At 43.5% G+C, this 121896-nt stretch overlaps 2 protein-coding genes across 2 annotated transcripts; one reads left to right on the top strand and one right to left on the bottom strand.

Annotated features, from left to right (window-relative positions):
* The first annotated feature begins 402 nt into the window (after positions 1–402).
* Positions 403–65641, top strand: LOC121291291 (nuclear factor 7, brain-like). The gene is made up of 12 exons (XM_041212362.1): positions 403–882; positions 6953–7048; positions 12510–12740; positions 14217–14239; positions 22524–22639; positions 23953–24488; positions 47838–48266; positions 50465–50560; positions 56600–56830; positions 60764–60786; positions 61889–62004; positions 64033–65641. Exons 1-12 carry the CDS (start codon positions 463–465, stop codon positions 64557–64559), a joined length of 2844 nt encoding a protein of 947 aa, XP_041068296.1. The 5' UTR covers positions 403–462; the 3' UTR covers positions 64560–65641.
* Positions 27780–32697, bottom strand: LOC121291827 (zinc-binding protein A33-like). The gene is made up of 5 exons (XM_041213424.1): positions 32079–32697; positions 30517–30714; positions 29766–29788; positions 29547–29662; positions 27780–28557 (listed from the first exon to the last, which is right to left on the bottom strand). Exons 1-5 carry the CDS (start codon positions 32427–32429, stop codon positions 27995–27997), a joined length of 1251 nt encoding a protein of 416 aa, XP_041069358.1. The 5' UTR covers positions 32430–32697; the 3' UTR covers positions 27780–27994.
* Positions 65642–121896: the final 56255 nt, after the last annotated feature.

The raw sequence follows: 121896 nt of genomic DNA, 5'->3' as shown, positions 1-121896 counted from the left end.
AAGGGGTCTTATGGACTCGGAACATCGGCTACGTCTCTCCCTCGACTGATGCTGCCTGAGTTTTTCCAGAATTTTCTGCTTTTTTTTTCAGACCTCCAGCATCCGTAGTATTCACAGAATGTTATCGGCACGGAAGGAGGCCATTCAGCCCATCGTGTCTGCATGATGCTCTCCAAATGAGCTTTATGACTTAGTGCCATTGCCCTGCCTGTACCCCTGCACGTTGTTTCTATTCATATAATCATCTAATGCCCTTTTGAATGCCTCGACTGAACCTGCCTCCACCAGTTCTTGCCAACTTGCATTTATATAGCGCCTTTGGCCATGCAAAAAAAAACGTTCCAAGAGAAACAGATGCACAAACATTGTGCCTTAAATAAACTATTCAGCTGGCTCCTCCTACCGGAAAGCCTAGCAAAAGTAAAAGTAAGAAAAAAAGTGAGCTTAGAAGCTGGCGGTGAAATGGCGTCGGAAAAACAATTCGAAAAGATAAAGAATGAAGCGACCTGTTCAATTTGTTTGGATTTTTACGAAGATCCGGTGATCCTCGACTGTGGACACAACTTCTGCCGAGCCTGCATTTTACAGTGTTGGGATCGGGAACCGGGACAAGGGAAGGTCACTTGCCCCGAGTGTCGGACTGAGTTCCTCCAGAGGAACGTCAGGCCCAACCGCTGTGTGTCCAACATTGTGGAGAGCGTCAGGAAATTGAGCCAGGAGCAGCGAGAGGCGGAGGCGGCTTTCCACTGCCGTGAACACGACGAGAAGCTGAAGCTGTTCTGCAGCAGCGACCAGAGAGCGATCTGTGTGGTGTGTGCCATGTCCCGAGATCACAGGGACCATGCAATCAGCCCTATAAAAGAAGCTGCTGAACTCTGCAAGGTACTACTGCTTGTTGCACACATTGCTGTTGGGCTGCTTTCGCTTCTGCACCCCTCTGGTCCCTCGAAATTGGCTGCTTATGATACACAGCGCTCTATGTTACCTCCCAATTTCTGATGCTGCCAGTCACAGGTCCTCTAGAGCCCAGCTTCTGCCTCTTTCTTGGTCGCATTAGCATCCCCCCTTCTGGCCTTGCACCATCATCCCTTCTGTCTTTTAATTACCCCTACCACACAGACTCTGTTTCAGCTTCTGTTAACTTTGCTCCTTTTCTCTCTCCACATTTGCTGCTGCGTATTTCCAGCGTTCTCTGCAGTGTTTTTCTTTTGATGTCCATGGATTGACTTCACAGAACAGAAATGCGGACAGGATGCATAATGGGCGACCACTTCATTATCGCCCATTTTTAACCTCACTGTTATGTCAAGGCAGATGACGTGTGCCAGGCTGACCACATCCACATGGGAAACTTGGTCGCTCTATCACAATGGTTTTGCAATTTGTATTTATTACAAGAAGATTTGTTCACTTTTAAAAGTTATGAGTCCACCAAGACCATTAGAGATTTCTTAAAAACTAAATCTAAATATTTATTAACAAAAGAAAAGATTTCAAGCACATACATAAGACTACAATTACTTAATACCATAAAAATAATCCTAAAATTCCTAATTAGCCTGACTCCCAGTTGCACTCCCCCTTTAAGGCAACACTCTAAAATAGATTTTAGATTTAAAAACGAAACCAGAAAGTTAACATAGTACCCACTTAACAGTGGAATTCCAAATGGTTTTCTCCAACTTCAGTTACCTTACATAGCCGGCTTATGCACAAATGGCTGGAGGCTTCTTGAAGGCTGTGTTACACACTCTTGTTAGATCTTACATGGCCCTCTCCTCACATAGCCTTTCATTTTCCTCTTTCTCTATTTAATATGTAAAATCTGTTGTTACATATGTCTTTGGAACAGTACCTTTCCCATAATATAAAAACTTTCATAAACTCAGACATTTACAGCACAGAAGGATGCCATCTGGCCCATCGTGTCCACGCTGGTCAACAAAGATCTGACTATGCTAATCCTATTTTCTAGCACGTGGCCCATTGCCCTGGAGGCCATGGCAATGAAAATGAATATTTAAATACTTCTTAAATGTTACAAGAGTTTCTGACTCAACCATCCCCTTAGGAAGCGAGCTCCAGACTCCCAACACCCTCTGGGTGAAAAAAAAGTCCCCATAACTCCTCTCTTAGCCTTCTACCTCTTACCTTAAATCTATGACCCCTGGTTATTGACCCCTCTAATAATGGAAAAAGTGCCTTACTATCTACCCTGTCAATGTCCCTCATAATCTTGTACATCTCCATCAGGTCCCCTCTCAGCTTTCGCTGCTCCAAGGAAAACAACCCCAGCCTATCCAATCTTTTCCTCATAGCTCAGACCCTCCAGCACAGGCAGCATCCTGGTAAATCTTCTCTCCATCCTCTCCAGTGCATCACATCCTTCCTATAATGTGGTGACCAGAACTGCACACAGTACTCCAGTCGTGGCCTAATCGTGTTTTATACAGTTCCAGCATGACCTCCCTGCTCTTGTATTCTATGCCTCGGCTAATAAAAGCAAGTTTCCCATATGCCTCCTTATCTACCTACCTTTAGGGGTCTGTGGATATACACACCAAGGTCCCTCTGATCTTCCGTACTTTCCAGGGTCCTACCATTCATAGTATAATCCCTTGCCTTGTTAGCCCTTCCCAAGTGCATTACATCACACTTTTCCAGGTTGAATTCCATTTGCCTCTGCACTGCCCACCTGACCAGTCCATTGATAGGTTCCTGCAGTTTACAGCTATCCTCCTCACTATTTACCACCCTACCAATTTGTGTGTCATCCACAAACTTCTTGATCATACCCCCTACATTTAAGTCCAAATCATTTATGTACACCACAAACAGCAAGCGTCCCAGCACCGAGCCCTGTGGAACCCCAATGGAAACAGACTTCCAGTCACAGACACATCCCTCTACCATCACCTTCTGCTTCCTGCCTCTCAGCCAATTTTGGATCTAACGTGCCACTTTGCCTTGGATCCCATGGGCTCTTACTTTCTTGATCAGTCTGCCATGAGGGACCTTGTCAAAAGCCTTGCTAAAGTCCATGCAGACCACACCAAATGCATTGCCCTCATCAACACTCTTGGTTACCTCAAAAAATTCAACCAGATTTGTCAAACTTGACTTCCCTTAACAAACCCATGCTGACTATCCCTGATTAATCCGTAACAAAAACAAAAATAAAAATACCTGGAAAAACTCAGCAGGTTTGACAGCATCTGCAGAGAGGAATACAGTTAACGTTTCGAGTCCGTATGACTCTTCAACAGAACTAAGAAAAAATAGAAGAGAGTTGAAATATAAGCTGGTTTAAGGGGGGGGTGGGACAGGTAGAACTGGATAGAGGACTAGTGATAGGTGGAGATTGCCAAAAGATGTCATAGACAAAAGGACAAAGAGGTGTTGACTAATTAATCCGTGTTGCTACAAGTGCAGATGTATTCTGTCCCTCAGAATTCTTTTCAGTAACTTACCCACCACTGAGATTAGACTGATTGGCCCATATTTTCTGGTCTATCCCTTCCTCACTTTTTTAATAATGAGACAGCGTTAGCAGTCCTCCAGTCCTCTGGCACCTCACCTGTGGCCAGAGAGGATTTGAAAATTACTGTGAGGGCCCCTGATATCTCTTCCCTTTCCTCCCTCAACAGCCTGGGACACATCTCATACGGGCCCGGGGATTTATCCACTTTTAAGACCACTAAACCTGTTAGTACCTCCTCTCTCTCTATGTTAATTTCCTCTAATATTTCACAGTTCTCCACCCTGATGTCTATACCTGCGTCGTCCTTTTCCATTGTGAAAACCAGTGCAAAGTATTCATTGAGGACTGTACCCATGTCTTGCCAGTCCACACATAGATTACCTCTATGGCCCCTAGTTGGCCCTATTCATTCCCTAGTTATTCTCTTGCTCTTTGGGTTTTCCTTTAATTTTCCCACCAATGCTTTCTCATGCACTTTCTTAGCTTTCCTAATTTCCTTTTTAAGTTCCCCCCTGCACATTTTATACTCCTCAAGGGATTCCGCCATTAGCTTCTCTTTTTTCTTAATCCTAACCTTTATGTCCCTTGACATCCAGGGCTCTGGACTTGGTCCCCACCTTTGTCTTTATGGGAACATATTTACCCTGTACTCTCGCTAATTCCTCTTTGGATGCCTCCCATTGCTCTGATACAGTTTTATCTGCAAGTAGCTGCTCCCAGTCCACTTGGGCCAAATCATATCTCATCTAAGTAAAATTGGCCTTTCCCCAGTTTAGAAGTTTTATTCCCAGCCCAACCTTATCTTTTCCATAACTATCCTAAATCTAACTGAGTTATGGTCACTATCTGCAAAATGCCTTTCACCAGCCCGGACTCATTTCCGAATATTAGGTCCGGAACTGCCCCTTCCATTGTTGGGCTTTCTACATACTGGCTAGTAAAGTTCTCCTGGATTCAAATTAAGAATTTTGTTCCCTCCCTACCTTGCACATTGAAACTATCCTAGTTCATATTTGGGTAGTCAAAATCCCCTAGTATTACTGCCTTATTATTCTTACACTTCTCTGAAACTTGGTTACATATTTGATCCTCTATCTCTCCCTGGCTGTTTGGGGGCCTATAGTACACACCCAACAGCGTGTTTGCCCCTTTTGTGTTTTTTACTGCTACCCGTATGGCCTTATTTGATGATATTTCCAAGATATCATCCCTCCTCACTGCTATAATTGATTGCTTGATCAATATTGCAAACTCCCTTCCTCTTCTATCCCCCTCTGTATCTCGTCTGAATATCCTATAGCCAAGAATGTTGAGCTGCCAATCCTGCCTTTCTTTTAACCAAATCTCAATCATAGCTATGATATCACACTCCAACGTGCCTATCTGTGCCCTCAGCTCATCCGTCGTATTCCTCAGGCTCCTTGCATTAAAATATATTCCATTTAGTCTGGCTAGACTCACTTCTTTCTTATCTAGCCTATGTTTCCTCTGCCTTCCAGACTCACTCACTAGCATTTTAATTTATAATTCTATCTCAGCTTCTCTCCCCTCTGAACTACTTTCCAGAATTCCAACCCTCTTGCCAATATAGTTTAAATCCTCCCCAACAGCATTAGCAAACCTCCCCGCGAGTCCTGTTCCTGTTCAGATGTAAACCGGCCAATTTGTATAGGTCCCACCTTCCCTAGAAATATGGCCTCAATGCCCCAGGAATCTAAAGCCCTCCCTCCTGCACCATCTCTCCGACCACACATTCATCTGTTCTATCCTTCTGTTCCTATTCTCACTACTGAGTGGCACCGGGAGTAATCCAGAGATTACTACCTTTGAAGTCCTGCTTTTTAATTTCTTACCTACCTCCCTGAAGCCTGCTTGCAGGACCTGATTTCTCTTTCTTTCAATGTCATTGGTCCCAACATGGACCATGGCCTCTGGCTGTTCACCCTCCCCCTTCAGAATGCCCTGCAGCTGTTCCATGACTTCCTTGACCCTGGCACCCGGGAGGCAACATACCATCCTGGAGTTGTGTCTATGGCCTCAGAAGCACCTGTCTATTCCCCTCACTAACGAATCCCCTACCATTATTGCCCTTCCACACTTCTTCGTCCCCACCCCCCCAGCCCTCCCCGAGCAGCTGGACCACCCACAGTGCCATGGCCTTGGTTCTGGTCGGCCTCCACAGAGGAACTGTCACTCTCAGCATTTTCCAAGGTCGAGAAACGGTTTGCGAGCAAGGTGCACTCGGGGGATTCCCTCACTACCTGTCTGGTCCCCTTCTTCTGTCTGACGGTTACCCATTTCTTCTCTGCTTGCGCTTCCTTAAGCTGCTGGGTAACCACATCCTGAAGCGTGTTATCCACAAACCTCTCCGCCTCATGAATGCACCGTAGCGCCCCCAGTGGCCGCTCAAGCTCCAAAACCTGGAGCTCGAGCTGCTCCAGTCGGAGGCACCTCCTGCACACATGGTCATCCAGACCGCCAGGAGCGTCTAGGATTTCCCACATAGTGAAGGATGTGCAAATCACGGGACTGAGGTCCCCAGACATATCTTAACTAAACAAAATATGGACCCTTGCTTTTATTTTAGCCTTACTGCTACTTGAGTATAGACTAGATGCTGGATCCTCTAGATAGACCAAATCTGCTAGGTGCTGTTGATTGCCTGTCCCAGGGTCCTCCTCTCGCACCCTCCTCTAGGTGTTGCTGACTGCCTGTCCCGGTGTCCTCCTGCCACACTCTCCTCTAGGTGCTGTTGATTGCCTGTCCCAGGTTCTTCCTCTCGCACTCTCCTCTAGGTGCTGCTGACTGCCTGTCCATGTTGCCAATATTGTTAGTAACCTTTGGGAAAAGGAAACACACTCCTTAGACTTGCTTATCTGGCTAGCTGTAAACAGATTAACGTCCATTTGAAATCCAAACAAATCCCTTCACTTATCTAAAAATGCAACTTCTCTTCACACCTTACATGCTAAGCCAGCATCCATGTTTACCCATTAGCATTTCGAGTACATTTCTACATCTAGCTTCTTTTGATAATTTCAAGCTTGCAGACCACCTGACTCCAGATGTAATTAAATCACAGGCAGAGCCCACACCCATAAACCTACTTTACAAAAAAAACCAGAAAAATATGATGAAAATTATTATACTTTCATAACACTCCATCGCTAAAATGATCTCCAGCAAATGCAGAGTAGGGCTGCCAGACCTATTTGTTATCTGTGGCTGAAAACAGGGAAATTTGAAAAAAAAAACATAGCTAAGTGTCAACACTATTCTTGGTACATGTTACTTAACAGGAAAGTGTGGTTTGTAATTCTGTAGTGTCCTCCTGTTCTCCCGCCATACTGTGATTTTTGTTTCCATTGAAGGCGGTGTAAAAATGCCAGTTGTCATTGTTGCTTTTGTTGTCCTTAATATCCTGAAACAAGTTCATGATGCTGGGTGATGGCTCTTAGTAATTTATTTCAGGAGAAGCTGCAAAATGTGCTGGATTTCCTTCAGAAACAAATTCAAGAAATTTCTGAATGCCAAAATGAAGAAGAAGGACATTTAATCAAATTGAAGGTGAGACGCCCATTCACCAACTGCCACCCCCCCACCACCCCCCCCACCCCCACCACCCCCACCGCCCACCGCCGCTGTCTTCCAAGGTCCTATTATCATAGAATCACAGACTCATATCCAGACAGATGGAAGCCCTTGGTCCCATTCTGCCTGCCCTGGCTCGTCGAATGAATATTATTAAATATTGAACTATATAGAAGATACAGCACACGAACGGGCTAGTTGGCCGAACAGGTCTGTGCTGAGCGTTTGCCTACACTATTTCATCCAACCCTTTCAGAATAACTACCTATTTCTTTCTCCCTCATGCACTTAACTGGCCTCCCCTTAAAGGTATCTGTGCTATTAACCTTAATCCCTCCACACGGTAGCAAGTTCTACAGTCCAACCACTCTTTGATTCAAGAAGTTTCACCTGAATTCTTTATTCTTTATTTATAGTGAGAACCCGCCTGGTTCACTAATGCCCTTTAGGGAAGGAAATCTGCCACCCTTACCCGGTCTGGCCTACATGTGACTCCAGACCCACAGCAATGCGGTTGACTCTTAACTGCTCTCTGAAATGGCCCTAGCCACTCAGTTCAAGGGCAGTTAGGAATGGGCAACAAATGCTGGCCTTGCCAGTGACACCCACATCCCGTGAAAGGATGAAGAGAAAAAAATCCTCCTTGTTAGATTCGTCAGTGCCTGCCCTGATTAGTTTCACTCCTTTGATCTTTTTCCGTAGCCTGGCATTTATTTTTAAATTTTCAAATACTTATCCAGTTCCCAATATCAACCTGAGGAGCAGATGAAGCGGATTGATGTGTGCTAGCACTGACCATGAATGCAAAACTGCTGGGGGGGTTGGGGGGGTGGGGGGGTGGTGGTGGGTTGGGTGCGGGGAGAGGAATGTTCCTGTCAGAGATGTGTTTTTAAGCCTGTTCTGGATTTAAATGGATTTTCCAAATCTTTGGAATTCTGAATGCTTCCATGCCACTGGGGAAGGGAAAAAAAGAAAAATATCTGCATTGGTCATTATAATCGGACATAACTTCCACATCAGTGTTGCTTCCCTTTCACACTTGATCCAACTGGACGCAAGAAAGCAACATTCATTAATGGATCTGGGCCATGCATTGGACTCTCAACTACGTCTTTCTCAACACATCCTGTGCGTGACACAAAGTAATGCTTGTCTCTTCATGCTTCACTGAGGGCAGAATTTTCCCGTTGGTGTGCGGGGGCAGGTTCCGCACCTCCGCGTATAAAATGACGCGCAGCGATGTCGGGCAAGCGGCCCGAGGCCACCGTGCTCCATCGCGATATTTCGCTGGGCGGGCGCGCAATGGTGTCTGACGTGCACCCGCCATTAATTAAAGGGCCACTTAAGGCCCTTGACTCACCAATCGCCGCTGATTTTTCGGCACCTGTGCCATCTTCGGGTTGGCGCACGGCTGCACTGGGCAAGCGGGAAATGTATAAACCTCATCCACGGGCGGGATAAGAGGGCTCACTGGGATCGCGAGTGTGCACGGTCAAGTATTTATTTTTGAAAGTTATTGAAACTTGTCTGTGTGATCTGCAGTACTTCAAAACACACACGAGTTGCTTTTTCTGGACTTTTAACCTTCAGGTCAGCACTCTGCAGTGAGGAATCTTTTCTGGGTCTGCAGGTTTCAGGCAGCCTTCCCTTAGCCTGGGAATGGGAGCTGAACTCTCCACTGTAGGCAGCTCCCCTGAGGAGGAAGGGAGGGCTAGAAGGGGGAGGAGGCCAGGAATGCACATTCAGCCTCCAGGGGAGCCACCTTTGGGAGGACAGGCGCAGGCACAAGGGGCGCAGGGCCAAGAGGTTGTCCAAGGCAGAAGGGGCCACAGAAGATGCCACTATCCTGCTGCCAGGGTATACAGGTAGTGAAGCAGCTACTTCAGCATGTCTAAGGTGCAGTGCCGAAGGAAGCTTCGACTGTCAAGGGAGACAGTCAACTATATCTGTCAGATGATTGGGCCTGAGATCTTCGCGAACTGTGTGGGTGGAGACCCCATGCCAGTGGCTCTGAAGGTTACAGCTGCCCTCAACTTTTATGCCTCTGGCTCCTTCCGGGGCTCGGTGGGTGATCTGTGCGGTGTCTCCCAATCAGCTGTCCACACTTGTGTCAAGTAGGTCATGGACGCTCTGCTCAGGCGTGCATTGACCTTCATCCACTTCCGCTGGACCAGGCAAGCCAGGCTGAGTGAACCAGAGGCTTTGAGGCTATTGCTGTCTTCCCCCGCATCCAGGGTGCTATAGACTGCACATATGTGGCCACCAAGGCACCAGCAGGTGAGCCCGCTGCTTTCATCAACAGGAAGGGCTTCCACTCCATGAATGTGCAGATAGTGTGTGATCACATGATGCAGATTCTACAAGTCTGTGCAAGGTACCCAGGCAGCTCCCATGACGCCTACATCCTCAGACACTCCCAGGTGCCGGGGCTCTTCAGTGCTCTGGCCCGGCTGCTGGGTGACAAGGACTATTCCCTGCAAAGGTGGCTCATGACGTCTCTCTGTCATCCAAGAACAGAAGCTGAGCAGCGCTACAATAGGAACCACGGCACCACAAGGGCTATAGTGGAAAGAGCCATCGGTCTTCTCAAGATGCGCTCCAATGATGCTGAAGGGAAGAATGAGGACTGTGGATCAGTTAACATGGAGACAATGACAAAGTACTTACCTGTCCTCCGGATCATTATGCGCTCATCTTTCCATAACCAATCGTCAAGTCATGTCGCAAAATTAAATCAATTAACATTCAGCAGTGATATGGCTGTTGGGAGAACAATGCTGACCTCACTGTTGGGCATAAATACCTGGCCATGGCACCCCAGCCTCACTGACACCAGTGGACCTGAGCGCATGGCGCCTCTCCAGATCCAGGGCCTCCTGCTAGAAGCAGCTAAGAATGGCGATCTGCGCCTGGCCGCCACCAGTCCTTGCATGCTCTGCCGCGTTATGAGAATTCTTCTTCTGAAGATTAGAGACGAGCATTGATTAGTGCAAATTGCACATGGATTCTCTTCGCGCACAGTCACCCCAACCAGAGTGGGACATATCAGGGCTCCAGTGCCTCCTCATCCCGCTGCTGCCGAACACTCACACAAAGATGCTAAACCTGCTCCCCAACCCCCACCCTCCCCCCTTGGACACATGCTGCCTACATTACATTAGGCACCACACGGTATATCCTTCCATAGCAAGGAGGCACAAGTTCACGGAGCGCAGAGTGCAGCATATGGTTTGTTGCCACGCCACTTTGAAGCTCACCTCCCAGCATGTCATCACCCTGATTTGGACATGTCCTGGAGTTCAAACACAGCGCCTAGGTGCAGCTCCTCCAGGTTGCCCCCAAACCAGTCTTGTGGGACTCAGTGTAATACGTACTGCAGGGGCAAACGTCTCTTCATCACCCTCTCAGGCTGACCTCAGCACGGGCAATATCCCCACCCAGCAAAGGACAAAAGCCATCAAAGATTCAATGCAGTCACTACACTCAGACTTGGGGGTTGTGGGGGGGGGTGGGGAGAAGCAGCAGGGGGGAAAGCCGACCTGCTGGGTTAAATGCCCAAAGCCAACATAGTACTCATCCTGCCAGAGCGCAACAAGTCATTGAAGCACTTGCGACACTGGATCCAGGTATGCTGCACCATGTCGCTGGAGATCACCACCTCCTCCCAGGCACATTTGGTCATGTGGAGGGGGCCTCCTCTTCCTACCTTGGGGAACCAATACCTCCAGCAGTGCTGCCACCTCTTGAGGGGGGCAGCAAGGCAGTCATCCGAAAAATGAGGGGCACACTGGCTACCCTACCCTCCAGCTTGGCCTGCCCCGCTGCCCTACCCTCCAGCCTGGCCCACTTCACTCGTCTATCCTCTGGACTGGCCTGCTCACCAGAAGCCCTCTGGTAAGCATTTCCACTTGCCATTGTGAGCAGCCTTGCAAAGGTTGCCAGCGCTTCATATAAACAGGCCGCTAGATCGCCATTGGACCCGCCGGACAGTGCACTCCTGCTGCCACCCACTCCCGCTATCCTTGGGAGTCGCGCATTATGCTGGGCAGGCCTTAATTGGCCCTCCCACGTAAAATAGCGGCGCGGACCTGATCTGACCCCCGCCAACCAGAAAATTCAGCCCGTGCATTTTGCCAATTAACTTAGGTAAACAATTTGAAACCTTCCACATATCACAATATCCTTACTGGACAACCATACGTCACACTTTCTTGTGGGAGATGGCGGCAGAGTCTTAATGTCACTGGACTGGTAATCTAGAGGCCCAGGCTAATGATCTGGATTCATGGGTTGAATTTCTATTCAACTCATTAAATCTGGGATTGAAAGCTAGCCTCAGGAATGATGTTTCGTGAAACTCTCATTGGCTTTGTAAAAAACCAATCTGGTTCACAAATGTGGACCATTTACGCGAAGAAGGAAATCTGCTGGTTTTACCTGGTCTGGACTACATGTGACTCCAGTCCGATACCAATGTGGTTGGCTCTTAACTGTGCTATGTAATGGCCTAGCAAGCCTTTCAGTTCAAGGGTAATTAGGGTGGGCAACAAATGCTGGCCTTGCCAGTGACTCCCACATCCCATGATCTCAAAGGATATAAAAAAACAAGTGCCACTGGATAACTATGAGAATTTGCGACAATGGTGCTGTTCCATCTTTTGGACCCAGGACTGCTGAGGTAAACGTTCTGCATGTGGCTGTCACTCTGGTTGAGGTCAGCCAACTAAACGAAAGCCAGGAATGGGAACTTTGAGGTTGGCTCAACTTTCCAAGCCGAGACTTTGGGTTTGCAAACTCCAAGGCAGGAACGACAGCCATGGAGCTCAGCCTGAAGGCTGAAGCTAACAGCTTCGAGGCCCCTTTAAATTCCAAGCATTTTTTTCTATTGGTGGGCCTGGCCTGAAGGACAGGTCTCTGAGGTCAGGAAGCTGCTGCAAAAAAAAAAACCCTGCGAAAGGGTAGGCGTTTTTTCTCTTCCAAAAAAATCCTGCAGTTTGTACGATTCCCACCACGGTGAACTTCTCCACCCCACCCCCCCACCCAACACTCATCCTCCACTCAGGAGCTAAACCACATCTCCCCCCCGCCACTCAGCAGCTGAAGCTACCCTGACCACCCCACCATCCAGGGCCATGTGAAGTCCGAGGCGTTAAAATAAGCTCACACCAGGAAAACACCTGGAAAGCCCTGCCCTAGGCTCTCAGAGAAGCCTTTAATTGCACTGTTGTACCTTTGTAATTATATCATCATCTCCAATCATCATGTCCCTCTCTGACACTCAGGGGCAGGTGAGAGGTTATTTGCAGCAAAATTTTATTTTTCAAACGTCTAGATTTTCCCGGTGATAAAACATATTTTAAGTTGTGCTGTGTAGCTGATCGGATACACTATTAGGTTGGTGCTGCGAAGCTTACTAATGCCCTGTTCACTTCACCAGAGCCAAGGAGATAAACTGCGACAGAGGATTGCGTCTGAATTTGATAAATTACACAAGTTTCTACACGACGAGGAACAAGCTCTGAAAAAGAAATTGGAGGAAAAGGAAAGGGCGCTGATTCAGCAAATAGAAGAAAACCTGGAGGACATTTCAGAACAAAGAGACTCCATTAACCAAACTATCGTAGATATACAGAAGAAACTAAAACTACAGGAGATGGAGTTACTGCAGGTACAACAGTTTCTGCATCACAAGTAGATCACTGATAAGATTTATAATGGGCTGATTCCAATTGATAGTTCTAATCAAAAGAGTGAATTCAGCTGTCCTATAGAAATTTTGGGATGAGATGGGGACCAGTTGGGGAAATTATTGTGGAGTCCCGTAAACATTCCTGCAAGAAGGTATTCTAGAGGCATTTCGAATTTCCTGGATATTTGCACCATTGTGTTGGTGCATCTCCAGCGTCATGCTTGTGCTACACAATGCAAAACCCAGAAACTGCGATGGGAATGATGGATGCATTTATATACACCCATGCCATGATGCCCTGGGATTTATGCAGAACTCTGTAAATGCCATCTGAAATATTGAAAACATCGGTTATCTTAGGTCTACAACCCCTCCCCACCCTCATGGCACCACCCCACTCCCCCCAGTTCCCCCCCTTCCCCCTCTATTCCCAGCCCAGTTGGGTTAATTGTGACCTGAAATTTCCTGGACCTATCACTGCATCCACAAATTGGAAAAAAAATATTGAGTTTGATGAAATGCATTTAAATGTCTGAGTTCCAACTAATTAAATGTAGTTAAGCAACATCTCTGAGGGTGGAGCTCTGTCCTAGGTAGTAGTCTGAAATTGGAAGGACGATTCCAGACAGCCTACAGTTGAACTGAATATAGGGCGGTCTAGATGATTCTGTGTGGTTTGTCCTCCTACACTGGATGAATTTTGACTCCCAGCTCTTTCTTGCTATTTTTAATTCAGTGCTGAAACCCAATAAAATACTTCAGGTATAAATGTAAAAGAAAGTTTCTAAGAGAAAGTTACAACGTCCTTTAGAAAACACTGGTTTGGTCCAATTTTTGACACCACACTTTAGGAAAGATGTGAAGAAAAGGCACAGGAAGGTACAAAAAAGACTTTTTGGAATAGTTCCAGGGATAAGTGGCTGCAGTTAAGCGATTAGACTGGAGAAGCTGGGGCTGATCTCCTTAGCTAAGGGAACATTGAGAGGCGATTTGGTAGAGTTGTTCAAAATCATGAGGGGCCTTGATGAAGTAGATAGAGAGAAACTGCTCCCATTGGCAATAGGGTTGAAAAACATAGGTTGAGGGTAACTGGCAGAAGAACAAAGGGCAACATGAGGATCTGGAATACACTGCCAAGGACAGTGATGGAGGCAGGTTCAATTATGGCTTTCTTAATGAAACTATGTAAGGACTTGAAGGTAAAAAAATTGCAAGGCCATGGGGAAACAGCAGTTAGTGGGACTAGTTAGATTGCTCTTGCCAAGAGCCAATATAGAATCAGTGGGTCAAATGGCCTTCTTCTTTGCTGTAACCATTCTATGGTTCCATGATTATGACTTCTGGTGATTGTGCCAAACAGATGATACTATATCAGCCACCATTTTGTTCAAAAATATGATCACTGCTGAAAATTTGCCTCTAACTCCTTGTGATATTTACTATTTTCTTTTCTAGGATGACAAGTCGATTAGTGACAGGTATGTGACATTTTTCTTTCTTCAAAGTAAATCCCTGGTGCATATTATCCTGTGAAGAATCATAGGATCATTTGCACAGAAGGAGGCTATTTGGCCTATTATTCCTGTCTTGGCTCTTTGAAAGAGCTATCCACTTAGTCTCACTCCCCTACTCTTTGCCCATGACCTTCAACTAACAGAAAGGAGGAGGTTGCGGGAAATGGAGAGTTATAACTCCAAAAATAAAAGTTGAGGCAACAGAAAAGTATATCGATGTGGGTAAAGACATGCTGAGAGGGACAGGAAAGGACAGAGAGTTTAACGGTAATAGTGCATCAGAGAATAAGATCCATGCAAGTAATAGTAGTAGAATATAGAATTGAAGTCACTTTATCTGATGGCTGCAGAGATAGGGGATGTGCCGCCTACAATTTTCCAAAATCTCCTAGTATCCCCAATAAAATAAACCCCCAGGACTTGAAGGCCCACATCCCAGGGTTGAAAAGAGATGGCTGCAGAGATAGGGGATGTGCCGCCTACAATTTTCCAAAATCTCCTAGTATCCCCAATAAAATAAATGAACTAGTGGCACAAATAAAGTCACAAATAAAGATAAATCATTTAGATCTAATCACCATTACAGAGAAGTGATTACAGGTTATGCAACATTCCAAACAGACAGGTAGAAGGGAAAAGGAAGAGGGGTTGGCTTGAGGGGTTGGCAGGAGTTGGAGGCAAAGGATGACATAAGGATATCAGTGAGAAAGGAAGTGGGGGAATTTGATCTTCATATAGACTTGACCAATCAAATTGGCAAATGTCATCTGGAACATGTGTTTATATAATGCTTTCGTGATAGCTTCCTGGAACAATATGTTGTGGAACATATTAGGGATAAAGCTATATTAGGTCTAATGTTGTGCAATGTTAAGTAAAAGATCCGCTGGGAAATAGTGACCATAATACAATTGAATTCCAATTCAAGTTTGAAAACGACATACTCCAGTCACAAACAACAATCTTAAACTTCAACAAAGGCAATTACTTAGGTATAAGGGGAGTGCTGGCTAAGGTTGATTGGGCAAATGGACAGAAAGTTATGGCAGTAAATGAACAGTGGAAAACATTGAAAAAAAACAATTCAACATGTTCAACAAAATCATGTTTCATTGAAAAAAATGAAAACTGGCCAGAAAGATCCATCTGTGGCTTACTAAGGAGTTTAAGGATAGTGTTAGATTAAAAGAAGAGGCTTTTAATGTTGCAAAAAATAATAAGTCTGAGGATTGAGAGTGTTTTAGAAACCAGCAAAGGACCATCAAAAAGTTGATAAAAAGGAAAAGAAATAATAATATGAGAGTAAACGAGCCAGGAATATAAAAACAGATTGTAAGTGCTTTTACAAGCATATTAAAAGGTAGTGAGTAGCTAAAAAAAAAGGTCCCTTAGAAACAGAGTCAGGAGAAATTTTCCTGAGGAATGAGGATGTGTTTTGAACAAATGTTTTATGTCTTTCTTCACACTTGAAGACACACGTTAGGCACAGAAATAGAAGATAACCTAGGGCAAATAAGAGTGAGGGAATTAAGGTAATTAATATCAGCAGAAGAAAAAGTACTGGAGAAACTCAAGGGACTAAAATCTGACAAACCCCCAGGACTTGAAGGCCCACATCCCAGGGTTGAAAAGAGATGGCTGCAGAGATAGGGGATGTGCCGCCTACAATTTTCCAAAATCTCCTAGATTCTGGAGTGGTCTCAGCAGACTAGAAGTTAGCAAATGTAACACCACTATTCACAAAATGAGAGAGCGAGAAAATGGGGAACTAGAGGCTAATTAGCCTGACATCAGTCTTAAGGGTGCTGCAATCTATTATGAAGGAAGTCTAAACAATGCACTTAGAAAAGCATAGTATTACAAAATGGAAATCCTATTTGACAAACGTATTAGAATGTTTTGCAGATGTGTCTTGTAAGATGGATAAAGGGGAACCCGTAGATACTTGGATTCGTAGAAGGCATTCGATAAGCTGCCACACAACAGAAGATAAGGGCTCATGGAGCTGAGGATGATATATTTACATGGATATAAGATTGGTTAATGGGCAAGAAGCAAAGAGTCTGGATAAATGGGATATTTTCAAATTGGCAGGCTGAGACTAGTCGACTGCCACAGGATCAGTGCTGGGGCCTCAGCTACTTACAATATATATTAAAGACTCAGGTGAAGAAACAGATTAATGTGCCTAAGTTTGCTGATGATAAAAAGCTAGATGAGAATGTAAGCTGTGAGGAGAACACAGAGGCAGCAGCGATATAAATAGGTTAAGTGAGCGGGCAACAAGGTGGCAATGGGGTATAATGTGGGAATTCTAAAGTTATACACTTTGGTTCATAAGAATGGAAAAGCAGAATATTTTTTAAAATCACAGAATCACAGAATTTTAATGGCACAGGAAGAGGCCATTTGGCCCATCATGTTTGCACCGGCTCTCCAAATGAGCATTATGACCCCGTGCCATTGCCCTGCCCTTTCCCCGTACACCTGCACATTGTTTCTATTCAAATAATCATCCAATGCCCTCTTGAATGCCTTGATTGAACCTGCCTCCACCACACTTCCAGGCAGTGCATTCCAGACCCAAACCACTCGGTGTGTGAAAAAGTTTTTTCTCGTGTCACATTTAGTTCATTTGCAAATCACTTCAAACCTGTGCCCTCTTGTTCTTGTTCCTTTTATGAGTGGGAACAGCTTCTCCCTATCTACTCTGTCCAGCCCCCTCATGATTTTGAACATCTCTATCAAATCTCCCCTCAGCCTTCTTTTCTCCAAGGCGAACAGTCCCAATCTCTCCATAGCTGAAGTTTCTCATCCCTGGTACCATTCTTGTAAACCTCTTCTGCACTCTCTCCAATATGTTCACATCCTTCCTATAATGTGGCGCCCAGAACTGTACACAATACTCCAGCTGAGGTCAACCAGCATCTTATATAAATTCAGCATAACCTGTTCTTGTACTTTATGCCCCTATTAATAAAGAACAGCACACCATATGCTCTCTCCACCTGTCCTGCCACCTTCAATGATCTATGAACATATACACCCATATTCTGCTTCTGCACCCCCTTCAAAATTTCACCCTTTATTTTATATTGTCTGTCCATGTTCTTCCTACCAAAATGCATCTCCTCACACTTCTCCACATTGAACTTCATCTGCTGCCTATCTGCCCACTCCACCAAACTTGTCTATATCCGCTTGAAGCTCCATACCCTCCTCCTGTCAGTTCACAACACTCACGAGCTTCATATCATCCGCAAACTTTGAAATTAACCCCGCACACCAAGATCTAGATCATTAATATATAAATCAGGAAAAGCAAGGGTCCCAATACCAACCCCTGGGGAACTCTACTACAAACCTTCCCCCAGCCTGAAAAATATCCGTTTACAATTACTCTCTGCTTCCTATCTGTCAACCAATTTTGTATTCACGTTGCTGCTGTCCCTTTTATTCCATGAGCAATAACTTTTCTCACAAGTTCATTGTGTGGCACTGTGTCAGCTGCCTTTTGGAAGTCCATGTACACCACATCAACAGCATTACCCTCATCGGCCTTTTGTGTTACCCCTTCAAAAAACTCAAGCAAGTTAGTTAAACATGATTTCCCATTTAGAAATCCATGCTGGACCTTCCTTATCAACCCATATTTTTCCATGTGACTACTAATTCTATCTCAAACAATTGTTTCTAGAATCTTGCCTACCACTGAAGTTTAACTGACTGGTCTGTAATTGCTGGCTTATTCTTAAACCTTTTTTGAACAAGGGCATAATGTTTGCAATTCTCCAGTCCTCTACCACCCCCGAGTCTAGGGAAGACTGAAAGATTAATGGCCAGTGCCCCTGCAATTTCTACTCTCACTTCCTTCAATATCCTTGGATGCATCTCATCCAGTCCCGGTGCCTTGTCAACTTTAAGTACCGACAGTCTATTCAACATTTCTTCTTTATAAATTTTGAACACTTCTCTTGACAGAGTTTCCTCGTTTGTCACCATGGTCTGGGTAGCTTCTACCTACTTGGTAAAGACGGATGCAAAGTTTTTTTTTGGAAAAAATATACTTTATTCATAAAATATCAGAAAGAACACTACAAAACATTTCTAAATGGCCATCACAAATAGTGCAATCAGATTCAACTTTTACACATGGATCATGAAGTTCTTCAATACAATCAATGAACATTACAGTCATTTCAATATGGTCATTACAGACAGTGCAATGGGATTGGAGTTATCTACGTACATCATGTTGCACTCTGAGGTGCTTCAATACAATTATGATACATTTAGTGTTCACTACATACAATATTTGTGAATCGTACAGCCTGAGAGGTCTGAGTACCTCAGCCATGGCCCCTTCATCCGTATGTAAATTCCCTTTTAGGTCCCTAATCGGCCCTAATCCTCCTTTTACCACCCTTTTACTATTTATATGTCTATAGCACACTTTGGGATTCCCCTTTGTGTTGGCTGCCAGTCTTTTCTCATAATCCCTCTTTGCTTCTGTAATATGCTTTTTCACCTCCCCACTGAACATTCTCTCTCGTCCGTGATGATAACAACAATGTCAATTGGGTTATTTTTAAATACGACAGACACCTAATTGTTCCTGACTCACAAGGCACAGAATGCAAGGAATTTAAACTTCAATGCACAAATTACTGTATTGCCAAATATTCCTCTTGGTTCTCAATCGTATTTTCTACCTGACACCTGTCATAAGCTTAATTTCAATATCCTTTTTCATCCGGAGAGCTCTGGATTTGTTTGCCCTTCCTTTCCCTTTTGATGGCATTTACCTTGACTGTGCCCAAACCAATTCTTTTTTGAAGCTAAAAGCAAAATATTGCTGATGCTGGAAATCTGAAACAAGAACAAAAATTGCTGGAAAAACTCAGCAGCATCTGTGGAGAGAAAGAATTAACGTTTCGAGTCCAGATAATTCTTTTTCAGAACTAAAGAGAAGTAGAAATGAGGTGAAATATATACTGCATAAGGGGGTTGGACAGATGAAGCTGGATAGAAGGCCAGTGATAGGTGGAGGCAAAGGAGAGATTGCAAAAGATGCCATAAACAAAAGGTCGAAGGGATGTTGATGGTGGTAATACCCGCCAACCCTTGCTTTTAGTTCCTTTGCCTCCGTCGCATCTGCTCCAATGATGCCACTTTCCTAAGCAGTATTTCTGACATGTCTTCCTTCATCCTTAACCAAGGTTTCCCACCCACCGTGGTTGACAGGGCCCTCAACCATGTCCGACCCATCTCCTGCGCCTCTCCCCTCACAAATTCCTCTCCCTCCCAGAACTATGATAGGGTCCCCTTTGTCCTCACTTTTCACCCCGCCAGCCTCCGTCTTCAAAGGATCATCCTCCGCCATTTCTAGCATGATGCCACCACCAAACACATCTTCCCTTCACCCCCCGTCGGCATTCCGTAGCTACCGTTCCCTCCGGGACACTCCTCCATCACCTCAACCCTCTCCCACGGCACCTTCCCATGCAACCGCAGAAGGTGCAACACCTGCCCCTTTACTTCTGACCTCCTCACCGTCCAAGGGCCCAAACACTCCTTTCAAGTGAAGCATCACTTCACTTGCACTTCCCTCAATTTAGTTTACTGCATTCGTTATTCCCAATGCGGTTTCCTCTACATTGGAGAGACCAAACACAGACTGGGTGAACGCTTTGCAGAACACCTTCGGTCTCTCCGCAAGCATTACCAAAACCCTGTCGCTTGCCATTTCAACACTCCACCCTGCTCTCATGCCCACATGTCTGTCCTTGGCCTGTTGCAATGTTCCAGTGAAGTTCAACGCAAACTGGAGGAACAGCACCTCATCTTCCGATTAGGCAATTTACAGCCTTTCAGACTTAACATCGGGTTTAACAATTTCAGATCATGAACTGTCTCCTCCATCCCCAACCCTTTTTGATTCCCTTTTTTCAAATATTTATTTTTAAATTTTTATGTATACATTTTTCTCCCGCCTATTTCTATTATTATTTTTAAAATTTATTTCCAATCATCGTTTTATCCCCACCTTTTAGCCTATTTTGATCCCCCTCCTCCCACCCCACCCCCACTAGGGCTATCTGTCACTGGCTCATCCTGCTTTCTACTTTTAATATCACCATGAGCACCTCCTTTACCCAGTAGCACCACCATCAACATCCCTTCAAGCTTTTGTTTATTTCATCTTTTGCATTCTCTCCTTTGCCTCCGCCTATCACTGGCCCTCTATCCAGCTTCATCTATCCCACTCCCCCCCCATACAGTATATATTTCACCACATTTCTACTCTTTTTTGAAGCTAGCCCATTGTTCAAAATGGATTTAAAATAGATAGTCTGCTCATTCCAATAGGCACGCCCAGCAGTAACAGATCTACCAGCTGCTAAGCTGAGACTCAGTACTCGGCTGTAGCTTTTAAACCCACCCCAACAAGCTTCTCCTTAAAAAACTGGAACCACACGTGGTGTGAATCTGACTCTAAAGGCACATTATAGCGTTCGCACCGTATTATAGCAGTAAATTGAGTCATTAGTGATCTTAAATGGCATTTACATAACACGGGTGGGGTTCCAACTTTTAAGTCCACCTGCCCACCTGCATATTACACAAAACTGGCATGGTGACCTCGGGATCGCTGCCCTCTATCAACATGCCCAATAATATGTCTCTGGATGTGGAAATGCTTGCGATTTGGGAGTGTATTATCCTGCCCACTGTGTGCAATTTTGGACTCCATATTTAAGGAAAGATATAGTTGCGTTTCCAGCAGTACAGCATATTTCACTAGATTGGTCCCTGGGATGAGAGGGTTTCCTATGATGAGAGGCTGAGTAAATTGGGTCTGTACACCCCGGAGTTTAGAAGAATGAGAGGCGATCTCATTAAAATATTCGAGATATGAAGGGGCTCGACAGGTTAGACTCTGAGAGGTTGTTTCCTCTGGCTGCTGAGCCTAGGCCAAGGGGCCACAGTTCCAGCATAAGGAGCCGATCACTTAGCACTGATGTGGGGAGAAATTTCTATCGTCAAAGGGTTGTGAATATTTGGAACTTTCTACCTTGGAAAGTTGTGGATGTGCATAATTGAGTATGTTTAAGGATGAGATGGACAGATTTTTGGTGTCTCAGGGAATCAAGGTAAATGGGGAGTGGGCAGGAAAGTGGAGCTGAGGCCCAAGATCACTCATGACGTTCTCTCCTCAACCTCCCTTCTTGATGTTCTCATCCCTTTCAATTGCTCTCACTCTTGTGATGACTCTGCAGGTCTAACAGCATCGGTGGAGGGATAAAAAAAACAGAATTAACGTTTCGAGTCCTTATGACCTGCTCTGAAGAAGAGTCATAAGGACTCTAAACGTTAATTCTGCTTTTCTCTCCACGGATATTATTAGACCTGCTGAGTTTTTCCAGCATTTTCTGTTTTTGTTTTGATATAAATTTAAGTCTTTCTTTACTTTTACCTTTTTTTATTTCTCATGTTCTCTCTCTTATGTTTAAAATAATTTTATTATGGCTGTAGACTCCCAATACTCTCTTCAATTTAGTAACTTTTTAAGCTCTTCATTTTGTATCATAATTGCAGTAAAATAAAACCCGTATATTTTACCTTTCCCCAATTTGTTGCTCAAATATGCCCCACTGACAGAGAAACGTTGAAATATTTCCCTTATTGACCAGTTCCTTTTGTATCTTATTTTATTTTCTCCGTTTTAATATATAGGATAGCCACTAATAAATCCACAAAGGAATTCAAGAAGAACTTCTTTACTTAGCGAATGTTTAGAATGTGGAACTCATTACTGGAAGGAGTGATTGTGACAAATAGCATAGACACATTTAACATGAAGGTAGATTAGTACATGTGAGAGAAAGGAGTAGATGGTTATGTTGATAGATTTAGATGAAGGCGGTGGGTGGGGGGAAATGGGGAAGGGGCTAGCATGATCCCTGCACACTAGTACAAGCCTGTTGTGTCTAATAACCTGTTCCTGTGCTGCGAATTGCTTGTAATAGCACCTGTTCCCATTCAAGCCATCCTTAAATTATTTTTCAATGCTGAATTTACAAATCCATTCTCCTTGACAATAGAGTATTACATGCACACCGATGACCATCATTTGAATAAATGCAGTGGAATCACTGTAAATCAATACTATAACAACATAGCATTTTACTTATGATAAACCATTGAAGAGGAGCTTTAATATGCTTTAAATTCATAATTTTTTCAGGTCCAGTGTCAAATTTAAAAAACCCAAACCATGCTGTTCTGATCTCAGACTTGTGGAGTTCACGGTGCCTCTGGAGTACACAACTTGGAAACAAATGTTGAAGCTCGTCAAGCCAGGTAAAGTTGGTGTAGAAATTAATTTTCAGCGTTAGCACAAGACATCCCTTCTCAGCCCTGCCTGATATTCACTTTCAGTGCAGTCAATAAAGCTCAGTATTGGACGTGGCATGGAACAGGCGGCTGATGCGATGTAGCCTGTTTTGCGATACCACCCGAGGTGCACATTGATGCATTGTGCTTTAACTGAGCAAATGGTGAATTTGGTGAAATAGAATAGAAAGATATTGGTAAACTGATCCTATCAACATAAGAACTTGAGTTAGAAACAAAGCAGTGTTCAAAAGATTGGCAAATTATAATTGCATGGGACAATTGTCCATGAAGAAGTAAAACAAAAACAATATTTTCCATAATATATGTGATCATGTCAAGTGAATATGGTGCAGTTTGCTTTTCCTTCACATGCTCTGCACAGCACTTAGTCTAATAAGGTCCAAATGTTCTCTCCAGTATTGTGCTCAGAGTCAGCCTCGTTCATGACCTGTGGATACAATCATTTATGGGAGTGAAACTGGACAGGGGTGGGAACTAAAAGCAGGGAGAATCGCATGGACGTCAGTGGAACTAAATATCGGACCTGCCCTATCTGTCTGTATTGCCTCCTGGTTCATGCCCAATTTCTCCACTCATCTATTTGCATCAAGGTCCAAAGCTAAAATTGTTTCCCACATTTGGGGTGGAGTTTTACCCCCCCGATGGGGGCTGGGCCGTAAAATGCGGTGAGCTATTCAGAAGTCCATTGACTCTGGTGGGACTGTAAAATCCCGCTGGCAGAAATTCCACCCTTGGTTTTGCAGCCCAGGCGGCAATTAGAAAGCCTATCCCTAATATAACCCTTGCGCATGAAATATCTGCAGCTGATGGCCCTCACCCTGTTTGGCTCTATTTATATTCAACATTGTTAAAAGACAGAGAAGAAAATGCTTATATGATTAAAATAAAACCAAAATTCTGCGGATGCTGGAAATCTGGAACAAAAACAAAAATAGCTGGAAGAACTCAGCAGGTTTGACAAAATCTGCACAGAGGAAAACAGTTAACATTTTGAGTCCATATGACTCCTCAACAGAACTAAGGAAATATAGAAATGAGGTGAAATATAAGCTGGTTGAGTGGGGTGGGACAGGTGAAGTTGGATAGAGGGCCAGTGATAGGTGGAGGCAAAGAAGAGATTGCTAAAGATGTCATAGACAAAAGGACAAAGGGGTGTTGACGGTGGTGATATTATCTAAGGAATGTGCTAATGGTGATGGTGCTTATTTGATTGTTTGCCTCATGAGGAGGGACCTGTCAGCATTTATCTGTTTCAGTTCCAGCTCCAGCTCCTGCTTCCCTGATCCTAGATGCAAAAACAGCAAATCCCTGGCTCTTCCTATCTGACGACTGCAGGACAGTTACAGTTGCTGACAGGAAGCGCCTGGTCGCAGACAACCCGGAAAGGTTCAGCAACTGGCGCTGCATCTTAGGGTCTGAGGGATTCACATCGGGGATACACTACTGGGATGTGTATGTGGGTGACATGACAGGTTGGGGAGTTGGCGTTGCAAGTGAGTCTGTGCCGCGGAAGGAACTTTATGCATTGAACCCTAAGGCTGGAGTCTGGGCTGTGGAGCTGTGGAGTGGGATATACAAAGCTCACACCTTACCTTCAGTTTCTCTTAACCTGAAAGTGAGACCCCAGACACTCCTAGTTTGCTTGGATTATGAAGGAGGCCAAGTATCAATATGTAACGCTGATGACATGTCTGATCTGTGCACTTTCACTGACACATTCACTGAGAAAATATATCCTTTCTTCAGCATTTACTGTACAGGGGAGTCCCTAAAACTGCTTCCCTCACGGGGATAAGAAACACATCAGACTCCCCTGTGTGGGTAATGGGGAGTAACTGAAACTGCTTAAATATGAAATATATTTTATTATTAACAGACTTCAGCAGTATTTCATCAGACTTGGAATAAACAAATAATGTATTTTGCTATGGTTTTGAGTAAAATGTGAAGTGTTAACCATGTTCACAGTAACAGGTATATTTAAAGAGACTGAAATGTGTTTTGTAATGCTTTAATGTTCTGTTCGGTACTGGTAGAAAGAAAGATGTTATAATTTGAACTTTGGCAAACTTCTTCATTTTCTCAGACCAGGGTCGAGGATGACTTGCTTCCACTCCAGTTCAATGTGTCCTGAGATGGCTGCTAAGTCCAATGTGCAACCTGCAGACTCTGCCACACACAGGGCAGGTGGAGGGTTGGGGAGATAAGTTATTGGCAGGTTCGTGTGCTTGGTTCGAAGCATCAACCTCACCTGTGCGTGTTCCCAAAAATGCCTCTCAATATGTTTAGTGCCTTCCCCAATGAACCTTTGCCATTTTGGTCAGTCACAAGCCAGGGACTCCCTTGAGTCGGCAGGGATGCTTGACTTCTCCTGGGATGCTTTGAGGACATCCCTCAAAACATTTGCGTTGTCCTCCTGTGAGTCACTAACACACTCGAGTCCCGAGTACAGCAGTTGCTTCAGAAGTCTGGATGGCACATAATGGGTGGTACCAGATCAGCTTAGCCCTGCCTGATTTTCCTCTCCATTTAAGTCAATTGCTGAGATGGACAATCTGAACTCAGCTCATAGAGCCACAGCTCTGGGCAATAATATTAGCTCCAAGCCTAGGCTCTTGGGAAAGACTAAAATCTTCCAGCGAATGTTTTAATAGTACAATGGATAAATATAGCCATATTGTTGTGACACTTGGCTTTTTGATCTACAAAGGAGTCAAGGGTTATCGGGGGGAGGGGGTGAGGCTACAGGCAGGAAGGTGGAGTTCAGAATCACAGGATGGTTACAGCACAGAAGGAGGTCATTTGGCCCATTGTGCCTGTGCTGGCTCTCTGAAGAAACAATTCATCTAGTACCACTCTCCCACTTTCTCCCCATCAGCCACGATCTTATTGAATGGTGAAGCAGGCTCAACGGGCCGAATGGCCCATGGCTGCTCCTATTTATTGTGATCCTATTGGCCAGATTCAGAAATCAGCTTCTATGAGTATTTTCACTACAAATGTAGACATAGCAATTTATCTTACAATAGTTGACTGAAAAGTGTGACAAAAGCTTGACAATAGGAAGTCAATTGTCATAGATTGGCTTTCTCTATGAATTTGTGTATTGTTAAAGACGTGAACATCCAGTTTGATAGTAACTTGTGGATTTAATGGGTTGTCCCAACTATGAAGGAATAAATATTTTGGTGAAATTGGAGACCAGAGACACAAAACTAGGGGTGTTGAATCAATTGCCCATTCTACTCTCTGCCCGATACTCTACTCCATTGACTATGGTGAATATTAAACAGGGTATATAATGGGCAGCAGATGTAAAACCTTCCCCTCCATATTATTTACTGCTGGAGGATTGTTTCCTGTCTGGTTTCTTTATCATCGAATGTTTATTTCAGAAGGCAGCCATTCAGCCTGTTATGTCTGTGCCAGCTCACTGCAAGAGAGATTCACCAAGTGCCACTCACCTGCCTTTCCCCCAATCACCCTGCAAATTTTTCCTCTTCAGATAATAACCCAATTCTCTTTTGAAAGCCATGATTGAGTCTGCCGCTGCCACACTCCTACGCAGTGCATTCCCGATCTTAAAAACTGTATAAAAAAAGATTTTTCTCATGTCGTTTCTCCTTCTTCTGCGAGTCACCTTAAATTGGTGTCCTCTGGTTCCCAACCCTTCCACCAGTGGGAAAAGCTGCTCCCCATCAACTCTGCCCAGATCGTGCATGCGGTTGAGCACCTCAGTTAAATCTCCTGTCAACCTCCTCTTCCCTAAGGAAAGCAGATCCATCTTCTCCATCTAACCATCACCCCTTGACGTTCAATGACATTATCATCACTGAATCCCCCACTATTAACATCCGCGGGGTTACCATTGACCAGAAACTGAACCAGACTAACCATATAAATACTGTGGCTACAAGAGCAGGTCAGAGGCTTGGAATCCTGTGGTGAGTAACTCGCCTCCTGACTCCCCAAAGCCTGTCCACCATCTACAAGGCACAAGTCAGGAGTATGATGGAATACTCCCCACTTGCCTGGATGAGTGCAGCTCCAACAACATTCAAGAAGCTCGACGGCATCCAGGACAAAGCAACCCACTTGATTGGCACCCCAGACACCAACATTCATTCCCTCTACCACCGAAAAACAGTAGCATCAGTGTGTACCATCTACAAGATGCACTGCAGGATCTCACCAAGGCTGCTTAGGCAGTGCCTTCAAAACCCACAACTGCTACCATCTAGATGGACAAGGGCAGCAGATAGAAGGGAACACCACCACCTGGAACCTCCCCTCCAAGCCACTCACCATCCTGACTTGGAAATATATCGCCGTTCCGTCACTGTCACTGGGTCAAAATCCTGGAACTCCCTCCCTAACAGCACTGTGGGTGTACCTACACCACATGGACTGCAGCGGTTCAAGAAGGCAGCTCACCACCACCTCCTCAAGGGCAATTAGGGATGGGCAATAAATGCTGGCCCAGCCACCGAAGCCCACATCCCGTAAATGAATTTTTGAAAAAAATCAACTGCAGCCCCTCAGCCCTGAAACCATTCTCATTAATCCAGTTGGCACCCTCTCTAATGCCTTCACATTCTTCCTTAAAGTGCAGTGGACAGACCTGGATGCATTACCCCAGTTGAAGCCGGACCAGTATTTTGTACAGGTTTATCATAACTTCTGTGCTTTTGTACTCTATGCCCCTACTTATGAAGCCCCAGATCCCGGATGCTTTATTAACTGTACTCTCAAACTACCCTGCAACCTTCAATGATTTGTGCACACATACACCCAGGTCCCCTCTGTTCCTGAACTCCCTTTAGAATAGTGCCCCTTTCCCTCTCCCCATTCTTCCTACCTAAATGAATCACTCCGTATCGCTTCACCCAGATGTTTTATTGTATCTAGAGTGTGTGCCTTTTGGGGGTCCTGACAGTCTGCAAAGCAAACTGGTTGAAAGGGTTTGAACCCCACAGTCTGCATCAAAATTGGCTGCAAACCTTAGAAATCAAAGTAATTTAATGGTACTTCTCCCCTCCCCGCTTTACGTCTTCTACTCAATAACAGAGTTCCACAGTCAGCGCAAGAACAGCAATAGTTTATTCCAGTTCAAAGTCAATTACTCTTTTAATGATTCCAAAAACATCCACAAGATAACTCTGGGTGGTAGCAAAGGAATATTTGTTGTGTTTTTTTAAATTCACAACATGACTTTAAAATAAGGACATTAAATCCAAATTTTTTTCAGTGATTCTCCAGCATGACTGTCCCTGCAATAAAACTCAAGACAAGTCAGATTTACGATGACACCTGAAGGAGCTTCAGTTGATTATTTGAGGCAGTTCCGGGTGAAAAGAAAGCCAACAGTTTTCCTTTCATTGCCCCGCTGTGTGTGTACAAGTGAGACATGTTCTCCGCATTGTAAAATGACACCTGCCCCCCCTCACAGTCCAAATAAATGCCAACCTTTTTTGGATTCACTTGAAGTGTGAGGTGATTAACCTGTTGTGAAGCTCTTTCCCCCTGCGCAAAGAATCCCAGCAACCATTGCAACCAATTGGTCGTTTGAGGACTGATGACCCAGTAGCCATTCCATATGGTCAGATCTTTGAGCTCTTTTCTGTGTACCGATTCTTTCACTACACCAAGCGTCCACTTGGCTCCCTGATCCACCTCGACCTCCCAGTAGTGTCTCCCTGATGTAAATCCTTGCGACCCCAGCACACAGATACGACGTTGAAACCGTTTTGGATTGTCTGGGAGATGCTGCTGCATATACCCAACTCTTACCCTGGTCATGCCTTCAGACAAGATGAGACTGGGGTGAGCGGAGTTTGGACACAGAGTCCAACGGATCAATGCTGTAAGGAAACCAGAATATTAGTAGAGATGAAGTAACATAGGAAAGACTGTCATATGTCGAAATAAAAATAACATACTGCGGATGCTGGAAATCTGAAATTAAAACAGAAATAGAAAGTGCAGCAGGGCTGGCAGTATCCAAGGAGATAGAAATAGGGTTAATGATTTCAATACGACTCTTCGTTGGAATACATTGCACTCAATGTAGCACATTGAGTTTGGAATATATTGATATGTAAATATTTAGGCAACATATTCATGCTTTACTTAAATTTCACTCTGACTACCTTAGCAGTTTCAGACAATAGCACTCAAAGCACTTGAATGCATCCGGACATTGATTATCTGGTTAGTTTTACACAAATGCAAAGCTTTGCAGAGACTTAAGAGTTCATAAATTGTTCTGAGTTAGATATCTGCAAATTTGGTGTGCCAACACAATTGTCTTAGCCTCAGGAAATCAGCTCATCTTCCAACTTTCTGACAGGTAGTCTTGATCTCTGCTGGGAAGGATTTATTTTAACTTAACTCGCCTGGAAGAGAGCCCATGCGATTTGGTGCAATGCTGGTTTACACCCAGACCAAGAGCAGGCGTGGTGCAAAACCAGCATTTCACCCATCAGATTCCAGATGGGGAAATTAGGTTAAAATTTCCCCCAATTGGGTTTGAATTTCTTAGCATTTCTCATCTAAAATGCAACCTATAATGTGTACAGACCAAAGATTATTTTATAATTCTTCACCTCATTCAATCGAACCATAGGCATTTCAAAACAAGGTGAAGTTATATTTTTGCCAGTTGAAATCTGATTGTGTTCATCAAATCATTCTGAACTAAATGAAGAAATAAGTGATATTTTAAAACTGTGATACGAGCTCCATATCTTGATCATGTTTTCCATAAGCGCTGTACAATTGGAACCAGCAGGAATTTAAAAGGGTCAGTCGATGGTGGTATAGATTTTGATCAGCAATTGGTGGTGTTTACCTGGTTTAATTGATTTTCTCATCTGCTTCCACACTATGTATTGAAGGGGTCCTCCAAATTCACCAATCAGCATATTGATAGAAACTTCGTTTTCTTGTCTGATTTCATCACTGGATCTTCAGAAATAAAAAGAAATCATATTAAAATTGGGGATCAACACTGCACAATTCTTACAGTGCGAGACAGAAAAATCAAATAACAAAATAGATAAGTACTTACCCACTAAGAATTGTTTTCATCTCCTAAAATAAATGTAGAAAATATGAATTTGATAGATTTACCTTACAAATCTTGATAGTAGTTTTTGGTCAGATATTAAAGGGTAACCTGCTGTGTTAAGTGAGTTTCACTATTTTGATGTTTCGCTATTTTGCCAAACTTATATATTGAGTCTGAGCAAGCCACTCAGTTCGAGGGCAATTAAGGATAGGCAACAAACGCCGGTCTTGCCAGCAGCACTCACACCCATGGGAGAATAAATTTCAAAAAATTATTGTATATTAATAAATTCCGTTGATTGCATTTGAAGAACATGATTGCTTTATATCAGCTCAATGTAATTCCAAAGCTGATCCTGTTACTCGGTGGCCATTATTGGGTTGCAGGTAGTTATAAACAAATGGCACTGTTTCTGCTTCCTTCACTACACTTCTCCTCTGACCCACCATACTTATATGCATTATACCCCTTTTCAGTCCCATTATCTGAACCTCACCTTGTACTGAGTAAAAATTCCAATGTAATCAATATTTCTATAATTACACTGGTGTAAAACAGGAAGCCAAAGCAGACTGATGTTTCTGATATCTTCATATTCATACTTTCCCAAGATTGGATGAGATTTGCCTCAATAAAATTAATGAAATCTCCACTTTCTAAATGAGGGGGAAGCTTTTTTTGTTGCCTTGACTAGTAAGAGTGTTACCCTTATAATGGTTGAAACAACAGGAGCAAATGGTCCAAAAAGTACCTGCAGAAAATTCCACATCACTTGTTTGAAGGAAGGATTCATTTCAGTAGTTGCTCTGGTGCTGCTCCCCCGCCTGTACAATATTTCTTGCTCTCTCTGGTTGAGTCTTTTTTTCACCTCCTCTTCTTCTTGGTTAAGAATTTGATGCAGTTCAGCAAATTCAACTTCGAAATGGCGCATGAGCTCCTTTACCCTTTTCTGCAAAAATAATAATGCAGCGTTATACTCCTTCTGTGAAAGGCAGCATCTATAACAGAAGATTGATTCCAGTTGTCAGAGGATTGTGTTAGGAAGTAAAGCTGGAAAAATTCCAACTTCCTACCTCTAATATATTTGGATGAGGGGGAGCATTTGAGTTAAATAGATACCTAGTATAAAATACCAAAAAATTGAGTGCATTATTTATTTAGTTTTATTCATTCACAGGATCTGAGAATTGCTGCCTGGGCCAGCATTTATTTCCCATCCCTAATTGCCCTTGAGAAAGTGGTGATCAGCTGCTTTCCTGAGCCGCTGCAGTCCCTGGGGTGTAGGTACACCCACAGTGCTGTTAGGGAGGGAGTTCCAGGATTTTGACCCAGCGACAGTGAAGGAACGGCGATATATTTCCAAGTGAGGGTGATTTTCAGGTGGTGTTCCCATGTGTCTCCTGTTCTTGTTGCTGTAAGTGGTAGATGTTGTGGGTTTGTAGGGTGCTCTTAAAGGATACTTGGTGAGTTCCTGCAGTGCATCTTGTAGATGGTACACACTGCTGCCACTGTATGCCTATGATGGAGGGAGTGAATGTTTAAGCTGGTGGAGTGGATTCTAATCAAGTGGGGCTGCTTTGTCCTGAACGGTGTCAAGCTTCTTGAGTGTTGTGGAAGCTGCTCTAATCTGGGCAAGTGGGGAGTATTCCATCACACTCCTGACCTGCGCCTTGTAGATGGTGGACAGGCTTTGGGGAGTCAGAAGCAGAGGTATTTGCTGTAGAATTCCGATCCTCTGACGTGCCCATGTAGCCATATTACTTGTATGGCCAGTCCATGGCACTCTGGTAAATAGTGATCCACAGGATGTTAAATTGGGGACTTCAGTGATGGTAGTGCCATTGAATGTCAATGAGAAATGGTCAGATTCTCTGGTTGGAGCATATCTGAAGGAATGCAGCAAAACTGATAATGTGCTCGGTGGCCTCAGAAAAAGATTTTAGCCCAGATACATTGGTTCAAAACTACCAGAAAGCCTCCTTGCCTTGTGTTTCCCTTCTGACTGGACCCACCTACTAGTGTCCTTCGGATTTGTCTTATGAGCTGCTAAGGTGCATCATTGATCACCTAACCCTTGTAAAATTAGCCTAAAACTGCCAACAGGCCTAAAGAGTGAGTTAAGAAAAATAGAAAAAGCTGGAAAATCTCAGCAGGTCTGGCAGTACCCGTGGCGAGAGAAACAGAGTTAACCTTCCGAGTCCGTATGACCCTTCTTCAGGGCTGGTTAATGAGTTGTTTGCCATGGACAGAAAGAGATGAAGGAACTAAACCGAGCGGGATGCTGAACTATCCCCGGAAGGAAGAGGACCGGACCTGGATCTGTCGAGTGTTGGGACGGAGACGCTCAGTTGCATCCCCGCTGCGCTGCCTGGTCCCGCAGAGCCCCTTCGGCCCCTCGCCGTTCTCCCTCTCTCTCAGCGTGACCGTCAAGGAGCGGATACTGGCCGCGATATTCGCCACCCGCCTGCTGGGCCTCAGGACCTTGCCCGGACACAGGAGACGACACTCCGGACAAGAGCAGTTCCCAGACTCCCAAAACACCAGAATGCAGACTCGGCAGAACACATGCCCGCAGTCCAGAGACACCGGCTCCTCAAAAAAATCCAGGCAGATCGAGCAGGAAACATCTTTGGTCAAATTTTCCAGCTGTTTCCTTGAGGCCATTTAAAGCCGGTTTGTTGCTGCAATTTCTGATCACCACTTTCACTTTCGTAATTAGGTGCAAAAGGCGGTACCGCAATTAAGACATGTTTACCAAGGTCGTTTGTAACCTTCAACAATATTTAGGACTTCCCGCAGTTTGTCAGTCTTAGTGACTTGGTGCGGGGCGAATGCCACTGGATTGGTCCTGTTCAATGTTCTGGGGACACGACTACAAATCCTACCCCCACACGGCCGCTGGTGAATTTGAATTCAATTTAATAAAAGCTTTCTCACAAACACGGCAATTTTCACACAGCAAGTAGTTAGGGTTTGGAATGCAAAGCCTGGAAGTCTGGTGGAGGGCAGGTTCGATTGAGGCATTCAGCAGGGCACTGGGCGATTATTTAAATAGAAACAACGTGAAGGGTTATTGGGGGGGGGGGGGGGTGGAAGGCAAGGAGATTAGCGCGAATTTAAAATGCGGGGAGAGCTGGTGCGGACACAATGGGCCGAACGGCCTCCTTCTATAGCATAACGATTGTGTGATTCTGGGGGGGCGGGGGGGGGCGGGGTTAAGAAAGAGGTGAGGACTCTACAGTTATGTTTTCTCGGGATAAACACATTCTCAAAATCAGGAAATGCTGGAAAAACTCAGCAGACCTAACAGTATCTGTGGAGAGAGAAATAGAGTTAAGGTTTCAAGTCCATAAGACACTTTTTGGGGTCCGTATGACTCTTCTTTGGAGCTGTTAGATTGCTGAGTTTTTCCAGCAATTTCTGTTTTTGTTTCAGATTTCCAGCATCCTCTGTATTTTGCTTTTACATTCTCAAAATTGCCAGGTTCAGAGTAAACAACAGACGGAATATTTTTCTTCCTACGAACACCCAATAACCGATGTGTTCTTTCTGCCTCAGTCAGTCCTCTAACTCCACGATTCTTTTGAGATCGAACTTAGAGAATCAGTTTAGTACTTTCCTTAACTGACGTTCTGTGCAACCCACCCAGACACCAATAATGACAATTAAATTACCTTCCATCAATCAATCCCTTTAGATCATTTCAAACCGCAGCCATGTGTCTAATCGGTTTACTTTGGTGCCATTTAATTAGTTATACTTTGGGCTGTTTTGCCCTCTGGTATGTTCTATCACCAGTTCTGAGTTGCATATGCTGAGGATGTTGTGTGATGTAAAGTGCAGGACCTGAATTTCAGTCATAGCTTGCTTTAAAAATTGTTCGTACTTTGGATGTCTGCCAACCCTTAAACTACTGGCTTTGCTCCCAAACAATGATAAGGCCAGAGAGCAAATAGTCAGGGTGTAAGGTTAACTAGCCTGTTGCAACCGTGTGTATATTGCACAGACGAGCTTTAGTTTAGGTAGGACAGCTTGTTGAAGTTTACCTCAGTGACGTTTGTCCCCAAGCATTTAAAAATGCACCAATGAGCAATTTTGGATAGGGCATGAAATCGAAATTCGGTCTGCCTCCTGAAGTGGAAGTGAAAGGCCCCTTCCCACTGTTTTGAAGAAAGGCAAAGGACTTATTTCCTGTTTCCTGATTAATATTTGTGCCCCATTCAAATTCCAGGAAAACCTGGGTCATTCTTCACCAGCTACAAAGGAAAACGAGGCATCCTCCATCACAGGACTTACTTTACGAAGCCATATTCCAATGGTTGCATGACACAGGTACCAGGAGAACATTGGAATAGTTAAGTCATATGGTGACAAAGGTGCGGATGAACATCCCTGCAGCAGATGGGCTGAGGTAGATTTAGAAGTAGATAATGTTACAGAGGTTGAAGGACGTGGCCTTTGTTTTGGCAAACAATATGGGGAAAGGTGTTGGGCCTGAGTTCAGAGAGGGCAGTGAGTTATTGAGAGGACATTCAGTCCTGTTGCCAGTCCAGTACCCAAATGTAGATTACAGCGAGAAACTTATTGTAACACACATACACATTTCAGCAACATAACATGCATCATCCATTTCATAGGCTCTGAGTTACCAAATGATTTGTCCAGTGGGACTGGCATTGAGGTGCCTTTTTACATGCTTCGTTTGGCAGATCCGTTACAGCAGAGAATGTGTCTGATGCCTATTTAGTGCTAAATGGGAATGTAGGGCAATATCTTGATGTGCTAAGCGTATCAGTGTCCTTGTCTTGTGAAAACTTGCGTGAGATCAATAATGCAATTCAGGGGCATATATTTCACTGAGGTATGGTGAGTTCCATCTACTCCAACAGCACCTTTAACACCTATTTTATGTGTTAGTGTATATCTGTGTGTGTCTGTATGTATTTGTGGAGTGTCTGTATACGTCTGTGCATTTGTTGCGATGTTTGTCTGTATGTGTGTCCCTGTGTCTGTGTATGTTTGTAGTTACGTGTCCATGTGTGTGCATGGGGTTTGTGTGTGAGATTCTATGTGCCATTTTGTGCGGGTGGCACTAAGTTAAAATGCTGGGAGAGTTGGTGCGGACACGATGGGCTGAACAGCCTCCTTCTACACCATAACGATTGTGTGATTCTGGGGGGCGGGATTTAGAAAGAGGTGAGGATTCTACAGTTATGTTTTCACATCCTCAAAATCAGGAAATGCTGGAAAACTCAGCAGACCAACAGTATCCGTGGAGAGAAAAATAGACTTAAGGTTTCAAGTCCATATGACTCTTCTTGGGTCCGAATGACTCTTCTTTGGAGCTGTTAGACTTGCTGAGTTTTTCCAGCATTTTCTGATTTTGATTCAGATTTCCAGCATCCTCAGTATTTTGCTTTTACATTTCTCAAAATTGCCAGGTTCAGAGTAAACAAACAGACAGAATTTTTTCTTCCTACGAAGACACAATAACCGATGTGCTCTTTCTGCCTCAGTCAGTCCTCTAACTCCATCATTCTTTTGAAATCGAACTTAGAGAATCAGTTTAGTACTTTCCTTAACTGACGTTCTGTGCAACTCACCCAGACACCAATAATGACAATTAAATTACCTTCCATCAATCAATCCCTTTAGATTATTTCAAACCGCAGCCATGTGTCTAATCGGTTTACTTTGGTGCCATTTAATAAGTTACACTTTGGGCTGTTTTGCCCTCTGGTGTGTTCTATCACCAGTTCTGAGTTGCATATGCTGAGGATGTTGTGTGATGTAAAGTGCAGGACCTGAATTTCAGTCATAGCTTGCTTTAAAAATTGTTTGTACTTTGGATGTCTGCCAACCCTTAAACTACTGGCTTTGCTCCCAAACAATGATAAGGCCGGAGAGCAAATAGTCAGGGTGTAAGGTTAACTAGCCTGTTGCAACCGTGTGTATATTGCACAGACGAGCTTTAGTTTAGGTAGGACAGCTTGTTGAAGTTTACCTCAGTGACGTTTGTCCCCAAGCATTTAAAAATGCACCAATGAGCAATTTCGGATAGGGCATGAAATCGAAATTCGGTCTGCCTCCTGAAGTGGAAGTGAAAGGCCCCTTCCCACTGTTTTGAAGAAAGGCAAAGGACTTATTTCCTGTTTCCTGATTAATATTTGTGCCCCATTCAAATTCCAGGAAAACCTGGGTCATTCTTCACCAGCTACAAAGGAAAACGAGGCATCCTCCATCACAGGACTTACTTTACGAAGCCATATTCCAATGGTTGCATGACACAGGTACCAGGAGAACATTGGAATAGTTAAGTCATATGGTGACAAAGGTGCGGATGAACATCCCTGCAGCAGATGGGCTGAGGTAGATTTAGAAGTAGATAATGTTACAGAGGTTGAAGGACGTGGCCTTTGTTTTGGCAAACAATATGGGGAAAGGTGTTGGGCCTGAGTTCAGAGAGGGCAGTGAGTTATTGAGAGGACATTCAGTCCTGTTGCCAGTCCAGTACCCAAATGTAGATTACAGCGAGAAACTTATTGTAACACACATACACATTTCAGCAACATAACATGCATCATCCATTTCATAGGCTCTGAGTTACCAAATGATTTGTCCAGTGGGACTGGCATTGAGGTGCCTTTTTACATGCTTCGTTTGGCAGATCCGTTACAGCAGAGAATGTGTCTGATGCCTATTTAGTGCTAAATGGGAATGTAGGGCAATATCTTGATGTGCTAAGCGTATCAGTGTCCTTGTCTTGTGAAAACTTGCGTGAGATCAATAATGCAATTCAGGGGCATATATTTCACTGAGGTATGGTGAGTTCCATCTACTCCAACAGCACCTTTAACACCTATTTTATGTGTTAGTGTATATCTGTGTGTGTCTGTATGTATTTGTGGAGTGTCTGTATACGTCTGTGCATTTGTTGCGATGTTTGTCTGTATGTGTGTCCCTGTGTCTGTGTATGTTTGTAGTTACGTGTCCATGTGTGTGCATGGGGTTTGTGTGTGAGATTCTATGTGCCATTTTGTGCGGGTGGCACTAAGTTAAAATGCTGGGAGAGTTGGTGCGGACACGATGGGCTGAACAGCCTCCTTCTACACCATAACGATTGTGTGATTCTGGGGGGCGGGATTTAGAAAGAGGTGAGGATTCTACAGTTATGTTTTCACATCCTCAAAATCAGGAAATGCTGGAAAACTCAGCAGACCAACAGTATCCGTGGAGAGAAAAATAGACTTAAGGTTTCAAGTCCATATGACTCTTTTTGGGTCCGAATGACTCTTCTTTGGAGCTGTTAGACTTGCTGAGTTTTTCCAGCATTTTCTGATTTTGATTCAGATTTCCAGCATCCTCAGTATTTTGCTTTTACATTTCTCAAAATTGCCAGGTTCAGAGTAAACAAACAGACAGAATTTTTTCTTCCTACGAAGGCACAATAACCGATGTGCTCTTTCTGCCTCAGTCAGTCCTCTAACTCCATCATTCTTTTGAAATCGAACTTAGAGAATCAGTTTAGTACTTTCCTTAACTGACGTTCTGTGCAACTCACCCAGACACCAATAATGACAATTAAATTACCTTCCATCAATCAATCCCTTTAGATTATTTCAAACCGCAGCCATGTGTCTAATCGGTTTACTTTGGTGCCATTTAATAAGTTACACTTTGGGCTGTTTTGCCCTCTGGTGTGTTCTATCACCAGTTCTGAGTTGCATATGCTGAGGATGTTGTGTGATGTAAAGTGCAGGACCTGAATTTCAGTCATAGCTTGCTTTAAAAATTGTTCGTACTTTGGATGTCTGCCAACCCTTAAATTACTGGCTTTGCTCCCAAACAATAATAAGGCTGGAGAGCAAATAGTCAGGGTGTAAGGTTAACTAGCCTGTTGCAACCGTGTGTATACTGCACAGACGAGCTTCAGTTTAGGTAGGACAGCTTGTTGCCGTTTACCTCAGTGACGTTTGTCCCCAAGCATTTAGAAATGCAACAATGAGCAATTTCGGATAGTGCATGAAATCGAAATTCGGTCTGCCTCCTGAAGTGGAAGTGAAAGGCCCCTTCCCACTGTTTTGAAGAAAGGCAAAGGACTTATTTCCTGTTTCTTGATTAATATTTGTGCCCCATTCAAATTCCAGGAAAACCTGGGTCATTCTTCACCAGCTACAAAGGAAAAGGAAGCATCCTCCATCACAGGACTTACTTTATGAAGCCATATTCCAATGGTTGCATGACACAGGTACCAGGAGAACATTGGAATAGTTAAGTCATATGGTGACAAAGGTGTGGATGAACCTCCCTGCAGCAGATGGGCTGAGGTAGATTTAGAAGTAGATAATGTTACCGAGGTTGAAGGACGTGGCCTTTGTTTTGGAAAACAATATGGGGAAAGGTGTTGGGCCTGAGTTCAGAGAGGGCAGTGAGTTATTGAGAGGACATTCAGTCCTGTTGCCAGTCCAGTACCCAAATGTAGATTACAGCGAGAATCTTATTGTAACACACATACACATTTCAGCAACATAACATGCATCATCCATTTCACAGGCTCTGAGTTACCAAAGGATTTGTCCAGTGGGACTGGCATTGAGGTGCCTTTTTACATGCTTCTTTTGGCAGATCCGTTACAGCAGAGAATGTGCCTATTTGTTGCTAAATGGGAATGTAGGGCAAGGTCTTATTGTGCTAAGAGTTTCAGTGTCCTTGTCTTGTGAAAACTTGCGTGAGATCAATAATCCAATTCAGGGGCATATATTTCACTCAGGTATGGTGAGTTCCATCGACTCCAGCAGTACCTTTAACACCTATATTATGTGTTAGTGTATAGCTGTGTGTGTCTGTATGTATTTGTGGAGTGTCTGTATACGTCTGTGCGTTTGTTGCAATGTTTGTCTGTATGTGTGTCCCTGTGTCTGTGTATGTGTGTAGTTAATGTGTCCATGTGTGTGCATGGGGTTTGTGTGTGAGCTTTTATGTGCCATTTTGTGCATGTGGCGCTAACTTAAAATGCTGGGGGAGTTGGTGCGGACATGATGGGCCAAACAGGCTCCTTCTACACCATAACGATTGTGTGATTCTGGGGGGCGGGGTTTAGAAAGAGGGGAGGACTCTACAGTTATGTTTTCACATTCTCAATATCAGGAAATGCTGGAAAACTCAGCAGACCAACTGTATCCATGGAGAGAAAAATAGACTTAAGGTTTCAAGTCCATATGACTCTTTTTGGGGTCCGTACGACTCTTCTTTGGAGCTGTTAGACTTGCTGAGTTTTTCCAGCATTTTCTGATTTTGTTTCGGATTTCCAGCATCCTCAGTATTTTGCTTTTACATTCTCAAAATTGCCAGGTTCAGAGTAAACAAACAGACAGAATTTTTTCTTCCTACGAACACCCAATAACCGATGTGCTCTTTCTGCCTCAGTCAGTCCTCTAACTCCATCATTCTTTTGAGATCGAACTTAGAGAATCAGTTTAGTACTTTCCTTAACTGATGTTCTGTGCAACCCACCCAGACACCAATAATGACAATTAAATTACCTTCCATCAATCAATCCCTTTAGATTATTTCAAACCGCAGCCATGTGTCTAATCGGTTTACTTTGGTGCCATTTAATTAGTTATACTTTGGGCTGTTTTGCCCTCTGGTGTGTTCTATCACCAGTTCTGAGTTGCATATGCTGAGGATGTTGTGTGATGTAAAGTGCAGGACCTGAATTTCAGTCATAGCTTGCTTTAAAAATTGTTCGTACTTTGGATGTCTGCCAACCCTTAAATTGCTTCCTTTGCTCCCAAACAATAATAAGGCCGGAGAGCAAATAGTCAGGGTGTAAGGTTAACTAGCCTGTTGCAACCGTGTGTATATTGCACAGACGAGCTTCAATTTAGGTAGGACAACTTGTTGACGTTTACCTCAGTGACGTTTGTCCCTAAGCATTTAGAAATGCAACAATGAGCAAATTCAGACAGGGAATGAAACCGAAATTCCGTCTGCCTCCTGAAGTGGAAGTGAAAGGCCCCTTCTCAGTGTTTCGAAGAAAGGCAAAGGACTTCTTTCCTGTTTCCTGATCAATATTTGTGCCCTATTTAAATTCCAGGAAATCCCGGATCATTCTTCACCAGCTGCAAAAGAAAAGGAGGCATCCTCCATCACAGGACTTACTTTACGAAGCCATATTCCAATGGTTGCATGACACAGGTACCAGGAGAACATTGGAATATTTGAGTCATATGGTGACAAAGGTGTGGATGAACCTCTCTGCAGCAGAGGGTCTGAGGTAGATTGAGAAGTAGATAATGTTACCGAGGTTGAAGGACGTGGCCTTTGTTTTGGAAACCGATATGAGGAAAGGCGTTCGGCCTGAGTTCAGAGAGGGCAGTGAGTTATTGAGAGGACATTCAGTCCTGTCGCCAGTCCAGTACCCAAATGTAGATTACAGCGAGAATCTTATTGTAACACACATACACATTTCAGCAACATAACATGCATCATCCATTTCACAGGCTCTGAGTTACCAAATGATTTGTCCAGTGGGACTGGCATTGAGGTGCCTTTTTACATGCTTCTTTTGGCAGATCCGTTACAGCAGAGAATGTGTCTGATGCCTATTTATTGCTAAATGGGAATGTAGGGCAAGGTCTTGATGTGCTAAGAGTTTCAGTGTCCTTGTCTTGTGAAAGCTTGTGTGAGATCAATAATCCAATTCAGGGGCATATATTTCACTGAGGTATGGTGAGTTCCATCGACTCCAGCAGCACCTTTAACACCTATATTATGTGTTAGTGTATATCTGTGTGTGTCTGTATGTATTTGTGGAGTGGCTGTATACGTCTGTGCGTTTGTTGCGACGTTTGTCTGAATGTGTGTCTCTGTGTATGTGTGTAGTTAATGTGTCCATGTGTGTGCATGTGGTTTGTGTGTGAGATTTTATGTGCCATTTTGTGCATGTGGCGCTAAGTTAAAATGCTGTGGGAGTTGGTGCGGACATGATGGGCCAAACAGGCTCCTTCTACACCATAACGATTGTGTGATTCTGGGGGGCGGGATTTAGAAAGAGGTGAGGACTCTACAGTAATGTTTTCACATTCTCAAAATCAGGAAATGCTGGAAAACTCAGCAGACCAACAGTATCTGTGGAGAGAAAAATAGACTTAAGGTTTCAAGTCCATATGACTCTTTTTGGGTCCGTATGACTCTTCTTTGGAGCTGTTAGACTTGCTGAGTTTTTCCAGCATTTTCTGTTTTTGTTTCAGACTTCCAGCATCCTCAGTATTTTGCTTTTACATTTCTCAAAATTGCTAGGTTCAGAGTAAACAGACAGAATTTTTTCTTCCTACGAACACCCAATAACCGATGTGCTCTTTCTGCCTCAGTCAGTCCTCTAACTCTATCATTCTTTTGAGATCGAACTTAGAGAATCAGTTTAGTACTTTCCTTAACTGACGTTCTGTGCAACCCACCCAGACACCAATAATGACAATTAAATTACCTTCCATCAATCAATCCCTTTAGATTATTTCAAACCGCAGCCATGTGTCTAATCGGTTTACTTTGGTGCCATTTAATTAGTTATACTTTGGGTTGTTTTGCCCTCTGGTATGTTCTGTCACCAATTCTGAGTTGCATATGCTGAGGATGTTGTGTGATGTAAAGTGCAGGACCTGAATTTCAGTCATAGCTTGCTTTAAAAATTGTTCGTACTTTGGATGTCTGCCAACCCTTAAACTACTGGCTTTGCTCCCAAACAATAATAAGGCCGGAGAGCAAATAGTCAGGGTCTAAGGTTAACTAGCCTGTTGCAACCATGTGTATATTGCACAGACGAGTTTTAGTTTAGTTAGGACAACTTGTTGCTGTTTACCTCAGTGACGTTTGTCCCTAAGCATTTAGAAATGCAACAATGAGCAAATTCGGATGGGGAATGAAACCGAAATTCAGTCTGCCTCCTGAAGTGGAAGTGAAAGGCCCCTTCCCACTGTTTCGAAGAAAGGCAAAGGAGTTCTTTCCTGTTTCCTGATCAATATTTGTGCCCCATTCAAATTCCAGGAATTCCCAGATCATTCTTCACCAGCTGCAAAAGAAAAGGAAGCATCCTCCATCACAGGACTTACTTTACGAAGCCATATTCCAATGGTTGCATGACACAGGTACCAGGAGAACATTGGAATATTTGAGTCATATGGTGACAAAGGTGTGGATGAACCTCCCTGCAGCAGATGGGCTGAGGTAGATTGAGAAGTAGATGATGTTACAGAGGTTGAAGGACGTGGCCTTTGTTTTGGAAACCGATATGGGGAAAGGCGTTGGGCCTGAGTTCAAGGAGGGCAGTGAGTTATTGAGAGGACATTCATTCCTGTTGCCAGTCCAGTACCCAAATGTAGATTACAGCGAGAATCTTATTGTAACACACATACACATTTCAGCAACATAACATGCATCATCCATTTCACAGGCTCTGAGTTACCAAAGGATTTGTCCAGTGGGACTGGCATTGAGGTGCCTTTTTACATGCTTCTTTTGGCAGATCCGTTACAGCAGAGAATGTGTCTGATGCCTATTTATTGCTAAATGGGAATGTAGGGCAAGGTCTTGATGTGCTAAGAGTTTCAGTGTCCTTGTCTTGTGAAAACTTGCATGAGATCAATAATCCAATTCAGGGGCATATATTTCACTGAGGTATGGTGAGTTCCATCGACTCCAGCAGCACCTTTAACACCTATATTATGTGTTAGTGTATATCTGTGTATGTCTGTATATATTTGTGGAGTGTCTGTATACGTCTGTGCGTTTGTTGCGATGTTTGTCTGAATGTGTGTCCCTGTGCCTGTGTATGTGTGTAGTTATTGTGTCCATGTGTGTGCATGTGGTTTGTGTGTGAGATTTTATGTGCCATTTTGTGCATGTGATGCTAAGTTAAAATGCTGAGGGAGTTAGTGCGGACATGATGGGCCAAACAGGCTCCTTCTACACCATAACAATTGTGTGTTTCTGGGGGGTGGGATTTAGAAAGAGGTGAGGACTCTACAGTAATGTTTTCACATTCTCAAAATCAGGAAATGCTGGAAAACTCAGCAGACCAACAGTATCCGTGGAGAGAAAAATACTCTTAATGTTTCAAGTACATATGACTCTTTTTGGGTCCGTATGACTCTTCTTTGGAGCTGTTAGACTTGCTGAGTTTTTCCAGCATTTTCTGTTTTTTTTTCAGTTTTCCAGCATCCTCAGTATTTTGCTTTTATATTCTCAAAATTGCCAGGTTCAGAGTAAACAGGTCGAATTTTTTCTTCCTATGAACACCCAATAACCGATGTGCTCTTTCTGCCTCAGTCTGTCCTCTAACTCCATCATTCTTTTGAAATCGAACTTAGAGAATCAGTTTAGTACTTTCCTTAACTGACGTTCTGTGCAACCCACCCAGACACCAATAATGACAATTAAATTACCTTCCATCAATCAATCCCTTTAGATTATTTCAAACCGCAGCCATGTGTCTAATCGGTTTACTTTGGTGCCATTTAATTAGTTATACTTTGGGCTGTTTTGCCCTCTGGTGTGTTCTATCACCAGTTCTGAGTTGCATATGCTGAGGATGTTGTGTGATGTAAAGTGCAGGACCTGAATTTCAGTCATAGCTTGCTTTAAAAATTGTTCGTACTTTGGATGTCTGCCAACACTTAAACTACTGGCTTTGCTCCCAAACAATAATAAGGCCGGGGAGCAAATAGTCAGGGTCTAAGGTTAACTAGCCTGTTGCAACCATGTGTATATTGCACAGACGAGCTTTAGTTTAGGTAGGGCAGCTTGTTGCCATTTACCTCTGTGACGTTTGTCCCTAAGCATTTAGAAATGCAACAATGAGCAAATTCGGATGGGGAATGAAAGCGAAATTCGATCTGCCTCCTGAAGTGGAAGTGAAAGGCCCCTTCCCACTGTTTCGAAGAAAGGCAAAGGAGTTCTTTCCTGTTTCCTGATCAATGTTTGTGCCCCATTCAAATTCCAGGAAATCCCAGATCATTCTTCACCAGCTACAAAGGAAAACGAGGCATCCTCCATCACAGGACTTACTTTACGCAGCCATATTCCAATGGTTGCATGACACAGGTACCAGGAGAACATTGGAATATTTGAGTCATATGGTGACAAAGGTGTAGATGAACCTCCCTGCAGCAGATGGGCTGAGGTAGATTGAGAAGTAGATGATGTTACAGAGGTTGAATGACGTGGCCTTTGTTTTGGAAACCGATATGGGGAAAGGCGTTGGACCTGAGTTCAGAGAGGGCATTGAGTTATTGAGAGAACATTCAGTCCTGTTGCCAGTCCAGTACCCAAATGTATATTACAGCGAGAATCTTATTGTGACAAGCATACACATTTCAGCAACATAACATGCATCATCCATTTCACAGGCTCTGAATTACCAAAAGATTTGTCCAGTGGGACTGGCATTGAGGTGCCTTTTTACATGCTTCGTTTGGCAGATCCGTTACAGCAGAGAATGTGTCTGATGCCTATTTATTGCTAAATGGGAATGTAGGGCAATATCTTGATGTGCTAAGCGGTTCAGTGTCCTTGTCTTGTGAAAACTTACGTGAGATCAATAATGCAATTCAGGGGCATATATTTCACTGAGGTATGGTGAGTTCCATCTACTCCAGCAGCACCTTTAACACCTATATTATGTGTTAGTGCATATCTGTGTATGTCTGTATGTATTTGTGGAGTGTCTGTATACCTCTGTGTGTTTGTTGTGATGTTTGTCTGTATGTGTGTCCCTGTGTCTGTGTATGTTTGTAGTTACGTGTCCATGTGTGTGCATATGGTTTGTGTGTGAGATTCTATGTGCCATTTTGTGCATGTCTGTGCATGTATATATATATATGTGTTTGTGTGCCTGTTTTTCTGTCTGTGTGTCTCCGTCTGCATATGTGTTCGTGTGTATTTATATACTTTTTTATGCATTTGTGTTTATGTGCTTGTGCATGAATCTCTTTCTCTATATGCATCTGTTTCTCTGGGCATACTCATGGGCCTGTTTGTGTGTATGTGCATGTATCTGTGTGTATACCCTTCAGTGCAACATAGGAACAGGAGAAGGCCATTCAGTGCATCGAGCCTGCTCTGCTTTTCAATTAGATCATGGCAGATTGTCCACCTCTAGTTCGATTTCCTGTGCTCTCTCCATATACCTTGATGTTATTCATCTCCAGAAATCTATCGATGTGTGCGTCATTGTGTGTATCTCTCTGCAACTGTATGTGTATCTCCCTATGTGTGATTATGTGTTTCTTTACTTCTGTGTGCTTGTCTTTGCATTTATCACAAAAATTCTAACTGCAGTTGGCACATACCAACTATAACACGACATGAAGTATTATACAATCCTACCTGTGCAAATCAGCTTTGATCTGAGCATTTTATATTTTTGCAATAAATTTCAAATATTAGGTTTAGGCGATAAAAATATTTCATATTTATATTGTATTTTTGGCATATCTTTAAAAACAGTAAGTCAGTGCTGTAAAGAAATGTTAAGGATCCCAACAAATTTGCAACTTGTCAAAAGTAATCGCGCTAAGGAACACTGGATTAAGCATCTGGAGATGTCTTTGCCTTCTTTCAAATTACCATACTGCTGTATTTAGCTGCACACAAGCAAGCACACATACAGTGCACGTGGGTTTTGAAGAAGAGTCATATTGGACTTGAAATGTTAACTCTGTTTCTTTCTCCACAGATACTGGCAGAACTTTTGAATTTATTTCAGCACTTTCTGTTTTTATTTCAGATAAAATCTGTATGTGTCTGGCATCATTGTAGGGTATGAGCAAAAGAAACGCGATTCCCCTTTATCTAGAACCATAGAAAAGTTACGGTGCAGAAGGAGGCCATTCAGCCCATTATGTCTGCACTGGCCAAAAAAAAGGGAAAGGAACTAGCTGCTCATTTTTAATCCCACTTTCCAGCACCTGGTCCATAGCCTTGCAGGTTACAGCACTTCAGGTGCAGATCCAGGAACCTTTTAAATGAGTTGAGCATTTCAGCCTCAACCACCAACTTAGGCAACGAATTCCTGATGCTCAACACCCTCCAGGTGAAAATTTTTTTCCTCATGTCCATCGAATCTTTCTACCAATCACCTTATATCTATGCCTCCAGGTAATTGACATCTCAGCTAGGGGAAACAAGTCTTTCCTGTCTACCCTATCTAGGCCTCTCACAATTTTGTACACCTCAATTAGGTCACCCCTCAGCCTATTCTGTTCTAAGGAAAACAACCCTAGCCTACCAAAATCTGTCCTCGTAGCTGCAATTTTCAAGCCCTGGCAACATTATTGTAAATCTCCTCTGTACCCTCTCCAGATCAATTATGTCCTTCCTGTAATGTGGTGACCAGAACTGTACACAAAATTCCAGCTGTGGCCTAACCAGCATTTTATACGGTTCCAGCATTATATCCCTGCTTTTGCTTTCAACATCTTGTCCAATAATGGAAAGCATTCCATATGCATTCATTATCATCTTATCCACTTGTCCTGCCACCTGTGGACATGCACTCCAAGGTCTCTCACTTGCTCAACCCCACTCAATATCCTCCATTTACTGAGTATTCCTTTGCTTTGTTTGTCCTCCCCAAATGCATTAACTCTCACTTTTACGGACTGAATTTCATTTGCCACTTTTCCGCCCACTCAACCAAACCATTGATTCATTGTGGAGTTGACAGCTATCCCCTTCACTATCAACTACATGGCCAATTTTTGTGTCATCTGCAAATTTCCCAATCATGCCATCCCACATCTACTTATTGGCAATATGGAAGCCTGGGCATCACTTACTATCTGGAAACTTGAGCAAGTAATGCACTCGCAACGCAGTACTGAGGACGCATTGAACTGAGGAGTTGCAGTCTTTCAAATGAAACATTAAAGTGACCTCCCATCTACCCTCACAGGTAACATAAGTGTGATGGCACTATTTTGAAAAAGATCAGGTGGAGTTCTTGCCAATACTTATTCCTTGATAAGATCACTCAAAAATTGATCTTATCAGTATCACATTGCTGTTTGTGGGAGCTTGCTGTGTGCAAATTGGCTGCCTACAATAGAACAGTGACTGTGCTTCAAAATAATATTCCTTCGGCTGTAAAGAACTTTGGGGCCTCGCAGAGTCATAAAAGGCGCTACATAAATAGAAGTTGTTTCTTTCGAATTGCGTGTCTCTGTTTATTTTTGATTGCAACTTCATTTGTTGTCATGTCAAAAGTTATGAAATGTGATATTATAGATAAATTGGGGATAGCAGGAGCATGTGGGCTTCTTCTGGATTAGTGCTAATTGGAGTGCCAAGGTTTATTCGATTCACATGAGCACTTGAAGTATTTTAGTCCATGTCATATTCATAGCAATATCTACTGACCAATATCAGTGAAACAGGAAACCTGGCTGAATCAACAGCAGTGAATAAAATACCAACTGCAAATCCCATAGAATGGAAATATGATGAACAGTGAGTTTGCAGCAATCACCATGGCACCTTAGACAGCACCTTCCAAACCCATGGCCACTATTTTCTTCCAAGTCACTCAGAACTTGGAAATATCTCGCCGTTCCTTCACTGTCGCTGGGTCCAAATCCTGGAACTCCCTCCCTAACAGCACTGTGGGTGTACCTGCACCACATGGACTGCAGCAGTTCAAGAAGGCAGCTCACCACCACCTTCTCAAGGGGCAATTAGGGGTGGGCAATAAATGCTGGCCCAGCCAGCGAAGCCCACATCCCGTGAGTGAACATTTAAAAAAAGATATCGTCCTAAAGCCTTACTCATGAGAGTCAAGGTATCACAACTGAGAAACATCCCAGCAGCTGTTGGCTGCTGCAACAACAGCCAGATTAGGAATGTATCATAGGGAATAGTTTGGCCTACAAATTGATATTTGTCCTGTTGGCAGCCAACAGGCGTTAACTGGCTAAGCAAAGCAAGTAGACCTAAGGCACGGTCCCTTTAAAAAAAACGTTCATGAAATTTTGCCTCCCTCTGGACTTCCTGGTTTGGTGAAACTGCAAGCGATAGTCTAATCCTGTGGAAATGGCGTCGTTAAAAGTCTTAGAAAATATGAAAGACGAAGCGGTCTGTTCAATTTGTTTGGACTTCTACAATGATCCGGTGACCATAGACTGTGGCCACAACTTCTGCCGAGACTGCATTTTAAACTACTGGAAACCGGCTCGAAGGAAGGTGACCTGCCCGCAGTGCCGGACCGAGTTTAGCCAGAGGAATGTCAGGCCTAACCATTTTGTGTCCAACATTGTGGAGAACGTCCGGAAGCTGGAGCTGGATGTTAGAGAGGCCGGGGCGGATTTGCACTGCGTTGAGCACGACGAGAAGCTGAAACTCTTCTGCAAAGATGACCAGAGAGCGATCTGTGTGGTGTGCGCCACGTCCCAAGATCACAAGGGCCATGCAATCAGCCCTGTAAAGGAAGCTGCCGATCTTTACAAGGTACTGCCTTCCTCGCTGAACCTGCCTTAGCAAGGCAAAGGGGCAGATGGGGGCAGTAGTGGCATTGCCACTGCAGTAGCAATCCAGAGGTCTGGGCGAATGCAGCTGAGGGGATTTAAATCCAATCAATAAATCTAGAGTTTAAAAATAAAAGCTGGTCTCAGTGAAACTGTCATCGAATGGCCTATATTTAAAAAAAAACTCACCTGTTTCACTAATGCCCTTTAGGGAAGGGAATCTGCCGTCCTTACCTGGTCTAGCCTACATGTGACTCCAGACCCGCAGCAATGTGGTTGACTCTTGACTGCCCCCTGAAATGGCCCAGAAAGCCACTCAGTTCCAGGGCAACTCGGGAAGGGCAACTAAAGGCTGGCCCAGCCAGTGATGCTGCTGTCTGATGAAAGGATAGAGGAGAAAGAAAACAAAATAAAGGACCAATATGCATTTGTGTAGTGACTTCAACCCAGTAAACCACCAGGAGGCGCTTCTTCACAGGAGGGATTATGGGACAACATTTGGTGGCAAACCGAAAGAAGGAAAAGTTAGGAATGTTGACGTAAAGTTTGGTCAAAGAGGTCGGTGAGCGTCTTGAAAGAGAGAAGAAAGAGGTGGAAAGGAGGAGAGTTTTAGGGAAGGGATTCCATGACCTTCAGGTGCAACCACCAATAGTGGATCGATGAAAATCGGGATGCCCAAGAGGCCGGGATTGGAGAAGTGCAGAGGGTTATAGGACTGGAGTAGTAATAGCGATACCCCAGGTCCTCCCCTTTTCCCAGAAGAAATATGTACCATATTCAGTGTAAGACAGAAATAAAGCTGTGATCTAATTAATAAAGCATTAGCTGTATGTAACATAGAATCAGGCAATGTAATCATATTCGTCCCCTTCACTGCAGGAGTTCCACTGCAGTAGTGTCTTAGGCCCAACCATCTTCAGCTGCTTCATCATAAGGTCAGAAGTGGAGATGTTCACTGATGATTGCACACTGTTCAGCTCCATTCGCGGCTCCTCAGATACTGAAGCAGTCCATGTCCAAATGCAGCAAGACCTGGTCTATATCTAGGCTTGGGCTGACAAGTGGCAAGTGACATTCGTGCCACACAAGTGTCAGGCAATGACTATCTCCAACAAGACAGAACCAACCATTGTCCCTTGATGTTCAATAGCGTTACCATCCCCCACTATCAACATCCTGGGTGTTTCCATTGACCAGAAACTGAACTGGACTAGCCATATTAATATACTGTGGCTATTAGAGCAGGTCAGAGGCTAGGAATCCTGTGATGAGTAACTCACCTCCTGATTCCCCAAAGCCTGTTCACCATCTACAAGGTACAAGTCAGGAGTGTGATGGAATACTTCCCACATGCCTGGATGAGTGCAGCTCCTATAACACTCAAGAAGCTTGAAACCATCCAGAACACAGCAGCCTGCCTGATTGGCACCACATCCACAAACATTCACTCCCTCCACCTCCAATGCACAGTAGCAGCAGTGTGTACAATCTACAAAATGCACTGCAGGAATTCACCAAGGCTCCTTCGACAGCACCTTTCAAACCCATGACCACTACCATCTAGAAGGACAAGGGCAGCAGATAGACGGGAACACCAGCACCTGGAAGTTCCCCTCCAAGTGACTCACCATTCTGACTTGGAAATATATCGCCGTTCCTTCACTGTCGCTGGGTCAATTCCCTCCCTAACAGCATTGTGGGTGTACCTACACCATGTGGGCTACCGTGGTTCAAGAAGGCAGCTCACCACCACCTTTGCAAGGGCAATTAGGGATGGGCAATAAATGTGGCCCAGCCAGCGACACCCACATCCCATGAATGAATAAAACAAGATGGCAGTTCCATCAGTAATGCTTCTACCTTGAAAAATTCAAATACCTTATATCAAGAACTTATTCTCTCACCACAAACCTGAGCCTTCCTTTGCTCCCACGATTGACCAGCTTTCTGTGAAAAGTTCCAGTGATCCATGCCTTAACCATCTAGTCCAACAGAGCATTCTCATCAGATGACGGCAGTCTGTGTGGTGGCATTACCCCCCCCATCTCTCTTCACCCAATTCCTCACCGTTTATTGTAAGTGCCACAGAGAGTGGACTCCACAATCACTGGAAACAGGTTGTTTGTTTACTTTTTAATCAAAAACCCTGGGTGATTTCATTTGAAAACATTTGCATTCCAGGAAATGCTGCAAAAAACAGTGGATTCGCTTCAGAAGCAAATGAAAGAGATTTGCCAAAGTCAGAAGGAAGAAGAGGCGGATTTAAAGACGCTGAAGGTAAGCTGTACCCCAATCCTGCACTGCCACGATACCAAGCTGCAGAATGCAGAAGAGCGGACACACGAGTCTTTCTTCAGCACTAGGCTGCAGTGCCAGGCATATGAACACTGATCCAGAACAGGAAGTGGGGAAAGTGGAATGGGAATAATTTTCCGATACAGGAAGTGCAGAAACCTGATAGGAACTGTGTACTTATAAGGAGCTATGAGTGGCTGATAGACGCTTCCCAATTCCATTTAATCTCCACTGAAATTTGGACAAATCCATTTGATAAATTTAATGTTCATCAGATTATGGTTAGAAATTTTGTCTTCAGATTCCACCCCCAGCTGGAGGTAACAACAGGCCTTTCTTCAACTGTGTCTAGAGGTAATGAAAGTAGATAGATTCATTTTAGGGTTGTGGGCTGGCCTGGATATAATCTACGATTAATATATAAAAATACTACAGATACTTGCAATTCTGGTCAGCTGTGTTTTTCATGACCACATTCACATTAAACTTTCACTATGTAAAATTTATAGAATAGACTTAGAAAATGATACAGCACAGAAGGAGGCCATTGAGCCCATCGTGTCTCTGCTGTCTCCTTGTAAGAGCGATGCATGTAGTCCTACTCCTTGCTCTTTTGCATATTGAAACTTTCTTATCATTCATTCATGGGATGTGAGTTTAGCTGGTCGGGCCAGCATTTATTGCCCATCCCTAGTTGCCCTTAAGAGGGTGGTGGTGAGCTGCCTTCTTGAACTACTACAGTCCATGTGCTGTAGGTACACGCACTGTGCTGTTAGGAAGGGAGTTCCAGGATTTTGATCCAGCAACTGTGAAGGAATGGCGATATATTTCCAAGTCGGGATGGTGAGTGACTTGAGAGGGAAACTTCCAGGTGGTGGTACTCCCATCTATCTGCTGCCCTTGAATCTGCTTCCACAACCATTTCAGGCAGTGCAGTCCTGATCACAACAGCATGCTGCACAACACCAGCACTCCTAATGTCGTAGTGAGGGAGTGCTGCACTGTCGGAGTTTCTGTCCCTTGGATGAGACGCCATTACTATTTCTAAGATCAGGGAAGGGATCTCTGGTGTCCTGGCCAATATTTATCCTTTATTCAACATTCCAAAAATCAGATTATCTGGTTATTATCACTTTACTGATTGCTGTATGAGAATTGGCTGCTGAATTTCCTACACTGCAAAGGTGATTTTACTTCATATAGCTGGAAAACACTTTGGAACTTCTGGTGGTCTGCAAACACTATATAAATGCAAGCCTCTTTTTTTCGCTGATGTCACCTCTGATTCTTTTGCCAATTAGCTTAACTAACCCCCGCCGACACTGTGTCCCCCGGAGCGATTTCACGCTCCAATGAGTGTTAATTGGCTGGAGATGGGACTTACACCCCTTTCTCTCTCTCTCGAGAGAGGAAGACCCGTCTTAGAGAGCTTCTAGCCAACCTGATTGGCCGACAGCTCTCTAGTCCGTGCAGCACCAGAAAGCCGCAGTGGACAGGACCGGGACTGCAAGCAGTCCGCGGAGCATGAGCCCCGGGATTCCAGGAACAAGTGAGTTTTGGGGTTCTCAGGGCGGATGGGGTAGGGGAGGCCTGGGTGGGGGTGGCGGACAGAGGGAGTTTGGTGGAGAGGCTCGGGGGAGAGGGAATGGGGAGGGAGGTCCTGTGGTTACCAGCCCTTTAAAGGTGGGGGTGCCCAGTGATGAAAGGGGGCTGCTGATGGAGTTGCCCCTCCCCCTCACTGGACATTTACACCCCCCACCCCCCACCCCCACTGGCCTGAACCCAACTTATTTTCAGGCATCTCCCCTGCCCAGAAAGCCCCTTGCCCACCTGAGAATTGAGGCTGGGTAGGAAACGGCTTTTAAGTGGTTAATAATTGGCCACTGAAGGGCCTCAGTTGGGACAAGGGCCAGCCAAGGCCTCACTTGTCCCAGTGTAAAATTGCAGAGAGGTCGGGGCAGGTGGGAGCCAAGCGGGAAGCCCATCTGAGAAATTTTATGCTCACCCACCCTGCCCTGCCACCTCCAAACACAGCGTTGGGGGGGGGGGGGGGGAGCATAATATTCTCCCCAGTTTCTCTTCATTTTCTCTATCAAAACCTTTCATGATTTTGAACACCTCGCTCAAATCTCCTTGAGCCCTCTTTGCTTTAAGGAGAACAGTACCAGTTTCTCTAGTCTCTTTATTGAACTGAACTCTTTAATTCCTCATATCATGCTAGTAAATCCCTTTTGCACCCTCTCAAAACTTTAACATCCACCCTAAAATGTGGATATTCCAAACTGGCCACGGTACTCCAGCTGTTTTATGATGGCTTGTAAAGGTTCAGCAGCGCATGCTGGCCTTCCTACTCTATGTTTCTATTTATAAAACTGAGGACTGTTTTTAACAATCATCTCAATTTGACCTGCCACCTTCTAAGACTTGCGTACACACACTCCCAGGTCTCCCCAGCTCTTGCTTCACCTGTTTGCCTATGTTCTCATGCAGTCTGTTTGCTGCTTTGGCGAGCTTCGTTTCAGCTGACAATTTTGACATGACGTCCCTTACACCCAAGCCCAGGTCATTGGCGTATATCAAGAGGAGGAGTGGTCCAAAAATCAAACCCTGGGGACACCACTGCATACATAACCCCTAATCTGAAAATAACCATTCACCAATGCTCCCTGCTCTTTGACCCTTAGCCAGCTTCGTGTCAACATTATTGCCCTTTAATCACATGGGATTCGAATTTAGAAGCAAGTCTATTGTGGAACTTTATCAAAAAATTTTTTAAAACCTATTCACACAATATCAGTCACACCCGCCTTATCCATCCTCTGTCACTTCACCAAGTGACTCAATCATGTTAGCCAAACAGGATTTGGCTTAAGTAATTCTGTGGTGACTTTCCTACATTGTCTCATACTTTCCCAAGTGCCACGTATCCCAGCCGAATGTCCCCAATAGTTTACCCACCACTGAAGTTAAGCTTATGGGGTTGTGGTTGTGGGTTTATGCCTTTCCTCCGTTTTTGAAAAGAGGTGTAACATTTATAACCTTCATTTCTCCAGTACCGCTCCAATGTCTAAGAAGGATTAGAAGATTCTGACCAGAGCATCCACACTTTCCATCTTTATTTTCCTCTATAAAAGAGGACACAGCCCATGAAGACTGGGCGATCTCTCTGATTTGAGCATTGCCAACTTTTAAAGTACCTTCTTTTATCATACATTTTTAAAAACCTTTCGAAGTCCTCTACTGTAACATTGGCAGCATCCTCTTTAGTGAAGACAGATGCAAAACTTGAATTTAATACCTCAGATTTGGTGATCTCTGCTTCATGAGAAGCTTTTTTCCTCTGGTCCCTAATCAGCTCCACTCTTTCATTGTATACCTTTCTTCTCTTTGTATGTGGATAAAAAAAATTAGGCTCCCTTTAATGTTCCTCGCTAGCCTATTACCAGGAGCGCTCTCTGTAGATCTTGGACAGAATTTAATGCCCTCCCCTGTGGTGAGTTTGGTGGTGGGGGTGCATTTAATTGGGCAGGAGGGTGGTGGCTGACTTTCTACTCTGCTGCCAACTGAAGCCCTTAAGGGGGAAGTTAATGCCCACTTGAAGGCCTCATCCTGTTCTTGCTGGTTGTGGGGAGAGAGTGGGGGGCTTGTTCAAAGGCATTCCAGTGCCTGATTGACATCAGGAAGGGGGGGAGGGCAGCTCAGAGCCATCCTCCCTCCTCTTGCTGTCAACCCTACCTCTCCCCTGTGACTCCACCCCATGATCCCTCTCCCACCATCATTCACCTGTGACCCGGGTCCCTTGGCTGCTCCTGGGCCTTGTGTGGGTGCATTACCGGCAGCAGCCACTGCGTCCCCAATGGCGCTGCTGAGCAATGAAGAGCTGCCAGCCTCTAATTGGCAGGCAGCTCTCAGTGGGTGGTACTTCCACCCTTGGGGTCCTTGATCCTTGGGGAAGGCCCGTCACTGCCCAGGAGGGGCCATAAAATTCCGCCCTGTGTTTACCAAGTTTCCAACCATGAGCAACCAGGGCTGAAGAATTGAGTAGAATTTCATTGAACTTTCTCTTTTCCCCAGGCAGTCAAACTGTCAAGGTTGTTTTGAGGATTAATAACTGAATAATAACCATCAGTGTCCCACAAAACATTTGCGGTTAAATTAGTAACTTATTGTAATTCTAGTTATTCTTTCACCAAAGACTTGAACAGAAACAAAACTCGTCACTCGGGAAAAAGTTACATAAAGCTGTCCATGTGTAAAAACAAGGATCAAGGAATATAAATCCAAACATTGTCAAGAGCCTGGCCCTGTGACTTGTTTATAGTCATAGAATTTCTTTTTAATCTATTCATGGCATGTGGGCTTCGCTGGCTGGGCCAGCATTTATTACCCACCCCCCAGTTGCCCTTGAGAAGGTGGCAGTGTGCTGCAGTCCCTGTGGTGTAGGCACACCCACTGTGCTGCCAGGGAGGGAATTCCAGGGTTTTGACCCAGCGACAGGGAAGGAACGGCCGATATATTTCCAAGGCGTATGCAAGTCTAATTGGGAACTCTTTTCTCTTGAGCTGGAAAGGCAGGGTTACACGTGATGGACTCGATATTAGTTGAGGAATGATCAGTCTGTTTCTTGAAATCTGTATGCTTGAGTTTCTTCATGTTATCGAAGAAAGCAGCTTCCTAACTACCAATGTTATTCCATAATAATGTCCTTGTTTAGGATTCAAGTTGTGAACAGCATTATAAGTGATCCTTCCTTGTGCCTAGGATTGTGTAGTGCCCTGCCCATTGGAGGTAGATTGTGCTGAAACTCTGGAGGGTATAGACTGTTCTTATCTTCTTCATCTATAGGATCAACGCTGATGTATTCTTTTAGTTCGCCCTGATAGCTTTTAAAAAAAAATCATTCAAATCCAATTAATCTTCATTTTTAGAAAAAGGAATAGCTTTTGAATAATAAGTTGCCTCAACCAATTGTTACTGCCATTTTATCACACTTAACCAATGTCGTTATCTCATCCACCCTCCCATGCCACCCCTGCCCCTCCCATCAACCCCGCCTCATTCTTCACAGAAACAGCCTCTCCAGCCACGGGTAACTCTGTTGTTGAGCTCCCAGTGCCCCTTGTTGATTTGGCCCTCCACCAGCCCCCTCCCCTCTACTCCTCCGTTGCTGCCACCACCAACAGTTGGTAGCTGCATATGCACCATGCACTCCAGCCCTCCATGCATGCCATGTGCCTCCATGTTTATCAGGTACCACAGACCAATAAACACACCCCAACAATCCAAAATGACCAATCGAAACAGTCCAGACAGACAGACAAAATCTGAGTATTATTATAGGTGAGCGAATCCTTTTCTACCAGTGTGGTAATCAGGAACAAGGGGTATATAAATATCCTTCCAGTCTTCTCAGTTTATTGAAATCGTGCTGTTGAGTTAATCATTGTGCAGCATATCTGATTCTGGTCATGTTTGTTTAAGGCAGTCATTCCAGTGCTCTCCTGGCCAGCCTACCGCCGACCAACCTCCCTAAACTTGAGCTCATCCAAAACTCCACTGTTTATGCCCTAACTTGCAACATCCCCTGGTTGCCCAGCATTAGCTCCAGGTCCAACAATGTCTTGTTTGTAACGTGTGAATCCTTGTGTTCAAATCCCTCCACGGGAAAGCATTTCTCTATCTCTGTAATCTCCTCCAGCCCCTACAACCCCCGAAATATCTGTGCTCTTTCGATTTTGACCTCTTGCACTTCCCTGATTTCCTCCGCTCCTTGCCTTCAGCTGTCGAGACCTGATGCTCTGCAATTCCACCCTGGCACTTTCCCGCTTACGTACCCCTCTTAACCCCTATATCTTGCTCCTTAAAGCTTCTTCTTTGATTAAATTTTTGAAAACCTGTCCTAATATCTCCCTATGTGGCTCAGTGACAAATTTTCTCTAATAATTACCGCTGTAAACCATCTTGGGACATTTAATTACTTCAAAAGTGCTTTTGAATGCATGTTTTTGTTTACTTCAACAGCAACAAAGTGAGAGCCTACGGAAAAACATTGAATCCAAATTCAACCAATTGCACCAATTTCTGCATCAGGAGGAAGCGAGCCTGAAAGCAAAAATAGAGCAAAAAGAGAAGACGATATTGCAAAAAATAAAAGAAAACCTGGACAAAATCGCTGAAGGACGTGCTGCTGTCGAACGAACGATGACGGAAATGCAGAGGCGATTGACTCTACAAGAGGCAGAATTCCTGCAGGTATTAACTATTGCTACATGGCAAATCATCCACTATTTATAAGGCAAACAGGTTCTGATATCAGTTGATCAACAAGAAGAGGTAATGCAGAAACATTATGGCCAATTTTAACTCTGTGTGGGTGGGGGAGTTTGAATGGGTTAAGATTGGACTCATTAAATGGCTTCATCATAGTCTAATAAGCCCCAATTTTAACGTAATGCACTCAACCATTTCAATTTACTTGCCCATTAAAATCCAAGGGGAAGTAAAATCGAATGGAGTGAAAAACGAAAGGACTGGGTTAATACCTGAGCAACAGGATCATAGATCTTCCAGCACAGAAGGAGGCAATTTGGCCCCTCGTTCCTGTCCTAGTTTTATTTGAAAGCTGTCCAGTTAGTGCCGCTCCCTTGTCTTTTCACCACAGCCCTGCAACTTATGTACATTCATGGGATGCGGGCATTGATGGCTAGGCTAGCATTTATTGCCAATCTCTAATTACCCTTGAGAAGGTGGTGGTGAGCTGCCTTAGAGTCATAGAGATATGCAGCACAGAAACAAGCTCTTCGTCCCATCATGTCCATGCCGGCCTATCTATTTTAATCCCATTTTCCAGCACTTGGCCCGTAGCCCTGTCTGCTGCCATCCTTACCTGGTCTGGGCTGCATGTGACTCCAGACACACAGCAATGTGGTTCACTCTGAACTGGCCTCTGCAATGGCCTACCATGCCACTCAGTTCAAGGACAATTAGGGATTCTTGAATCACTGCTGTCCAAGTGGTGTTGGTACACTCACAGTGCTTTTAAGGAGGGAGTTCCAAGATTTTGACCCAGCTACAGTGAAGGAATGGCGATATATTTCCAAGTTAAGATGGTGAATGGCTCGGATAGGAACTTGCAGATGGTGGTGTTCCCCTATGTCTCCTGCCTTTGTCCTTCTAGATGGTAGCGGTCATGTGTTTGTAAGGTGCTGTCAAAGGAGTCTTGGTGAGATCCTGCAGTGCATCTTGTAGATGGCACACACTGCTGCTACTGTGTGTCGGTGGTGGAGGGAGTGAATGTTTGTGGGTGGCTTGCCAATCAAGCGAGCTGCTTTGTCCTGGATGGCGTTGAGCTTCTTGAGTGTTGTGGGAGCTGCACTCACCCAGGCAAGGGGGGAGTATTCCACCACACTGCTAATTTGTACCTCATATTTGGTGGACAGGCTCCGGGGAGTCAGGAGGTGCGTATTCACTGCAGGATCCTCAGACTCTGGCCTGCTCTTGTAGCCGCAGTATTTATATGGCTAGTCCAGTTCAGTTTGTGGTCAATGGTAACCCCCAGGATGTTGATAGTGGGGGATTCAGCGAATCGCCCACTATCGCATTGAATGTCAAGGGGCGATGGTTAGGTTCTCTCTTGTTGGAGATGGTCATTGTCTTACACTTATGTGGCGCGAATGTCACTTGCCACTTGTCAGCCCAAGCCTGGATATTTTCCAGGTCTTGTCGCATTTGGACATGGACTGCTTCAGTATCTGAGGAGTCGCGAATGGAGCTGAACATTGTGCAATCATCAGTGAACATCCCCACTTCTGACCTTATGATGGAAGGAATGTCATTGATGAAGCATTTGAAGATGGTTGGGATTATAACACTGCCCTGAGGAACTCCTGCTGTGATGTCCTGAGATGATTGACCTCCAACAACCAAAACTATCTCCCTTTGTGCTAGGTATGACTCCAACCAGCGTAGAGTTTTCCCCCTGATTCCCATTGACTCCAGTTTTGCTTGGGCTCTTTGATGCCACACTTGGTCAAATGTGGTCTTGTTATCAAGGGCAGTCACTCTCACCTCACCTCTGGAGTTCAGCTCTTTTATCCATGTTTGAATCAAGGCTGTAACGAGGTCAGGAACTGAGTGACCCTGGCGGAACCCAAACTTAGCGTCAGTTAGCAGGTTATTGCTAAGTAAACACTCTTGATGACGCCTTCTTTACTGATGATCAAGAGTAGACTGATGGGGTGGTAATTGGCCAGGTTGGATTGGTCCTGCTTTTTGTGTACAGGACATTTCTGGACATTTTTCCACATTGTCAGTGTTGTAGCTGTACTGGAACAGCTTGGCTAGGGATGTGGCATGTTCTGGAACACAAATCTTCAGTACTATTGCCAGAAAATTGTCAGGGCCCTTAGTCTTTGCAGTGTCCAGTGCCTTCTGCTGTTTCCTGATATCATGCGGAGCAAATTGAATTGGCTGAAGATGTGGGGACCTCCGGAGGAGGCTGAGATGGATCATCTACTCAGCACTTCTGGCTGAAGACTGTTGCGAATGCTTCAGCCTTACCTTTTGCCCTGATGTGCTGGGCTCCTGCATCATTGAGGATGGGGATATCCATTCACGTCTGGACGGGGCAGGACTTCAGAGCTTAGATCTGATCCATTGGTTGTGGAGTCATTTAGCTCTGCCTGTCACTTGCTGCTTATGGTGTTTGGCATGCAAGTAGTCCTGTGCTGTAGCTTCATCAGGTCGACACCTCATTTTTAGGTATGCCTGGTGCTGCTCCTGGCATGCCCTCCCGCACTCTACAGTGAACCAGGTTTGATCCTCTGGCTTGTTGGTAATGGTAGCGAGCCTGACCAACATTCTGGCTTCGTGTGATAAGTGGCAAGTAATGTTGATGTCACAAAAGTGTCAGACAATGACAGTCTCTGACAGGAGGGAAGCTAACCCCCTCCCAACGTTCAAAGATATTACCATCACTGAAGCTCCGGCCATGAATATCCTGGGGATTATCATTAACCAGAAATTAACTTAACCAGCCATATAAATACTGGCTCCAAGAGAAGGTCAGAGGTTGAGAATTCTGCACTGACTATCTCACCTCCTTACTCTCTAAAGCCTGTCCACCATCTACAAGGTAGAAGTCAGGAGTATGATGGAATCCTCTCCCACTTTCCTGGATGAGTTCAGCTCCAAAAACACTCAAGAAGCTTGACATCATCCAGGATAAGGCAAGCCACTTGACCACTACACAGTGGCACAGTGTATACCATCTACAAAATGCACTGCAGCAGTTTGCCAAGACTCCTTTGACAGCACCTTTCAAACCTGCCATCTCTATCACCTCAAAGAACAAGGGCAGCATATATAAAGGAACGCCACCATTTGCATGTTCCCTCCGAGTACTAAGTATCCTTAAGATAAAAGCAAAAAACTGCGGATGCTGGAAATCCGAAACAAAAATACCTGGAAAAACTCAGCAGGTCTGACAACATCTGCAGAGAGGAACACAGTTAACGTTCCGAGTCCGTATGACTCTTCAACAGAACAGACTCTGTTGCGGAGTCATATGGACTCGAAACGTTAACTGTGTTCCTCTCTGCAGATGCTGTCAGACCTGCTGAGCTTTTCCAGGTATTTTTGTTTTTGATTAAGTATCCTTACTTGGATCTATATCACCATTCCTTCACTTTCGCTGGCTCAAAATCCTGGAACTCCCTTTGTCATAGCACTGTTGGTGTACGCGCACCACAAGTACTGTAGCGGTCTGAGCAGGTGGCTTACCACCACCACCTCAAGGGCAATTAGGAACAGGAAATAAATTCTGGCATGAACGAACATACTGAAAAAGAATTTTAAATACATCCAGAACAGTGTTTAGATCTAAAATGTGTCAGATAAGAAAATCAAAGGTTCTGTATCAGAAGTTTGAGGTTGTGGAATTCATTAGTTGTTAACTGTGCTTCACATGAATGCGACCCAATGAAAAAGCTATAGTTTGATTCATGTGAGGGCGAAAAAACATGTATGTTCCATTCTGATATGACTCCAATAAGCATTATATATATTTGCAAATGAACTCTTAGTGTAAGGGCAGTAAACTAGGACTGATTGCTGAAATAATTTATTTTTCTCTCGGTTTAAACATTTCTCCGGCTGTCTCTCATAAAATTATCCTTCCTTTTGCAGGGAATCAAACCTATTCTTGACAGGTATGTGACCTCTTCCTCACCATGTCTGGCTTCCACTTTTCTTTCTTGATGCCTCCTGCTCCATCGATAGCTCCATTAACATTAATAGGCAATGCTAATGTGTCACGTATCCGAGCATTGTGCTCACTTCCAGCAGTTACAGGCAAGCACACATGCAAGCACTACAGAATGTGCACATGAGTCTGGAGCCTCGTGTACTGGGGCTGAGAATCAATGCAGCACTGAGGGCCGGTTACACTGTCAGAGGTGCTGTCTTTTAGATGGGATCATCAACTGAGGCCCTGTCTGTTCTCTCAGATGGGCAATGAAAGACCCATGGCGCTATTTCGAAGAAGAGCAGATGAGTGTTCCCTAGTTATCTTGCCATATTTACCCCTCAACCAAAACTAAATTGCAGATTATCTGGTCATTGTCCCATTGCTGTTTGTGGGATGTTGTTGTATGCATTTTGCCTGTTGTGCTTCCACAGAAGTGTAAAAGTACAGAATCATAGAAACTAGGAGCAGGAGTAGGCTATTCGGCCCTTCGCTCCTGCTCCACCATTCATTATGATCATGGCTGATCATCCAACTCAATAGCCTGCTCCCGCTTTCTCCCCACACCCTTTGATCCCTTTCGCCCCAAGAGATATATCTAACTCCTTCTTGAAAACATCCAACGTTTTGATCTCAACTACTTTCTGTGGTAACGAATTCCACAGGCTCACCACTCTCTGGGTGAAGAAATTTATCCTCCTCTCAGTCCTAAATGGTCTACCCTGTATCCTCAGACTGTGACCCCTGGTTCTGGACTCTCCCACCATCGGGACATCCTTCCGGCTGTAAAGCGCTTTGAGGTGACTTGCATTTGTGAGAGGCACAATATAAATGCAGCGTTTTCTTTCCCTTATCCTCCTATGTCAACGTTTCACCCTTTGAGCGGACTGACCACCTTAGAATTTTGTGACCAGCCTGTGAACCACCTTAGGAAACTTTTGGGAAAAGAAATCTGAGCGTCGGTGCCATTTTATTTTATCTGTGGGTAATCTTTCTCTTTCAGATTTTGGATGTATCATCCCTATTCCTAAATCTCAGTTATGTTCTTCATTTTGAACTTTGCCCAGGTCTATAGTGCCATTTCAGAAGCCGGCGAGAGTGTTTACTGATCTTGACCTTGGCGAATTTAATGGCCCTTTGCAGTACGCAGCTTGGAAGCGGATGTTGAAGCTGATTGATCCAGGTAAAGTGGCTGTTTGGTAGGAATGAGGAGGGATGATGGTCAAGTGCCACTGAAGTTTACTTGTTTTGCTGTAAAATTATGTTTGTGTGGACTGAAGCAACACAATTTAAAAAAAAATGCATGCAGTGAGGTGTTAGAAAAATGTAGTGTTAAAGCAGGAATGAGTTTGCCTGGGGATGCTGCTCTCCATCATTTGAACTATTTTTTTTAACAACTTCACTAATACATCTGCACATACAATCGTATTGTGGTGACCTGCACCTCTAGGCAGTGGCTCTTCATCAACTCCACTGAGGGGTTATCATGGGTTTACATGGGCAGTTTGCAAATTTTTTTTTATCCATTCATGGGTGTCGTTGGCTTGGCCAGCATTCATTGCCTACCCCTAATTTAGATATGGATGTTGTAATGCATGATTAGATCAGTTGAAATGAAGCAAATGTAATATTTTTAAACAGGTTACTAGAAAATACCCCCAAAACATAGAGGTGACACCGTGAAACAAAGGGGTTTGGCCAGCCAGCCCGTTTTGATGTTTCATCTCCACTTGAGCAGTAACTTGCAACCCCTTGTGCCCAATATTTTCCCAGATCTCTTTACTGGCCTTTCCTTGCAGAACTTATCCTTAAATGTTAACTTGGTCTCTGCTTCAGACGGAGTTTGAATACTCTGCCTTATATCCCATCACATGGTTCTTTTACATTTTTGGCTGCAAGGAGTGACTAGGGGATGCGAGCTGAGATTTTTCACCCTAGAGCGGAGAAGGCTGAGGGAGAATCGAATAGAGATGTCCAAAATTGTGAAAGGATTTGGTGGGACTGCAGCGGTTTAAGAAGGCAGCTCACCTTCACCTTCTCAAGGGCCTCTAGGGATGGCCCAGCCAGTGAAGCCCACGTCCTGTGAATAATTTTTTTAAAAAAAAGAATGAATAAGATCAACTGCTGCCACTGGCGAAAAGGTTGGTAACCAGTGAACCGAGATGTGAGTTGATTGCCAAAGGATCCAGAGTGCACACAAGGAGATTATTTTTTCAACCCGAGAGTTGTTAAGATCTGCCGTGTGTTGCCTGAATGGACGGCAGAAACAGATTCAGTGGTAACGTTCAACATAGAATTAGGTAAACAATTGAAAGGGAGAAAATCAGTGCACTATGAGAAAGAGCAGGGACTGGAACTAATCAGATAGCTCTTTCAAAGAACTGACAATAGCATGATGGGCCAAATGGCATCCTTCCATACCATAAAATTCTGTTTCTATGATTATATTCACTAACCCTGAAAATACATCTCAGGGCCTCATATCCTTCTGTCTTTCTTTTTTGAAGTAAGACTAGCCTGTTGCTCATAATTTAATTGTATTTTCATATTGTATAAATTGTGTATTCTTAGTCATGGACAGTACCGTGTCACTCTCATATGGTCAATCTCATGTGGCCAAAATGCGTTTACCTCCAACAATTTACCCGGTTATCTCAAATGAAAATAGGAACTGGTGACATGCACAGCACGCCAGGAGAGAGAAACAGTGTCAGGGCAATTTTAACCTGCCCTGGTTTGGGTCAAACGCTGGTTTTACAGCTCTGCTTAATTTTAATCTTAATTGAAGTCGCTGAAGAGTAATATTGATCAGGGCCTAAAACTAAAGTTTCACCCGACTAGATTCCGTGGGTGTCTCACCCAGTGAGACAGGTTACAATTCGGATCAATGACCATTCAATAGAACTGGGAAGAGGCTGGCAATGAGCAGTTCTTAATCATGTACAGAGCCAGGGAAAGGTGGACAGGGGAAGAACAGAATATAAAGTTTCACAATAGGGTGGAGGGCAGGGGCAATTGAATTACCAAAGCGAATCACTCCCATCATAACTTGCACCATGTGTTTGAAGTTCTTTGCGGCCCATTATTAACTACAGCTATTGAGCCCAATTCTGTTGCCAGCTCATGCCTGCAGAGAGAACAGCAAATCTGCAGAGAGTAAGTGCATCAAGCAGCATACTTCATGAGCATTCTAACCTTGCCTTTCCTTCAGTTCCAGCTGCTCTGAATCTGGACCCGGATACGGCGCACCCCAAACTCATCCTTTCTGACAACTGGACCAGCGTGAGATTTGGTGATATCAAACAGCAGGTCCCTGACAAAGCAGGGCGCTTTCTGAATTGGCACATCGCCCTGGCGAGTCAGGGATTCAAAACAGGCAGGCACCTCTGGGAAGTGGAGGTGGGGAAGAACAGCACCTGGGCCGTGGGAGTGGCAAAAAACTCTGTGCCGCGAAAGAAGGACTTCTCGCCAGAGCCTAAGTCTGGGGTCTGGGCCTTGTGGCGGTTGAAGGAGGAGTACACCACTCTGATGTCACCTCGTACCGCCCTCCCCATCAGAACCAAGCCCCAAAAGCTGTGTGTTTACCTGGACTATGAATCAGGACAGGTGTCACTGTACGATGCCGACGATATGTCTCATCTGTACACTTTCACTGATAGATTCACAGAGAAAGTCTATCCCTTCCTCCTAACAGGCTGTACACGCGATCCTTTGAAATTCATCCACCTACAGTTATGAAACCATTTAATTATTAGACGCCCCCCGGTCATATGGAGTCTGATAAACTGCTCTGCTTCAAGGGATAAAGAATATTTCATTGATACCATCCTTGCATTGTCTTTAATGTAAATTTCTGAATTTCCCCCCTTTTCAAGAGTAAGAACATTTAATTTTGTCTTTAGATGCTTCGAGCTGAAGCTCTGCAAATCCATTCCTAAATCTCACCAGCCTTTCCGTCGTGTTCTCCTTCTTTAAAATGCTCCTTAAATGCTATCAGGTTGATCAATGAGCTGTTAATGGCCTATGGATCTTGGCTCCCTCCTATTTTTGTGAACACAAGAAGTGTACCGAACTTCCGAATGCAGCCACTGTTAGTGTTCAACTGAAATGGCTCAGTTACCTGAAAGTATAATACATCATTCATTATAGAGTGTTGTTATGATTAGAATTGTCATGCATTTGCTATTTGTATCTTTAGTAAAGATAGATATTGTTAAAGTAAAAAGATGGTGAAGAAGCTCAACACTATCTAAGACATAGCAGCCCACTTGATCAATACCCCATCCACCACCTTAACTATTCACTCCCTCCACCACTGACGCACAGTGGTGGCAGTGTGTACCACCTACAAGATGTGCTGCAGTAACTCCCATAAGCTCCTTCGACTGCACCTTCCAAATTCATGATGTGTATCAGCTAGAAGGGATCAACTGGAAGGACAAGGGAGGCAGGCACATGGGAATACCAGCACCTGAAAGCTCCCCTCCAAGTCACAAACTATTTTTCTACTATTCATAAATTTTATTCATTATAAATAATGCACAAATATTTTGAGGTTTTGAATGTAAAGTAAAAATGTTTTGGCTAGGTTCGTATTTAAATCTGGATGGTAAGAAATGAATGGGAGGTGAAAGGACCAACAGGATTAATTAAAATTTCTGAGTTCTCAGATTTGTTTGTCCAACACGTGTCAAAGATATGGCACTTGTTTTATTTACTCTTTTTTGATTTGTTCTTGGGATGTGAATTGGAACTATATTGCCATTCTTCCCATATTTGATTGGAGTGGTTATTACATTAAAGGTGAGATAAGAATATAAGTTGTTGTTTGTGTGGCTTTTATTTTCTAGGTCTGTATTTTAAACTGAGATAAAGTATGTGCTCTTTCAATGTTATTATCAAGTTACAATGCCACCTTAATGATTTTGGTGTCTGAAAGCCAAGGACTCTCCTCATTAAATGGATAAAGAAAATGCTGGAAAAATTCAGGAGTTCTAGCAGCATCTGTGGAGAGAGAAACAGAGTTAATGTTTCGAGGCCATATGACTCTTCTTTAGCTTGTTTAGTTGAAACAGTCGCAATGTGTGTACATGATCTTTCTGTCTGCAAAGAACAGGGCCCCGTGTACTAATATATGTAGCTTCCCGGACATGTAAATGCTCCACACCATGAGCCCGATTGACAATCATAAATTGTTTGCCAGCGTAATTCTTATCACAATGAGCAGCATTTAGCAAATGTTGTCCAATTGCAGAATCACATCTAATATTGGAGATTGTGTTTTGAGGTTTGCAATTACGGTCTGGGTGGGTATCTTGCCCATTGCGAACAGTGGAAGGGGCATGCTGTTTGATATGACCCATTAGTCTTTGGGATGTAAGGCCTACATACCTAGCATCACACTGGCACTGAAATTCATATACCACATTAGTCATTTGTGTGATAGGTAGAATGTCTTTTTGGCTTGATGGCAGCATCCTGTTAGTGGCGAATACCACTTGTGTTGCTACTGTATAGTAGCAGCACGAAACATCTAGCTTCACCCGTTGCTCAAATTTTGAGATACCTTGCCCTTCCAGGATAACTTGAAGTAGACTGGGCACGGTCTTAGGCCCGTTCATCAGTTCACGTGATACATAGCACAAAATGATCTGATCAGGATAGTCATTATCCTGCAGGATGCCTCTGATGCACCCTATTTCAGCATCAAGCGTGCATGGTGAGCAAATGCCTTGGGCCTTATTTACAAGGTTGTTGATAAGGCCAACTTTATAGCATGTGGAGCTGTAAGAATCCCAGCGTGAGTGTTGGCCAGTGGAGGTAGGCTTGCGGTAGACCGTGGCAGAGAACCTCTTGGCAGATTTCTCAACCAGTATGTCAATAGTTGTTTTCCCCTTTGGTATTCTTGCAGTGTCCTGATGTGTGCAAGCTGAAAAGCTTTGACATGTCTTTAATTCAGCAATACTTCCATGATTAATTACCAAGCAAAAATTCACTATTTATTCACAGGAAAAGTTAAGTCAATGCTACAAATCTTTTTTCTTCTGACTCAGCTGGTTCACAATAACCAAATCCAGTTATGTAACATCTGTAGACAGAAGCAATGTGGGAGAGGGACTGTGCAAAGTGGATATAAGTATCAATCAGTCGTTTGATATCGGGCAGTCCTGGTGATACTTCACCGTGTGTTGAGAGCTGCAGCCTAAAGACCAGTAGCAAGATTCAGGACCAGTTTACCCCCAAGATCAACCCAGCCTAAACCTGCCCCTTGCCCTTGAATTCGGTCAAAATGCGGACTAAAGTCGCTAGTTTTGTTCCCCAGTCCAGCCTGTGAATGGCTTAGCTGGATCACAGCCTCGGGGCGCTGCAGTGAGGGGATTGTGGGGGTGGGGGGTTACACGGCCACATTTTGAGCACTGAATTTCTCGACAGTCAGATCAAGCAGAACCTCCCTGGCTCCTCTCCCCCATCCCCCCGACCCCCATACACTTCAATAGGGAGGTCTAAAAGGGAACTGATTAGGCAGGACAGTCACCGCTCCCACTGGAGTTCTGCATCAGACCACAATGTGTAGAGGCCCCTAGATGGCCAGCGGAGGGTGGCCACCCACAGGTGCCTTACCGAGTGACCTGACTGGCTAACCCAGGAGAGCGCACATGCAGAAGTGCTGAGATAGGCAACGAGATGGCTCAGCCAGGTAGACCCGCTGTTACCAAGCCTAGTGGTGCCCGAGTTCAAGCAGGTTTCTGAATACATCAGTGAAATGAGTATAAAATCCTCTTGTTTTTAGTACATAGGCTTTTACTGAGCTTTGTTCAAGGAACAGAGATTTAAAAAGAAAACTTAAAAGTGTAATAGATCAAAGGAAGTCCCTCTGTACAGTAGGATATTGTTGCAGCCTGGAGTATGTATTGGCAGGGTGAATTCATTTTTAATGGAGGCAAGAGAGTTTAGACATGTAAAGGTGCCTTATTTTTACTAACACAGTATTGCGACATATGTGAACTCAAAGAAAGGAAACCAAAATACAAATTCACCCAGGGCACCACTTTCCCTGTCTGGCCAGAGATGATGCTGCTCCAGTTGGTCTTCGCATGATTTGGTAGTTGGTTGTTGCCCTTTATCTCTGGGCCCTGTGCTAGATGAAGGAATATTGGTGAAACACCATTGATCTCAATTTGCGCTGCTCGTACATAGATGTTTCACACATTCATCCATTAGCTTTATTTTTTGTTGCTATTCTTTGCATGCGCCTCGTTGCAATTTTACCACTAAACCCTCTTGGCGGGATTTTCCACACCCGCCCGCCGCCGGGATCTGCCGGTCCCGCTGCAAGTCGATGGACTTCTGGAGGGGGCGCCACCTCACCCACGGCGGGTCCCGCCAGTGAAGGGGGGGGCCGGAAAACCCCGGCCTCTGTCCCTTCCTGCCCTGCTCTTCTTGCCTTTACCCAAATTGCTACGGCTCTTCTATCTAGATTTCTAAATTTCCCTTCACCTGTCTCTTCCCCCAACCCCTCTTTTAGGTTAAAGCCCTACCACAACCCTGGTTTCATGATTTTCCAGGGCATGGACACCAGCCCATCGCAATGAAACATCTCCCTCTAACACCAAAAGTGGTGCCAGTGGCTGATGAATGTAAACCCCTCTTTTCCACCCCAGTTTTGAGTTTATTAATTCTCTGTCAGTTTGGGGGTTTTGTGAACCCCTAATTGCTATGGGATTGGACTGGCAAAAGGTTCAGTCATGAGACTAAATGAACGAGGTAAAGTCAGGACAGGTTTATGGAGTTTTCAGATAAACTATAGCAACAAACTCAGCCAGTGATTTACATTCTAACACAGGCTGTATACTTCCTGCATTGTGACTGGATGACTTCTCTTCCTGCAGCTTTTGGTCTTCCAACTCTCCCTCTCGGTTTCTCTCCCTCTCCCATGCCTTTGGTCTTGTCTTATTTCCTAGATTCTTCCACCATGCAAATATGAATGGGAGTTCCTCTTTTACCCTGGCTCTTATTCAATTAACCCCTCCACCTCCTCTACCATTTACACCTTCATGGCAATCATGCTTCCTTGACCAATCAGGAATAGTTCATGTGGCTGTTCTCACCTAACATATTTATGTCAAGCCCTTTGTGTTTACGATTGTATCTCAAGCCCTTTACATCCTGTGATTTCCTATCTCGTAGAGAGGGACATTTACATTCCATTCTTACACAAGCAGTTTCTAACAGACAGCCTTCTCGCATGTAAGAACACTTCTTTATAAAGCATGATATAATTTTCCCACTGCCTTGGTATTTTTTTCAAACCCATACCCTATTTCTATGTTTTCAGACTTTACAATGCTACCGAGACAAGTCCTAATAAAGTTAGATTTTAATAATTAGTATCCTGGTTGGTAATCTAATAATCTTACATCTCTAATCTGTTTGTTCCTATGCTAACTCGTGTGTGGTTTAGTTAGCAATCCAGAGATTATTACCTTTGAGGTTCTGCGTTTTAATTGGGACATGAATTCATCAAAACCTCTCAGTAAAATATAATTCTCACTTAACAATGACAACTGGATCCTTCCCATCCAGTCAAAGTTCTTTCCCAGTCATGAAGAGATATTTTAACCCTGGCACTGGGCAGGCAACACAACCTTTGGAACTCCCTGTTGTGGCTGCTTAGAATGATACCTATCTCCCTGACTATATTGTCCCCTTTAAATAGAACATTCCTTTTCACTGCCTCCACTTGCATGAACTCCTGCACCATGTTTTAAAGGTCATTTTTTGCATCTGCACTGCAGCCCCTGTTCCACACAAGTGCTTCGTCCCTGTTGGCCAAAGTCAAGGACTGAGGCTCCTGTATCTTTACATCCTGCTTACATGTCTGACTCATAGTCACACCTCCTGTCCCTGACCATTGACCAATCCTGAAGTCCTACCTAACTTAAAGGACATGACTAGCTCCTGGAACAAAAGTCCCAGATAACGCACTCTCCCCCAACTCTCTGCCCCCTCCCCGATGATCTACAATGTCTGCAACTTGGGCTCCTGCTCAACAACTCTGAGCCGAAATTGCTCAACCTGCCTATGCTCACTGCGCATTTGGGTCTAGGATCCTAAATGCTCTGCACAAACTTCCACAGGTTTCACTCATAGCACACCAGCTGCTCTACCATATCCAGCTATCCTTATACTTATATTTATTTAAGATGTCGATAAGCCACTAATTTAGTAAAGTCACAGCAAGTTACAGTTTCCTGCCCCAAGGCAGCGGGGGACAGTTAGCTCAGTTGGCGAGATGACTGGCATATGGTTGAGGGTCATGCCACCAGCACTGGATCGATTCCTGATCCAGCTGAGGTAGACTTTGGACCCATCTGCTTGCCCTGCCCCTGAGATTGAAATGCAGCAGCAAACCACCACTGAGATGAAAACAATTCAGGATAAAGCACCAGCAGACAACAAGTTAAAGAACCTGACTTCGGGCAGAATAAAGATGAATGAATGAAAGCTTACAGGGAAAGGGAAAACACTCGCCAGCTGCTGGAGGTGAAGCAAAAAGGAACGGAGCACAGCTGGGGAAACTGAGTGCAGACTTGGAGTTTGGTGAGCGGAGGAGTTTATAGTGTTAATTGTGTTCTTAAATTTTGTTGTTAAAATCTAATCTAGTCTGCAGTTAGCAGTAACTGGAAAGTACTGTGTAAGTAGGCTAAGTTATTTCTGCCTTGCTGCTTAGACAGGATAAATTAACTCTGCCCTGCTGTGTGTTCATTAACTAAAGCATTGAATTGGGTTACTCTAGCCCCAGTTCAGCTGACTATAAATCAAGCCTCTTTGGTGCAGCGAAGGCAAACAGAGTGTGGCTGAGGAAACTGAGTGCAAACTTGGAGTTTGGTGACTGAGAGGGTTTGGTGCTGTGGGAGGAGGTGTTCATTTCCTTTTTCTACCTTCCTTACTCTGTAGGAATTGGATCTTACTCTACTACAGGGAAAGAAGCTGTTTCTGGTAAGTGGGTAAGTTCTACTCTGTCCCTAAGTTTTAAAATATTACACAAATTTTTGGTTAAGTTCATAAAATATGTGAAACAGCAACATATATAAGCGAATAATACAATTAATATAATTAAGTAATTGTTCAAAACAGATGAAGGATGGCAAGACAAGTTATGTGTCAAGGCTGCAGCAAATGGGAACTCCTGGATAACACTGTGATCCAGGGCAAACGCACCTGCAGTATATGTTTGCAACTAGAGGAACTTCGGCTCACAGTTCTTGAGCTGGAGGCTGAGCTGCAGACAGTGTGACATATCAGGAAGGGGGAGAGTTGCCTGGATGCTTTGTACCAGGAGGCAGTCACACCGCTTAGGATAGGTTCTTCAGATTCGGTCAGTGGTCAGGGACAGGAGGGTGTGACTGCAAGTGTGGCAGGTAAGGGGACCTAGAAGGCAAGTGTGCAGAAGTGCGAACCTCTCCAATTGTCCAATAGGTTTGAGCTTCTCTCAGCTTGCTTGGATGTGCTTGCACATGAACAGGGGAGAGAGCTCATCCTGAGTGAGACACAGCCAGAGTGAGTGTGGGTAATGGCAATTTGGTGCACAGTGGGAATTCAGTGCAGAGGGGAAGAGGTGCTCTTTGCATTTTTTCCTTGCTACCCAATTTCTTAAATCTTAAGAATGTGGTCTTGCACTGCTGCAGCAGTACAGGCTACAAGGGAAAGGAATAGTTGGTAAGTAATGTGTAAGGTCGGGTAAGTATTTACTACTTTAATCGCTTATAGTTTAAGGCCTTTTTGTGGTTTATAGTTTGTTTATTCTATAGTAACAAGGATCAGGAAAGAAGGGCCCTAGAGTAATTGATTTAAAAGATTTAATTTAAAGGGATAAGTCATGACAGGAGAGCTCAAAGCCGTGTTGTGCTCCTCATGCTCCATGTGGGAAGCCAGGAACATTTCCAGTGCTCGGGACCATCATGTGTGCAGGAAGTGCGTCCAGCTCGCAGCTCCTGGAAGTTCGGGTTTCAGAGCAGGAACGACGGCTGGGAACACTGTGAGTGACCAACAGGCAGTCCAAGAGAAACAAGAAGGTAGTTCAGGAGTCCCCTGGGGTCCAGCTCACAAATATGTATTCCATTTTGGAGGTTCCTCCAAGAATTGCAGACAGAACCAATCTTCTGGCACCACAAACAGCCTGTCTGTACAGGAGGGGAGGAAGAGAGGAAGAGCAATAGTAATAGGGGATTCTATAGTCAGGGGAACAGATAGGTGCTACTGTGGCCATCAACGTGACTCCAGGATGGTGTGTTGCCTCCCTGGTGCCAGGGTCCGGAATGTCACTGAACGGCTGCAGGGCATCCTGAAGGGGGAGGGTGATTAGGCAGAGGTTATGGTACATGTTGGTACCAATGACATAGGTAGAAAGAGAGATGAGGTCTTGCATCAAGAGTTCAGGGAGTTAGGCAGTAGTCTAAAATGCAAGACCTCTTGGGTTGTAATCTCTGGATTGCTCCCAGTGCCACGTGCTAATGAGCTCAGAAAAAGGAGAATAGCACAGATGAATATGTGGCTCAAGAGTTGGTGCAGGAGAGAGGGTTTTAGATTCCTGGATCACTGGGACCATTTCTGGGGAAGGTGGGACTTGTACTAGCGGGACGGACTACATCTGAACCAGAGCGGGACTAACATCCTTGCGGGTGGGTTTGCTAGTGCTGTTGGGAGGAGGTTAAACTAATTCGGCAGGGGGAGGGGACACAGAATGTTAGCAGAATAGGGACACATCATAATACAGTAAAACAATCAAGTCAGAGGGAGTACAGATGTATTAAGTTTCAATGGAGTAAGGCAAGGCTGGATGGCCTCTACTTTAATGCCAGGAGTATTACAGGTAAAACGGATGAGTTAAAGGTGAGGATTAACAAGTAGAATTGTGATATTGTAGCCATTACTGAGATGTGGTTGAGGAGGGGGAAGGATTGGCAGTTCAACATTCCTGGATATAGAATCTTCAGGCGAGACATGGGAGGGGGTAAAAGGGAAGGAGGCATTGCGTTATTAGTTAAGGTGTAGGTTGCTGCAGTAAGGAGAGATGATATCTTGGAGGGGGCATCGAATGAAGCTTTGTGGGTAGGGCTTAGCAATAAAAAAGAGGCAGCCACATTGTTAGGTGTTTATTATAGACCCCCAGATAGTCAGCGGGAAATTGAGGAGCAAATATGTGCACAATTTGTGGAGGTGTGTAAAACAATAACAATAGGGTAATTATATTAGGTGATTTCAACATTCCCAACATTAATTGGGATAGACATAGTGTTAAGGGCTTGGGTGGAGTGGATTTCTTGAAATGTGTACAGGAGAACCTTTTAGGTCAATATGTAGAAGGTCCAACAAGGGACGGCGCAGTGCTGGACCTAAATCTGGGGAATGAAGCCAGACAGGTGGCTGAGGTGATGGTGGGGGAGCATTTTAGTGAAAACAACCACAACATGGTACAGCTTAAGTTTGTTATGGACAAATAAATTGACAAGTTGCAAAAAAAATGTTTTGGAATGAGGGAGAGTGGATTATAGTAAAATAAGGCAGGATCTGGCCGAGGTAGACTGGGAACTTGTGGGGAAATCTACAGAGAAGCAGTGGGGGGAGGGGGCATTCAAAAAGGAAATGGGGAGGGTACAGGCTCAACATGTTCCCTCTAGGGTGATAGGAAGGAATAACAAGCCCAGAGAATCATGGATGACCAGAGATATTCAGGATATGATGAAAAGGAAAAGAGAGGCTTTCAACAGGTACAAGGAGAGCAAATCAGCAGAAGCATTAGTGGAGTACAGAAAGTGTACAGTGGAGCTTAAGAAAACAATTAGAACAGCAAAGAAGGGATATGAGAAAATCTGGCTGGTAAAAGTAGGGAAAATCCCAAGATATTCTATAAGTATATCAATGGGAAGAGGATAACCAGGGAAAGAGTAGGGCTCATTAGGGACCAAGGGGCAATCTATGGGTGGAGCCAGAGGACATCGCTAGCGTATTGAACCAATACTTCACACCCATCTTCACCCAAGAGAATAAGGATGAAGGTATGGAACTTGGGATGACAGATGGCATGGTTGTTGAACAAATTGATATAAGGAGTGACAAGGTATTGGACATGTTGGCAGGCTAAAAAGTGGACAAATCTCCAGGTCCGGATGATTTGTGTCCCAGACTGCTGAGGGAGGCAAGGGAGGAGATCGCAGGGGCTCTGACTCAAATTTTTAATTCTTCTCTGGCCACGGGGGAGGTGCCAGAGGACTAATGAGGTGCTGCTATTTAAGAAGGGTTTTAGAGATAAGCCAGGGAACTACAGACCAGTGAGTCTCACTTCAGTGGTAGGGAAACTATTGGAGAAAATTCTGAAAGAGAGTGTCTGTCTCCATTTGGAGAGGCAAGGTTTGATCAGGGATAGTCAGCATGGCTTTGTCAGTCGGAGGTCATGCCTAACAAATTTGATTGAATTTTTTGAGGAGGTGACCATATGTGTAGATGAAGGTAGGGCAGTTGATGTTGTTTATATAGATTTCAGCAAAGCCTTTGACAAGGCCCCACATGGGAGACCTATAAAGAAGGCAAATGCACATGGGATACAGGGTAATTTGATAAGGTGGCTTCAAAATTGGTTAGTTGTAGGAGACAGAGGGTGATGACAGAAGGATGCTTTAGTGACTGGAAGCCAGTGTCCAGTGGCGTACCACAGGGATCTGTGCTGGGTCCCCTATTATTTGTCATTTATATAAATGACATAGATGACAATGTGGGCGCAGGATTAGTAAGTTTGCGGATGACACAAAGATTGGTTGGGTGGTTGACAGTGATGTTGAGTGTCTTGGGCTACAGGAAGATATAGACGGGATGGTCAAATGGGCAGATAAGTGGCAGATGGAATTTAACTCTGAAAAGTGTGAGATGATATACTTTGGAAGGAGTAATTTGACAAGGAAGTATTCAATGAATGGCATGACACCAGGAAGTTCTGAGGAACAAAGGGAACTTGGCTTGTGTATCCATAGATCTCTGAAGGTGGAGGGTGGTGAAAAAGACATATGGGACATTTGTCTTTATCAATTGAGGCATAGATTACAAAAGCAGGGAGGTCATGTTGGAGTTGTATTGACCCTTGGTGAGGCCACAGCTGGAGTACTGTGTGCAGTCCTGGTCGCCACATTATAGGAAGGATGTGATTGCACTGGAGGGGGTGCAGAGGAGATTCACCAGGATGTTGTCTGGAATGAAACATTTAAGTTATGAAGGGAGGTTAGATAGACTTGGGTTGTTTTCCGTTGGAGCAGCGAAGACTGAGAGGCGACCTGATCAAGGTGTACAAGATTATAAGGGGCATGGACGGGGTGGATAGGGAGCAGCTGTTCCCCTTAGCTGAAGGGTCAGTCACGAATGGACACAAGTTCAAGGTGAGGGGCAGGAGGGGGGGATGTGAGGAAAAACTTTTTTATCCAGAGGGTGGTGACAGTCAGGAATGCGCTGCCTGGAAGGGTGGTGGAGGCAGGTTGCCTCACATCCTTGCCTCTTCCACACTGTGTGATTCTGTGATTCTGAGAGCAGAGGCTGAGGGGTGGATGAGCAAACTGATCATGGCACCATGGTACAAGAAGCCATTCATGTGGATAAGCAAAAAGGAATGTAGTGGTAGTAGGTAACAATATGGTATGGTGGATTGGCACTGTTCTCTACAGCAAAGAATGACAGCCCAGATGGCTATGTTGCCTGCTCAGCGCCAGGATTAGGGACATCTGCTCAGGGATGGAGAGAAACCTGCAGTGGGAGCGGTAGGATCCAGTTGTGGTGGTCCATGTAGGTGCTAAAGACATATGTAGAACTAGGAAAGAGGTTCTGTATAGAGAGTATGAGGAGCTAGGCACTATATTAAAAAGCAGAACCTGAAACGTTATAATCTCTAGATTAATACCTGACCTTGTGTAAATTGGCATAGGGCACATAAAATTACAGAGCTGGATACGTGGCTGAAATACTGGTGTGGGAGAAGTGGGTTCCAGTTTGTGGGGCACTGGCACCAGTACTGGGGAAAGTGGGGGCTCTACTGTTGGAATAGTCTACACCCCTGAACCGGGCTATGACCAGTGTTCTTGTGAACTGCATAACTAGGGAAGTAGAGAGGGTTTTAAACTAAATAGTGGGGGCAAGGGACCAAATGTGGAAAGATGTAGTATATCAAAGCATAGAGACAAGATAAAAAAGGAAAATAGTAATATGGGAAATGAGTGTTGGAGAACGGCAGGAAAGACAGAGAGAAAATTCCCAAGACAAATCCTTCACATCAACAGAAATCATTCCAGTTCAGAGTCCAGGTTTTTAAATGTCCAATTTTCCCTTTGAGCTTCAAATTCTTGAAGAAGCATCTGCAATCAGGTTTTCCCATCCAGTCACATGTATATTCTGTAGATTAAGTGACTGCAGTAATAAACTCCAAATGAATAGCCTTGCATTTCTGTCTCAAAATTAGTCCAGAAACTTTAAAGGATTGTGATCTGGAGAACACATGTTTCTGATGAATTGTTTGCCACATAAATTTCAAAATGCTGCAATGCTAACACCGAACACAATGGCTCTTTTTTGATCATTGAATATCTTCTCTGTTGTGCTTTCAACTTCCTTGAAAAATACCCTATCGATTTTTCATTTCCAGTCTCATCTTGTAACAATGTGGCTCCAATGCCGACATCATTTGTGTCAATAGCCAACTTACATTACTTGGTATAATTGGGCACTGTCAACACTGATGTTGTAGTTAATACAGTTTTCAAACTGTCAAATGCCTTCTGGCACTCCTGCATCCATTGAAACTTCTTGCTTTTTTTTAAATAGTTCAGACAGTGGAGCAAACACATTGCTAAATTTGGTACAAATTTCCGATAAAACCCAGTCATGCCCAGAAACCTCAAAGCTTCTCATCTTGTTGTAGGCACTGGAAAATCCACAATAGCCTTAACTTTCACATTTCCCTGAGCCACCTTACCATGTCCAATGGTATGGCCTAGATATGTGACTTGCGCTAATGCAAATTCACTTTTAGTCAAGTTCATCACCAATAAGCTTCTTGTAATTGAGCAAATAATTCTTCCAGATGTTGTAAATGCTCATCCCAAGATTAACTGAAAATGATTAAGTTATCAACATAAACAGCACAATTGCTTAGACAATTACTTTGTCCATCATCCTTTGAAATGTCAGAAGTTCATTCTTCATACCAAATGACACAACTTTAAACTGATATAGTCCATTTGGCATCACAACAGCCAATATCTCCTTTACTCTCTCTGACAATGGTACTAGCCAATATCCTTTTAGCAAGTCCTTTGAAGACAGCAGCATAAGGCATGGATGCTGAAGGCTTTTCATACTTGTAAGATCTTAAAAATGCCTTCCCTTACAAAACTGTCTTCTCTTCTTTATAGGTATCTTCCTCTTTGAATGCAAATAACCATTGTTTCATTGTGCCTTTGGACTTTATCTCTCTGATAATAAAAACCTCTTGTAGCACTAAGTTTTACCAATAATCTTTGGGAAAAATAAACACACTGTTTCAAAACTTCACCTGGCCAGGTCACACATTTCTGCTTTCCTTTGAAAACAATTTCACCTGATTTATTTCAAAATGCAAATATTCCCTTTATGCCTATGTTTCTAAACTTCCCCATGTTTATCTAATTAACATTTCAAACCTAACTTCTTCTCTTAGATCAAAGCATCTATTCTAATTTCATTAAGTCTCACACACAGACAAATATAGACACATAGGCACATCCCACGATTATTCTACTCTACAATAAATTCCAATAACATTATAAGAATTATTATATCTTCTCGACAACTGGAACTGATGTGTGTGAGTACTGCATAAAGCAAGACTGGAAAGCAAACTTTGCAGTCCTGAGCAAAGTGCAGCTAACCAGGTTCACGTCGCTTATGCACAATTGTGAAACACAGTCGATGTGCCCAGAGATCCAGAATTGGGGGATGATTCTGGCAAGCAGGCCTTATAATGAGATACTAAAGCATTGAAATTAGGGGCAGAATTTTGCCTTCAGCGGATGGGCTACAAGAGCAGGTCAGAGGCTAGAAATCTTTTGATGAACAACTCACCTCCTGTCTTCCCGAAGCCTGTCCACAATTTACAAGGCACAAGTGAGGAGTGTGATGGAATACTTTTCACTTGCCTGGATGAGTGCAGCCCCCAAAACACTTAAGAAGCTTGACATCATTCAGGACAAAGCAACTCACTTGATAGGCACTACATCCACAAAAATTCACTGCTTCCTCCACCGACACAGTAGCAGCAGTGTGTACCATCTACAAGATGCACTTCAGGATTTCACCAAGGCTCCTTCAACAGCACCTTCCAAACCCATGACCACTACCTTCTAGAAGAACAAGAGTAGTAAATAGATGGGAACACTACCACCTGGTAGTTCCCCTCCAAGCCACTCACTATCCTGACTTAGAATCATATTGGCTGTTCCTTCACTGTCGCTGGGTCAAATCCTGGAACTCCCTTCCTAACAGCACTGTGGGTGTACCTACACTGCATGGACTGCAATGGTTCAAGAAGGAAGCTCACCACCACCTTCTCAAGGGCAATGCGGGATGGGCAAAAAAATGCTGGCCCAGCACACATCCCATGAGTGAATTTAAAACAACATAAAGATACCACACTGATTTCCTTATAGGCTGCAGAAGAACTATTCTCAATGACTTCCCTACAAGTAAATACCAGGTGGAAACTTTCCATTGTATTTGTGATATCTGTGTCCATAGGGACCAAAATATATGTTTTTGTATTATGTCAAGCACCAGTGGGGATCTTGGTCTGCTATACATTTGCGTCAAAATGGGGAATTAAGAAATGTCTTGAAGTCACCATGGTATGCCCCACAACAGCGTTACTACCATGTCATGACAAAAAGGAAAGTGGAAGAACTGGTGTTGTGGAAGGATAAGAATGAATGCAAACCCCTGCCTCAGTCAAGCCAGTCAAATGACATCATGCTAGACAACTAGAACATGGGTTTATTTTAAATTTACTTATGTTCATTAGTTAAATAATCTAAGAATGAGAACAAGTGGATGTTTCACAATATTCATCATTTCTTCCCAGAATCTTCTCTGGGTCAATGCATAAATGCATGTGTTTGTACAAGAGCTGAAATAATTCAACAGAAGTGTGATTCTAATTGCCAAATAAAGTGAATTTGAGCCTTGCAATATATTTACCTCTGTGACTCCGACACAGATGTGTATTATTGTGATTGGTGCTGACAACATGATGAAACTGCCGGAGATGCTGAAGAGTAGAATGATGGATGTTCTTCAGTTCTTCATCTCGGGATCACTCCTGGCCTCCCCAGTTTTGCATCTTTTCAAGGCTTTGCGAGCTGTACTGGCCATTAAGATATGCCTGACCGTGAGTGAATTCAACACCAACATCAATGGGTATGGAATTATTGGACTGGATAGAGTTTTAATCCATTTGTAAGCTATCCATTCCGGTGAAGCTGAATATCCTGTTACTGTGTGGCAGCCGAACTGTACACCTTCCGCAATAAAGCATGGCTTGTAATGAAAATAAACCGGTATATTAATGAAAACGCTGAGTACACACTCTGCAGTGATGACCACAATGGCGATTCTTTCAGTGCAGTATTTTTGTTTCAATTTCTGGCAACATATGGCTATGAAGCGGTCATAGGTGAATGACACTGTGAACCAGACAGAGAGTTGGGTACTAACTACTTGCATAAAAGCAGTGAAATGGCATGTATATGTGTAACTCAGGAATGAGTGCTGGAAATGATACCTAAAGATGCCTTCAGCAGTTACGTTAAAAATACAAATCATTAGATCTGCAACTGCCATGGCCACTATGTAACATGTGATTCCTTTGGAGAGACCACAATTTCCCCGGGTCAAGATCACAAATGACATCAAATTCACTGTAAATAAATTCAAAAGAAAATCAGGAGAAATAATAAGAAAATAGCAATCCAAAATCACATCTACTTGAAATAGCATAGTTCTGAATTGTGAGACCGGGGAGCTGTTATTGAAACTGGCTCCCTCATAGCTCATTGGGTGGTGTACATAGTCAACAGGCACAGGACAGTGCCAAGTTCACGCACTGTTTCCTGCTGATTTTTCCGGCCTCAACTGAGTAAAATAAACTTTATGTGGTATTAAAATTACAGGAGATTGTCCCCTCATTTGACATGTGTGAGTTAACTGTGACAGCTTCAAAATTTTATTAATGATCATTTGGGGGACACTTTACTGCTGAGAAGCTGTTTCGTTCTAAGTTAGTGGACACGGTTCATTAAAACAGTCAGATGACCACATCTTTGATTCAAATTTTGTCTCAAAATGTGTCATTTCAACCTTTGGATCGAATGAAAAGTAAGTTTTATAATCCTTTGACTTCAGGGATGGGTGAATTGGCCCTGGAACGAAATCATCCCATCCTGATAGTTAAAAGTAAAATACTGTGGATGCTGGAAATCTGAAATAAAAACAGAGGGTGATCTGAAGAAGAGTCATACGGACTCGAAATGTTAACTCTGTTTCTCTCTCCACAGATGCGGCCAGATCCGCTGAGTTCCTCCTCCTCCCCCTCCCTCCCCCCTCCAGCATTTTCTGTTTTCATTTCACCCTGATAGTTTCCTAAATTCAGACCTATGTAAGAACTGTGCCGAAGTCAAGTCACAGCATTAGGGCAGTGTAGAAACACACGGGAGTCCGAAGAACTAAATATTGTAACTCTTTCGAGTACAAGCATGTTTCCATCTGTACCTATTCAGATGAAGTTACATTGTTTCATAGTTTGTCATTGTGAGATTTGAACTCTTGATTGAGGGGTTACAAACCCAGTACCATAACCACTTGGCTAATATTGTAGATGTACAACAGGTGCCTCCACGCCTATGAGGCAAAGAGGCTTCACGCAGTGACCCCAGCCTGTTGGACCTGATCGTCCCTCTAAGTCTCGGCATCAGGCTGTAAGGCGCCTAGCAAAGTCACTTTTAGGGAGCATTAGAGTATCATGAACGTTACCACTTCAAAATAAACATGGAAAGGTGAGAGATTTCTGTTCAATAAACCATGACCACAAAATGACTAACCAAGGACTGACGAAGGGGCACCAAAGGCCGCAGAGAGAAATCGACAACGTATTGAAATAATGGTGTGCTCAGTAAATGTGTGTTCATACTTACTGGGGATGCCAACAATGGCAAGGATTGGATAACAAATCACTGATTCGTCCAGAACTGCGGAGCGACCCATTTCCTGCAGAAACCGGGCAATTGTGGAAACGAGGCTCAGTCAGGCTTGGGTACCAAGTCACCTGGTAACAGGTGCTGTTTTATACACTATCGCATCCCTGGGGAGGCTGAGGTCTTTCACAAGGGCTTGCATTAGCTAGGGGTCTTCAAACAAGCAAATGAAAACATTTTTCTTCTGCAAATCAATGCTGGAAATGCGTTGCACAATGACCTGATGGAGTAATGCAGAAACCACAGCGGCATTGGTCACTCAGGCCGACAGACTCTGAAGAAGAGTCATACAGACTCGAAACGTTAAGTCCGTTTCTCTCCCCACAGATGCTGTTAGACCTGCTGAGTTCCTCCAGCATTTTCTCTTTTTGTTTCAGATTTCCAGCATTCGGAGTATTTTAAAACTGAAGTGATGGCTCCCACGCAGAACTAAGACCAAGACCAAAAACAAACAGCCTCAGGAGCGCAGAAACGGAATCAGGGCGGGGAATCTGCTGGATAAAAGCAAAACACTGCGGATGTTGGAAGCCCGAAACAACAAAAAAGAAAATGCTGGAGGGAAAAAGGGCTGAATAAAATCTGAAATCCATCCGTTAGTGCAGTACAAAATATCAAAGGTATCAACAAAATCTCTAAGAGTGACACAATAATTGACTCCACCGGGCAGAATATCGAAACTGGCAGGGGAATAAAACTGGGTGATCATCTGGTTGTACCTTTCACTTAAGTACAAGATTCATTGCCACATTTTCACCATCACGGCACAGTCAGTGGCTGAGTGAACATTAGTCGCCGTGATACTCCGAATGGTCATTTGATCAACATAAAAGATCTGCTCTGTAGTCCACTGCCTGAGTCATGAACTTTTTTCACTTTATGGTGCCTAGTCTCCATTGAAACTCCTCCTCTACCTCATCTCGGTCATTGCCTCTCACTGCCCACTTCACTGCACCTTAAGCCCCACTTAAGGGTCACAGACATGATCGTTTCTGGTGGACATTTGGTTACATAAAATACAATACATATAATTGTCATGAGATATGTTAATGCCTATAATGTTATTGGAAACTATTGTGAAATTGGAATTGTAGTTGGGCCTGTGTCTATGTGTGTGCCTTTGTGTGTGTGTCTTAATTGGTTTAAAGCCAGCTAGTCTCAGTGCTTTGATGTATAGCTGTTTTGAGATGTTAATTAGATAAAGGTAAGGAGGAGAATGTAAAGTGTAAATTTGCATTTGTTGAATAAACCATTTAAAAGAATGGGTAAAATTTTGCACCTAGTTGTGAGATGCCATGCAACGTGTTTACATCACTAATAACAATTGTTGGAATGAAAGGATATTATTGTTAGGAGATGTAGTGTTAAAAGCCTAGTGATACCATGGAAAATTTACCTTCAAAGGAAAAGCTAGGTATAAACAGAAAGGAGTTTGTGTGTGTACAGCGGAGATGTAAGCAACCTATAAGCCCCCAAGTGTGTCTGCAAAGAACCAAATTGCAAGAAACTTCATTCTGAATTCATAAGGTCAAATATGCTTTGCCTGTTGTCTGTTTAATGTCTATGGGTTACTGTTGCCTTGGTGAAGATTTACCTGGGAGTGATTAATTTGGGGCTTTGTTTAAATGTTATTATGGTAGTAATGTGTACACATGTGTATGTGTTTAATTTATTGCTAAATTAATACATTTATAATTTAGTTTTATATTAAACAGCCTTTTGAGGCTCGGTGGTCATATTCCTGAATTCAGAGTTGCATAAAAAACATACCAACTGAAAGTATAGGTTATGGCAGTTGTTCAACTTTCCATCTGGGATTTAAAGAACTCAGCATTTGCCAATTGCTGTGTTGTACAATATATCTCAGTTATGCACAAGAGGTATTGGGTTCTGCTCTCCTTTGCCAAAACTACCTACTATTCCAGGATCATCTTGGAATGTGAAAGTAACCACCAGCTTCTTTTCTTGACTGCAAACTGCCTACTTAAATGCACCTCTGCTGCTCCGTGCACCTCCGCCTCCAACAACAAATGCAATGCAGCTCATGGGCTTCTTTTATTGGGATCAGTTCCCTTTGCCACTTCCTTCTATTCCCCTGGCCCGCCAAGCTTTTCCCAAGATCCTCCATCCCCTAACCCTGAATCGTATATTTCTTGCAATTCTCTCCTGTCTTGCCTAGTGCCTTCTCTGAGTTCGCCTTGCCCCTGCCAATGAATTCCTTCTTCCTGTAAGCTATTCCCTCCAATCTGCTGACTACCTAAATTCCATTCCTGGCCCTCGTGTTAACTATTCATTTTAATGGGTCCCTCTCCTTTGGCACTGTCCCCATCCTCTCTTATCATCATCACGACTCTCAGCAAACCCACCTTTGGCCTTCAGTCCAGGACTGCAGCAGTTCAAGAAGGATGCTCACCACCACCTTCTCAAGGGAAATTAGGGATGGGCAGCGATGCCCACATCCTGTGCATGAATAAATAAAGAAAAACAAAAAACTATCCCAGGATCTTCCAACTACCTTTCGTCTCCAAAATCCTTGAAAGTGTTATCACCTCCAAATTTCCTGTCTATCTTTCCTGCATCCATGTTTGAATCCCAACAATCATACTCCGACCTCTGGACTAGACTGGCCTTTTTTCAAAGTTACGTATGGAGCCCTATGGAACATAGTTAACTGCCCCTCCTTGTCTTTCTCAATGTGTTAGCAACATTTTACATTGCTGCTGACGCATTGGGTGGCATATGCTTTAAGGTAACATTATGAGCAGTGAAGCCAGTAAGTGCCCAATGTGGAGCGGATTCCTCATCAAACGTATTGTTTGGGTCAAGGCTGCAGCCTTCCATTCCAATAGGCCCCACCTAGGGTTGTGAAGCCCCTGACTGGTGCAGGAAAGTGCTCCTCAATGGCGATTGCCGCCTCCGCATGCACAGCGCAGCTGCTCCGCTGGGCAAAATGCCGACCCACCCGCAAACTTAGACCAAACCACGTCCATAGTCGGCCTAATTGGCTGCTCGTCTCTATGGTGCAGGAAACCGTCTGGAGTCCCCACCCATCCTTGGGGAGCTTCCAAAGTGGTGGCAATGTGTGATTGGAGGGAAACTTGCAAGTGGTGGTGCTGCCATGTCCTGCTGCCCTTCTTCTGTTCAGTAGCGGTCATGGATTTGGAATGCTCAGTTGACAAAGCCTTGATGAGCTGTGACAATGAATCTTGTGGATGGCTCACACTGCTGCCACTGCCTGCCAGTGGTGGAGGGAGTGTACATTTAAGGTGCTGGATGTGGTGTCAATAAAGTTGTTTTTCCATGGTTCTGTCGCACTTCCCAATTATTGTACACTCTTCCAGGAAAATGTGGAGGATTCTATCATAGCCTGGATTTGGGGAGTCCATGGGTGAGTTGATTGGTACAGAATATTCATCCCTGACCTACCCTTCTAGCCATAGTATTTATTTGGCTGGTTCTGAAGGATAAATCTTTATCTGGCTGGTCCTGTTAGTTTTCTGATCAACGGCAACCTCCAGCATGTAGACTGTGGGGGTTCAGTGAAGTTAATGCCTTTGACTATTAAAGGAAGGGAGTTTGATCATCTTTTCTTGGATATCATCTTTGCATGTCACTTATGTGGAATAAATCTTACTTCCCACTTAGTAACTTAAATCAGAATGTTGTCCAAGTCTTTCAGATGTAGGCACAGTCTGTTTCATATCTAAGGAGCTGTGAATGGTACAGAACATTGTGCAATCATCAACAAACATCCCCACATCTGACCTTATGATGGAAGGAAGGTCATTGATGAAGCAGCTGAAGATGGTTGGGCCAACAGCACTACCCTGAGGAAATCCTGCAGTGATGCTCTGTTATTAAGATGTTTGGCCTCCCACAACCAGAACCATCTTCCTTTGTGGTAGGCATGACTGCCCCCAGTGGAGGACTTTCCAATGAATCCAGTTGACTTCAGGCCTCTACTGATGCCACAGACGGAACGCGCTGCTATGACTTTATGGTCTGTCACCTCAGCTCTGGAATTCAGACCTTGTTTTCATCTTTGGATCAATGTTGTGATGAGGTCTTGAGACCAGTGTCCCTGGGAGAACCCAAACAAAGTATCAGTGAGCTGGATATTGAGAAGTAAGTGCTACTCGATAACATGTTTTGATCACACCTTCAATCACTTTGCTGATGATTGAGAGTAGGCTGATGGGCGATAATTAGCCTGATTGGATTTGTCCTGCTTTTTGTGCCCAGTTGACCTCAAAACATTTTCCATTTCACCAAGCTGATGCTTATGTTGTAACTGTGCTAGAGGCACAGGTAAGTCTGAAGCACAGGTCTTCAAAACTAGAGAAATAATAATACTTTTATATTCAATTATGGATATGAGCATTGTTGACAATGCCAACATCTATAACCCATCCCTAATTGCCCTCGAGAAGGTGATTGCGAGCTGGCTCCTTAAAACTTTGCGGTCCATGTGGACTAGATGGATCCACAGAACTGTTAGGGATGGAGTGCGAGGTTTTTGACCTGTGTTGGTGATATATTTCCAAGTCAGGATGGTGTGTAGCTGGGAGGGCAATTGCAACTAGTGGTGTTCCCAATTGCCTGTTGTTCTTGATCTTCTCGGTGGTAGGGGTTGCGGGTTGGAAGGTGTTGCCAATAAAACATTTGCGACTTGCTACGGGGCACCTTCTCTACCCACTGCAGCAACTACCCATCGATAGTGGGAGAAGCGAATATTTAAGATGGTGGATGAAGTGGTGATTAAGTGAACTATCATGTCTTGACTGGGCAGGAGGCTTTCGCGGGCTTTTTGAGCTGCACTTTTTCAGGCTAATGGAGAGGATTCCATCAACCTCCTGACTTGTTCCTCATAGATGATAAATAGGCCTCAAAAAGGTAGAAGGTGAGTTACTCGTCGCAGATTTCCTATTCTCACCTGCTCTTTTAGTTACAGGGTGAAGGTTAAAATGGCCCCAATATGTTAGTTTTTACATAGTTGTCTGCTGTTGTTTTTCATTAACTCTCACACCTTTGAGTGAGAAGACATTGGCTACATGTCCCACTTCAGGGAGCTGACAGTTAGATGCAGGGCTGAGGAAGTATCGCAGGATTGGGGATGGTGGGGTTGGTGTTTGGGGGGCAGGGGGCGTTTGTTTTGAATGGGACGTTAACATATATAATGGATGCCAATGTCTCAGTTCAAATGTGTTATTGAGTCCATCTGACATTCGCAATTGTCACGTTTTAGAATTTGAAATAAATCCAATTGTTTTCACATGATGGAGGTAAGTTTAACCTTTTGGTTGACATTAACGGGGAGAGCTGTAGAAGAGGGGACTGATTCGCTATCTCTCATTCATTTCCCTGCAAAAGAAGTTAGAATAGCCTTCATGGAACTAACTCCAATCATAACATTTGGACTGGGATGGGCGGAAGTGAATGGGATTTGAATGAATTAAAATTGGGCCCATATAACATTCGATATTAAATTAATCTCTGATTATTCAACCATGCTGAACTCAACTTCCCCTGAGGTCAATGGATGAATTCCAAGGGGCTCTCATTGCACTGCTCTACTCAATATTCTTGCATTTCTTCCAGTGAACCTAATGTCAGTTCTGTTTCTTTTCAAGGGAAACATGGTCTTTCCAATGGGATCACTCAGTCATGGAGGTGGGAGACATAATGGTCCTCACCATTAACATTATTGTGGACCTAATCATTAAATATTATCCCCCAGGTTCATTCTTGCACTACACTTTTTCATGTGGTTTTAGTGCCCTCATGCAAAGGATAGGCATCAACACTCTGGTTCACAATGTACTTGACCTTTGACAATTTCATGTCAATTTGTTGTCATGCACGTACAGTTAAACATGGACATCCAGAAAAAAGCAAAAAACTGTAGATGCTAGAAATCCAAAACAGAAATAAAAAATACCTGGAAAAACTCAGCAGCTCTGGCAGCATCTGTGGAGAGGAACACAGTTAACATTTCGAGTCCGTATGATAACAGTTCTGTTGAAGAGTCATACGGACTCGAAACATTAACTGTGTTCCTCTCTGCAGATGCTGCCAGACCTGCTGAGTTTTTCAGGTATTTTTATTTTTGTTTATGGACATCCAGAAGTTGCTTGCAGTGACTGTCTGTTCCCCAGTTGCCAAACTCACAAGAACTCCCACTTCTACATGATTAGTATCACCGTAAAACCCTTTGAAAAAAATACTACTTGCTGAAAAAGCAGCAACTGGGCCTTTAATTACGTTCTAAGTTCATAATTGCTGCTGAACAGCCACACTGGCTGCAAAACAAATTTGAACATTGAGGAACATCAGATTTCATCGCCATGACAAAAATCCCCATGTTCTAAAATAATACTTTGTAAGGTATGTTTGTGATATTTCAGATATTACCTTAATTCCATATGTATGACCCAGGCATTTATATTGCTCTGCAATAGTTTAATTAAAAGTGAAAATTCCGTGCATTTCACTTTCAGCTTTTCTGTCTGTGAGAATAGGTCTGTGTGATTGCTTCAACGGCCACAATTCACTCTTCTCCTATTCCTTGAGCCTCAACTTTGTTATCCAGCCTTTTACATGGTACTTTCTAAAGGCATTTTTGAGATCCAAATAGACAATGTCCATTACATTTCCTTCATCAATCTTCTCTGTTGCTCTTAAAAATTGATCGGTTAGTCAAGCATGATCTTCCTTTTATAAATACATGCTGATTTTCCTGAACCAACTCAAGCCCTCCAAGTGCCTGTTAACCTTTTCCCTGATGATTGTTTCTGAAGCATTACTGACCACCGATGTTAAAATAATGGCCTGTAGTTACTCCGAATGACCTTACGCGCTATCTTGAATATTATGTTATGTTATGTTTGCCGACCTCCAATCCTCTGGCACCTGCCCTATATCTAGGGAAGATTGGAAGGTTATGGCAAGCCCTTCTGTATCTGCATTCCCACTTTCTTTAACAAACTGGGATGCAAGTTCTGAAGGAGGGTCATATTGGACTCGAAATATTAACTCTGTTTACACGATGCAGCCGGACCTGCTGAGTTTTCCCAGCATTTTTGGTTTTTAATGCAAGTCATCCAGACCAGGTGACTTCATCACTCTATGTGTAACCAGCCTTTCAGGTACAGCCTACCCCATACAATTTTCACCCCGTCCACTGTTTCTACCATCTCAAATGTACTGATATTTTGTCAGCAGCTTCTTCCAAATGAAATACCATTAGAAAGTACTTATTAAGTATTCTAGCCTTGTCCTCTGCCTCTAAGCACATATGACTCACTTTGCCATGGATAGGCCCCACACTACCCCTTAATATCTGCCTACTATTTACCTTCTGGTGGAAGATCTCGGATTCCCTTTTGTTTTAACTAACATTTTGTTTTCATATTCTCTCTTTCTCAGTTGTAGTTTCCTTTCTCAAGATATTTTATTTGACTGGCTCCTCGATTGAAGTATTCAACCTCCAAGCATCATACACTCTCAGTTTTTGTCTCTTGTTGCACATATTCTCTTATCCCCCTTGCCATCTGAGAAGCCCTGGCTCTGGTTCCCGCACCTTTAGCCCTTGTTGAAATATACTGAGCCTGTACCGAAAACATTGCTTCCTTAAAAATCATCTGCATTTCCATCACCATTTTTACAGTCAATCTTGGTTTCCATTTTATCCTGGGCACATCCACTCTTATCTCCTTGAAGTTAGCCATCTTCCAACTTCGAAGTTCTATCCCAGATTGTTCCTTGCTCTTCTCCTTTGCTGCTCTAACCTTGTGATACAATGATCCCTCTTGCCTAAGTGTTCCCAAAAGACACTTAGTCCATTTGGGCCACCTCGTTCCCAGTACAAGTTTCAGAAATGTCTTCTCCCAAGCTAGACCAAGAACACACATGTCTCTTGAACATATTTCGGAAATTCCTCCCCATCTTTACCTTTAGTTTAACACTATCCCAATCGCAATTTAGGTCAGCAAATTCCCTCAATATTACTATTCGATAGTTCTTGCGCATCTGTGTGATTTCTGTGCAGGTATGCTCCCCACCCCCACCCATCTCTAACCTCCCCACCCCCCACCTCACCCATCACCTTCTCTCCCTCTCTCTCTTACACACCATTTGGAGGGCTGCAGAGAACCTCCAGTAGTGTGATCGTTCCATTTTAGCTTGTCAGCTGTAACTAAATGGGTTCTGTCTTTGCCCCTCCAGCACATTCTCCCTTTCTGACACTACAATGTCTCCCATAACCAATGCTGCCTCCTTATCTCTTCCCCCTGCCACTTTTTCAAAACAATATTTCAGTTAATGTCACTACATCATATTCCCCATGGCTATTTTCGCTGGTAGTTCACCAACTTTATTCAGCACACTTTGTGTGTGAATAAAAGTGTATTGTAAATCTGTCTTTGTGGCCCTTCTTTGTCTGCTCCCATCTAATCTGACAGCACTTCCATCCCCAACACTATCATAAACCCCCTTTGTATTCCCTATTCCACTCTTCTACTAAGATGTTCGTTCATGTCCCGCTAGCAGTTTAATGCAAATCCACCAAAATCTCAGGAGTTAACCTCCATGCGAGGACATTGGACCTAGGCCTAAGCAGATGCAGTCCTTCCCTTTTGAACAGATGCCTTCTGAGACAGAACTGGGCCCAGTGTCCCGAGAATCTGAAGACCTCCCTTCTAGCACCAGCCTCAAGCAACACATTGAGCCCCCGCACCATCTTCCTATTTGGTCTCACACTAGGGCGAGGCACGGGGTGGAATCCAACCAGTGCTGCCTTGCATGAAGCCAGGACGTTGGAATCTGGCAACTGATTGAGGGGTGCAGACATCAACGAACCTGACACTCTCCTGTCCACAGCACAGTGCAGTTCACCGCTGAGATCGGCCGGCTAGAGCAGAAAAGAATGTTCAAATATGTTTGTTTTAAAGTCTGTAACTAACATCAGTTGTGATATAACTCCTCCTGTTACATTGGGAAGATTGCCCTCAGGTATGAATAAGGATCGGAAACCCGCTCCTAACCCTAAGGCTGGCAGTCGGAGCCCTGGGCTCGCTGTTCGTATAGGCATTGCGTCTCTCTGAAAATGGGACGGGCTCCAATTCTGTAACGGAAAGAAATCGGCTACTCAATTATGACAATGTTCGGCGTGCCTGGTAAATCACAATTTAATTCCTTCTTGCTAAGTTTACTTTTAATTATTTGCGTTACTGTTTTTGCTCAGAATGTTGAAATGAAGCGGATTTATCAGGGTACCTTGGGCGCTCTGCTGCATGTTTTCTGATCTCACTTTCATGAACGACTTCATCGAGATCTGTGCCATTTGTATTGCGCTATCTTCTATAAACAATATTTTATTTTGTGTTCTCCCACCTCTATTGAGGAGCAAGCGTTCCGTTAAGCAGGAACATATCCACCTGCGAAGCAGAAGGTGAATAGTCAGAGTAACACTCTGCCCAGGCAAGAATATAATCCAAAATTGCTGTGCTGGCATCCAGGCAGAGTCTTGTGTCCTGATATAGTGCACTGAGAAAGAAAGATCAGCTTGGACTCTCACTCCAGACTGCATAGCAAGTGGTGATCACAGGAAGGGATCTGAATCCAGCGGGGGGTACTTGACATGGATGGTCATGGGTGTCTCACCCCCTTCCTCCTCGCACCCAAATGCCCTCCCCGCACCCCAACCCCACGCCGACCCCACCTTGGCACCCTCCACCCAACGTGCGAAGAGTATGTGTAGCTCTTTAGCCTTGGTTTTCTTCGATCTAAAAGGTATTCTGAAGGGAAAATCGTCCGCATCTTAGCAGTATTGTGCATTGCGTATTGTTCATTGTGACTCTATAAACCTTGGTTTAGTGATAATACCCTAATTAAATCAGAGGTTTGTAGGTTTAGCTTTCTGTCCGGAGGCTTTGAGCACATAAGCCTGGCTGAATCTTCTGTACTTTGGGATATAGCCTAGGCTGACCCTTCAATGTTTTACAATACAACATAGGCTGACTATTCTACACTTTGAGAGAAAGCCTAAGCTGACTCTTCAATACTTTTGAGATGTAACCTAGGCTGAATCTTCATTACTTTGAGTTATAAAGCAGGCTGACTCTTCAGTCCTTTGAGGTACAAGCCAGGCTGACTCTTGAATCCTTTGAAGTAGAAGCCAGGCTGACTCTTCAATACTTTGGGTATATCCCAGGCTGACTCTTCAATATTTTGAGATATAACCTAGGCTGACACTTCAATGAAGTAGAGAGGGAGTGCTACATTGTCAGCATGTACGGTCTTTCAGATGAAATGATAATCCAAGGCCCTGTCTACCATTAAGACTGGATGAAAAAGTTTCCAGAGCTCAATTCATTCAACGACAGATGAAGTAAGCCACAATATATTGTCAACTAACCTAACAATTCTACCGACCCTCTTCATCAGCATCAGAACAGATCTTTCTGATGAAAAATCATCAAACTTTTTTTCATTCATAGGATGTGGGCATCACTGGCTGGACCAGCATTTCTTGCACATCTCTAATAGCCCTTGAGAACTGAATGGCTAGCTAGGCCATTTCATAATCAACTACGTTGCTGTGGCTGTGGAGTCACATGTAGACCAGACCAAGCAAGGGTGGCAAATTTTCTTCCCAAATGTACATGAGTGAAACAGATGGATTTTTACAACAAATGACAATGGCTTTATGGTCTTCATTCGAATTTTAGCTCAAGATTTTTTACTGAAATCAAATTTCACCCTCTGCTGTAACAAGATTTGAAACCAGATTCCCCAAAGAATTAATCTGGGCATCAGGAGGACTAACCCAATAATAATGGCACTACACCACCACCACCTGAAATGGTGCTGCTGTTTCTCTACAGATGCTGCCTGACCTGCTGCGTATTTGCAGCATATTCTGTTTTTATTAAATAAATATGAGCTCCAGTTATTATTCGGTCAACATGTTTTTGGTGGTTGTGTGTGTTTGCCTTGCACAAAGTGTCCAATTATTTTTGTACATGTAAGCAGCAACTGTTTAAAGGAACTACCTCACAGGCAGTGTGGGGCATCCTAACTTAATGGAAAGCACTATATAAATGTAAGTTATTATACTTTGTATTTCTGTCTTTTGCAGTCTTCCTTTCTTTTGTTTTTTTCTACCATTCAATTCATTTTCAGAGCCTTAGTGACCCGATTTTACCCTTCAGTGCACAGTTGGCTGTCAGTGTGGCTTTGCTGATAAGCTTAACTTAATGGTTAACGAATTGCAGGTGACTCTTATTACATGGTTTATTCAAAATTATTCTTTTCATTTACTTCAGTGATTTGTCTCCAATACTTTTTTTGTTGGCTCTATTTAATTGATAAGTTTCCTGTTGTTTGTGTCCTACAGCAAACCTGATGACGGCTGTGAACCTGTCCCAGGAAAAGTGTGGTCTCTCCAGGGGAATCACTCATTATATGGTGGCGATGGTAATCTCAGACCCCCTTGTTCTGATCCTTCACGTGCTGCTGAACCAGATATTTACTTACTATTTCCCCTAGTCATTCCTGTCCCAAACTGCAATCTGCCCTTCTTATGCCTACCTGAGAATCATTACTCTGGATTACTTGGTCTGGTTAACAGTAACATTTACCTTTGGCCGATTCACTGACATCCGCTGTCAAAAATTGAGACTCAGGTTTTGCACAGAGAAAACTGGAGCTGTGGTTATTATGTCCATGTGTCTGTTGAGCTGTTTAAAATACATCCCCTTCCACTTCATGTATGAGCCCAGCTTTATTATTGACAATGTTCATTGGGGCTGTCGTACAAAAGCAATCTTTTTTATTTCTGCAGCTTGGGTCACTTTCTCCTGGATTTGCAGTATCTCTCTCTCACTGCTCCCATTTTTCCTCATTCTGCTGCTCAATGGTCTTACAGTCAGCCACATCCTAGCGGGCAGTAGGGCCCACAAAGCCCTGAAAGGACTGGGCAGTGGGCAGGGGCAGAGCCAGAGCGACAGTGAGATGGAGAATCGACAAAAATCCATTGTCTTACTGTTTGTATGTCCAGCACTTACATACTATTGTGGATGACACAAACGGTAACTTTTATGTGCACCTGGATAACAGTCACCCCCTTGGACCAGAATCACACAAGCCCCACTTACACCGCCAATGAGGTCGGACTCTTTCTCATATACTTGAGCTCCTGCATGAATACTTGTATTTATGGATTGACCCAAAGCAAGTTTAGAAACGAAGTGAAGAATGCCATTAACTATCTGATAACCCAGGTTGCTAAATTAATGAAATTAAAGCTACAATCAGGCTAGACTTCATATCTGAATTTAACTGGACAATTCCCTCCCTCCTTTCCCATCCCTTCACGATTGGGTTCTTCTTTCTTAAAACGGGAGTCGACTGTGCATTTCACTAAACTCAAAATTCCTTGCTATGTTAAGAGAAACGTTTGTGCTGAATATACACTGCTATAAAGGAATACTGAGACCGAGAGTTATCCAAGGGTATTGAATGTTTAATGTTTGCATGAATCATAATGGACACATTATGTAACAGCTTCCCGCTCAATCAGAGAATTACATATGATTTATAGCATAGAAACAGGTCATTTTGGCCAATCATGGCATCGTTCATGCTCCACTCAAGCCTCATCTCATCTTTCTCCATCTAAATCTTTCATCACAAACATCTACTTCCACCTCACCTATATGTTTGCCTCTCTTCCCCTAAAATGCAACATGTGGTGATTGGGATTTCATACAGTACTCTAAGCGTGGTTCGATGCACATTTAGTATGACATCCCAACTTTTCAATTCAACCCCTTTAGAAATAAAGCCTAATGTTTAGCTTGGTTTTATTCATGGCCTTGCTACCCCATGGCATGATTGGTGTATTTGTACTCCGATACCGCTATGTTTCCTTGCCCCATCTAGACCGGCTAACAACGGACCTCCCGATTCTTCCTCCAAATGTACTAACTCCAAGTTATCTGTGTTCAGCTTCATTTCTGCAAGTTTATTCCTGTCCTCCTGTAATTGGTTGTTGGCCAATAACAATAGAATAATAACATTTTGGGGGCAACTTTATCCTGATCCACCAAATTGGAATCTGATGATCCTGATGATCTGATGAGTTAGTGCATTTTGGCAGGAAACATATTCAGACTAGAATTCTGACTTGAGAGCGATTAGCGGTCATAAAATTTCTGCACCACCTGACTGGTGATCCTGGAACACCCATTGCCCTCTTCCAATGGGAATCTGATGGGATTATGTGAAAGGCTCTATACACACCCCTCGCCCTCTTTTAATTTCTTTTACAATCAGTGGCGAGTAATATTGGGCAGCTGCAAAGTGACGTTTCCCCAATCACGTGGGGTTACAGTGGCCATAAAGTGCCAGTTTTCCTCTCTATTTTCCTTTGATATTCTGGGGAGCGCTTCAGGTTGGATGTGTTTAATCTAAAGATAATATAGGATGGCAGTTCTGAACATTGGTTAGGATGACGGTTGAATTCGGGAGTGCAGCCAGAGCCAGGTCCAGGCGGCTGGTTCAGCTGCACGGCAGAGATGAGTGGGGGACGTGCGTGGGTAGGAGAAAGGTTCGAAAAGCAGCAAAGGAAGGGGATTCAATACTTAGTGGAACGGACACACGATTCTGTGTCCACTGACTTGAATCCAGGGTGTTGTCTTACACCCTTGGTCTGATGAGTTAGTACATTTTGGCAGGGCACATGCTCTGAGGGGGGAACCATGAATAGCCAAAGGTCGTGGTCCGCATCAGTAACAACATAGGTTGAAAGAGGTATGATATACTGTAGACACATTTTAGGAAGCTAGGAAAGGGACAAGTAATCAAACTTCAATTGTCGCACTCCCTGCCTTACTCCTGGTGCCATGTTAGTAAGTAAAGAAATATGAGGATAAAGCAGATGAATTCATGGCTGAGCGGAAGGTGCTGATGGGGGAGGGGGGCGTGGTTTACGTTCCTTGCAATGAGTAGCTGAGTAGCTCTTGAAGCGAGCTGGCACAGGCACAATGGGCCAAATAGCAGTAGTAATAAGACCACCAAGTCTTATAGGATGTTACAAAACTAGATTAAACATTTATTAATAAGAGAAGTGATTTTAGCACATATATAGATCTACAAATTATCATTATGATAACTTCTACATCCCCGAATCAATCTAACTCCCAGTTGTAGTTTTGTTAAGGCATCAGTAAGACACATAGATTTTAAAAGACTCAGGCAAAGTGAGACACAATACCCTGAACCATGCGATTTCAAAAAGAGTTCTTTAATTTCAGCTCTTTGAAAACAACTGCTTGATGCATGGATGTTGAAGGCTTTTCACATTAGTTAAATTATAAAGATGACTGCCCTTACAGACACCTTTGCTCATTTATACATATTTACCCCATTGAATGAAAATAAACGTTGTTTCACTATGTCTTTGGACTTTACATCCCTGATCATAAAAATGTTATCACACTAATTTTACAAGTAATGGTTGGGAAAAATATACATACTGTTTCTTAACTTCACCTGGCTATGTGTAATATTTTGTTCCCTCTTTTGGCAACAATCTAGTCTGTTTTTTTAATGCAAATGACCTTTTACAGCTTTCATTCTAAACTTCCACCATGTTTCCCATGTTTACATCAAAGCCTTCAGACCAGCTACCTTTAATTCAATTAAGTCTCACATACAAACATATTGACACTGATACCTCTGTTTTACAATAAATTCCAATAGCATTGATATATCTTCCTGTCACTTACGTCTTTGAACTAGAGTTTGGATAACTGCCCCAACATCCACTTATGTGGCTGTGTGACAAATTTTATTTGATGGCACACCTCTGAAGGGCTTTGGGAGGTTTTACTATTTTAAAAGAAACACATAAATACGAGTTATGGTTATAACAATCAGTGTTCCATTCTCACGGTTTACTGTTTTTGCGAGTTCATTGTGTACAAAGGGAGGAATGTGATCCATGCATTTGGCACTGATCATAATTTCCCAGTCTTACCTAGGCTCAGGGTTGGAGAATTGCAATTCCTACACATTTGTTCAGAAAACAAGTCTAAGATAAACCCAGCAACCACAGGGCAGTCAGTTTAACTTCGGTGGTGGGGTAGCTTCTAGAAACAGTAATTTGGACAAAATTAATAGTTACATGGGTAATCACAGGTTCATTAAAGAAAGTCAGCATGAATTTTTTAAAGGCAAATTGTGTTTAACCAACTTGCTGGCTTTCTTTGAAGAAGTAAGAGAGAGGGTTATGAGAGTAATGATCTTGACGTCGTTTACATGCACTTCACCAAAACAAGAATGATGATGAGACAGAGAATCGTCAAAAATCCATCGTCTTACTCTTTGCTGTGTCTGGCAGTTATGCACTATTCTGGATGACAATAACAGTGACTTTCCTGAGTACTTGAACCTTGGTCAATCAATTTGACCGAAGCTACTCAAGCCCCACGTACATCGCCAATGAGTTTGGACTTTTCCTCATGCACTTGAGCTCCTGTTTAAACACTTGTATTTATGGAATGACCCAGAGAAAATTCAGAGAGGAGGTAAAGAAAGTATTTAAATATTTGTTAACTCCAGTTAGTAAATTAATTATATTGAAGTTGTAGCCACTTAGATCCCTCAGCTGAAAATTAGGCGACCGTCACTTTAACACTTGCTTCTTCAACGCCAAACATGCATTGGACTATACATTGTACTGAAATAGAACCATTACTCACTAATATTTACGAAGTATAAGCCCTAATGTAAAGGAATAATGAGGCCAACAGGTGTCACCTATTATTAATTGTTTAATGCTTACTTCCAGAACGCACACATTTTCTAACAAAAATAACTGCCGAACGGTACCGCAGTGTCCACACAGAGGAAAGCTTCTTAACACCGCCCTTATCATATAGATCAAAGTTATTGAGCAAGGGGACATTGAAAATTGTGTTATTGGGTGCAACGATGTGTACTGGACCTGCGAATCCCATTCGATCAAGACCATTTCCCATTCCAGGATGCAGTTTAACAAAGAGGGGAAGGAAAAAGGTGAGTGAAAGAGAAAAAAATGAAGAAAGAAAAAGGGTACATTATACACAGCTGGGTTATATGACATAGAATCTATATGGTTAAGGGGGGCTGGGAAGGGTTGTTTGACTGAGATTTGCAACATATGAATGGGAACCTATCAGGTAGACTGGGAGGAACAGTTCCGCTTATTGAGGAGTCTAGGAGGAGAGGGCAATGTCGAAAAATAATTGAGCGAAGCCCTTCAGGGGTGTTATGGGTTACACTTTTTCACGCAAAGGATAAATTGTTAACTTTAGAACTACGATTGACTGATTTTTGTTCGGCAAAGGTATCAAGGAATATAGACAAGGTGGTGTCAGAATGGATGTTATTTTTTCAATATTTAGAGGTCTATTGTGTTATCCTATGAAGAAAACTGGGTGTGTTTGTGTGTGTGTGTGTGTTTGTGATTTAATGGGCCGAGTTTGATAGGAGTCAGATTGTCAAGGAGATTTGAAACATGAGAAAGGACAGAGATGTTAACTTGAGATACGACTAATTGGGCTAAGTCTAAAACAAAAACTAAAATACCTGGAAAAACTCAGCAGTTCTGACAGCATCTGTGGAGAGGAATACAGTTAACGTTTCAAGTCCGAATGACTCTTCATCAGAACTAAGGAAAAATAGAAAAGAGGTGAAATATAAGCTGGTTTAAGGGGGAGGGGGCGGGGGGGGGGGGTGTGGTGGGAGGGGGCGGTGGGACAGGTAGAGCTGGATAGAGGGCCAGTGATACGTGGAGATTGCCAAAAGACGTCATAGATAAAAGGACAAAGAAGCGTTGATGGTGGTGATATTGGCTAAGAAATGTGCTAATGTCTAACATTTGCATGTTTAGGTAAGTTGAGAGTTTGTTTGAACCTCAAAGTGGAATCAGAGGTAGCAAGAAACGTGTTTGCCCTGGCAGGAGTTCCATAGGTAAGCAGCAGTAAGGATACTATATTTTACTGACCCAAAAGCAAAGACAAGACAAAAACATGAAAGACATCATATTTGGAAGGGTCTGAGGATTAAAGAGGTATGAGAATATGAAATAGAATAGAGATGAATGGAGAAAAAACATTAAGTTAGAGATAGTGAGGATGGCTGGAGATAGCTGTTGAGCAAGAGGTGGCTGGAGATAGTTGGAGCTGTTTGAGCTGTAGAGGTGGCTGGAGCACTTGGCTGGGAGAGAATGTAGTTTGAATAACTCATTCAGCCAAGCCAGAAAATTCTTGGGCTGCAGCAAGCAACTTTATTCAGAAGTGGATTCCACATCAGAGTAGAAGGGAGTAAATTTCACGTCATGCACCTTTAATGAAGCTACAACAGTTTGCCTTGTGTAATATTATTGGATTTCATAGTGGACATCTATATACATTTCATAGTGGACATGCCTGGAACATGATTAGCTATGGGATTGACAAAGTAAAGAGATTTTGGGAGGAATGTTTGTAAGGCTAACCTTAATTCTGTAACTGTAATCTTGTGTGCTTAAATTTTCTTTCACCTCTGTTAATTATTTTTATTTTACTTTATTAGATTTGGGCATCACTGGCTAGGTCAGCATTTATTGCCAACCCCTAATTGCTCACGTTCAGAGGACATTTTAAGAGTCAAGTCTGGAGTGACATGTTGGCCAGGCCGAATAATGATGGCAGATTTCATTCCCTAAAGGGAATTATTGAACCAGATGGGTTTTTGCAACAATTAGCAATGGTTTAATGGTCATCATCAGGCTTTTAATTCCAGAGTTTTATTGGGCTCAAATTCCACCATCTGCCATGGTGGAATTCAAAGCCCAGGTCCCCTGGGTCTCTGGAATACCAGCTGAGCGAGGGTACCACTATGCCACCACCTCCCAACATTCAGTTCATAAAAAATTTACTTTAATTTTTAAAATCCCCAAAGTGTTACTGGACCTCTTACTGCTGATATCGATATGTCTTCTTCTCGATTTCAGAGTACAAAGACAAAAGGTTATGGCCCTTAAGCCAAGTTTCCCTGTGGGATTCGGCTTGCACAGCAATTATCACAGGCTGTGGTCATAACAAATTTGGGTGGTCTTTGGGGGATTATTAAAATTCCTTGATTGTGTTGGTGTTTGTAAATCCAAGGGATGTGAGTGTAAGAAGAATGCAGAACTCAGGAGCGTTGTGTAGAGGGGTTTAAAAGTGTTTGTATCATAAGAAATGTCTTTCCCTTCACACTCCTCTGAGGGTGATTTCCTTGGTTATCACCTTCACCTTGGAATGTGACCTTGCATTGTTTAAGCAGTTTGCTCTGTTTCAGATCAAATTGCAAAATTTCCAGTCATTTGAAAGTTTACAAATCATATTTTCAAAAATAAAGAGGCATAGCCTTGTGACAGTGACCAAGGCTTAGATTAGTGCTTGAACCCAGAGACTTCTGACTCAGCAGCAGGAGGGCTAGCAAGTGAGCTACGGCTGTCAGGGCTGGCAACAATACCCAACTGCTTTGCCCTAAATGATATAGCAGTAGGATTTTACTTTCATCAGTTGGTACAGGAACAAACCTGAGGCAATAAATAAATTGATTTCATCCTCATCAAGTTATGGATCCCCGACACATCTGCTCATGGTAGCATGGGCAGACGTCTCCACTGCGCTAGTCCAATGATGACAGTGCCCCTTTCCACAAGGGCAACATGTTCTATTATGTCATGAGGCAAAATGCATGTCCTACTTGGGAGTCGCTAGATTTATCTATAAGCTCAATTGGCGAAGATACCAGGCCCTGCTGCAGCAAACACCCAGTACAATCTCTAGCTTCATTACCCAACATATTCTTCAGAAGTAACAACCTTGTCAAAAGCATGAGAAGTCTTGGCTCATTGCAAACTTCAGATGGGGCTTTCCATTCGCAGCACGAGACTTAGCTCAGAATATGGTGCATGCAAATTGACCACTTATGGAAATCTGCACACTAAACATCAGAAGTAGAATGTTGCAGCTGAAGTTAGAAGATTTTATAACCAATGGATCAGAGATAATTTCAGTGCAAACGCACATCTTATCAAAATGGTGCTGGACGATCAGGCCGCTTACAAAACGAGGAAGTGGCTTTATTAGTATCACACCCTCATAGTGGAACCCAGCATGAGGGTGCAGGAATCAAGACTAAAGTCACGGCTTAAGTCACAAATGCTGGGTCAAACGGCCTACTCCACCTTCCCTGTGGACCCAATCATCAAGCGTACCAGTGTCCTGCAAATTTCTACGTGTTTCTACGTGTGATTAAGTAAGTCACTGGGCATCACGAAAGGAATTGGAGATGAGAACATGAAGTCTGTAATGCTGTAAACTTGCACAATGGAATTAGAAACTGCACAAACCAAACTCCTCTAGTACAACTCGAACATGGCCATCAATCCTTTAATTTGAAAGAGTATGCGCTGCAGAAGACCACCTTTGGTTGCTCACTCCACCAGTCCTGCCACCTTCAATGACCTATGCACATATATACCTAGCTCTTTCTGCTCCTGCACCCCTCAAAATATCACCCCTTTTGTATATTACCTGTCCATGTTCTTCCTACCAAAATGCATCACCTCATGCTTTCCAGCACCTATTTGCCCACTCCACCAACTTCTCTATGTCCTTTTAAATTTCTACACTCTCCTCCTCACAGTTTTCAACACTCCCAAGCTTCATATCATCCGCAATCTTTGAATTATCCCCTGCACACCAAGATCCATATCATTAACATATATCAGGAAAAGGAAGGTTCCCAATACTGACCCCTGGGGAACTCCACTACAAACCATCCTCCAGCCTGAAAAATATCCATTGACCAATGCCCTCTGCTTCCTATTTTTCAGCCAATTTTATATCCATAGCTACTGCCCTTTCTTTCCATGAGCAATAACTTTTCTCACAAATCTGTTGTGTGGCATTGTGTCAAATGTCTTTTGAAAGTCCATGTACACTGCATCACAGCAGTACGCTCATCGACATTTTCTGCTAATTCTTCAAAAGACTCCAGCAAGTTAGTGAAACAGGATTGCCCCTTTAGAAATCCATGCTGGCTCTTCCTCATCAACTCAAATTTTTCCATGCGGCTGCTAATTCTAACCCAAATAATTTTTTCTAGAATCGCACCCTCCACTAAAGTTAAACTGATCGGTCTGTATTTGCTGGACTTATCCTTGGAGCCTTTTTTGAACAAAGGTATAATGTTTGCAATTCTCCAGTCCTCTGGCAGCTCCCCTGAGTCTAAGGAAGACTGGAAAATTATGGCCAGTGTCCCTGCAATTTCTACTCTCACTTCCTTCAATCCCGGTGCCGGTGACTTGTCAAATTGAAGTACTGCCAGTCTATCCAACACTCCCTCTTTATCAAATTTGAACCCTTCTAGAGACAGAGCTTCCTCGTCTGTCACCATGGCCTTGTAGCATCCTTGGTAAAGATAGATGCAAAATATTCATTTAATACCACAGCCGTGGCCCCTTCATCAATGGGTAGATTCCCTTCTAGGTCCCTAATTGGCCCTCCTCCTCCTTTTACCAGCCTTTTGCTATTTTTAAGGCTATAAAAGACTTTGGGATTCGACTTTATGTTGGCTGTTGGTCTTTTCTCATAATCCCTCTTTGCTGCTCTTACTTGCTTTCTCAACTCCCGTTTGAACCACCTGTATTCCGCATGGTTCTCAAATGTATTTTCTACCTGACACCTGTCAAAAGCAAATATTTTCTTCTTTATCTTAATCTCTATCTCTTTTATCATCCAGGGAGCTCTGGATTTATTTGTCCTTTCCCTTTGATGCAATCTACATTGACTGGGCCCAAACCAATTCATTGTTGAAGGTAGCCCATTTTCAGCTACATTTTATACCGCTAATCTTTAATTCCAGTCCATCTGGTCCAGCCCCATTCTTGCCTCATCGAGGTCGGCTCTTGTTAATTATTCTTACTCTAGATTGCCTATCGTACTTTTCTATCATCATCCTAAAATGTGGAATGCAATGATGACTGTCTCCTTGATTTTTCCCAACTGACACTTGATCTACTTGACTCATGTCATTTCCAAAAGCCAGCTCAAACATGCATCTTTTCTTGTTGGATTGGACACACACTGTTGTAGAAAATTTCCTTGGCACAACCTAGGGACTTTTGTCTCTCTCTGCCCTTTACATTACTCGTGTCCCAGGTTGCATTCAGGTAATTAAAGTCCCCCATTATAAATATTCTATAATACTTACATCACTCTGAAAATTCCCTGCAGTTTTGTTCTTCTATGCCCGCACTCTTTGTTGGTCTATCAACTACACCATGCACTGTAGTTGCACTTTTTTGTTCCTTAGCTCTAGCCAAATTGATTCTCATCTTGAACCTTCTGGGACATTCTTTTTCTCCATCACTGCAATGCTCTCCTTAATCAAGGATACCACCCCTCCTCCTTTCCTGTCATTTCTGAACATCTTGTACCCACGGCGATTTAACATCCAGTTTTCCCCTTCCTTGAGCCAGTTCTCTGTTATCCCCACAACATTATACTTCTAAATGATAACCTGTGTCTGTAATTCCCCAGTCTAATTTACTATACTTCATGCATTCACATAAAAGCATAGCAACCCAGATTCAGATTTTGCTACTTTCTCCCTCACCCTGACTTTAACTATTTACTTACTGTTCTCTATACTAGTGCTACCTGCCCCTCCCAGTATTTTGTGCACTCTGATATTCCTCTCTAATATGTTCTCTTGGTTCCCGCATCCCTTCTGAGTTAGTTTAAAGCGCCCCCAACAGCGCTAGCAACTCAGTCCCAGCTCTTTCATGTGTAACCGGTCCAACTTGCACAGGTACCATCTCCCCCAATGCCAGTACCAGTGTCCCAGGAATCTAAAGTCTTCCCTACTGCACCAACTTTCCAACCATTCAGTCATAAGTCTTATCCTCCTACTTCTATACTCTTTGGCATGTGGTGCTGGGAGTGATCCAGAGATTACTACATTTGAGGGCCTACTTGCTAATTTTCGACCTAGCACCCTAAAATCTGATAGCAGGATCACATATCCCTTCCTACTTAAGTCATTGGTACCATTATGGGCCATGACCTCTGGCTGATCACCCTCCCCCAGAAGAATGTCTTGCAGCTGCTCTGTGACATCCTTGACCTTCGACCCAGAGAAGCAACATACCAGCCTGGAGTCACGGCAATGGCCACAGTAAAGCCTGCCTGCTCCCATAACCCTATCACTATTGCTTTTTCTTTCATTGTCCTCCCCTCATGTCCAGCCGATCTGCTCGTGGTGCTATCAATTTGCCTCTGACTGCACTCCTCTGAGGAATGAGCACCTTCACCAGCTTCCAAATTGGAAAGCTGATTTGTGAGCGGGAACCCAGGGGACTGCTGCACTACCTACCTACTTCTCTTCGACTGCCTGGTGGTCAGCAATTCCCTCTCTGTATCCAGGCCCTAAAGCTACGGTGCGACCAAATCCATATAGTTCTCAGCCTCCCGAATGTGCCACAATGGTTCCAGCCATTGCTTGAGCTCTGGAACCCTGTGCTCAAGTTCCTGAAGCTGGTAGCACCTCCTGAACATGTGGTCAGCGAGGACAGCGGGAGTGCCCATGACTTTGCACCTATTTCAGAACAGACATTCCACTTGACTGAGCTGCCCTGCTATGCCTGAACCCTACTTCCTTATGTTAACTTTATTCTACTTTGGATTATTTATATTGCTTTATTATATTGGCCCTAAATTTCCCTTATTCCTGGCGGCTCTCAGTTAAATCCAAGTATAGCTACTTGTTTAAAAATATTACACTTTTCAAAATTACTCACCAGGTCCTACTTACTAAGGTTACCACTCTTCTTTCTGAGGGAAGGTAAAAAGAGGAGTACCGCCTACTCCCTGAACTCCCTCAGTCACCTCTGCTCTCAAAATCTTGTCACTTTGTACACTGTTTTTATACCTCCTCTTCCCCCCTCTAGGTGCTGCTGACTGCCTGTCCCAGGGTTCTCCTCTCACACTCTCCTCTATCTGCTGCAGGCTGCCTGTGCAAGGGACCACCTCTCACACTCTTCTCTAGGTGCTGCTTTTCCATTTGCCTTCTGAATCAACTTCTGAAGTCGCATGCCAACATTTCCTGATTCATAAACCAGGGCACCAAAGTTTCTCTGTAACTCTGAGTTCTGCCAATCTCTCTCCATTTAGATAATATGCTGCTTTTCTATCCTGTCAAAGTGCACAAGTTTACATTTTCCTACATTATACTCCCTCTACCAAAGTTTTGCCCACTCACTTAACTTGTGTAGATCCCTTTTTAGATTCCTTATGTCCACTTCATAACTTATTTCCATCGTTAACTTCGTGTCATCAGCAAATTTAGCAACTATGTATTCGGTCTCTTCATTCAAATCATAGACAAAGATTGTTAATAGTAGAAGCCTCAGCACTGATCCCTGTGACACTCTGCTTGTTACATTTTGTCAATGCAAAAATGACCCATTTGTGTGCAATATCTTGCACCCTACAACATGAGCCATTATTCTTTGCACCAACCTTTGATGTGTCACATTGGCAAATGCCTTTGGGAACTCTAAGTGCACCACATCCATAGGTTCCCTTTTATCCACGTACGTGTTACTTCCTCAAATAACTCTAATAAATTCATCAAATATGATTTTACTTTCATAAAACCATGTTGACTCTGCTTGATTACATTGAGATTCCCTCAGTGCCTGGCTATAAAATCCTTAGTAATAAATTCCAGCATTTTCCCTCTGAGAAAGATTAAGCTAATTGGCTTGTAGTTTCCTACCTTTTGTCTCCCCCCTTACTTGATTGGAGGAGTTACACTTGCTACTTTACGCTCTAACAGGACCTTTCCAAAATCTAGGGATTTAGAAAAATGAAGACAATGCATCTGCTATCTCAGCAGCCACTTCTTCAAAGACCCTGGATGGAACGGAGCAGGAGTGGGGGACTCCTCAGCTCTTAATTCTAATTATTTTTATAGTACCCTTTCTCTGGTAATTGTAATTATTTTAAGCTTCTTCCTCCCTTTCATCTTTTTATTCAGAATTATTTCTGGGATGTTATTTGTATTCTCAATTGTGAAGACAACTGCAAAAAAATGGTTTAATTTATTCACCATTTGCCTATTTTCCATGATTAGTTTGTATCACTCACTCTCCAAAGGACCAGTGTTTACTCTAGATACTCTTCTCCTTTTTAAGTACCTGTAGAAACTCTTATTATCTCTTTAAAATATTTCTAGCTTGCTTTCACTCATGCTTTAATTTATCCCACCTTGTTATTCTTTTCGTTATCCTTTGCCGTTTTTTCTGTTCTAATCTTTTCTAATCTTCTGACCTTCCACCAAATTTTATGCTTTTCCTTTCAAATTCATACTATTGTAGCATTGATTTCTCATTCAACTTTTCTTGGTGGAAAAATTGGAGTTTATTTACAAGACAGCTGCAGCCACTACATATGTGCATCCAACTCTTCAATGGAAAAAGAACTCTTTCCTCAAGGTCCCTCCCCACCCCCCCGGTGCTGCCAACTCATTGGTTTACACAGGTCATGTGATTTTACAATACAGCATTATTCCAAAAGCTACACTCCTACGATTATCAAAACTACAATTATTACATTCCTCCCTGTTAATCTTTTCTGTACCTAGTGTATTTACAAGGATATTTATCTCATGACATTACAATATTTACACAGGTCATGAAATTACAAGTTCAGTCTTTCAGGTGGTTTCTTGCTCCGTGAGAAACGCCGTAGCTGAACAACTTATTATTCTTTGACAGGAACCTCATTAGCCACAGGCAGTTCAGTGTTGTCCACTTGGACAGAGACATCAGACATGCCTATTCTTGGTTGAGCAACTTCAACAGGAACCATAGGTTCAGCAATTGTTCCAGGTGGAACATCATTTTGCCTATGTCTATGTGTGTTTCTGTGTGTGTCTGAACTGGATTAAAGCCAGCTAGTCTAGGTGCTTTGATTTGCTGTATTATTGAGATTTTAATTATATAAATGTAAGGAAGAGAATGTAAAGTGTAAATTTGTATTTGTTGAATAAACCATTCAAAAGAATGAGTAAAACCTAGCCGGGAGATGCTATGCAAGGTGTTTATATTAGTAATTAAATTGGTGGAATGAAAGGGTTATTGTTAAAGCAGTAAAATTAAAATAGGTAGTAATTCAAAGGAAAAGCTAGGTATAAACCGAAAGAAGTTTGTATGTGTAAGCCAGATTCAGTTAAGATATAACCAGCCTGGAAGCCTACAACTGAGTCTGCAAAGGGACCAAATTGCTAGGAACCTCATTTTGAATTCTTATGGTCAAATGCACTTTGCCTGGTGCCTGTTTAAAGTCTATGGGTTACTGATCTATGGTCCATGGCTTGGTGAAGGTTTACCTGGAAGTGATTAATTTGGGGATTTGTTTAAAAGTTATTATGATAGTAATTTGTAGGAAATGTATTTAATTTGTTGGTAAATTAATAAATGTTTAATGTAGTTTTATATTAAAAAACCTTTTGAGGCTCGGTTGTCTTTTTCCTGTGTTCAGAGTTGCATCTCAAACATAACAATTGAAAATAGAAGTTATGACAGTTGTTCAAGTTTCCCTCTGGGATTTAAATAACTCAGCCTTTGCCAACTGTTGTGCCATAGCACAATACACGACATATCTCAGTTAGGCACAAGAGGTATTGGGCTCTGCCCTCCTTTGCCAAAGCTGCTCATTATTCCAAGATCATCTTGGAATGCAAAAATAACCCCCAGCTTCTTTACTTGATGGCAAACTGTCTACCTAAATGCCCAGCTGCTGCTTCCTTCACCTCCACCTCCAACAACAAATCCAGCGGAGTTCATAGACTTCTTTGATTAGAATTATCTTGATCAGTTTCCTCTGCCACTTCCCTCCATTCCCCTGGCTGCCAAGCTTCTCCCAAGATCGTTCCTCCCCTAACTCTGGACCGTATCTTTCTCAAGGTTCCCTCCTGTCTTGCCTAGTGCTTTCTCTGAGCTCACCTTGTCCGAGTCATCTAATTCCTTCTCCCTTTGAACTATTCCCTTCGAACTGCTGACTATCTAAATTCCATTCCTGGCCCCCGAGTTAACTGTTTATGTTAATGTTTCCCTCTCCTTTGTTACTCACCCCATCCTCTGGTATCACCATCAGCATCCTCAGCAAATCCACCTTTGGCCCTCCGTCCAGGACTGCAGCAGTTCCAGAAGGCAGCTCACTGTCACCTTCTCAAGGGAAACTAGAGATACGCAGCGATGCCCATAACCCATGCATGAACTAATTGAAGAAACACTACCCCAGCATCTCCAAACTCGCCTTTCCCTCGAAAATCCTTGAAAGTGTGCTCACGTCCAAATCACCTGTCCATCTTTCCTCCCTCTCCATGTTTGAATGCCACCTATCAGGCTTCCACATCTTAAAAAAAAAAAAATCTGGTTTACTAATTGGGGTATTTGGGAGGTATTTTGTGAGGGTTTGTATCCTTGATCCCCTGCCAAGCTGCATGCTCACTTCCAAAGGGGTGTTGGTGTGGAAAACAGGTGTCCCATAACCCTGAAATCTCACTGCTGACTCCAAGTCACTGGTTGTGCAGATCAGTGGCCATAGCCTGGGCTCTCGACTCGACAGCCGTGCAAAGACTAATTGAAAACCCCATCAGCTTTGGCTGCTGTTGTGTGGGGCATCACCTCTTCCAAGTGCACAAAGACTGGGAATGGCGGCTGAGACAGAATTTACTAACACATTTGCAGGATAATGGCTTAGAAGGCCCAGACCAGCAAGGTGTGTGGCACATCCAGGCCACTGTCATGGCACGAAGGAAGGCAAGTGGCCAGTCACCTGTGAAGAGTCTGGGACCTCACACAGTAGAAGCCCATATTTAGTGATACACAAAACATGCAGCAGATATTCTAGTAGGAATTGCTGCTGGTAGGACAGGACAATTTTACAAAATCTGCCGTCTTTACCTGTTCTGAATAAAGTGTAACTGCAGACCCACAGCAATGAGATGGAATCTTATGAAGGCCAGAAGACAGCTCACTACCGCCTCCTCAAGTGCAGTTAATGATGGGCAATGAAAGACAACCCTGGTCAGTGATGCCCAAATCCCAGGAATAAATAGAAAGCAACAAAAGTATTCATGCAACTAGGCCATCTGCAAAGACATTGGGAACAGATATATCCTGAGGTCTTCTCTGTGACACATACTTCTGAAGTAGGCAAGATAGGTATATACCGGAGCAGGATTTTCTGTTGTTATTTAGAGAAATCATTGGAGATACTGAAAGGTTGCTCACTCTGTACACAATATTGATTGATCATCTATGTTGTATGTCAACAATGTCGCTTCTGTATGCTCCGCCATCAAGGGCATTGTACTTATTCAAAATGTATGGTTGTGAACCATCAATAGGTAGAACTGGAGTTGTTCCCGAAGGAGGGTTTGACCTTTATTGTCCATAATTGCGCTGACCAGTCACTGATATTATAGCTCAGAGGTAAATTGTGTATTTTTATTATATCCTGAAGTTCTATTTAATCACACATGATCAGTGTTGTCCAAGTCACTTATTACTTTGCTGAGTCATACCCTGGCTTCTTGTTTTCCATTTTGAAGCTCCTGTAACAATTTAATACAGCTGACCAGGTTACTGCCGAGGGCAGATAAGAGTAACGCATGTTGTTCTAGGATGGGAATCCTGAATAGACCAGATATAAAACTCTCAACCGGACAAATGGTGAACTGGACTCGCGAGACTGGATTTTTACACAGGACACCAGCAGTGGGAGGAAAAGGGGGTACCGAATCCACACTTATGGGCAGTGAGCTGGACAGGGCCAACTTCCCAGAGGTTGTCCTCTCCTCACTGATCATCATATTCTGGATCAGCCGGTGGCCTCTCAGTGTTGCCGGCCCAATCTCTTGCTCGCAGTCCTGGAGCCTCAGCAGCACCCACTGGGACAGCTGGCTGCAGCTGAGGCAGGGCGGTCCTACCAGGGCACCTCAACATGGAGACGGACTGGGTGGCATATGCTTTAAGGTAATATTATGAGCAGTGAAGCCAGTAGGTGCCCAAAGCGGAGCAGATACCTCATCAAATGTATTGCTTGGGCCAACGCTGCAGCCTTTCGTGCCAATAGGCCCCATTTTGGGTTGTGAAGCCCCTGACTGGTGCAGGAAAGTGCTCCTCAATGATGATGGCCACCTCCGCATGCACAGGGCAGCTGCTCCGCTGGCACAGAATGCTGACCTGCCCACAATATTGGACCTAACCACGTCCATAGTCAGCTTAATATGCTGCTCGGCTCTGTGAAGCGGGAAGCCAACTGAAGTCTCCGCCCATCCTTGGGAAAGTTCCAAAGTGGTGGGAATGTGTGATTGGAGGGAAACTTGCAATTGGTGGAACTTGTCATGTCCTGCTGCCCTTCATTTTCTCGGTAGACATCACGGATTTGGAATGCTCAATGACAAAGCCTTGATGAGTTATGACAATGCATTTGTGGATGGCTCACACTGCTGCCACTGCCTGCCAGTGGTGGAGGGAGTGAACATTTAAGGTGCTGGCTGTGGTGCCAATAAAATTGATTTTCCATGGTTCTATCGAACTTCACGAGCTGCACTCTTCCAGCGAAATTAGGAGGATTCCATCATACAACTGGCTTTGTAGTTGGGGGAAATGATTTGGGGAGTCCATGGGTGAGTTGATTGGCATAGTATACTCATCCCCGACCTACTCTTCTAGCCAATGTGTTTATTTGGCTGGTTCTGAAGGATAGATCTTTATATGGCTGGTCCAGTTAAGTTCCTGGTCAACGGCAATATCCACAATGTTGATTGTGGGGGTTCAGTGATGTTAATGCCTTTGAATGTTAAAGGAAGGGAGTTTGATTATCATTTCTTGCATATCATCGTTGCATATCACTTATGTGGGATAAATGTTACTTATCACTTAGTAACTTAAATCAGAATGTTGTCCAAATCTTTCTGCATGTGGGCACTGTCTGTTATCTGAGGAGCTGCGAATGGTGCTGAACATTTTGCAATCATCACTGAACATCCCCACTTTTGACCTTATGATGGAAGGAAGGTCATTGATGAAGCAGCTGAAGATGGTTGGGCCTACAGCACTACCCTGAAGAAATCCTGCAGCAACGCTCTGTAACTAAGATGATTGGTTTTCAACAACCACAACCATCTTACATTGTGGTAGGCATGACTGCCTCCAGTGGTGGATTTTACACCGACTACAATTAACTGCAGGCCTCTACTGATGCCACAGAAGGACACATGATACTATGACTTTAAGATCAGACAGCTCAGCTCAGGAATTCAGACCTTATTTTCATCTTTGGGTCAATGTTGTGATGAGTTCTAGAGACCAGTGTCCTTGAGAGAACACAAACAAAGCATCAGTGAGCTGGATATTGACGAGTAAGTGCTGCTCGACAGCACTGTTTGGATGACACCTCCAATCATTTTGCTGATGATTGAGAGTAAACTGATAGGGCGATAATTAGCATGATTGGATTTGTCCTGCTTTTTGTGCCCAGTTGATATCCAGGTATTTTCCATTTCAACAAGCCGATACTTATGTTGTCGCTGTGCTGGAGGCACAGCTAGTTCTGATGCACAGATCTTCAACAGTAGAGAGATAATAACACTTTTATATTCAATTATGGATTGAGCATTGCTGAAAATGCCCACATTTATAATCCATCCCTAATTGCCCGGAAGGAGGTGATGGTGAGCTGCCTCCTTAAACCTTTGCAGTCCACATGGAGTAGATGCATTCACAGAACTGTTAGGGACGGAGTGCTAAGTTTTTGACCCCGTGTTGGCGATATATTTCCAAGTCAGGATGGTGTGTAGCTGGGAGGGCAATTACAACTGGTGGTGTTCCCAAGTGCCTTTTGTTCTTGACCTTCTAGTTAGTAGAGGTTGAGGATTGGAATATGTTGCCAGTGAAACATTTGCAAGTTGCTACAGGGCACCTTCTCGATGGTACACACTGCAGCCACTATCCATCGATAGTGCGAGAAGTCAATGTTTAAGATGGTGGATGAAGTGACGATCAAGTGAACTATTTTGTCCTTGCTGGGGAGGAGGCTTTAGTGTGTGTTTTCAGCTGTACTTTGTCAGGCTAGAGGAGAGTATTCCATCACACCCCTGACTTGTTCCTCATAGATGATAAATAGGCTTCCGAGAGTTAGAAGGTGAGTTACTCATCGCAGAATTCCCAGTCGCACCTGCTCTTTCAGTTACAGAATGAAGGTTATAATGGCCCCACATGCGTTATTTTTCACATAGTTGTCTGCTGTGGTTCTCCATTAACTCTCACACCAATACGTGAGAAGACGTTGGTTACATGTCATTACAGGGAACTGACACTTAGATGCAGGGCTGAGAAGGTATCGCAGGATTGGGGTAGATGGGGTTGGCCTTTGAGGGGCAGGTGGCTTTTGTTTTAAATGGGATGTTAACATATATAATGGATGTCAATGGCTCAATTCAAATGTGTTACTGAGTCCACCTGACATTCACAATTGTCACATTTTAGAATTTGAAATAAATCAGGTTGTTTTAACATGATGGAAGTAATTTCAATGTTTATGATGACATTAACGGGGAGAGCTGTATATATGGGAGCCGATTCGTTATGTCTCATTCACCGCCCTGCAAAAGAATAGCCTTCATGGAAATAACAGCAATTTTAACATCTGGTGACAGACTGAGGCTAATGTTAACCCTGTGGAAGTGAATGGGATTGATATGAGTTAGAATTTGGCCCATATAACATTTGATATTAAATTAATATCTGATTATCCAACCCTGCTGAGCTCAACTTCCCCTGAGGCCAATGGAATGGAAAATCAGGATGGCCAGACATCACCCACATTAAACCATCAAAGGAAGTCAACATTACCCCCAATAAGTTAAACAGTTTCCCAATCTGCTTGATTCAGTGACACTGCGGGTGAACTGAAAACCTCACGTTAATATGTTAACCAATTGCCCTGGTGTAAAATGGGTGATATCAAATTGACCATTCGTTATACACTACACTATTTGTCCCCTTCCATTCATTTCGATGGAAAAGTAAATTGGATGTGGCAGATTATAAGCGGATGGTTCCCATAACATGTACTTACACTGTAGACCAAAGTAGAAATCTGCTCCCCTAGCGAAATCACTATCTCTGGAAACCTAACCCCTGAATTCCAAGGGGCTCTCGTTGCACTGCTCTGCTCAATTTTTAGTGCTTTTTCCTGTGTTTGCATTTCTTCCAGTGAACCTAATGTCAGCTTTGTTTCTTTTCCAATGCGATCACTCATTAAAGACAGCCATGGAGGTGGCAAGCATAATGGTCCTCATCATTAACGTTATTGTGGGTCAAATCATTAAATATTATCTCCCAGATTCATTCTTGTACTACACACTTTTTTATGGCTTTAGTGCCCTCATGCAAGGGATAGGCATCAACACTCCGTTTGGTTCACAATGTAGTTGAACTTTGACAATTTCATGTTAATTTGTTGTCATGCACATGCAGTTAAACATGGACATCCAGAAGGTGCTTCCAATGACTTTCTGTTCCCCAATTGCCAAACTCACAAGAACTCCCACTACTACATGATTAATCTCACCGTAAAATCCTTTCAAAAAGAGATATGACTTGTTAAATAAGGTGCAACTGGGCTTTTAATTATGTTCTAAGTTCATAATTGCTGCTGAACAGCCATGCTGGCTCTGCAAAACTAAATATTTAGTTGAGGAATGTCAAATTCCTTCATCGTGACAAAAATCCCCATGTTCTAAAGTAATACTTTGTAAGGTTTGTTTGTGATATTTCAGGTGTTACCTTAATCCCATATGTATGAGCCAGGCATTTATTTCACTCTGCAATTCTTTAATTAAAGGTGAACAATTCCATGCATTTCACTTCCAGCTTTGTTGACTGTGAGAATACTTCTTTGTGATTTCCTGCTTCCCCTGCTTCATGGCATCATTTTCGCTGGAAGCCGAGAGATCCCCTGACCTGGTACCCAATACAAACTGATGTTGGGAAATGGGAAATCCACGTCACAGAGATTACCATCACTTCCAGGCTGACTGTGAAACCTGAGGCAATACTTAAAGGGAATTAACAGGTTCAATGTAGCTCCCTTGTATGGCATTGCTATCTATTGGAAAACAAAACAGTAAATGATTTCCATTGAGCAGATTTAAATGTCTGTTCTATAGCTTCAGGAATGTGTCATAGGGTCATTATTACGCAGAAGGAGGCCATTCTCCCATCGAATTAATGCCAGCATTCTATGAGCAATGCTACCAGTCCCATTACCCCACTCTTTCCCCATAGTCCTATGAATTCATTCTAGTTAAGTGAACATGCAATTTCCTCTTGAAATGATTCATCATCTCCACTTCCAACAATCTCATTGGCAGCAAAGCCCAGGTTATCAGCACTCACTGTGTAAAACCTTTCCTCTTCACATTCCACCACCACGCCCTCCCACTCCGCACCTCTTTCCCGAGACCTTAAATCTATGCCCCAACTCCAAATACTATCAGCTAATGGGAAGAAATTTCCTTAATCTCCTTTCACTAGACATTCCATTATCTTGCACACTTCTACTGAATATCCACTTAAATGCCTTTGCTGCAAAAAGAACAGACCCATCTTCTCCAAACTAACTTTCTAGCTAACATCCCTCATTCTGGGCACCATTCTGTTAAATCTCCTCTGCACCCTTGCAAGCACACTCACATCCTTCCTAAAGTGTGGTGAATGGAACTGGTCTCAGAACTAAAGTTGTGGCCTAACCAGAGCTTTAGACAGGTTCAGATTGTTGCTCTATTTCAATATCAAATCACATATCTATCATACAAGGAACTTTTCTGAGCACTGACTCTTGTTAACACCGTTTCCTGGCATCCTCTAGCCTGAAAAGCAGCCACAATTCACTCTTCTCTGTCTTTGAGTCAATTTGCATCCATGTTAATGATGACTCTCCTTAAAGGCATTTTTGAAATCCAAATAGACAACGTCCATTAAATTTCCTTCATCAACCTTCTGTGTTGCTCTTAAAAATCGATAGATTAGTCAAGCATGCTCCTCCTTTTACAACTACATGTTGGCTTACCTGAACGAACTCAAAGCCCTCCAAGTGCCTATTAATCTTTTCCCTGATTATTGTTTCTAAAACATTACTGACAACTGATGTTGAACTAGTGGCCTGTAGTTACTCCATATAGCCTTATGAGCTATCTTGAATAACTGTTATGTTTTCCGATCTCCAATCCTCTGGCAACTGCCCAATATCAAGGGAAGTTTGGAAGATTATAGCAAGCTCTTCTGTTACCTGCACCCGTATTTTCTTTAACAAACTGGCATGAAAGATCAGAAGGAGGGTCATATAGGACTTGAAACAGAACTCTGTTTCTCTCTACACAGATGCAGCCGGACCTGCTGAGTTTTCCCAGCACTTTCTGCATTTAATGCAAGTCATCCAGACAAGGCCGCTTCATCACTCTATGTATAACCAGCCTTTCGGGAACACCCTACCCCACCCAACTTTCATCCCATTCACTGTCCCTACCATCACCACTCTAATGATATTTTGTCAACAGCCTCTTCCAAAATACCAGGAAGTACCATTAGAAAGTATTTATTACGTACTCTAGACTTGTTCTCTGCTTCTAAGCACATATGACCCACTTTGCCAAAAATAAGCCCCACACTACCCCTTGATACCTGCTTATTATTTACCTTCTGGTGGAAGATCTTGGATCCCCTTTTGTTTTAACTGCCATTATGAATAAGGATCAGAGACACGCTCCGAAACTTAGCGTTGGCCAGTCGGAGCCCTTGGATTGCTGTTCCTATAAGAATTGCCTCTCTCCCAAATGGGACGGGTCTAACTCTATATCTGAAAGAAATCGGCTGCCCGATTATGACAATGTTCGGCATGCCTGGTAAATCACACTTTTAATTCCTTCCTACTTAATTTACTTTTTATTATTTGCGTTACTGTTTTTGCACAGCGTGTTGAAATGCAGCGGATTTATCAGGGTACTTTGGGTGCCCTGCTGCATGTATCCTGATATCACTTTCATGAACTAGTTTAATCGAGATCTGTGCCATTTGTATTGCGCTATCTTCTATAAACAATGCTTCATTTCGTGTTCTCCCACCTCCATCGAGGAACAAGACTTCCCTTAAGGAGAAACATATCCACCGGCGAAGCAGAAGGTGAATAGTCAGAGTCTCACTCTGCCCAGGCAAGTGGAGACTAGAATATAATCCGCAATTGATGCGTTGGCATCCAGGCATAGAGTTGTATCTGGATACAGTGTACTGAGAAAGAAAGATCAGCTTGGAGTCTCGCTCCAGACTGCATAGCAAGTGGTGACCACAGGAAGGGATCTGAATCCGGCGGGGGTTTTGGGTGTCTCACCCTCTCCCGGTCGTCCACCCCCAGCCCATCCCGCCACCCCGGCACCCTCCACCCAACGTGTGAAGAGTATGTGTGGCCCTTTAGTCTTGGTTTTAATCAATCTAAAAGGAATTCTGAAGAGGAACATCGTCTGGATCTTAGCAGTAATGTACATCGTGTAGTTGTCATTGAGAAGTGACTCTAAAAGCCTTGGTTTAATGGTAAAACCTTCATTAACTCAAAGGTTTGTCGGTTTGGGTTTCTGTCAGGAAACTTTGAGCATGTAACCCAGGCTGACTCTTCAATAATTTGAGATATAACCCAGGCTGACTCTTCAATAATTTGAGATATAACCCAGGCTGACTCTTCAATAATTTGAGATATAACCCAGGCTGACTCTTCAATACTTTCAGATATTGCTCATGCTGAATCTCCCTTACTTTGAAAGATAACCTAGGCTGATTCTTCAATCAAGTAGAGAGGGAGTGCTGCATTATCAGCATGCACGGCCTTTCAGATGAAATGATAATCCAAGGCCCTGTCTACCATCAACCAACCTAATAATCCTAGCCACCCACTTCATCAGAACAGGTATTTCTGATGAAAAGCCATCAACCTTTTTAAACTACATTCATGGGATGCGGGCGTCACTGGCTGGACCAGCATTTATTGCTCATTTCTAAGTGCCTTTGAGAACTGAGTGGCTAGCTGGGCCATTTCAGAGAGGACTTAATAGCCAACCACGTTGCTGTGGCTGTGGAGTCACATACACCATAGCAAGCAAGGAAGGCAAGTTTCTTTCTCAAACGTTCATGATTGAAACATATGGGTTTTCACAACAAATGACAGGGCTTCATGGTCTTTATTAAACTTTTTGCAAATTTCACCCTTTGCTGAGATAGGATTCGAGGCCAGGTTACTCTTGGGTGTCAGGAGTACTAATCCAGTCACAAAACCAGCATGCCAACGCCTCCTGAAATGGTGTTGCTGTTTCTCTACAGATGCTGCCTGACCTGCTGAGTGTTTGCAGCATATTCTGTTTTGATTAAATAAATATGAGCTGTTGTTATTATATGGTCAACATATTTTTGGTCGTTGTGTGTATTTGTCTTGCACAGTTTGTCCAATTTTTTTGTATATTCAAACAGCAACTAGTTTAAAGGAGCTACCTCACAGGCAGTGTGGGGCATCCGAACTTAACGGGAGGCACTATGTAATTGCAAGTTATTTCCTTTGTATTTCCACCATTTCCAGTCTTCCTTTCTTTTGCTTTTTGGACCTTTCAACTTATTTTCAGGACTTCAATGACCCAATTTTACCTTTCAATGCACAGTTGGCTGTCAGTGTGGCTTTGCTGATACATTTAATATAATTGTTAACGAATTGCAGGTGACTCTTATTATATGGTTTATCGGTTTTTCTCATTATTTTCATTTACTTCAGTGATTTGTCTCCAATACTCTTTTTGCTGGCTCTATTTAATTGATATTTTTCCTGTTCTTTGAGTCCTACAGCAAACCTGATGACAGCTGTGATCCTGTCTCAGGGAAAGTGCGGTCTCTTCACTCATTATATGGTGGCGATGGCACTGTCAGACATATTCGTCCCAATCTTTCACATGCTGCTGGACCAAATCTTTACTTACTATTTCCCCTGTTCATTCCTGTGCCGAACAGCAATCTGCCCTTCATATGGCTCCCTGAGAATCGTTACTCTGGATTACTCAGTCCTGTTAACAGTGACATTTACCTTTGACCGATTCATTAACATCTGCTGTCAGAAATTGAGGCTCAGGCTTTGCACGGGGAAAACTACAGCTGTGGTAATTTTGACCATGTGTTGAGCTGTTTAAAATACGTCTCCTTCCACTTCATGTATGAGCCCAGCTTTTTATCGACAATTGGTGCTGCCGTACTAAAACAATCTTCCTTATCTCTGCAGCGTGGGTGACTTTCTCCTGGATTTGCAGTATCTCTCTCTCACTGCTCCCATTCTTCCTCATCTTGCTGCCAATGGTCTTACGGTCAGGCATATCCTAGTGGCCTGTACAGTCGGCAAAGCCCTGAAAGAGCTGCTCAGTGGGCAGAACCAGAGCATTAGCGAGATGGAGAATTGGCAAAAATCCATTGCCTTACTCTTTGCTGTGTCCATCACTTATATACTATTGTGGATGACAGAAACAGTAACTTTTATGTGCAACCGGATAACAGTCACTGCCTTGGACCAGAATTCCACAAGCCCCACATACACCGCCAATGAGGTCGGACTCTTTCTCATGCACTTGAGCTCCTGTATGAGTCCGTGTATTTATGGATTGACCCAAAGCAAGTTCAGAAACGAAGTGAAGAATGCCATTAACTATCTGATAACCCGAGTTACTAAATTAGTGAAATTAAAGCTAAATCAGGCTAGACTTCATATATGAATTTAACTGGAATTCACTCCCTCCATTCCCATCCCTTTACCATTGGGTTCTTCTTTCTTAAACCAGGGGCGGACTTTGCATTTCACTAAATTCAAAGCTGTTTGTTTTGTGAAGAGAAAGTTTGCGCTGAAATCACACTTCTATAAAGGAATGCTGAGGCTGAGAGTTGTCCTAGGTTACTGCTTATTTAACGTTTGCATGAATCATAATGGACACATTATTTAACAACTAGAGCCTCAATCAGAGGGTTACATAGGATTTATGGCACAGAAACCGGTCATTCTGGCCAATCATGGCATCGTTCATGCTCCACCTAAGCCTCATTCTATCTTTCACCATCTAAATCTTTCAGCACAAACATCCATTTCCACCTCCCTGAAATGCTTGCCTTGCTCCCCCTAACATGCATGATGTGGTGATTGGAGTCTCATGCAGTACTCTAAGAGAGCTTCTGTGCACTTTTAACATGAAGCCCATCTTTTCAATTCAACCCCTTTAGAAATAAAGTCTAATATTTAATTGGTGTTACTCATGGCTTTGATATCCCGTCGTACAACATGTCGTGATTGGTGTCTTTGTACTCTGATGCCCCTTTGTTCCTCTACCCCATCTAGACACGCACCAGTAATAACTGACCTCCCGATTCTTCCTCCAAATGTGCTAACTGCAAGTTACCTGTGTTCTGCTTCATTTGTCAAACATTCTGCAAGTTTATTAATGTCCTCCTGTAATTGGTTGGTGGCCAATGATAATAGAATGATAAAATGTTGGTGGCAACTTTATCCTGATACATCCATCGGGAATTGGATGATCCTGCTGATCTGATGAGTTAGTGCATTTTGGCCGGAAAAATATTCACACCTGAATACTGACTGGAGGACGATTTGCGGTCCTAAAATTCCTGCACCACCTGTGGGTGATCCTGGAACACCTGGTGGTCACCCATTGCCCTCTTCCAATGGAAATCTGATGGGATTATGTGAAAGGCTCTATACACACACCGTGATCTCTTTTACTTGCTGTTAAAGTTAGTGGAGGGTTATGTTGAGCAGGTGCAAAGTGGCGCATCCCCAATCACGTGGGATTGCAGTTACCATTAACTGGTAGTTTTCCTCTCTTTTTCCCTTTGATATTCTGGGGAGCTCTTCAGGTTGAATGTGCTCAGATTAAAGATACTATAGGATGGCAGTTCTGAACACTGTTGAGAATGATGGTTGATGTGGGGAGAGCAGCCAAATCCAAGTCCAGGGCACTGCGGCTGGTTCAGCTGCACGGCAAAGATGAGTGGGGGACGTGCGTGGGTAGGAGAAAGATTCGAAAAGCGGTATGGGACGGTATTTCAACATTTAGTGGAGTGGACACATGATTCTGTGTCCACTGACATGAATCCAGGGTATTGCCTTACACCCTTGGTCTGATGAGTTAGTAGATTTGGGCAGGATACACACTCTGAGCGGGGAACTATGAACAACCAAAGGTCGTGGTCCGCATCAGTAACAACAAAATAGGTTGAAAGAGGTATGATATCCTGTAGATACATTTTAGGAAGCTAGGAAAGGGACTAGAAATAAAACTTCAATTGTCGTACTCCCTGCCTTACTCCTGGTGCCATGTTAGTAAGTATAGAAATGTGAGGATAGAGCAGATGAATGCATAGCTGGGCAGATGGTGCTGGAGTGGTGGGGCGGGTGTGTTGGGGGGGGTGGGGGTGGGGGGGGTGGGGGGGGGGGGTTGGTGGAGGGAGGGGGTTGGAGGGGGCGGCTGTGTGGTTGTCATGGTTCACATTCCTTGGACGCTTGGATCTTTCCTGTGATAAGTGGGACTAATACAGGCCGCAAGAATTGCAGTGAAAGAGGCAAGACCTTCGAGATGCAGTTTCCTAATGCTACTGGGGAAATGAATAACTAACTTAGCATATGATCGGAATCAGGAGCATTAGGAAGGGTGAACAAGCCCCACAAATAAATGGGAGAAGTAGGTACCACTGGCAGGAAATAGTAAGCATTGTCTGGATTCAGACTAAGAGATGATGCAATAATGTCTAAGCAAGATTTGCAATGCAAGCTTGTAAATTTGAAAGTGTGGCAAGTCAGATTGCTGAGCTGCAGGTTCAAATAACTACACGGTAACAAACTGTTGTGAGGATTATGGAGAACTTGTTCAGTTAAGGTATTGACTGCGTGGGCATAAGCCAAGACAGGGAATGAAAGAAACGAGGCGAGGTGGCTATGAATGCGAAGCAGAATACTGGAGTGTTTGAGAGGGAGACAACGATCTAGGAGGGTCAAGGACATAACATATTTGGTTAATTGAATAGAAATTAGAGGTATCATCACACGTTTGGCTGTATTCTATAGACCACCAACTGGTATAACTAGAGGAACAAATCTGCAGTGGAGTTACAATGTGGTGCAACTGTTAGAGAAGTGAAAACAGGGAACCTCAGTTACCCTCAAACATTATTTTTGGATACTACTGCAAAAGGGTGGAGAGGTGAAAACGATTCTGAATCATCTTCAGGGAAATCAATCATGGCATTTGGTGCTGGGGATTCCATTGAGTAAATCGTCAAATGTCAGTCAGCTTTGAGGAAATAGTGATCAAAGTACCATCAGGTTTAGTTCATGTGGAAAAGAACAAGTAGCAATCTAAACTAAAAGTTATAAATTGGATTGGGCTAAACATTCATCTGAAGGAGGTATGGAAAGCTAGCTGCTCCTAAAATTAGTAAGCCACCAGGACTGGGTCAGATGCATTCAAGGATGCTGAGGGATGAAATAATGGGAATTATGGAGGTACGGGCCATAAACTCTCAATTCTCCATTGGTACGGGGTTGGTGTCAGAGGACTGGGGAAGTCTAAACGCTACAGAATTATTGACAGGAGAGTGTAAGAATGAATTTGGCAACTACAGACGAGTCAGATTAACCTCAGTGGAACAACAGCTTTCAGAGTTGATAAATCATTAAAATGATTAACAATCATTTAAACCAGCATAGGCTGATTAGGGAAAACTACCAGGGACATATTAAAGATTATTCGTGTTTCACTATCTTGAATGTGTTATTTTGATGAGTGACAGAGGCAGTGGACAGAGAAAGTAATTGGCGTGTTGATCATAGACAGTGGCATTCATTGTCCAAGTATTCAACAGGGGGAATTATCAGCTGATCCAATGTTAGACTGAAGTGTGATAAAGCAAAACAATACAGGCGATTAGAGAGGGGGTGGTGAAGCAGAGGTTGTTTGTCATCGGAACTAGAACTTTGGAACTAGAAGTTACTTTATCCATTAACGAGACTGATGATTAGAACTAAAAGAAGGGAATGTACGGATCACTAGTGGACTCAATAGTGTAGGAATGAAAAGAGAAACCATTGCAAGTGATCCTCCAACTAAGGCTGGATAGGTAGGAAAGGAACAAGATGAGGTCCTCCCAATACAGCTGACCAATGGAGAAGGAACGTGTGTTTCACCATGTCAGAGATTGCTTGCAGGTCACAAATTATGAAGAGGATCTGCTTACCATGGTCATATTCACAAAAAAATGGGACTTGTGACTTGGAAATGGGACGTTGCAGTGTTGTGCCAGAAGGGGTAATCTGATTGGAGGTATTCAAACGTGAAACTGCACGGGATTTTGGAAGTGGCAACAATTCCAATGATTTTGGAAAAGATCGAGATTCTGAATCTGCTTTGGCCGCCTGTAAGGATAGAGTGGTCAAAGGTCTTTTGGGGGTTATGGCAATTATGGCAGTGGAGTTCTTCAGCAACAGTTACCCTTCAAACAACAACCAATGAAACATAGC

The sequence above is a fragment of the Carcharodon carcharias genome, chromosome 19 (genome assembly GCF_017639515.1).
Source record: "Carcharodon carcharias isolate sCarCar2 chromosome 19, sCarCar2.pri, whole genome shotgun sequence".
Classification (NCBI taxonomy): Eukaryota; Metazoa; Chordata; class Chondrichthyes; order Lamniformes; family Lamnidae; genus Carcharodon; species Carcharodon carcharias.
This window is presented reverse-complemented; position numbering and strand designations above follow the sequence as displayed.

Excerpts from the sequence above, each read along its gene's own strand:
- LOC121291291 (XM_041212362.1), top strand. The coding sequence starts at position 463 with ATGGCGTCGGAAAAACAATTCGAAAAGATAAAGAATGAAGCGACCTGT. Across the intron at positions 12,741-14,216 it reads AGGAGATGGAGTTACTGCAG|GATGACAAGTCGATTAGTGA; the intron begins GTACAACAGTTT and ends TTTCTTTTCTAG. Across the intron at positions 60,787-61,888 it reads ATCAAACCTATTCTTGACAG|GTCTATAGTGCCATTTCAGA; the intron begins GTATGTGACCTC and ends AACTTTGCCCAG.
- LOC121291827 (XM_041213424.1), bottom strand. The coding sequence starts at position 32,429 with ATGGCCTCAAGGAAACAGCTGGAAAATTTGACCAAAGATGTTTCCTGC. Across the intron at positions 30,715-32,078 it reads CCAACACTCGACAGATCCAG|AAAAGGGTAAAGGAGCTCAT; the intron begins GTCCGGTCCTCT and ends TTATTTTTGCAG. Across the intron at positions 28,558-29,546 it reads GAGAAAATCAATTAAACCAG|CATTGATCCGTTGGACTCTG; the intron begins GTAAACACCACC and ends GTTTCCTTACAG.